At 43.2% G+C, this 109,423-nt stretch overlaps 5 protein-coding genes across 9 annotated transcripts; 3 read left to right on the plus strand and 2 right to left on the minus strand.

Annotated features, from left to right (window-relative positions):
• The first annotated feature begins 23,300 nt into the window (after window positions 1-23,300).
• Window positions 23,301-40,584, plus strand: LOC139460579 (uncharacterized). Of its 2 annotated transcripts, none has more exons than XM_071242048.1 (5): window positions 23,301-23,360; window positions 36,707-36,877; window positions 37,186-37,336; window positions 37,621-38,146; window positions 38,595-40,584. In XM_071242048.1, the coding sequence occupies exons 1-5, from the start codon at window positions 23,351-23,353 to the stop codon at window positions 38,604-38,606; spliced, it is 870 nt and encodes a 289-aa protein (XP_071098149.1). In that variant the 5' UTR covers window positions 23,301-23,350; the 3' UTR covers window positions 38,607-40,584. The 2 variants fall into 2 exon arrangements, with proteins under 2 accessions (XP_071098149.1, XP_071098148.1); XM_071242047.1 differs by having other exon boundaries at window positions 37,621-38,142.
• A 4,992-nt stretch (window positions 40,585-45,576) lies between these two features.
• On the plus strand, window positions 45,577-58,806 carry LOC139461019 (uncharacterized). 2 transcript variants are annotated; one of them, XM_071242500.1, is made up of 4 exons: window positions 45,577-45,606; window positions 47,187-47,295; window positions 48,284-48,479; window positions 52,068-58,806. In XM_071242500.1, exons 2-4 carry the CDS (start codon window positions 47,223-47,225, stop codon window positions 52,162-52,164), a joined length of 366 nt encoding a protein of 121 aa, XP_071098601.1. In that variant the 5' UTR covers window positions 45,577-45,606; window positions 47,187-47,222; the 3' UTR covers window positions 52,165-58,806. The 2 variants fall into 2 exon arrangements, with proteins under 2 accessions (XP_071098601.1, XP_071098602.1); XM_071242501.1 differs by having other exon boundaries at window positions 47,190-47,295.
• On the plus strand, window positions 48,855-51,828 carry LOC139461260 (uncharacterized; the record flags this gene model as incomplete). Its single annotated transcript, XM_071242897.1, has 3 exons — window positions 48,855-48,905; window positions 49,917-49,986; window positions 51,806-51,828. Coding segments are annotated over 3 exons (144 nt in total), but the record flags the coding sequence as incomplete, so codon positions are not given.
• LOC139460234 (mucin-2-like) lies at window positions 58,331-60,208 on the minus strand. The gene has a single exon (XM_071241741.1). It carries the CDS (start codon window positions 60,206-60,208, stop codon window positions 58,331-58,333), a length of 1,878 nt encoding a protein of 625 aa, XP_071097842.1.
• A 5,514-nt stretch (window positions 60,209-65,722) lies between these two features.
• On the minus strand, window positions 65,723-103,897 carry LOC139460580 (uncharacterized). Of its 3 annotated transcripts, none has more exons than XM_071242049.1 (7): window positions 103,771-103,897; window positions 79,073-79,142; window positions 77,619-77,798; window positions 76,133-76,259; window positions 74,655-74,804; window positions 69,212-69,294; window positions 65,723-67,153 (listed from the first exon to the last, which is right to left on the minus strand). In XM_071242049.1, exons 2-7 carry the CDS (start codon window positions 79,077-79,079, stop codon window positions 66,960-66,962), a joined length of 741 nt encoding a protein of 246 aa, XP_071098150.1. In that variant the 5' UTR covers window positions 79,080-79,142; window positions 103,771-103,897; the 3' UTR covers window positions 65,723-66,959. The 3 variants fall into 3 exon arrangements, with proteins under 3 accessions (XP_071098150.1, XP_071098152.1, XP_071098151.1); XM_071242051.1 differs by lacking the exon at window positions 103,771-103,897 and adding an exon at window positions 82,268-82,293; XM_071242050.1 differs by lacking the exon at window positions 103,771-103,897 and adding an exon at window positions 80,510-80,597.
• Window positions 103,898-109,423: the final 5,526 nt, after the last annotated feature.

Raw genomic sequence — 109,423 nt, forward strand, 5'->3', positions numbered from 1 at the left:
ACCATGGGGACTTACAGTATGTTTGCTTCGTGCATGGACCCCAGCAGGATTCACCTTCAGGTGTTGGCGATGGCTGACAAATTTAGCCAAACATTAAAATAACACATATACGACGATTAAAAACGTGGAAGAAATAAATACACTTTGAAAGACATGGTCTTACGTACCCTCTCAGGGTACACTACTTTAACCCCCTGTCGAGGATATAGCCACTAACAATCTCAGTCACTGATTTATTCAACCAATTGTAAAAATGAATTTATTTATTTACAAAACATTGTAATCAAAATGTATGAATCAGTTGAATTTCCTTTAAAAAACAAGAAGTAAACGCGAACTTACCTGATTAAAAAGATGCTTGATGCCTGAAACTATAACTTATTGTGATGGAAAAATCAATGCAGTCAAGCAGGACATGCTTGAGCGCGATTCTTTCATCACAAGGGATGCAGAATGGAGGATCCTCACCTTTCAACAAATATTCATGAGTATATCGAGAATGGCCAATACGACATCGTCTTAAAATGACCTCTTCAAATCTAAACTGACAACCCAAGTAGGTATAACCAATATTTGCTTTTATTGCATGTAATTTATTTATACCAACTTGGGTGTCCCACTTCTTCTGCATTAGATCTCTGGTGAAACATCTAATAAAAGGTTTATAATCACTACAGGGTATACGAAGTGGTGTCACAGATTTGTTGAGTGCTGCCTTAGCAGCAGCAGCAGCAGCCATTGTGTTGCCAACGATCCCAACATGGCTGGATAACCAACAAAAGACGATTTCGTATTGTCCAGTAGCAACATCATTAAATAACTCAAGAATTTCCACTAAAATTGGATGTTTACATGACATATTCTAAAAAGCCTGAAGGCACGAAAGTGAATCTGAAATATAATGAATTCTTTATATTTGGATTTGTTCTTGATATATCAAGTGCTGTTAAAATTGCGTGTGCTTCTACTGTGAATATGGAACTATTATTGCCTAATCGTGAAGATACTGCTCTGGATCCAATGACAGTGGCACTAGCAACTGCGCCACCATCCTTGGATCCATCTGTAAATATAGATTTATAAGTGTGATAAGTGTTTCGTAATTGATCGTATTCTTGTTTATAAATTAGTAGATTTGTATCAGATTTCTTAAGTCTATTTAATCGGCAGCACTGAGTCTCGGCATTTTCGAACTTGAAAATTGTTGACAATTGAATGAAAAATTATTGGCTTATGCTTGCCTTTACATAGCCACTACCACGAGTTACGAATGCCATAACTTGCACGTGAATTTTGCATTACTTGTTTTCCTCCATGACATTTTTTAACAAGTGTGAAAACAATGTACCGTTTTTTTATGTAGTCTGATTCAATGAACTGCATTCTACCTGTGCGTTTCTTTTTCCGAAGAGTGTACATGGGATATGTACAGTTCAGGCATTAGACCACACTAAAAATTGGATACCCCTGGCGAGCTCCTGTGCTACACCTAAAATGAAGCCTTATCACTGATATGCTGGATACTACATTGAAGTATATGAGGCAGTGGTGAATGTCGCACTCAACAACATTTCAGCTATATCATTCCAGCTATGTAAATTATCTAGTCTAGGCCAGGTCAACCAGTGATTGATATTGTGAGCAACGACACGTGCCATCGGGATACGATGACCCGCAGCCAACCAGGTCACAGCGCCTGACCAACTGATCCATCTAGCTGGCCTCACACGACAAACATGGGCTAATGGGGACCAGTTGCCTCGGAATCATCACGGGGCGATAAATATGAAAATATGTTTGTGCTGCTGACCAACAATTGAAAAATACCGTTTTTAACCGAAAAGTAAACTGTACAATTTTCTTTTACTGGCGCTTCAGTAAATGCCTGCAATTATTTATTATTATAATAACTCAATACAAATACAAGGGAGGGAATAAGGAAATTATATTTTCTCATTCTGCAAATTGTTTACTTGACTGTTTAACTGGGTCTCAAAGCCACATTTTGGCTGTACACTGTACTTTTAATACCTGTGTTATTTCTGATGAGTTCAGGTGAGCTAGTCACAGCACACCCTGAACTAACATCTACACATGATACCTAAACACACAATGGTGGAGCCAATATTACGGTTACCATTGTAATGTATTGAGGAGAAAAATTAGCGATACTAGATAAAAAACAATTAACTGTACTGGCGGTTAGTCAGCGCTCAAAGAATACTTCAATATGGTATAATTTCACTTAAACCTGTTAAATTAAAAAAAAACAATGTTTGCAAATGAACAAATGCTGATTGGTGTCTTAGACATCTTAAAATTTAAAATGATGAGTACCTTTAAATGTTGTAATGAACGTTCTTGGACATGTTCACATATGTTTCGTCCCTTGTTATTTATTGACTTGTGGCTCAGAGTTGTGGTTAAAAAAATGAGGAAACAAGGCAGATTTGTCCCACTTTGAGAAAGTGCCTCACCATGCGCAACTAAGGAAATGTGTATTAATGTCTTCACCTGCATCAACAAGAACACCAGCTTATGGCAAAGACCTTCACATATTCAAATGTTAGAAAGAACATTTCTGAAAACAGTTTTATAAGGGCACAGTGTTTGTCCAGAGGGTATATTATGTACAGAGAGCAATTGTTGGAGAGGGACGATGCTCCACAGTGGTGAGGTCGTCCATTTTTAATCTAGGCCTAGAAGTAGCTAGAAGCCCCTTGTCTAGTGACAGTGAGAGTAGCGGGGGCGAGGTCCAACGTGTGGCCTCGATGGATATAGCGGATTCTTACAAAGGTTTGAACGTCTGTTCATCAATACATTGCTCAGTGAACCGAAATAAATACACTGTCAATCCATATAATTAAATTCGACAACAAAAATATGTTTCATCTACAATAGTCTACCCCAAAACAGTTGTATATATCAAAACATTTCAGGTGTAGGAATACATACTGTGGCGTGACATGAATCAGGTGATTGTTTAATTTATGTACATCACTTGAGTCGCCTACAATATCAGTAGCCAATCAACGGAGAGTAGGCTCAAAACAAAGTTTGTGGGATCTGTCAGTCACGGCAAGAGGCGAGAAGAACTGCAACAGTCACACTGTAACGAACCGGAACAGATATGTCCGGGACAATAGGTCAGTTACAGCCGCATTAAGACATTAGTTCCCTGAGAACGGGAAGAAACAGTTGGAAAAATGCTAGTTAGAAATGAAACCCAAAGAGGTGAAATTAGTGTAACTGCGTCGCCCGCTGGCCTGTTGATCTACCGTAGGCTCCTTGTCCGTTCTTCTTCGGAAACTACTCCTAGGCAGTCGCTCCAGAAAACCCGTGCCCAAACCCCTTTTCGGGTTTATTAACCATTCCTTGGAATTTGATGTACTCATCTTCACCAACAAGCACCTCCAGCAACAAGGTAAAGAAATCAACTGCCTTCCATGTGAGAGGGTAGAGCTACAGTGCAGAAGGTTTCAATACTTTTATTGGAAACTTATGTTTCTAAAGTGTTCCGACATACTGTCCCCTTTGTTTAATGTAAACGGCAGACATTCGACGTATCCCCTCTTCGTCAACCCCCCTTCCACTCGTCAATACCCTGTACCCCTCCTCAATACCCTGTACTCCTCCTCAATACCCTGTACTCCTCGTTAATACTCTATTACTCCTCGTTAATACTCTATTACTCCTCGTCAGTACCCTGTACTCCTCGTCAATACCCTGTATTCCACGTCAATACCCTGTACCCCTCGTCAATACCCTGTACTCCTCGTCAATACCCTGTACCCCTATTCAATACCCTGTACCCCTAGTCAATACCCTGTACTCCTCGTCAATACCCTGTACCCCTCGTCAATACCCTGTACCCCTAGTCAATACCCTGTACCCCTCGTCAATACCCTGTACCCCTAGTCAATACCCAGTACCCCTCGTCAATACCCTGTACCCCTCAGTAATACCCAGTTCTCCTCGTCAATACCCTGTACCCCTGGTCAATACCCTGTCCTCCTCGTCAATACCCTGTACCCCTCGTCAATACCCTGTACCCCTCGTTAATACTCTATTACCCCTCGTCAATACCCTGTACCCCTCGTTAATACTCTGTACTCCTCGTCAGTACCCTGTACCCCTCGTCAATACACTGTACTCCTCGTCAATACGCTGTACTCCTCGTCAATACTCTGTACTCTTCGACAATACCCTGTACCCCTCGTCAATACACTGTACTCCTCGTCAATACGCTGTACTCCTCGTCAATACTCTGTACTCCTCGTCAATCGCCTGTATCCCTCGTCCAAAGCATGTACCCCTGGTCAATACACTGTTCTCCTCGTCAATATCCTCTACCCCTCGTCAATACTCTGTACTCCACGTCAATACCCAGTACTCCTCGTCAATAATCTGTACTCAACGTCAATACTCTCTACTCCTCGTCAATACCCTGTACCCCTCGTCAATAATCTGTACTCAACGTCAATACGCTGTACTCCTCGTCAATAGCCTGTAGTCTTCGTTAATATTCTGTACGCCTCATCAATACCCTGTACCCCTCAGTAATACCCAGTACCCCTCGTCAATACGCTGTACTCCTCGTCAATAGCCTGTACCCTTCGTCAATAGCCTGCATTCCTCGTTAATATTCTGTACTCCTCGTCAATACTCTGTACTCCTCGTCAATACTCTCTACCCCTCGTCAATACCCTGTGCTCCTCGTCAATACTCTGTACTCCTCGTCAATACTCTGTACACCTCGTCAATACTCTCTACCCCTCGTCAATACCCTGTACTCCTCGTCAATACTCTGTACTCCACGTCAATACCCAGTACTCCTCGTCAATAGCCTGTACCCCTAGTCAATACCCTGTACCCCTAGTCAATACCCTGTACCCCTAGTCAATAGCCTGTACCCTTCGTCAATACTCTGTACCCCTCCTCAATACCCTGTACCCCTAGTCAATAGCCTGTGCCCTTCGTCAATACTCTGTACCCCTCCTCAATACCCTGTACCCCTAGTCAATACCCTGTACCCCTAGTCAATACTCTGTACCCCTCGTCAATACCCTGTACACTTCGTCAATACCCTGTACCCCTAGTCAATACCCTGTACCCCTCCTCAATACCCTGTACCCTTCGTCAATACACTGTACTCCTCGTCAATACCCTGTTCTCCTCGTCAATACGCTGTACTCCTCGTCAATAGCCTGTACCCTTCGTCAATAGCCTGCATTCCTCGTTAATATTCTGTACTCCTCGTCAATACTCTGTACTCCTCGTCAATACTCTCTACCCCTCGTCAATGCCCTGTGCTCCTCGTCAATACTCTGTACTCCTCGTCAATACTCTGTACTCCTCGTCAATACTCTCTACCCCTCGTCAATACCCTGTACTCCTCGTCAATACTCTGTACTCAACGTCAATACCCAGTACTCCTCATCAATACCCTGTATCCCTCGTCAATAATCTGTACTCAACGTCAATACTCTGTACTCCTCGTCAATACCCTGTACCCCTCGTCAATACGCTGTACTCCTCGTCAATATTCTGTACTCCTCGTCAATAGCCTGCATTCCTCTTTAATATTCTGTACTCCTCGTCAATACTCTGTACTCCTCGTCAATACTCTGTACCCCTGGTCAATACCCTGTGCTCCTCGTCAATGCCCTGTACTCCTCGTCAATACTCTGTACTCCTCGTCAATAGCCTGCATTCCTCGTCAATAGCCTGTACCCCTAGTCAATACCCTGTACCCCTCCTCAATACCCTGTACCCCTAGTCAATAGCCTGTACCCTTCGTCAATACTCTGTACCCCTCCTCAATACCCTGTACCCCTAGTCAATAGCCTGTACCCCTAGTCAATACCCTGTACCCCTCCTCAATACCCTGTACCCCTCGTCAATAGCCTCTACCCTTCGTCAATACACTGTACTCCTCGTCAATACCGTGTACTCCTCGTCAATACTCTGTACTCCTCGTCAATACCCTGTATTCCACGTCAATACCCTGTACCCCTCGTCAGTACCCTGTATTCCACGTCAATACTCTGTACCCCTCGTCAATACCCTGTACTCCTCGTCAATATGCTGTACTCCTCGTCAATACCCTGTACCACACGTCAATACGCTGTACTCTTAGTCAATACTCTGTACCCCTCGTCAATACTCTGTACTCCTCGTCAATACCCTGTACCCCTCGTCAATACGCTGTACCCCTCGTCAATACCCTGTACCCCTAGTCAATACCCTGTACTCCTCGTCAATATTCTGTACTCCTCGTCAATACCCTGTACCCCTAGTCAATACCCTGTACTCCTCGTCAATATTCTGTACTCCTCGTCAATACCCTGTACCCCTAGTCAATACCCTGTACCCCTCAGTAATACCCAGTACCCCTCGTCAATACTCTGTACTCCTCGTCAATAGCCTGTACCCCTCGTCAATACTCTGTACTCCTCGTCAATACTCTGTACCCCTCGTCAATACTCTGTTCTCCTAGTCAAATACACTGTACTCCTCGTCAATACCCTGTACCCCTCGTCAATACGCGGTACTCCTAGTCAATACCCCGTACCCCTCGTCAATACCCTGTACCCCTCGTCAATACGCTGTACTCCTCGTCAATATTCTGTACTCCTCGTCAATAGCCTGCATTCCTCGTTAATATTCTCTACTCCTCGTCAATACTCTGTACTCCTCGTCAATACCCTGTACCTCTGGTCAATACCCTGTGCTCCTCGTCAATACCCTGTACTCCTCGTCAATACTCTGTACTCCTCGTCAATATTCTGTACTCCTCGTCAATAGCCTGCATTCCTCGTTAATATTCTGTACTCCTCGTCAATACTCTGTACCCCTCCTCAATACCCTGTACCCCTAGTCAATACCCTGTACCCCTAGTCAATACTCTGTACTCCTCGTCAATACCCTGTACTCTTCGTCAATACCCTGTACCCCTAGCCAATAGCCTGTACCCTTCGTCAATAAACTGTACTCCTCGTCAATACAGTGTACTCCTCGTCAATACTCTGTACTCCTCCCCAATACCCTGTATTCCACGTCAATACCCTGTACCCCTCGTCAATACACTGTACTCCTCGTCAATATTCTGTACTCCTCGTAAATACCATGTATTCCTCGTCAATACCCTGTACTCCTCGTCAATACCCTGTACTCCTCGTCAATACCCTGTACCCCACGTCAATACTCTGTACTCCTCGTCAATATTCTGTACTCCTCGTAAATACCATTTATTCCTCGTCAATACCCTGTACTCTTCGTCAATACCCTGTACCCCTAGTCAATAGCCTGTACCCTTCGTCAATAAACTGTACTCCTCGTCAATACAGTGTACTCCTCGTCAATACTCTGTACTCCTCACCAATACCCTGTATTCCACGTCAATACCCTGTACCCCTCGTCAATACGCTGTACTCCTCGTCAATATTCTGTACTCCTCGTAAATACCATGTATTCCTCGTCAATACCCTGTACTCCTCGTCAATACCCTGTTCTCCTAGTCAAATACACTGTACTCCTCGTCAATACCCTGTACTCCTCGTCAATACCCTGTACCCCACGTCAATACGCTGTACTCCTCGTCAATATTCTGTACTCCTCGTAAATACCATGTATTCCTCGTCAATACCCTGTACCCCTCGTCAATACCCTGTTCTCCTCGTCAGTACCCTGTACCCCTCGTCAATACCCTGTACCCGTCGTCAATACCCTGCACCCCTTGTCAATACACGGCACCTTTCGTCAATACCCTGTACTCAGCACATATACCTATATACCCATATACCTATATATACCTATAAACCCAGTTAGCTAAATACCTATATATCCATATACCCATATACCTATATAGCTATATACCCATATACCTATACTTATATACCTCTATACCCATAAAACCATATACCCATGTACCTACATACCCATATACCTATATACCCATATACCTATAAACCATATGTCTATATACCCATGTACCAATATACCTAAATACCCATATACCCATATACCTATATACCTATGTACCTATATACCCATATACCTATATACCCATATGCCCATATGCCCATATGCCATGTACCAATTTACCTATATACCCAAATACCTCTATACTCATATACCCATATACCAATATAAAATAACCATGTACCTATATATTCATGTACCCATGTACCTATATACCCATATCCCATGTACCCATGTACATATATACCCATATACCCATGTACCCATGTACCTATATACCCATATCCCATGTATCCATGTACCCATATACCCATATACCAATATACATATATACCCATATACCCCTATATATCAATATACCTATATAGTTATATAGCCCTATACCTATATACCCACACGCCCATATACCTCTATACTCATATACCCATATACCCATGTACGTATATACCCATGTACCCATGTACCCATGTACCCATGTACCCATATACCCATATACCCATATACCCATGTACCCATGTACCAATATACCCATATCCCATGTACCCATGTACCAATATAACCATGTACCCATATACCCATATACCTATGTACCCATATACATATATATCCATGTACCCATGTACCTATATGCCCATATGCCCATATACCCATGTACCCATATACCCATATACCCATGTACAATATGCCCATATACCCATTAGCCTATATACCCATCTGCCCATATACCCATGTACCCATTTACATATATACCCATATACATATATACCCATATACCCATATACGCATAAACCCATATATCTTTATACCATATACTCATATGACCATATACCTATATGGCTATATACCCATATACATATATACCCATATTCCCATATACCTATATACTCATATACCTATATACCTATATGCCCATATACCATGTACCCATGGACCCATATACCTATATATCCATATACCTATATGATCATATACCTATATAGCTATATGCCCATATACCTATATGCCCATATACTTATGTACCCATGTACATATATACCTATATACCCATATACACATGCATCTCTGTACCCATATACCCATATGCCCATATACGTATAAACCCATATAGCTATATACCCCTGTGCCTATATACCCATATACCTATAAACCCATATACATATATACCCATATACCCATATATCCATATACCCATATACCCACATACCTATATACCATATGTCTATGTACCCATATATCCATAAACCCATAAACCTATATATCCATATACCATATACTCATAAACCCATATACCCATATACCCATGTACCCATTTACCTATATACCTATAAACCTATATACCCATATGCCCATATACCCATATTCCTATATACCTACATACAAATGTGCCCATATACCATGTATCCATGTACCCATATACCTATATACCCATATACCTATATACCCATATACATATACACCCATATACATATATACCCATATACACATGCATCCCTGTATTTTGAACTTCAAATCATTTTCAACTTCATTAATTTTTAAATGTCTCTCCTTTAATATGAGCGACATTGGCAGATCTATGACCAGACCAATCACCGTCTAATTGTGTCAATAGCTTAATTGTAATACGTTCTGTGTTAAAAAATGTTTCTATGTTCACGAAGATAACCACGAGTGTATTATATTCTATTTACAAAATATAGCCTGTGTACTTCAGCCTTGTGCCCAGTTCCGCCTGCCACTGCAAATGTAGATGTTGCTGTACAACCGACTGGGTTCTGATAGAAGCCAGTTCAGTAGCTCCGTCCTCTTTTGCCGTCATGCATGTGTATTAACATAGCAATAGACTTATGAATATTCAAAGGAATAAGTCTTTACTATCCCTTCTGACCCCTTCATCAAGGGTCGACCGACTAATTGCTTCAACGCAAAAAGTAAAGATACTGCGATTGACCTTCTTGACCTCTCAAGTCCTGCATAACTCCGCCTGTTAAAGAATTACCGCGTGCTTCCCACGAGCCCATAGGGTGTGAGATAGGTCAACTGATATTATATTTTATCATATAATGGGTAGGTTTCTCGGCAGGATAAAGCCAACGGATAAAAACGATATCCGTTGGGGTCATATGCGGATAGAGATGCAAATATCAAAGGTCAAGTAGGGACTACTTTCATTGTTTATAAACAAACATGGCGTCGCCCTGTCAATCGGCGATCAAATCAGAATTAACCATCGGGAATCTGGATAAACTACAGAGATAATTGCTTTCATTATCAAAAGAACAGTCTAATATACTGAAAATCAGTGTCTAACTGTGACGTAGCTAAGGCATTTTTTGAGTTTTGGCAACTTTGGAGATATAAATTTCTACACAATTTTGCGAGGGCACGAGGCCTAGCCAAGCGGGATCAGTGGCCATATCTGTGCTTGTAGACCTCTGCGGCTTGAAACCTCCACGAATTAAATAGTTCTTAACGTTATAACAGGACAGACCGACTGTCAACAACGTCCGACCGTGGCCTTGACATCACATAGACTAGGATTAGAGTAGCTTCCCTTTAAAAAAGGGCAGTTGCTCTAGCAGACAGACCGATGGATTGCCGCGAAAGGCAATTAAAAACAATTGTTGTTTTGCGTGTATGTTGCTTCGCCACTGTATAAGAAAGAGATTTCAGTTGGAACTATATTGGCTACTGTCACTCTCCGACTGACACATCACCTATAAATATTAATGCGCGCATTCCAGGAAAACTCGCAATGTTTCGGTATTGTTTGTGAGAGAGGGAAAGCGATTTTGAAGCAAAGAATTAAAGAATGAGATTAGATGATAAAGAGGTTATCACGCTTGTGTGTTTGGGGATGGTAAATATCCTGCATTAGGAATAAACACCAAGGCTCGCTAAATACAATGTTTATTCCTAATGCAGGATATTAACCATCCCAAAAAACACTCGTGTGATAACCTCCACATGTCTCCTCTTTCTGCGTTTTTGATTTGTTATCTTGGGCCCACAAAACTCACTTTTCTCAGATAGTGACTCAACGTCTATCCTGAGTATGTCATGGTGTTCTTTAGTTGAACTGACATCTGTCTTCAAATTATTGACACCCTCTTCCGTGGTTCTCATCTCATCCTAAATATAAGTTATATCTTCTACAACCTGTCCTCTGATTCCTTGACTTGATTCATTGTAGCGTCCTTGAGGTGGCCTAGATCACTACCAGCGTGAGTTCAATATCCAGAGTCGGTGTGACAGGGTGGGTACAAGCGGGTGAACCCTCATCGGGGTGTCCTGTTGCCACATCGCGTCTATGATAAAAGTCACAGATCTCATTGACGTGCTGCTGCAGTGGTGATGGAGATGGATCTTGACTCCAAGTTGCTGTCCTAGAAACAGTAGCACAGCAGGTGTGCACAGCAGTAGCCTGTGTGCCCTCCCCATACCCGGCGTCCACTCAGTCGTGGGTTGTATCGTGGCATCCTCTCCAATTGTCTCATGTCTTTTGGGTGAGCACAACACCCGGTGCTCCTCCTCCAGACTAAGTAAATACCCCCTTCTGATTGGTCCCTCACCTGGAGTTGTTTCAATGTGTCCACATTCTTTACTTGTTCACTGTTTAGAGTTAATATGTGAACACATCCGTCAGACTCAAGTAGCATGTTCACCACTGAGTTTACACTGTGTAATGACTATAGGATCCAGACACAAGGGGAGTACAGGTCAGTGCTGTGGTCATTGTAAGATAACCATTCCCATATTGTGTGATGCGCAGTGGTCGGGCATACAACTTACCTGGTTACAATGACAGGTGTACGTCGCACTAACATAAAAAGACATATCTACAAAGGGTCTGCATTCACAGAACACACTGAACATCAAATATCACACTGCCTCAATAACACAATAAAATATGAATAGGATGGTACATTCACCAGTTAATCATAGCTCCTGTTTAAACGTTTAGGGATATACCTGTCGTCCTACAGAACGCGTGTACCTACCCCCGAGGACCATACAAATAATTAGTAACATAAAAGGGGTAATTAATTTCCCAAATATCCCCGGAAAAACGTACGCAGTGTTTTTGCGGCGGCTTCGCAGATGTTTGTGAAATATCATAAAATATGTTTGCCTCGTTGTGTACTCCACCCATGGTTGTTCAAAACTTAGGGGTGGCCTCGTTGTCAGGGTTAGCCTCGTTGTCAGGTGAAGCCTCGTTGTCAGGGGTAGCATCGTTGTCAGGTGAAGCCTCGTTGTCAGGTGATGGCCTCGACTGTGTCAGTCCCATTTCTACTGTCGTGATGGTTGCTGAACGTTGTAGAGTAACTAAAAAAAAAAAAAGTACTCACGGAAATGAAAAAAACAACTGTTTTTCTCAATTTAAAAATCGACAAAAGTGTTACATAGCTGTAAATACGAAATACCAAAACAACTCGAAAAGTACTAGTATGGATTTGCTTGTTTGATCTCAGTGAACAATACAAAATGTACTTTACAGGAGGTTATTTGTCGGCACTTTCAACATTCAAAAATAAAACTAAGTCCAAATTGACATAGCAGAAACAGACTATAGGCATTATGCAGCTGTTCTCACCTGTCTTCAAGGTGTCATAGGTCACCTTGATCTACTTACACCTGGTTATGCCCTGTTTCACAATAGTCTGTTTTATTCACATTTATACACACTTTTACGTGTAAAAAGGCATAAAAACATTTGATACGCTGTATTTGTGCCACGGCCCAATTAGTACTAATTTAGTTGTTTGAAAATGTACATATTTTGTATATTAACTGCATTTATTTAAGATCTGAGGTCGAAAAAACAGTTTTTTTCAATTTCCGTGAGTACTTACACTCACACCCTCGTCTGAAGTCACTGAAGCGTACGTAATGTTCTTGCAAGAAATGAGGGGACACACTATTGCCCACTGGTAAAGATGTTCGGAATGCTGGGAGTTAGTACTTTATATTGTTCATAAATAGAGTATAGAGATATAACACTTATAACACCTTAAGCCAAACGATAATCTCACACTGTTAAGAAATGGAGAATACATGTATCTCCCATTATCCACAAGTCCCGTTGTCCGAACTCACCTCCCACAAAGTCGCCGCTCGAGTCCCGTTTTTAACAGATTCAACACACACCTGCATCGACATGCACAAGAGAGTGGGGCCCAGTGTCACTGAACTAGTGAAACAACTACCCCTGTCTGACACCTCACTTGGAGCGAGTGTTCACAACTTGCAGTGAACAGAGCATTCTGGAAAATAATATTTCCTGAGTACCCACCCGTTTCAAGGATCGAGAGAGGAGAGGTTTACTGTAACATTGTTTTGTAATCACCGAGACTTACAGCGACCAACAAGGAGTCGAATGAAAGTAAGTTCGTCCGGTCTTTTCTGTCTGCTAACCTTCAAGTGTGACTAAGACTGACGTAGTTCTTAATGTTCATGTCAGTATTTACTCCTTATACACGAGCAGGAAGCCTACATAAAGTATCTAGACTTGACTTGAGTGCATATGACAACACGACTTGCCATTCTCCAAATCCGTTGCCAAGACAGAAAATATAATTTGGACTCATGATGTAAAATCCTTTCCGCGCGCGTTGAAGGCAGCAAGAGTTGCCTCCCATAGACCAACGCGACAACCGATGCTCGAGGCGGTGTAATTTACGTTTGTGTTATTTCAACGCAGATATCAAGAGTGAGCATCAATTCGTGGTCCGACACTTGTATTACATCATTAGGTAGATCTGGACCAGGACATCAAGGGGTTGATAGTATGAGTCAGTTGGCCACCAGCGGAAAAGGGGCTTAGTTCAGATTTTCGTTCCCACATTTTCCTGTATACCTTAAACCTTCTCTATTGCATAAAGGAGGGATCTGTACACAATTTCCATTGGGTAGTAAGCTTGCAAGCGTATGCAGGAATTTTCAGGGGGTCAAAATTGCATAAATTGAAGGAAAAATGCATAATTTGACAATTGGCTGTAACATTTTTATTAAGTCATTAAGATATCCAAATTATGTCTTTGATTACAGGTAATATGTTCGGTTATCTGAAATTGGCAAACTTTTCGTTTCATTTAACTGTTATTCTAATTCTCAGTTGAAACATTGGTAAAAATCATGTTTTTGTACTTCATTTTCAAATCTTGTGAGTAGGTAAAACACTAATTCCATTGAACTGTGATAATAAAACCACTACAAGTGGGTATTAAAATCTGCCTGAACCATTGCACTATCCTATACAAAAGAACAAACGAAAACATATTACATAGGGGCTGAGATCGTGTATACAATGTTACCCCACCCCCAAAAACCAATTGTGACGAAAATTGCTTACTGAGATATGGTGGTAGATGACGTTGATGTAGTGGATGAGTGGGATAGTTGCAACCATGCTTGAAAACACCAAAATAGTAAACTCATAACGAAAAATGATGTTTCTGAAAGCATTTACGGTGGCCATCTTAAAATGTATCAATGATGTACATTATTCACTGACTCCTGTGTTAAACTAATAGCACCATGTTTTGTTAATGTCTACCCTTTAATGTTGATGTAGAGAAGTACATGTGAATCCCATATCAGAATTATGGCCTTGTCAGCAGCTTGCACGTCCCTTTGTGTGCCAACGGGTGTACAGTCCGATCATTGGTTTGCCTGCCAACAACCCGCCAGGCTGTAGATCAGTTCATCAGTTCATGCTGACACAGCTCACACAGAGGGGTGTTGGCAGTAGTAGCACCGCAGCGACTACACTCAGCAGGCTGGGTCGGGGCCGCAGTGCTATCATCACGCGTTTCATATATTGTTGTCATGACACTGCATCTGGTACACTGTAGCGTTCACGCAACCAAACACGACCAGGAAGTGTGGAAGAACCTCGATTCGTTACTGAATGAAAGTAAAGTCCCTGACGCTCAGACCTCGCTTTCGCCATTACTAAACGCTTGTGAGGTCTTAGTGATAGTCACTGAGCGCTGACGTCTTAATCCTACACCTTATAGCGCGCACTTCCCTCCCTCACTTGTTTAGATCACTGGTCGCCTGTGGGACGGAGTTCCTGTAGTCGTGTCTACTGCTGGCCATGTGTGTGCTACTGTCCTGATGACTGCATGGTGTAACAAAGCAGCACCAAACATCGTCGCCCTTTGTTTCATTGACACTTGGGTGTGTTGCAGCAGTGGCCGCAGCCTTTAACCCTACATAGCTGCTTACAATTCCAGGTAAATGTTAAGTTTAAGAAGAAAATAGGGCGGCTATCACATAACCTGAGAGTTTCTAGGGCTTTGGCCCTGCCCCACATTGAATCATATGTTGCAAGTGAAATATGCTTTTTCATCTGTACATTATGCTTCTGTTCACCAGGTTTCAAAGGTAATATGACTCTTAACATTCTAGCGCCTCTCGGGCAGAATACTCCCAATGGAGCTGAGAATGAAATCGAGTGCACACTGATCCAGTGACCGGAATAATAATACGAGGGCTGATAAAAAAGTTGTAAGCCTAACAAACAAAACCAACAATTGTGAAAGTGTTTTTAATTTTATTTTTCAACGTAATCTCCCTGCATTTCAATGCACTTCTCAATTCGATAGTGAAGCTTTTCAGTCAAGAAGAAGTTTTCTAAAGTCACCCTGAAATACTTGTTTATGGCAGCTTTGAGGTCATCGTTGTCGTCATATCGCTTTCAACGAAGTTGCTCTTTCAGTTCAGGACACAGTTGGAAATTACTTGTGCCAGGTCTGGTGGGTGTGGAGGGTGAGGAACTCACAATGTCGCACAGCAGCCTTTGCAAGTCGAGAGGTGTGAGAAGAGGCATTGTCGTGAAATACTAAAACTCCACCAGTCGGCATTCCTCGCCGCTTTTCTTTGAAAGAATCTATCATGCGATAGGCATAGTAGACACCGGTAGTCTTCTTTTGACTTCTAACTAATCAACGCGGATCACACACATTGCATCCCAGAATACAGTGGCCATAATTGTCTTCACTGATCTTGAAGACTTGAATTTCTTTGGTGCCGGAGAAGTTGAATGGTACCAGCCTTAAACGGAGCTGCTCAACGTTTAACAGTGGAATACCTAGGGCTCTTATCTTCATACACTTGTGACATGCGGTCATGAATTTCTTTGGGAGTACTTTTCTCTAAAGTAAAAAACTTGATGACTGCTCGATAATAGTTCTTTTAAATTTCTGTGTCACGTTCAACTGGCTGTCACTAATATACAAACGGCCGCAACAGACCAAATACACTTGCAATGAAATACTTAAGCAATGTACTACATTAAACTAGTTCACTTTGTTATGGCTCATAGTTGAAAGTTAGTCAGGCTCAGAACTGTTTTGACCAACCTCGTTGTGTAGCGCTTTGAGCATGTCCATGTGTGGTGTAGAAATATAAATGGCTTATTATTATTTTATATTCCATCCTGTTAATCCATCCTCATAAAAAACACGTGTATATTCTAAAGTTACGTATCAATGTTATATGATTGTTCATGAAAATGAAAATTCCAGTTGGTGAGTGTGGTTTTACACGGCTAATAGCAATATTCCAGCAATATTTCTACGGACACAAAACCGGTCTCACACATTGTACCCATGTGGGTTATACAACACGGTCTTCAGCGTGATAAGTGATCCATTATACCACCAGGCTACCACTAGGCCACCCCACCGCCTGGTCACACACGAGACATGTTGTGGCCCTCTATATCAGTGCTGTACACTGTACACATCTTAGCGTTAAAGCTACTGATACAACAATGTGTGGGTTGTCGTTGTTTTGCCACACGAAGGTTGTCATGTTATTGCCGAAAAGATTCAATTAATAAAACAAAACTAGCAGTTGAAACAAGCATTAATGAGTAATATCTGTAGTGAGTAGTAATTAAACATGGCCCTGTCAGACTCATCGAACGCTAGAAAATTGCAAAACTTACTATGTTGTTAATTTCCAATGAATCACAAGTCGCGTTGCTATTTCGTTGTCCTTATTCAACACTAGCTGGGTGATCCGGCTCCACAAACTGTGTACTAGAATAGCGTTTTCAACACAAGCTTATATGACAAGATGTCCTATTCTTTAAAGTTCAAGGAAATATTCTGATTTGCTGAAAACGGTAACCATGTTTAACCATTAGTGTTTTCAAACTATTTACATTGGTTCAAATAAATAAATCCGTTTTAAAGAAACTTCCTCTATTCATAGCTTTATCACTTTTTACACGATATTGTGAACGGAAGTTACCAGTTCATGGTAGAGATATATTCCTCTAGTGTGGACTGTAATGTAACGTTATCCCGGATGGTGAAGGCGACATATTCGATGGGGCAACTGTTGTGATGTGGGGAGCCATCTCTTATGGGCGAAGAACTTATCTTGTTCCTTATCGGATGAGCAGTAACGTGACAAGAACATTCCCACATGCCTTAACGCTGCTAACACCAGGCTCCATTGTCCGGCATGGCAATGCCCGACACCACAAAGTCCCGACGTCATCAGAGGTCAGAACATACATGTCCTGCCAATGGTATTTGGGATGAGCTAGACAGACATTATGTCAACTTCAACGAGAGCCACACAATCTGCAACAAATAATCAAAGCTCTTCGAGGCGAATGGACTACTATTCCACAAGGTGTTATTGGCAGGCTTCCTGGTTCCGTGGACAGCAGGTGTTGTGCAGTCTTGCAAGCATTATGGCCTCACACGATACAAGTCTCGTCGTACTGATCTAAGGGAGATAACCATTGTTTTCTCTACAGTGAAAGGGCGGAAAGATATATCTATATATATAGATTCAACGTTTCATCGGGAACATCTCATCTACAGACTGTACTCACACAGGAGGGTCTACACACACATCTCATCTACAGACTGTACTCACACAGGAGGGTCTACACACACATCTCATCTACAGACTGTACTCACACAGGAGGGTCTACACACACATCTCATCTACAGACTGTATTCACACAGGAGGGTCTACACACACACACATCTCATCTACAGACTGTACTCACACAGGAGGGTCTACACACACATCTCATCTACAGACTGTACTCACACAGGAGGGTCTACACAACGTTTCATCGGGAACATCTCATCTACAGACTGTACTCACACAGGAGGGTCTACACACACATCTCATCTACAGACTACTCACACAGGAGGGTCTACACACACATCTCATCTACAGACTGTACTCACACAGGAGGGTCTACACACACATCTCATCTACAGACTGTACTCACACAGGAGGGTCTACACACATCTCATCTACAGACTGTATTCACACAGGAGGGTCTACACACACATCTCATCTACAGACTGTATTCACCCAGGAGGGTCTACACACATCTCATCTCATCTACAGACTGTACTCACACAGGAGGGTCTACACACACATCTCATCTACAGACTACTCACACAGGAGGGTCTACACACACATCTCATCTACAGACTGTACTCACACAGGAGGGTCTACACACACATCTCATCTACAGACTGTATTCACCCAGGAGGGTTTACACACACATCTCATCTACAGACTGTACTCACACAGGAGGGTCTACACACATCTCATCTACAGACTACTCACACAGGAGGGTCTACACACATCTCATCTACAGACTGTATTCACACAGGAGGGTCTACACACACATCTCATCTACAGACTGTATTCACACAGGAGGGTCTACACACACACATCTCATCTACAGACTGTATTCACACAGGAGGGTCTACACACACACATCTCATCTACAGACTACTCACACAGGAGGGTCTACACACACATCTCATCTACAGACTGTACTCAGACATGGGTCTACACACACATCTCATCTACAGACTGTACTCACACAGGAGGGTCTACACACACATCTCATCTACAGACTGTACTCACACAGGAGGGTCTACACACACATCTCATCTACAGACTGTATTCACACAGGAGGGTCTACACACACATCTCATCTACAGACTGTATTCACACAGGAGGGTCTACACACACACATCTCATCTACAGACTGTACTCACACAGGAGGGTCTACACACATCTCATCTACAGACTGTACTCACACAGGAGGGTCTACACACACATCTCATCTACAGACTGTACTCACACAGGAGGGTCTACACACACATCTCATCTACAGACTGTACTCACACAGGAGGGTCTACACACACATCTCATCTACAGACTGTACTCACACAGGAGGGTCTACACACACATCTCATCTACAGACTGTATTCACACAGGAGGGTCTACACACACACATCTCATCTACAGACTGTACTCACACAGGAGGGTCTACACACACATCTCATCTACAGACTGTACTCACACAGGAGGGTCTACACACACATCTCATCTACAGACTGTACTCACACAGGAGGGTCTACACACATCTCATCTACAGACTGTATTCACACAGGAGGGTCTACACACACATCTCATCTACAGACTGTATTCACACAGGAGGGTCTACACACACACATCTCATCTACAGACTGTACTCACACAGGAGGGTCTACACACATCTCATCTACAGACTATACTCACACAGGAGGGTCTTATCTACAGACTGCCCACATGGGATTGTCTACACTTACATCTCACCGACATACTGCTCACACGGGAGGGTCTACACACGCATTAACTCTACTGACTGTACTCACACAGGAGGGTCTACACACACACGCATTAACTCTACTGACTGTGCTCAGACAGGTAGGGTCTTATCTACAGACTGCCCACATAGGATGGTCTACACATACATCTCACCGACATACTGCTCACACAGGAGGGTCTACACACGCATTAACTCTACTGACTGTACTCACACAGGGGGGTCTACACACACATTAACTCTACTGACTGGTCTAATATCATAAATGTCCACTGCCGTGTGTCATATGTGGTCACTATAAAGCACGTGGAGTCGCGGCGTCAGGCCAGACCATCATCCATGACTCGCTTCCCGTTGGACGGCCGTTCACACAGCTGGACACACACAGCGGCCACACATTGTATGTGATCATATGTGCTCCCGTTACCTCTTTTTTAAAATATCTGCACCTTGAAGCAGAGGAAAGCGGCGTTATGATATTAACAGGAGTCCCGTGACAGAGGTTGCCATATTTGAAAACCACATTTGTTCATATGCTTGTGCTCTGGTGGTTAGCAAGTAACATTTTAAGCGACATGTATTACCAGTGGTATGGAATATGGCTATACCTTATTTCCTGGCAAGAAAGAGTTATTGTCATTTTATTGATTACACGAGAGAGCATATTGGTCATGTGACGCTGCGACACATCTTGTCGCACTTACAGTCAGCAGTGCTGTGAAACCTCTAAGCCCATTCCACTTCTCAGTTACAGCAGTCTACATTCAGCCCCTTTTATACGAGATTGGTCGGTTCCGGTATTTATACTCGACGGTTCCCCAGTAGGATTTTATTTAATCTTGTTCTTCCCTTTTAGGACCATTGTGTCAGTCTAGGACACAGCCTGACCAGGCTTCTCACTGACCGTCACTGCTAACTACTATTTATCACTTGGGGGGACATTGGTAGCCCCTCATCTGTGGAGTCTGGGGAAGTTACGTTCATTTACTGCCATATTAATATGACCCGATGATCGTGGGCTCGCAGCGCTAATTTTCCTGAGATCGTCAGTTTCATGCCCTGGCTATTTGATACAGCTGAACTAGTGTTGATAATTGCGCTGAAACAATGTGCTTACGCAATAGTTGAGGGTTTGAGGTTTATAAATATTATTCAAGTGTTACAGTATCAAGTCACCGCCTTCCTGGTCTAGTGACAGTGCGTCTGCCCGGAGAGCGGAATATCCGTGGTTCGCTCCCCGGGCGCGTCATACCAAAACACGTTAAAAGATGGGACTTGTTTTTACCCTGGCTGGCATTAATAGGCTAGAACAAAACCTGGTCGCCTCGGAGTCAGCTCATATACTGTGTCTGAGTAGTGTATCCATGTTAAACTGCAGCATGGTATCTCAGTGGGGTAGCACTATAAAACCGGCATCAGTCCGGACTAGTACAAGCAGCCACACACACGTGCCATATAAGGGCAATAATCTTGAACGCGACGTTAAACCCCATTTCACCTCACCTGCATGTTGCAAATCTGCATTATGATTCTGCCACAATATCGGGTGATACAAAAAGGCCGTATTTAAAACTGTGAGTGTGTTTGCACTTAAGCTGTACATCAGAATTCAGTTACATGTGTATTTGAGACCTATACCTGTTTAACATCAGTTTCAATTCTCAGTTACCTCTGTTCCAAAAAGGCCATCATTCAGGCGTACACTAGACACAAGATCACAGTACTTGTCGCTGTTCTTGACTGTGTGGAACAACGTGTCCCCGAGCTAATACTGACTCAACGAAAATTGGTACCAAATAACCTTATAGGAGGGAGTGTCTTATAAACAACATACACGTATTGTGTTCAATATTTGATGACATTAGTGAAGATATCTGCAACCGTGTATATAATTATTCAGGGGAAGATTATGCTAACAATAACTACGACGTGTTTGAGATCGGCTAACTGATTGAAAACCGTTGATGAACATTTCTCTCCACCAATGACGCATGTGTAACATTGGATTGTGTTTATTGCTGGCGCTGTCAGTAACCCTTAGGTCAACGTCATCATCTAGTGAACGAATGATGAAATTACGAAAATTAAGCAATTAGTATTTTGTGCTATTTTGGTATATGGTGAGAAATGACTGTTTGGTGGGCTGGCCATTATAACGTGGAGGCCTTATATAATTATGAAACCCACGCATTAATACATGAATTGAGTTACATTACAAACCCAGACTCGCTCACCCGTACACGAACTTCTTATGTTATACAGACTGTCAGCAACCAGGAGCCAGGCAGTTCCCACTCAACGCCATTACTTAGACAAATGTTTAAAGGTCGAGAGAAGGGGGATATTTACACGCAGTTCTAGGAACTTTGTTAGCTGGTTCCATGACGTCACGCACACATCACTTGTCACACCAACAGGTTTTTTTGTGTTGCATAACATATCATGTTGCGGCATACATATGTGACAGACTCTTTCGTCGTATTTTGGCAGCCAGTGGTAAATTGTACTTATATCTCTGGTATGTCATTAGCATATTAGAATATGTCGTAGAAACGGTAATCGAGGAGCAGTTGCAGTGAGTATAGTAGTAGTTTGTTGTTTAACGCCGCACCCAGCAATACCCCTCCTATGTGGCGGCGATGTGTATATCGAGTCTGGACCAGACAATCCAGTGACTGACATCATGAGCACCAAGTCAGTGAGTCTGACTACCGATCCCGTTAGTCGCCTCTTCCGACAAGCATGGATGGGTTACTGAAGACCAGTTCTCACCCGGAAGTAGCTGTAGTCGTAATCGTAGTAGTTGTAGTCGTTGCAGATATATACATGTGACAGTGCCTGACTGGTATCATCTTGTGATACAGATTTTATCAACTACAAATCAGGTGATACGGAAACATGTTTTAATCTGATCTCATTCACTGGCCACTCCGTCCCCAACTCCAGTAATTACTTAGTGTCTGTACCTTCACATTGTAATCCTGATCACCGGGGTTCTACAATGGTAATCCCCTTTCGGAGATGACGTGGTTTTAACATGCTAACAAACACATTTATTGATCGGGGCCCTGATGATATAAGCAAAGTCAGATTTTCATCATCAGAAAAGCAAACATCCTTCTCGGCTTAAAAACTCCTTCTCCGAGTGCAGCCTCATTAACCCGCTGAGAAGCTTTCAAACACACCATCTTCTTTGTCCTTTGTGATGTATTTTTAAAACTTACAACTTAAGATGACATCAGCCGCGGGAAGAAAATTACACATCTCCTGCGCGAACGTCTCAATTTATTGAGAACGGGATAGTCCACTTTATAATTTTTCATCAGGGGTGACACGTTTCCATACAAATCACGGAGTGATAGTCAAATTAAATCGAGATGACTCTTTTGTACATAAAGTTAATATTAGTGCCAAGAATATACATAGTGTTGTTCTGCTTACTTCACACTTACTATTTCAAACATGCATTTATTGAGAAGCATCACGCGAAAACCCCACACCTCTATTGAAGTAGAATCGTCCGGTTGATACAGGCGGTCGTCTGCTCTACGCCTGAGTGCGCACCAATCAAATCGCAGGATTGGCGATCGGCGACCCCGGTCTATTTTAAGGTTGATGTGCGAGAAATGTACACAAATACTGCCATGTGCTTCGCGCGTGAAGGGTGATCAGCTGACAGCCACAGACATCGATGTTTCTTTGACAAGCGTACATTTCACAATGGAAAGAGGTATGTCACTTTCATTGTCTGTCATGAAATATATAGTATTTGCATCAGATATTGTTTAAGCCCCTTTAGGTTCAAATGTACTTATCATATAACACCTTAACTAACATAATCTGAAGTGCTTGAAAATAACGTGTTTAATATTACAAAATTAGTAAGCACTACAGATTATCTTAGTTAATGAGGCCTCGGTGATCTAGCAACGAATCTATCTTGTCAGAATATATGTATGAACAGTCAACTGCGGAGGGCGTGTTGGTGTCACGATTGTTTACAAAGACTGTCGGTGATACGTGCTTGTTAGTTGTTATTTTCAAGGCATTGGCATTATGTTTCATCTGCGCGGATTAACTTTGCAGTAGCACGAATCATATCTGATCATACATAAGTTTTGGCATGAAGGCCCGTTTATGAACTCTACGAGGGACTATAGCTTTCGCACGAGGTCAGCCCCAACCTCGTGTGTCTATTGCAATCATTGTCATATGCACCGAGATGGTAACATGCATGTCCTCTAATTTGGACAACAACATTATCTGTGTATTAAGGCCATGTCGGAGATGGGTTTCCAGGGGTCACGAGGCGCGGTCACATCCGTGCAATCAATTTCATTGATGTAGTTCGGCACTCAATATTCTTGTTGCTGTGCTTGTATGGGTTAGGACATGTCATAGATATGTACTTACCGTGTTATCATGCAACACTTACTAGTATTAAATGTTATATTTACTAAAGTTTTAGTATTATCGGTTGATCAAGACACGTTATATCGTTTGTAGAGATTAACATAAAATGTATAAATTACTAAGTGGCATTTTCCGTCGCCTTTGTTTTTTGTATAACTGGGACTGTGGTATTGCGATAAGATAGGGGATGTTGCGAATGGCTGTGATAGCGCCACGGTCAGTGTAACGCCGTCGGTAACATGACGTAACTTCCTCGCTGTCCGCTGTACTTTGCTTAGCACTGGACACATTGTCTATAGCAGGATGTGTTGATTAGTGCCGACAGCTGAGAGACATGTGCATTTCATTAGCAGGTTCCACGAAGTGCCATTTATTTCATTAACGAGAAGCCAATAGCTGCTTCTGAAGTCCCAGTGACTTGGATATGCATTTCTCTTATCGTGACTGAATATATATATAAAAGGTGATTTCTTGACACATCCTCGGACACTGCAAAGTGATTGTACAGTTGACTTCACAAGACTACTTGACTCTTGATACGGGTTAGGAAATCTGGTAATATGGCATGATTATTTAATAAGTTCCATGACCTAATAACCGCTGTTGGTATTTGCGCGATGACATACCTTCGTGCGTCCGGCACGGAATCACACGGGTATCCATAAATCAAAGGCTTACAGCGTCGGTGGCAGTCGGGCCCAATCGGCCGGAACACGGCAGAAGGAAGTGTAATTGACAAGGTGATATGGCTAATGAAAACATCGGTGTTATCTTTCGCCACGTGATTAATTAACTGTCGTGGCGGGTAGATGTGAAAGCCCCACCTTGGATCACACCAGCTGAGTACTACATTATCGGATATCCTTCGCGGGTCGATAGCTGTTTATCTCTTACGTAAAGCGCCCCGCTTGTCAGTTGGGGGCCTACCCACAATACACCTCGTAAATGTCATACGGCCAGGGTACGTCCCGGGGATTGTTTTCTGTTGCGTTTTATATTTTAGGTTAATGATTTATATATCTGTGACTTTGCCTTATAAATGATTTATCCCATGTATTTTGTATATACTCAAAAGGTCGAGAATATAGCCGATGCTGTAAGTTTGGTCTCAACGTAACAGAAATCTGTTATTAGAAGCCACATACAACTGGGATGTCATTACTGCTAGAATCAGCTTTGATGTGTCCTGCCTGTAATTAATTATATTCTGTGAGACCCCGCCGACCCCACCTGTGGAGGTCACACTGACATGCACTGACCAGTGGTCAAGTATGCAACATTCCACACCAGGGGTACGACAAACTGATTACAAAAGTACATATAATGTCAGACGTGTATTTGATCTTGAAACGGGGAGGTTCTACCACAATGAACACATTTTATGCAAGCTTGGGGCGGAAGGACACATCAGGAGATGTAAAAAATCTAATTGTTTGTTTTATCTACACCTAGCGCCCATCCCCGGGTAGTGAAGTGAGGAAAATGGTGCGTGACAAGATGATTCAGAAAAAGTAGGGTGGGGTATGCGTGATGGATGTTTACAGCCAACTTAGCCGCACGTTATACTTGTTGCAGCCGAGCACTGCCGGCACAGATATATCTCTCATGGCAACACAACTCTTTCAATTTATGGCCATTCCGATAGGCCGCGACTTTACAGGTATTTCAGGTCACCTGGGGTCAAACGTATCAGGTTTCCAGGTAAATGATTCCGCATGAACAGCAGTAATCTCCCTTGGTGTCTTGTAGTCAGACAAGTGTGTTGGGCTGTCAGCATGGACTACCACGACAGTGAGATCTTTATGATCTACTTTGATCTCGCATCGTTTGTAAAATCCCTAGAAAGCAATAACTTTCTTCTGGTATTAATTTTCGTCAATATATTTATATTAGCGTTGTCTGTTAGTCCCTGACACCTTATCACCCTGTCTTGATAGCACCGGTTCGAGACGTTTGTTCTGCCGCTCGAGAGCAATTTTATAGATATTCCAAATATATCCCTTAGTGGTTTCATATTGGCCAAGTGACAGATAAGGTAAACGGATGAGGAAACTTGTGTTTCAACATTATTTCTGAAACAGAAACGCACTATAATATGCTGAGCACGTTTTCTAATGTTTCGGCGATAACGCATCATGTCATGACAGACCTACGCAGTGTCCAGCAAGTGCCCATTTATCCAGTAAACTCGGCAGTATTGACTTGCGTCGCTGTAAGTAACTCAGTCGTGTACTTATTACTTTATCACTGATCTTGTGTTTTGTCAAATCAGATCGCGCAATGACGCAAATGCATGGTCTGTCAGGACAACGCGTTGCCAAAATAATTGTTGTGTGTGCACAGAGACCGAGTCTAATAAAGCAGCAAAATTGGCTTTAATATTGAAAACAAAAGCTTCACATCTCGTCTCCAACTGCTCATCGCTGTCTGGCTGTCTTAATGAAGCCATCTGTCCGGTCGCACTTGACCCTCTCACTTCGGCCTTGGGGCAACTCATCGATAGATCGATATTGGAGGCCAGATGCCGCCCTGTAATAACTAATTGGCCTAATAATTGCTATTAGAATTGTACATGCGTTTCAGGATGTCCGTTGACCGTTTGAGGTAAAGGTCGTCGTATTTCCAATGCCGACAACAACGTCCCTGCTTTTAGGCGTATCGTACATATCGTAGTCTCCCAGACACAAGACAATAAATTGAAAAAGGGGTCCAACTCAAGTCTTGAATTGATTTGACAAGTCTGAAATTAAGGGTTGTTTTGGGCTCCATTTTTATTTTATAAAATTATTTGCTTATATATTTTTTTAAATAAGATAACTTTATTTTTGGAACTATATGTCAGTCTGCGTTGGGGGCGTGTGGTTGAGTTAGTATGTTGAATTCATGTGGCGGGAAAACCACAGGAGGGGACATGAAATTTACATCACTTTGAAACTCGCTATCACTCTGCCGTGTGGAATCATAGTTTGAGCATGTCTGACTGACTGATATAGAAGATTTAACGTGCGTTTTCCGACTGTAGCGTATTTAGCACACGGGCCTGGCCAGACCATTTAGTGTATTCCGAAAAGGGTGAAAGTGGTGTGTGCAACCCAAGATGGGGCTTTTAGGGGTTGCTTATATTGAATTTTTGGAATTTTCAAATTTGGAATAAATGCGCGAGGTGGGTGGAGGAGGGAACTAAGGGAATTAATAGGGTGAGGTGGGTGTTTGTATGTTTATTGGATTTTGGAATGGTAGATAAATTAGTTTTTAGATGCGCTTAATTAGGTCTGTTTTAATTAGGAATACGCCTAGGGCCTTGAAGTTTTCTAGTTTATTTTGAGGGTTTAGTATTTCATCTAGAGTAGGAACCTTATTTAGATTGAGGGTGATTTGTAGTGTGGTTCTGTGTGTTTGGTAGTGGGTGCAGTGGATGAGTGCGTGTTCTGTGGTTTCGGGTTGTTTGCAGTGGGGGCAGTTGCCTTTGGAGTTTTGTAATTAATCTGTCAATTTGTTTAGGGGTGTAGGATTTTAGGTTTGGCTAGTGGTTTTCTGAGCACTTTTTTTATTTGGCTATTTGAGTTTTCATATTGATTATGCCATTTTGGGGTTATTTTTTGTTTGTTTACACTTTTAATTTCTGATTTTGAGATGGGTAGGTTTAGGCTTATTTCTGGTATTTTGAGAGATAATTTAGCTGTTTTATCGGCGCTTTCGTTGCCGTAAATTCCTACGTGGGCGGGGATCCACAAGAAGGTTATTTGTTTGCCTGCTTTTGTTAGGTCGTTGGAGCTTTTAAGTATTTGGTTTATTAATTTAGGTCGTTTTTTGGTATTTTTGTTTTGGAGGGCTTGTAGTCCACTAAGGGAGTCGGTGAGAATTAGGATTTTATTGTTGTTTTTAGATTGTTGGTTATGCAGGGCTGAGGCCATGTGTGGATATAACTGGTTGTGTGGTATGGACTCCGAAGCCTGGGTGGTTTGATATCGGGTCTGAAGATACGTCAGTGTATATGTGACACCAATTTGGCCAATTTTCGTGTATGTATGCAAGTATGGTGGTTTTAGCTATGTTTGGGTCGGTTTGTTTATTTATTTGGTTTGCAAGGGTTGTGTCTATTTTGGGTATTTTGAGTTTAGGGGTGAAGATATTTGATTTTTTGCAGTTTTGTTTAAGATTTTGAGTTTGGTGTTCATTTATGTTGTTAGTTATTCTTTGGGATATTGGGGTGAGTAAGGGGTGTTTGCGAGCTTGATTTCTTGGGCTAATGTTTTGGTTAATTAAGTTTTGGATGAGAGGGTTTGTTTGGGACGCGGCCCAGAAATTAAGGCTTAGATGTTCCCTGCGTAGATTTAGTGGCATTTCCCTTGTAAGTGCCTGAAGTGAGGTGTAGGAGGTGCCATGTTGGGTGCGTGTAATTAGTTTAAGGGCTTGGTATTGTATTGAGTCAAGTTTTTTAGATAGAGAGTTGTTTAGGGTATTGTATATGGCACAGCCGTAGTCTAGTTTTGATCTAACTAGTGCTGTATAGAGTGAGAGGAGGGAATCTTTGGAGGCTCCCCAGTTAGAGCCGGTGAGACATCTTAGTGTGTTAAGGTCTTTGCTGCATCTAGTTTTTAGGTTTTGGACGTGAGCCTCCCAGGTGAGGTGTTGATCGAAAATGAGTCCTAAGAATTTGGTTTGTTTTTGGAATTTGATTGTTTGGCTGTTTAGCTGGAGGATTGGGGAGGCAGGTTACATGTTGTTTTTTTTATGTTTGAATACTATATTCCTGTTGTTTTATCTGAGTTAAGGGAGAAGCCCCATTTATCTGCCCATTGTTGTATTTTATAAAGAGATTTTTGGATTAAGTTTTCTGCCATTTTAATGCTTTTAGTGCGGACCCATAGGGCTCCGTCATACGCGAATTTTGAAGTGTTTAGTTAAGGGGATAAGCCCTTGCATAGATCGTTTATCATTATATGGAAGAGGGTTGGGCTGAGGATGCTGCCCTGGGGAGTGCCATTTTCTAAGGGACACTGGTCCGATAGCGTATGGTCTATACCCACTGTTATTTTGCGATTGTTTAGGAAATCTTAGATGAAGTTTATTATTTGGCCTTTTAGTCCTATTTTTTTAGTTTTTGTATTAGCCCGTTGTGCCATACCATATCGAAAGCTTTAGAGAAGTCGAGGAATATGCCTATGGTGTATTTCTTGTTTAGCTGTCCTGTTTTTATATCCAGTTCTAGTGTTGAGCATGTGTTTTCTTGTTGTAACTTATAAGCGCTCCTGCTTCAGTTCCCCCGTCATGTAATCACCCCTATCTTGGCCCCTCCTCGACCTTACGTAAGCCCCTCTTCTCCGATTGTCCACTCGCGGCCATGCCTGTGGTCACTGTGGAGGTGACATGAGGAAGACTGTTCACTTGTCCTCTTATAACGCAGTGATTGATCTGTCCATTGTCTGGACTGGACGCTGACTAGTGGTCATTGTCCGGTCATTGTCAACAGAATCGCCTCATTGACTGTAGCTTTGTGATGGCCTAATACAATGTAAACAGCATCTCCCCATGGGGGCTTCATGCGGAGAATCACTTCCGGGTGACAGTCACATGGTATTGTTTTAGCCATGTGCGCATCACCAGGGTTTCATAGCGGGGCTGACATCAGCAAGAAGAACTGTCATACAATCCTTTGTCCAAGGTTTTAACTTTCCGTGTTAGTTTTATAGGTCTGTTCAAATCCTCTATTTTGTTGAATGCCAAGTTATGACTCATGATTGTCATGTCGATATTACAACCTCAAAAGTACAGGGTTTGTTTGTGTACATGACTTGAAGTTGGCATTAAGATACCACATGCCTTCATACAGACACATCCACATACGGGGCAGGCGCAACCATGCTTACAGTCCCTTCCGCCCACTGCCGCAATATTAGCCTACACAGGTTACATCGACTCCATAAAAAGAATTTATATTTTGTTTGTATGGGAACTTCAACATAAATACATATATTACGTGTTTGACACATCAAACATCTTAAATAGGACAATGGGCGTTTGGGAGCACGTGAGGTCACACATGTCTGTATTTGAAACTACAGTGCGGCTCATTACCTCACGAGTGTGTCGATACCATACAACCTGAGCCCCACTATCTGAGCTTGTTTGATGTTCATTACCACCCCTCTCTGTATTCCAGGGTTCACTGGCCCTGATAGCTGAGAGTGACAGATGAGCTCTAATACTGTTTTACCCCACTGAGTTTCACGTTTTACACGTGCCACTAAATCAATGCCATTCTTTAACCTTCGTATTTGCTAACAGTAGTGTAACGGGGATTATTTGTCCAAAACCCTTAAGGGGACAATTCATTTCATAATCATTTTCATAATCCTTTGAGCATAAAAAGTTTACCTTTGTTCTGGCGAAACTAAATTACACGGCTGATTCGATTTCGTTCATCACAATTATGTCTGTCAGCCGGTCAGTTCTTCTCTCATCTCTGTAGGGGGTCGTGATTTGGAAGATTCACGTTCTCTTTAATTTCGCATCTTTCAACATGAAACTGACAAAGATGTGAGAGCGTGAACATGCAAAACAAACACTTCCTATGACATCTGACTACTCTAATATCACGCAGTAATTCATGATCGAGGGCGGTGAAGCTGGTAGCGTTTACGGAGCTACATGATAATTATCGACAGAAAGAAATATGATTGTTCTTTGTTGACAAGGCTTCTACATCTGCCGACCTACGGCTCTTGAAACCGCTGGGGGCGATAATTCCGTGAAATCTCCGCCTCTAAGTGCAAGCCTCATCGCAGACACTTCATTCTAAACGTCTACACGCGAATCGCTCATATAAAACTGACTAAAGAACTAAATCTGATTTCGGCTTATATTCCTAGCAGTGCATGGACGTTTTATCTAACGATTACAATGGTGAAAAATACTGCTGTAAGGAGCTTAGGTTGTCGTCTGCTTCAACTCAGCATGACGTCACCAGCATCATCTCGCGTCATGTCGTTATCGCGAGAACAAACGACATTTTCTCCCTTTCCATCTTGCAGTGGCAGACAATAGATTTTTGAAGTATGCAGCTTAAAAAAGTATCCCGAGGTGACTCATTTGAGCTAATCTCTGAACATTCTGATTAGGAATTAGAGCGCTTGTCCTCACCGACTGGGAACGTCACAGTTGGAAGCACGTGCCATTGGAGTACACCACTCCGGAAAAGTATTTAGAGCAGGAAAACCTTAATTTGCATTTGCCTCTAATAACGTAGAAACCGTCAGGCCGAGCCAACACCCTACGTCCACGTGCTGATGAGTTAAAGGCACCATAGACGCTACTTCTATAAAGTCTACCATTTATGTCAATGCTACATCGTTCGCGCCTTTTAGTAAATGTTATACAACATTCCATGGAGTTGAAAGGCAAATGGCCGCCAAATGACTAAGTTAAAATCATTTCCGCCCGTGAAATGTTAGAAATCACCGTTCTGCTTGAATGTGTTTATGGTTGAACTATTCCACTCAGCATACTTCCCTACGGTAATTAACGGCGCCAAGCGGTATAAATGATGCTATACTTAACAACGTGTACATGATATCAGGGTTTGTAATTACAACTTAAGGCGATTTCTAACATTTCACGGGCGGAAATGTTTTTAAACTTTCGTGTTGATAATAAAATATGCATTATGAGGTTATTACAAGCCTGAAATCACCGTGACTTCTTCCTTAATGACAGATTGTCTTCATCTTTTATCTGCCCAAGACGGTCTCCTCTGCCCCGGGGAAACGTGCCGCCACAAGAGATAATGTCCCTCATAGTTTGCCCAACATTAAGAAAACACTTCTTACAGATGCACAAGCACTTTACGTGTTGAATCGGGAGAAAACGCTCCATTCCGGAAACAATAAAAGAAATTATATTCATATATTTAGAATGCGGGTGATAATCAACATCGATATGTTTGTGTTGGTGACGATTTATCCTGTTTAATGTGTAAATTGGGTGTGTTGTGTGGATCACAGGGTGACTCTGCTCAGAATCACAATACACTGATAACACTGCAGTCAGACCACTTTTAGATTGTGCAGAAACAGGAATTATACGCCGGTGAACTTTGCCCTGATTCCTGCATGTTCAAAAGTCACGATCAAGCAATTGAAACAGACACCTTACCCCTATAATTCAGAAAATCACTTTATTTCGAGCACAGACAACGTCATCTCGCGAGATTTCCCCACATCTGCACTCGACACGGAAATTGTTACTATCATCACAAGAGCAACCTTTGTCAATACGACATAGGGTTGAGCTCAACAACGGCTATATAATTTCAGGACGAATGTCATTCAAATGTCCAGACTTAACAGGGATAATAGTCGGATAATCGGACGAGGTAGGGGAGCATTTTAGCAGCCCTTAATTACCCCTTCGCAAGTTTTGTCTCCGACTCTTGGGAACGGGGACCCTTAAAGCCCGCTATATTTATCTTACTCGACAAGGGCTGGGATCCAGATATAATTACAATCTGAATTGGACGAGTATTTATGATCGGTGTGATTATTTAGAAGAGATAGGAGCTTAATCATCTAAGGAGCACGTGCAACCACTTGGTGGGATCTGTAATTATATCTAGACTGGTTTTATTATGTCCATACTTGTGCGTACTGACCCTACAGAATGTCTCTATGTCATTTATCAACTTTTAACAATAAAATTATTGTTTACCATTCTCGTTGTTGCACTAACCTAGATATATCTTCATTTAAAAAACGATTTCTGTTGATCCGTGTATTAGCAATATTATACATCGCATATTCTAATGTTGCTGGAAAATTCCACAATATTAGGACTGCGCGAAACAGAATTAATCTAAACTAATGTACAAAGTATTTGAGTTTCAGTATTGGAGCAGTTATGTTTTCAGAAGTGCACATTATTAAGGAATTCAAATTTTCGAGTATTGCCTGTGAAAGAGAACTAAAAAGGTCCACCCACTTTAACTGTTTACATGAGAAAGTATTTATCAACAAAAAAATTTAGCCGTGTAAATTTGTTTTATCATCAAAATCACTTCAGACTGAACAAATCCAGATTTTATTTCAACGCACACAATAATTGATTTTTTAGCAATACTGAATTTAATTTGGAGTTGACAATGGACTGGATGGAGGAGATTGTAAATGACCCGGGAATGAAAAAGTCGCTGTTGTCAGTTGCCAACTTCAACGTTCTGTTTCATTCTTGTGTAAAGTACAGCGGCTTGTAGTGGTGATTGACAGATGCAAAGCCCTTGATGCCTTCATAATGAAATAAATGGGGTCGTATAATAGATATTCAAGTCCCGTGCGAGCAGGGGGGGTATCTGTCTGCGAGTGGAAATATAACACTCCAAGTGCCGTCTTCGCATTTCACAGTATCTCTTGCAACACAATACAAGTTTCACGCCTGTACAAAGAGGGCATTTGTGTGATCTTTCCACGGACAAAGCGGGCATGATTAATCCCCGTTATACGGTGTAGAGTTTCATTGTTGTCCAAGATTTAACAAACATCTGCGCGTGCGGCAGCATTCAAGGCTCCATGTGCCATAATTAATATGGCGGAACGCCGAATGATTCACAGATCATGTGATCGACCATTAGAACTCAGCGGTAAATAAACTTCCGGAAGGTATTTGGTTAATGTCAAGAACTATGACTTCGGATGCTGTTTTGCTAATATTATATTATCAATAACTAACAGAATTAATCACGACCCACCTGCATGTCGGTTTGACATATTAACTTGGAAATTGAAATTGCATGAGGATATGCCCCGCCATGACAACTCGGGCGGTGACACGCAACTGGCGACGTTTTGCAATAAGTAAACTAGTTAATGGCCCATGTGCAGGTGAGCATGACATGACGGGAACCAGTATTATCACTCAGTCTTGTTTGAAGATGAATTCGAAAATTCTTTTATTTGGAATCACCACGCACGGACATACACGTGCAATTTAACGGTCAGAAATTTGACTTGTCAGTTCAGGGACCATGTCCATTTCTGTAATTAACAATGTTTGTAAAAGATCCGCTATGAAATAACACATTAACTCTGCAATTCAATCAGGAAATATTTGTCCATTATGAGTTGTAACTGCACTCTGGTGCACGGATCACTGGCCAAGACACACAGGTCGGCGGCGATAGTCCCTGTCATCCATCGTCCCATGTGTGCCGGGACTTGTCCACTCAGGCATCCGACGCAGCTTCATCTCGTTCGTCATCGTGCAAACTCTTAGTGATCACTTGTCTAATGCTATGCTTTTTAAACCTGGTCGCGTTATACGAATGTCTCCTATTAATTTACCACTTCTGAAGCGCAGTTGGAGGTAGCGACATCTCTTGTGTTGTCCAGGAGGAACCACACTTCTGATAGTTGAAGTGGTCATCACAATTACTTGACAATTTATATTAAAATCTGAAAACATAAACTAAAGAGTGCTTTAGATTAAACGAATGTACATTTGTCTTCTTTTTTAGATACTTGTAGGGTACCTGTCTTATTTATATTATCAATTTACCACTCTCGCATTTACAATAAAAAGACAACTGAAATAAAGTTTACTGTCACGGCATCAACCAGGACTTGTGAGAGATATTCACTATCATACAGTTTCCACTGTGTAGTGCATCTCCACATACAATTATGCTTGTACAAGTACACATGATGAACACAATGACTCTCGACACACCAATGTACAGTTAACCAGGGTAACGGTGGTATGTCACTCAATCACGCACATGAGTAAACACGCGTGGCGTCTTTTCCTTTGAACTTTGCCGACACGACGTTTCCCCAAGTCCTAAGGGAAAGTCCGTGTTTGGCATATTTCTCCTGAAGTTACTTCGGATATGAACTGAGCCGACATAAGGGACATGATGCACGCGCATGACCGAAGACAAAAGCTCGCTCAAATCTAGAGGTTGCACGCGACAGATGCACGCGCCACCAAATATCGCCGCCAGTTGTTCTCCAGATGCGGGTTTGAGGGGAGAGGGATCTACCATTGTATTGCGACTACCCCTGAAACGCTGGGCTGACCTTTCGCGCCCATAACCAGGGTATCTCCAAAGCTACCCATAATGATCTGGCTTGTTCAATGGGTGAATTACAAAGAGAAATATTAGTCGGTTTGCAGCTCATAAACAAGCCCTCAATAAGATGCGATCTTAAACATAATAATGAAGGAGACAGAAGCCCGCCCTGTACTACCAGGGTTAGTTGGTTGATCGGGGTCGCTGACCGGTGCAAACAATCCGTGATCTTGTTTCAATCTGGCTGCTTATCCAACCGTTTCTATTCTACAGTCTAACAGTTGTGGTGCCATTATTAGAAAAGTCAAGAAGCATTCTGCATTACAAGCTGAGCATGTGGTATTTCCACAGAATAACCTAAGCAAACAAACCTGCCATTTTCACTCTTGCCCAAAAGAGGTCTGTCCGAATGAACACAATAAATGTCGAGGAGACATTACAGAACAGCCCTCTGAGACCCCCACCTAGGTTGCTGGGTCTGGTAACCTTTAACCTACCCCATAATTCTAGCCAGGGGACCATACAAATGCAATATAACGCGGCCTTATCAATATGCCAGTGTCACGTTTGAAATATGTCCCCTTCACCCTGACGTCATTGTAACCAATACGATGACTAACAGACAAAAGGTCATTTTCAAAAATCTGATTCTTAAATTGGTAAACGGACGTGATAAAAGGAGCCCGATGACTCATTCGAAAAGTTGACAATTTTCTTTCTAAAAAGTGAACACATCCCCATCGTCGCCTCGAGTTGGCCTGCTTGACAATCAAGCCTTATACGGCTTGACAATATTCAATAATGACATGCATGTACAAATTAGAAAGTAAGAGTCACCCAACCATAGTTGAGAGACAATACCGCTTCCCCCTCCGACAGAGATGGGGGCTCAACCGTCTGAAGATGACCAGAAATCAATACAGCGCACATGGCCACGATGGCCTGTCATTGATCACCGTTTCTGTAGACACCGTACACCCGTACGCAGGGAGGGTAATCACCCCGGCTAAGAACAATACCCTCTGTCTCTGTGAGTCATCAACGCGGCCCGGCTTTGTGTGGAGGGTGGGGTGGGGGAGACAGGGTCGGGGGTAGGGGAGATGGAGTCACAACTCGGGGGCTGGGGTAGTAGAGATGAGTAAGAAGTGACATCACTAGTTTCAATCTGCAACTTTCATGCATACATGATCGCGTACAAGTGAATCTGATGAGTTAATATTTGGACACTGTCGTTCAGATAATGTGTGTATCGCTCCCACGTGACGTCACCGCGATGCCTGGACAATTGGGATTAATTTTAAACTTGAAATGATTTTTGACTATCGCAAAAAATGTTTTGAAACCAATTGGCATTCAATGAATTCAAAACAAAACAAATCTTAGTCATATGCTGGATTCATTAAACCTTTCAAAACTTTTAGTTAGTTTTACAATAAATACCAACCCACAGCCCCACTGTGTTAGTCAATACTGTTTAATGTGAACTTTCCCTCTAGTCAAGGACACATCTGCAAACGCCTGTCTGGATTCCTCAATATTAGCAGTATATCTCATATTGAATTCGCCTCATGTTCTAAACTCGTCATTCATTCTCTGTGTTCCAGAATTATGTCCACCGCTTCTAAAACTGGACTCGAACCTCGGTTACACCATCAACTCCTTCAACCGCAGCATCAACAGTGTTGTCAACGTCCTCTGCAACAATCGCACAGTCACTGTGCTGAAGTGCCTTTCAAGTCGTGTCTGGAACGGCACCAAAGCGCCCTGTACACAAGGTACTTCGCCCCCCCAACAACCAGTACTCGGCATTCAATGATTCACTGGGAACAGTATCCCACTAGCATTCCAACATTCTAAGCAGCATGTGCTCTCCTTCACTGTGTTCATGTACAGCTCTTATATACTTGGATTTTGGTCTTTGGCCTATATGAGAAACTAATCGTACTGTCGTATTAACAATCGTTTGCAGACTTGGCATGTCATGGTCGTTCGAGTCCTGTTATGCATATACTATTAAACAAACAGCACATTAAATTCGAAACAGACTCGCAGTTCGTTTGAGTGAGGATTCGTTATGTTTCAGACGTGGAAGTGGCGGAGGCGGAGGAGGTGCAGGTGGAGACTATCATCATCATCGTCTGGGTGCTCGGCGGCGTCCTGCTGCTCGCACTCCTCGTGCTGCTGGCCGTCATCGTGACGTCACACAAGAAAGATGTCCGGGGCAGTTCACCAAGGTACTTATTTACTTACATTGGCAAATTCCTGGCTGATTTTAAACTGAATGTACAAAGTTTTATTTGTAGTTATCCTTTACCATTTACCATTACCATTACCACAATATGCAGTTATGAACTCACAAAACCAATGTACTGGGCTATTTTGTCTTTCAATACTTGTTTCGTTCGCCTTATTCAGGGGATATATGTTTTGTGTGATAATAAGATTCCATCCTTTTGTGTGTTGAATGTTTTAACAGAACATTTTGAGATATTCTCAATCATAGCTTTTCACAATTCAGAACGTCGATCTTTACCGTAACGTCCAACCGAAACTCACGAGGGGGAGACAACCCAGCCTTTACGACTGAGAACGAATCCACACAGGGTCAGACGTCCTTAGCCAGGAATGGTTCCCACCGGTCGTCCCTCCGTCCGCCGTCCTACCATGAAGCTGTCTCCGGGAGGATCATATGTGTCCCGGGCGTGGCCGCAAGGATGTCCCCGAACGTGGGTAGAGCGACACCTAGCGGCGGAAGAAGGGAGATCAACAGCCCAAGAACTCGCCAAAATAGGGACGATAATTCCAGGTCCAACAACGGCACGAGAGGACGCTACGTATATGATTACCCATCATGCTACTGGGAGGAAGAACCCCCACCGCCATATTCACTTGTCGTCGGAGACAGACCCGAACCATCTACAAGAATTCCAGCAAGCAACCCACACACCCCTCGAAGTGCTCCGAATGCAAGTGTAGATTCTTCCCGAATTCAACACATAGAGAGACATAGGCCCCATCAAGCCTCGGCTCCGATAGCCAGGTCAGTAAGTGAATTAACATACTTCAAAATTTATCAAACAAGATATCCCTGTATACCATAGTAACAGACCATTCTCAGCGAATCTCCTGATGCACAAGAGACAAGTGAATAGTTGGTGTAGCAGATGTACCATGGAATCCTGGTTCTAAGTACGGGGCTGGGGTATAAGATCTTTTTGTGGCCTGTCATTTTCTCCAAGACGGTAGGCCGGGAACATATTACAATCACAATTGTTTTCGTTGATGCTGTGAAACTTGTATCACTTAGGCCGATTGTTTTCCATCGATCTCCTAGCAGAACAACGAGTCTTTGTTTAGTAATTACCCCTTGGATGTTGGTCCTTCTAATCTCCGCAAACGATGCTGGCTGGTTATTAGCTATTATTGCAACCTTAATTTCATTTTGTTTCCGCTCTCATATTTCTTAAAATGTGGTCTCTTTTTACGTTGCAGGTTAGAGTATGATTATTTCTGACTGTGAAGAGGTTGGATTTCAAAACCAACGACGGCTCGAGATTTGCATCACGTTGAGACGAGATACCCCGAGACCAGTGCAATCGTTCCAAAGTGACAAGAACACTTTTAACGCCTTTGTGATTTTTCACCAAAACACGGGTGATGTCATCTCACGTCACGTGACCGTCCAGAGACAATGTCAATAAGTTCCCATGTGCAATAACTGAGATAAGGCAATATATTTCAACGTGCAATCTGACATTTGATATTGACAGTCCGTGTCAATTACATGTAATTACCTGCTGTGGATGTCCTAGTGAAACAGACGTGCTTTAGTAACGTGTGCAGTGACTCTGTGTGCCAAACTCTGTCTTACGGCTGCATGTACTTAACGGCGCCCACACTACTCCTTGTGTGTTCGCTTTACTAACAAGCTGGTTATGTCTGTACATATTATCAGTATTTCATCTTTGCTTTATATCGGTGCTACCAAGCAGTATTACTTCATCAGTACCGCAATACTCATATTCCAGCTGCCTTACTGGATGTACATTGCTAGACCTAGTCATACTTCCTCGCGGGATGCCAACTCACATGTCATCAGACTTCCTTCTAAAACAACCAAACTGCCACGTTAGAAATACATTTCAATTATAACATTTACAAAGACACTATATGTACTGGCAGTTCCAAATGAGTCATTTGTCCTTTCATCCAAATTAGAGAGACAGCCGAGCAATGTCTTTTTGTATATTCCAAACCATCCTATAAAAACAAGCCACATGCCTTGTTCTTTGCTCACCATTGAACCAGCAAAGGCCCGTCACTGCAGCCTGGACTTCTTCGTTTTATAAACCTTGATAAGGAGGCTTTTCTCGTAAACCTTCAACTCCAAAGCTTTTAAGTAAGGATAAGATATATGGATGAACAACTTCTTTGTTACAATTTGGAGCGACGTTTCGGTGTAAGCTTTTCTAAAATTTAGGAACCTGGACAGAAATGCGGACAAACCTTATATTACAACTCGATGTTGTAATTTGCTCGAAAAAAGGATGATAAGGAGTTGTAGATGAAGCCGTTTCGTGGTAGTGTTTTAATATGGCTGTTAATCAGCGACGGCAGTCCCGTTGTGAAAGTGGCCGTGTACAGCTCGTGTAAGTATGTAGATAAGTAAGTAGTTAGCGTGTCCGAGTGCTAGAGTCATCCAAAGAACACTGTACATATTACCACTCCGTGCTTCCTAGACGTCACGACAGTTAGCTTTACATATTACCACTCCGTGCTTCCTAGACGTCACGACAGTTAGCTTTCGTGACCATTCGTGTCATTCCGGGAAATGCCTGGCAGGTTACGGAAAGGGACGAGTGGTGACGAATGATCAAGTAGTTAAACTAGTTTAGCAACTTATCGGATCTTTCCGTCACCACGGAAACGACCGATCTGGATTTTGCGGCATTGCCTACATCGGTATTATTGACAGAAGTCTTCCACTAGCAAATTAGATACATATATATATGTACATATGCATATATTGCAATTAACATTGCATAACGCTCCTGAGCGTCAAATCAAAGTTGTGTATATATATTCTGAGAGTATTACAATGATTTTTGTCTTGTTCTATTGGAAGTCCATCACATTCTTTTGAATTTTCACATTGTTTAATTCAGTAAGTACTAGTTGTAATGGTTGTAATAGTCTTTGTTTTAACGAGAAGTCGTTTCCTAGCTACGCCCGTACCGCCAATGACCGTGTGTCACATGTTCCCGCCGCCAGCTTAATTCAGTTACAATCTCTGTACATTGCACTGTGTGATAATCTAATGTACAAGTGTTATCAATATATCTTCATGTCATGTTAATCTATCACTTTCATAATACTCCTGGTTGTGTGCCTTCATATGTTTTGATACAGTAATATATTTACATGTTTATATGTAACCTATGTCGTGTGCCTTTCTCTCACATCTGTGATGTCTGTCACAACAGACACGGGCGAGTGTTGAAAAATACCATTGTACATAATCATTGTCTCTCCCGAACTCACGGAAAGAGACGAGTTTTGACGAACACCAACGTAGTTTGCAGGAAAGCCAATGGCAAATATGATCATATGTATTTTTTAAGGGTGCTCTCAAAAATGTTTTTGTACCGAACATTTGTATCTCAAGTAATGTCGTTCCATGAAATCCAGTATTTGAGGCGTGTCTCAAGTCAGTCATTGAGATAAATGTTTTGATACTTTTTTAACTGAAAATGTGATGCTATGCAATGACCTGTGACTACTTAGTGTGCCTGACATTATGTCCGTGTTATTACTTGTTTTATCCCTGTCCAGTCATTATTGTCTTCCAAATAAATACGTTTTCAATGTACACACCCTTCCTTTGTGCATATGTAAGTATTCTATACCGTTATACACGTGAAGGCCTCACACTAATGTTACACATATCTCGGTTCTTTCTTCGAGTTGAATGTTTGTCAATAAATATTACTTTCCAAACCACGCCCCATCACCAGCAGTAGGGGAATACCTAATTCTCGTGTGACGACAGCGTCGCAATAAATTGCTAAATGTATTGACAGTATAAAAACTGAATAATTTCAGAAAGACATTGCCACAAAGTGATGTTGGCACATAGAGGCGTGCATTGATCGAATACCCAATGCAATAATGTTAGTCAACACGAACTAAATTGTCCTTTTCGTGTAGTTTTCGAAATCACGATTGCTATACATATCAGCACATCTGGCATTGCTGATGCTTTGCTGTCACGCATCCGGAAGTGCGGTCCATCCAGCGGCCAGTTGTTTCAGTTGTGTGCATTGTTCCATACCGCCATGGCAGTGAGTTGATGTGGACACCAGGGTGATTGTTGATGAGGAGATTTTGTCGAATACCCTGTTACGGAAACAAGAAGTTGATAATTAGAACTCGTTTCCACAGAAACGAAAGGAAAAAAACATCAATTGAATTTGAACAGATGGGAAAATTGCGCGTGAGAAAATGAAAAGAAACTGTTGGTGTGCAAGAGACGGTCCCTTTTGCTAATTTCCTCTTTGATAATGATGAACAACCTTAAAGAACGATCGTGTGATATGTGTAGCTTGTCTGATGTATTGAAACTGTGACGATAAATGGCAAATCTGTTTCATAATCTGACTGTAGATATTGTAGACTGTAGCTTAGACAGTATCAAGGCACAACCCCGTATGTTTGCTGTAATCGCCTATTTCACGTCATGAATACTATGAAACTGTTATCTTACGGATGTAAATTTGTATGCGATGTATGGATGACAATGGCTTTAAGTGTCACGCCTTGTACAGAAATTCTGCTGAATATTGGATCGATTAATGTAGTTTGTACAACTTGTAAATCCTTTTTGTACTGCAAACACAATATACTCATACAGTCGTGTATCTTCTCGAAGTCGGTATTCGAGGTAAGGGCGATGTAAGTGGCCTTGTGGTGCGGAGATCTCACATCAGTCCTGGTTCCATTCCCGTCGCTAATCTCTGTGAAGTCGGTTTGGTAAAACCCAATTCACAGTTTGTTTCTACACACCAATGTATGACAGGGTGAGGTGGTGGTGTCTGTGCCATCTATAGGACGCGTGCAGGATACACCATGTGCTGTACGCCGTCAGTGCCTTACACCTTGCAGCCTTGTTTTAATGTAACATGTTCAATGTAAAGTAGGCTCTTTACAAATAAAATATATCAATGAAAAGTGGATATGCATTATATGTTTCCCCGTGAATCGGACTTATGATACACTAGACAGAACTCATGAACATACTTAATTATAGTATACAATCGACACAACCAGAATTATTTGCCACGTTTAAGATTGCCATTGCATATGACAGCTGGGTAGCGTCTTCGTTCGCCCAGTACACTGCGATGTTGCGCTGGAAAGTAAAATTCGTGAAGCCTATTCTTTGTACAAGTCACACGGACGCACGAAACACAAAACAGATTTTTACTTCTTTTGAGTGGAGATAATAATTTAAGAACGTGGTATTCATCGGTTTGCCGTGTGTTGGTACTGGAGTGATCTCCACTAACTTGGTAGTAATAGTTCAGTCACATCTTTATATAATCTTTCATCGAACTGGCAAAAATAACGATGTAACTGTTATAACACCATTTCTCGTAGCCATGGAAACCTTTGGACAGTATGAAAAACTGGAAACAAAATATGGAGTCATTCTTGTTTCCCATGCCAGATGGCCTATACGGCCAGTAATCGAGTTAAAATGGCGAACTCGACAATCAGAAATGCTCAATGTGGCTAATTATCGTCGGTGCCGAGATTCTCGAGGGGCCGGAGCACGCGCTAGGGCGGAGCGGTACTTGGCAAAAACTATAGTAGGCCTCGGGTAGAAAAATGTTCTATTGTTGTGTTGAAGGCCGCGAACTAGCGTGTAATACTTAAACAAATCGACTAATCTAATTCACTCGAGATCGACAAAAGACCATTGGCTTATACGGCGGACGTGCGTGGTTTAACACTGTTTATGAATCTGATGATAAGACTGTTATTACACTAGGACGAAAGAGAGAAAATCGCATTCCCACCTTGAAAATCTACGAAAACAGTGACAATGAAATTATCCTCCTATGTTGGATGACGTGATATAATCGGTTTCTCATTATGAGCAATCTTCCTGATTAATTGAAAGTATTATCCGCTGATTACATAAAGATTACAAAGTCGTTAGATGGAAAGACTTGTTTACACAGTGATCTCACAGGCTCGGTCTCCATTGTCTCCAGTGAAGCATCTTCTGTTAATTAAGACACAGTTCAAATCCAATCATTAACTATGTTTGGGACGTTTAGCAGATTTATTGAAAACGACGATGATTTATTGTTAGAAACGGGTTAGTCATCTCAGAGACAGAGAGGGAGGGAAATTTTCGTTTTCAAATGAGGTCTTCATCGTCGCATAGAATTTAGGTCATATCAATAATGTGTGATAAAGCTTTTAAAAAACTTTTGAAAACTTATCAAACACTGCCACTAAACAAGATTTTCTGAATTGGTTATTCGGTTTCCCATTTTCTTGACAACCAATCTTGTGTAATTTGCAGAATGTCTTTTATTGATGCTTTATGGGTCGAAATCACTTTATACGAGATATAAGAAGCCATTTCCAACTTGAAACTCGACAATCCGCCTGGAGAGGACGACTGGTTACCTCCAGAGTTTTTTTTTCAAGTATGCATGATCTTTCCTCATTCTCTTTTTGAAATTACTATATTACATACAGGTATGATCCCTTTTTCGTGGAACTTAGGTGTGATAAGTCCTTCATGCAAATCTGGAAAATAATAAATAAAAAATATGTTTTACCTTTTAATGGTACTGGCAAGTTAGTTACTTCTCTGTTGGAAACAAGGTTGAGAACATGCAAGGAAATTAATGCTTTTATATCGGAATCTCAATCTGGTTTTCTTTGCTTTATTTATTCTACCACTGATAAATATGTACATTTTACAGTCATTGTGCTCAAAATACATATGCAACTAGAAGGGCCGTTTTTACTGTGCTATCGTTGATTTCAAGAAAGCCTCCGAATTTCGTGGATAGGTAAAGTTTTTTGGATTTACTTGGAATGAAGGGTTGTTATGGGAACATGTTTTATGTTCTGCAAAGTGTGAATTCATCAGTAAATCCATGTACAGAAACTGACACAAGTAAGCAGACTGTTTCAACTTCCAGAGGTGTAAGACAGGGATGTAATTTGTGTCCTCTTTACTTCATTTTCTTTAACAACGAACTTGTAACACATGTCATTAGCAAGGCGGTAGTCATTCAAGACAGTATAGCCAGACTGTAGTCAGACATGATAGTAGCCAGGCGTGCCGGTAGTCAGTCAAGCCAGTATAGCCAGACTGTAGTCAGACATGATAGTAGCCATGCAAGCCAGTAGTCAGACAGTAGCCAGCCATGTCAGTAGCCATACAAGCCAGTAGCCAGACAGTAGCCAGCCATGTCAGTAGTTAGACAGTAGCCAGCCATGTCAGTAGTCAGACAGTAGAGAGACATGTCAGTAGCCGTGCAAGCCAGTAGTCAGACATGATAGTAGCAAGGCTTGTCAGTAGCCATGTAAGCCAGTAGTCAGACAGCAGTCAGACATGTCAGTAGCCATGCAAGCCAGTAGTCATGCAGACAGTAGCCAGACATGTCAGTAGTCATACAAGCCAGTAGTCAGACAGTAGTCATACAAGCCAGTAGTCAGACAGTAGCCAGCCATGTCAGTAGACATACAAGCCAGTAGCCAGACAGTAGCCAGCCATGTTAGTAGTTAGACAGTAGCCAGCCATGTCAGTAGTCAGACAGTAGAGAGACATGTCAGTAGCCGTGCAAGCCAGTAGTCAGACATGCAGTAGCAAGGCTTGTCAGTAGCCATGTAAGCCAGTAGTCAGACAGTAGCCGGGTATGTCGGTAGTCAGTAGCCAGACATATCGGTAGCCGTGCAAGCCAGTAGTAAGACAGACGTCAGACATGTCAGTATCCATACAAGCCAGTGGTCAGACAGTAGCCAGGCATCTCGATCAGTGCCTGTTGTCGTATGTTAACTCCGATTGTCCGTTCATAATATATAATACATGTTGGTACAGAAACTATTCCTGGGATTTTTTTAAAAATAATTGTCCCAGAAAATGCTGGTAAATATAGATGAAGTTGTCAGTCATTAGCTGAAAACATAATTCGCCACAACAAAAAATCTTCTGAAGTCTTCTGAGGGGTAATTTTAGAAACCGTCTGATATAGCAACAACTAAAACAAGACACTGGTGTGCCATGCAGATGTGCACATCTATTTCACGTGCGACAACTTGTAATACTTATTTAACTATCGATGCTTTCTCACTGTGAAGAGAATTAAGTTATATAATTTCTTTTCAGTGTTGCAATATGTTTTAGTGGTATACTGTCCTTCTTTCATTGGTTATCTCCCTTTAGAGAAGAAAATTAGATTGACATTGCATTCGACTGGTAAGTAAACATCACCGTGTTCTTCGTCCAACATCGCCAGCAGTGATGTAATGTTTTCTATCGAGGATAGATTTATATTATAATACGGTTTGGAATCACGAACACAACTGTAACCTGACTGTTGTCACTAAATATTCGTAGGCGAAACTTGAGCCGTCCCCCCATCGCTTGTCCAGACGACATTCACACGTACCCTTAATATAGCCTACTGTTTGTACAACATTATGAATTTAAACAAGTCAAGGATTGGTCTCTACTGAAACAACCTCAATCAATCACTATCAAATCTCATTTAGCACCCTCAACTCCCCCCTCCAAAAAACACACACACACACACACTGGGGACATCCAGATGGGGAGCTACGATATCACTGATCATTCTCTCAGCTGTACTGTGTGACATCTACTGCCCCCTCCAACACACACACACACACACGGACGCACGCACGCACGCACGCACGCACACACACACACACCACACACACACCACACACACCACACACACACACACACTGGGGACATCCAGATGGGGAGCTACGATATCACTGATCATTCTCTCAGCTGTACTGTGTGACATCTGCTGACCAATACATACACTGACTCCCTACTGTAACATATAATATAAAATTCCAATGCTGACCTTCCACAAGTGAAACTTTAAACATTTTTCATACCCACTAATTCCCAAACATTTTCCTGTGTACACAAATTATTTTATTTGAAGATGTATTTTGGCAGAATGATAAAGTTGACTGCCTGGGTAGCTGCTACTGTAGTCCGGAGCATAGATGCTACTGTAGTCCGGAGTGTAGCCGGTAGCTGCTACTGTAGTCCGGAGCGTAGCCGGTAGCTGCTACTGTAGTCCGGAGTGTAGCCGGTAGCTGCTACTGTAGTCCGGAGCGTAGCCGGTAGCTGCTACTGTAGTCCGGAGTGTAGCCGGTAGCTGCCACTGTAGTCCGGAGTGTAGCCGGTAGCTGCCACTGTAGTCCGGAGTGTAGTCGGTAGATGCTACTGTAGTCCGGAGTGTAGCCGGAAGCTGCTACTGTAGTCCGGAGTGTAGTCGGTAGATGCTACTGTAGTCCGGAGTGTAGCCGGAAGCTGCTACTGTAGTCCGGAGGGTAGCCGGTAGCTGCTACTGTAGTCCGGAGTGTAGCCGGTAGCTGCTACTGTAGTCCGGAGTGTAGCCTGTAGCTGCTACTGTAGTCCGGAGTGTAGCCGGTAGCTGCTACTGTAGTCCGGAGTGTAGCCGGTAGCTGCTACTGTAGTCCGGGGCGTAGCCGGTAGCTGCTACTGTAGAGAGAACAAGTCCGGAGTGTGTTTTTGCCTCCTCTGTTGATCATGTTAAAAAAAACTGTTTTCATAACTGACTCAACAGGAAGATAAAGAAATGTTCCCAAACTAGGGCCTATATTATTATTCCATATTCATAACATTGTTGGTCATCAGATTTATAAACATGATGAAATATCCTGGAATAAGAACAACAAAGGGGGATCTTTGTGAATCTACTGGTTGTTTCCATACGAAGCATCAGACCACGCTGTGGAGTACAGTGGTCAGTGTGTAATGTGTATATCCAGCAGATGTCCAGCATGTGGGCAGACTGACCTGCGACCATGAACACCTCCACCACACCCCTCCCACTTGAAGCCTTTGCGCTGAACCTCGTCAGAAGACTCAACATGTCAGGTACAGCTTATCAATTAATGTGTGGGAAGTGGTTGGGATTTCATTCATCAATCACTGGTCCTCATCAGTTTTACCTACCTAGTCAATCATTGATTATAATCAGGGTGTCCATTTTTTGTCTGTATTTTCCATAAATTGTCAATATGTTTTGTTTGGTAATTCTTATTCCCAAAATGAAATGCTTGATTAATTTCAAATTAATCATGAATGTGTTTGTTCAATTATTTTTAGATTAAAAAGGAATGTTTTAAACATTTGAATAAAAATTTGATATGAGAGAGCACTTTCCTCCACAGTTGATTATGTCAAAGAAGGGCACTCAGAATCACTCACTGGATCAGTAGAGGGGAACCGATTCACCACTGATGATGATTGATCATCAGAATAACATGACTAGTCTGTATATCATCATCTGTGGTGGCAAGCATCCATATGTTCATCCATCACAACCATGTGTTATGTCAACCGTCTCCCAAGCACTTGTCTGTGGATGTTATAATTACAGTCTTTTTTCATGGAAATTTATCCCAAACCAAAACACTAAAAAATGCTATTTTGGGTTATTGATCGTCCGTTGATCCAGGTGGTAATGTGTCATAGCTACATATATATCTACCTATATTTCATTCTGTATGTTAATGTTCAACACCTTCAAACGTTCAACTTTGGCCACACCTAGATGTATGTCTGCTTCCACTAAGATAGGCGTGAAGCTGATACCTAACATTGCCTCTCAAGTTTACTGGACTACTTTGACATCTCTCTTTGCCCACATGGGAATTCTTTAACTGTTACTTACATCAGGGATACAGGGAAAGCTTTTGTATAACTCACCAAAATGTTTGCTGATCATGGTAAGTGTCATTTCAGTTCGTCCTGCATGCATTTGGAATAGAGGATGTGATATATTATCACACCACTCAGAATTCACACCACTGTCGCAAACAATGTACAATGTAGATTGAATGTAAAAGTGTCTTGTTTCAAGCAACACCTGGTCACACAACTCCAAACAGTGGTCTACCCCCCACAGAGAGCAGAGAGGAGTTCTTCCATCACCTCACTCTGAAGGATGAGACAGTGTTTGTGGCCCTCATTGTCATGGGCATCATCGTGCCCGCAATCTTCATCTCTGTCTTTGCCCTTATTTGCATCAGAAGACACAAGGAGATGAAGGCCAGGAAGTAAGAGTTACCTCCCTTTCACCAGTAATACTCATGGGCAACATGCTCGATACTACACCCACTCTCTATACTACACCCACTCTCTATACTACACCCACTCTCTATACTACACCCACTCTCTGTACTACACCCACTCTCTATACTACACCCACTCTCTATACTACACCCACTCTCTATACTACACTCACTCTCTATACTACACCCACTCTCTATACTATACCCACTCTCTATACTACACCCACTCTCTATACTACACCCACTCTCTGTACTACACCCACTCTCTATACTACACTCACTCTCTATACTACACCCACTCTCAATACTACACCCACTCTCTATACTACACCCACTCTCTGTACTACACCCACTCTCTATACTACACCCACTCTCTATACTACACCCACTCTCTATACTACACCCGCTCTCTATACTACACCCACTCTCTATACTACACCCACTCTCTATACTACACTCACTCTCTATACTACACCCACTCTCTATACTACACCCACTCTCAATACTACACCCACTCTCTGTACTACACCCACTCTCTATACTACACCCACTCTCTGTACTACACCCACTCTCTGTACTACACCCACTCTCTATACTACACCCACTCTCTATACTACACCCACTCTCTGTACTACACCCACTCTCTATACTACACCCACTCTCTGTACTACACCCACTCTCTATACTACACTCACTCTCTATACTACACCCACTCTCTATACTACACCCACTCTCTATACTACACACACTCTCTATACTACACCCACTCTCTGTACTACACCCACTCTCTATACTACACTCACTCTCTGTACTACACCCACTCTCTATACTACACCCACTCTCTATACTACACCCACTCTCTATACTACACCCACTCTCTGTACTACACCCACTCTCTATACTACACCCACTCTCTATACTACACCCACTCTCTGTACTACATCCACTCTCTATACTACACTCACTCTCTATACTACACCCACTCTCTATACTACACCCACTCTCTGTACTACACACACTCTCTATACTACACCCACTCTCTATACTACACTCACTCTCTGTACTACACACACTCTCTATACTACACCCACTCTCTATACTACACCCACTCTCTATACTACACCCACTCTCTATACTACACCCACTCTCTGTACTACATCCACTCTCTCTACTACACTCACTCTCTATACTACACCCACTCTCTATACTACACCCACTCTCTGTACTACATCCACTCTCTCTACTACACTCACTCTCTATACTACACCCACTCTCTGTACTACATCCACTCTCTCTACTACACTCACTCTCTATACTACACTCACTCTCTATACTACATCCACTCTCTATACTATACCCACTCTCTATACTACACCCACTCTCTATACTACACTCACTCTCTATACTACACCCACTCTCTATACTACACCCACTCTCTATACTACACCCACTCTCTATACTACACTCACTCTCTATACTACACCCACTCTCTGTACTACACCCACTCTCTATACTACACCCACTCTCTGTACTACATCCACTCTCTCTACTACACTCACTCTCTATACTACACCCACTCTCTATACTACACCCACTCTCTGTACTACATCCACTCTCTCTACTACACTCACTCTCTATACTACACCCACTCTCTATACTACATCCACTCTCTATACTACACTCACTCTCTGTACTACACCCACTCTCTATACTACACTCACTCTCTATACTACACTCACTCTCTGTACTACACCCACTCTCTATACTACACTCACTCTCTATACTACACTCACTCTCTATACTACACCCACTCTCTGTACTACATCCACTCTCTCTACTACACTCACTCTCTATACTACACTCACTCTCTATACTACATCCACTCTCTCTACTACACTCACTCTCTATACTACACTCACTCTCTATACTACATCCACTCTCTATACTACACCCACTCTCTATACTACACCCACTCTCTGTACTACATCCACTCTCTCTACTACACTCACTCTCTATACTACACCCACTCTCTATACTACATCCACTCTCTATACTACACTCACTCTCTGTACTACACCCACTCTCTATACTACACTCACTCTCTATACTACACTCACTCTCTATACTACACCCACTCTCTGTACTACATCCACTCTCTCTACTACACTCACTCTCTATACTACACTCACTCTCTATACTACACCCACTCTCTGTACTACATCCACTCTCTCTACTACACTCACTCTCTATACTACACCCACTCTCTATACTACATCCACTCTCTATACTACACACACTTTCTGTACTACATCCACTCTCTATACTACACTCACTCTCTATACTACACCCACTCTCTATACTACATCCACTCTCTATACTACACTCACTCTCTATACTACACCCACTCTCTATACTACACCCACTCTCTGTACTACATCCACTCTCTATACTACACTCACTCTCTATACTACACCCACTCTCTATACTACACCAAAACTCTATACTACACCCACTCTCTGTACTACATCCACTCTCTATACTATACCCACTCTCTATACTACACCCACTCTCTATACTACACCCACTCTCTATACTACACCCACTCTCTGTACTACACCCACTCTCTATACTACGCTCACTCTCTATACTACACACACTCTCTATACTACACTCACTCTCTATACTACACCCACTCTCTATACTACACACACTCTCTATACTACACTCACTCTCTATACTACACCCACTCTCTATACTACACCCACTCTCTGTACTACACCCACTCTCTGTACTACATCCACTCTCTCTACTACACTCACTCTCTATACTACACCCACTCTCTATACTACACCCACTCTCTGTACTACACCCACTCTCTGTACTACACACACTCTCTGTACTACATCCACTCTCTCTACTACACTCACTCTCTATACTACACTCACTCTCTATACTACACCCACTCTCTATACTACTCCCACTCTCTATACTACACCCACTCTCTATACTACACTCACTCTCTATACTACACCCACTCTCTATACTACACCCACTCTCTATACTACACCCACTCTCTGTACTACACCCACTCTCTATACTACACCCACTCTCTGTACTACACCCACTCTCTATACTACACCCACTCTCTGTACTACACCCACTCTCTATACTACACCCACTCTCTGTACTACACCCACTCTCTATACTACACTCACTCTCTATACTACACCCACTCTCTGTACTACACCCACTCTCTGTACTACACCAACTCTCTATACTACACCCACTCTCTATACTACTTCTGCCACCAGTAACAGTGCTGAGCATGGTGTAGACAAGGTATTCACAAAAGAGTGCAGCCATTATTTTCTTGCTTGGAGCTGCCCATTTATGTTCATTTTCCAGACACATAAAACTGAGATGTTGTTCCCAATACTTCGATGACTCATACCAACAGTGCAGAATCTGATTAGTTTATCTTGACTGAGAGAGATATTAGTTGAGAGGTATTAGAGTATATTGATTTGAATGAGGTTGTTATTTTCCTGGCTCTACATGAGACTGTTGTTGCAGGGCGGCCATGTTGCTGCGGGATGCCCAGGATATGGCGATGGAGGACTACCCCTACACGATGCGGGGTCTCACTCGCTTCTCCCACTGGAGGATCTGATGGAGCGCCTGACGGACATCCTGACGGAGCCCCTGACGGAGCCCCTGACGGAGCCCTGATGGAGCCCCTCAGCCTAGAATGCAATAATGTGACACAAGCACCATGGCAACTGGCAGTAACAACAGCTTAGTTTATTTACACCATACGGGTAAATGTAACACACAGTACACTGAGGTCACAACACTCTGTCTGGCTCCCCATACATGATCCAGACATACATGATCTAGACATACATGATCTAGACATACATGATCTAGACATACATGATCCAGACATACATGATCTAGACATACATGATCCAGACATACATGATCTAGACATACATGATCTGTGAGGTGGGGTCTCAGTTCATCTGTATTTTGGCTAACCGGGCAAAAGTCAATGAGGTCACATGGAACATGAACTTTGTTTATGCAGGTATTTCTGTGTTTTCAAGTAAAACTGTTGCTGCAAAGGGACTGGTCATTTAATAAAGGGAGATGGGGAGGGGGTGGTGAGATTGGTCTTAGGGCTGTATCCTACTTTGCCCCTCCCCCTCAATTTATGTAACATATTTCATGGCCCACCCAAATTCATTAAAGATTTTTTTTCAATAAATGACCAGTCCCTAAATAATGTTCAAATATATAATTTTTTATTTGAAAAAAATAGAGCTATGTCCTTTTGTCATGGCCCCCCCATTATAGTTGTGATAAGTTTTTACGACGTCCCCTCTTTCGCTGTGTCATTTTTTCATGACACCCAACCCCACTCAATCTCACCAGCCCCCAGCCCCTGTAATAAATCACCAGTCCCTAACAACTGTCTAGTCTCAGCTTAAAAATGTGATGATATATATATACAAATTGATATTCCTGACAATGCAATATTTTGTTTTTGTGCAATTATTACAAACTTGCCGCTTCTTTACACTTTGAAATTAAAACAACACCTGATTTTCCCAGTGCCCTGGATAGACACTGCAGTTGTATCAAGTTAGTCCTTTAGTCCTTTAGTTTAGCAGCTGTTCAACACCAACAACTGGCTGTTTTGTTAAGTATTGTGTCCTGTTGACTGGAAGAGTCAGCTGTGTCGCTTGTATTGTTCATCTGTCATGGTGTTTGATGTCTGATGTATATCTCAAGTGTCTTGTAGTAGCACAGTGCTGTAGCCTTCTATGTCACATACACAACAGGACAGTAGCTGTCAGGAGAACATCCCTAGCACAGTGCTGTAGTCTTCTGTCACCACGTACATAGCATGTCAGTAGCTGTCAGGAAGGGGGCCCCTAGCACAGAGCTGTAGTCTTCTGTCACCACGTACATAGTGTGTCAGTAGCTGTCAGGAGAACATCCCTAGCACAGAGCTGTAGCCTTCTGTCACCACGTACATAGTGTGTCAGTAGCTGTCAGGAAGGGTGCCCCTAGCACAGTGCTGTAGTCTTCTGTCACCACGTACATAGTGTGTCAGTAGCTGTCAGGAAGGGGGCCCCTAGCACAGTGCTGTAGCCTTCTGTCACCACGTACATAGCGTGTCAGTAGCTGTCAGGAAGGGGGCCCCTAGCACAGTGCTGTAGTCTTCTGTCACCACGTACATAGCATGTCAGTAGGTGTCAGGAAGGGGGCCCCTAGCACAGAGCTGTAGCCTTCTGTCACCACGTACATAGTGTGTCTGTAGCTGTCAGGAAGGGTGCCCCTAGCACAGTGCTGTAGTCTTCTGTCACCACGTACATAGCGTGTCAGTAGCTGTCAGGAAGGGGGCCCCTAGCACAGTGCTGTAGCCTTCTAACACCACGTACATAGTGTCAGTAACTATGAGGAACTAGTCCCAAGCGCAGCGCTAACCCTTCTATCTCTTGTATGCTGTGAATGATGATGTCTACAGGAAGGGAAGTGAGTCACATGCGATGCAGCTCTATGTTTATATGTGCAGAGGCACTTACAATTAACGTATCTGATCATGTAGTTCCCCACTATAACTTGACTGTTAACTTATGCCTATGTTTGACTTGCTACTAGCTCTGCTGTCAGTTTTGTCATGGCGCAATAATGTAGGTCTGTTGTGAAAAGGGATCACATCACTCATGTTTTACATAGATGTCCGTCCAGTGTGAGTTTGTTTGCTTGGTTAAGGAATTATAGATCACACTGATAATAATACGACCTGGTGATAAGAGTGTGATGACTTTATGTTTGTCCGAAGCATGAGGTGACTATTGCTGTGGCCTGTCAGGCTGGCGTAGGCCGGCAGCTCAAGGATGTCCAGGTGGACTCTATGTTAGTAGGGTCTTGTATCCCTACTGGAGTCTGAAGCACAAGGTGACTATTGCTGTGGCCTGACAGGCTGGCGTAGGCCGGCAGCTCAAGGATGTCCCGGTGGACTCAGCATGGGAATCTCCCAGTAGGCCATGCTCAGTGCTGCTGTATTTAAATATTTTGAAATGTTTCATAAGGCATGTTACCTGGGCTACAAAGGTCAGTCTGCTGTGAAGTATGGGGGTCTCAGCTCGAGGGGCACCTCACCTGTGTCTGAGTCTGTGAACTTCAAACATGAGTTATGTAACTAGTTTCTGACTTTTCATGAGTGCAGCTGATATGTTACAGGTCCACAAGTAGGGATACAAGACCTGACAACATGACATTCAGACAAATGCCTGTCACATGAACATCAATGAGGGAGCAACCATTTGATAATCTGCTGGGGCCTGGGAATATGTAAAAAACAAGTAAGTTGTCCCTGAAAATTCTTGAAAAAAATAATTATGCTACAGACTTTTAAAAAAAATAAAAATTCTGGCACAAAAATTACACAGTTGCAAGTTTTTTTTCTGAAAAAGAATATTCAGACTCATAGCTTACAATAGCAGACAATATATCTGGTTTTGCAGATGTGGCTGAAAAAATATCTTATCTCCAGACAAAATCCTAGCCCCCTAATTATCAAATAGTCTGATAAAAACTGAAGCCAGTTGCCCATGCCGTTAACATATTACACAAGTCAATGACCTTATTTATTTAAAGTTTATTTATTTATGAGTGGCAGCTTTAATAGAGTCAATGTCAAAACCTAGAATACACCCTTAGCATGCTGGGGTTTCTATCAAACATAGTTCAGGAAGTGGGTGGTTGATGTGTGTGACAGACTCCACTCTGTGAGGAATCTCGTGTGTCTGGGGCATGGTGCAGCTCACGCCAATGTTGCCAGTGTCGGGGAGAAGTTGTCTCCCTTTGCCCAGGTCTCCCATTGTGTGGTTGCTAGTGCAGTCAGTTCTTGAAATAATGACATGCTTGTTGTCTTGATACACATGACTTGTTAACTGCCATTTGCATTTTTAGTGTACAAATTTTCATAAATGAAATTAATTTAAACATTAATTATTTGATAAAGTTTAATAATCTTAATGCAACAGAACTTCAGAGATCATGTCCCCTATTATTGGACAGTTCAGCACTGACACTGTTTGATGAGACATTCAAGTAAATATAGATCTGAAAACAGGTTAGATGATGGTCTGAGAGATTACACAAGTACAACTGATCTGAGTGAAAACTACATGTGACTGATACTCCATCAATCTCTTGTATGTCAGTGTATGTGTGTCAAAATGATAAGCTGCATGTAGAGATATTAAAGTGGCAGTTACAGCCTTGCACTAGGGAACTATTTTGTTCATCATAGAGTTATGTTCTGAGAGAATATCACAATGCGTTTTATCGGAGTCTCACTAAATAGGACATATTACATTTTGAAAAGATTTTTCAAACAGATTTCACAAGGAAACCGCTATGGCCTGCTTGCTTCGCTTATGTTTGGTTGTCAGTATTCATTTGCTTGTGTTATTCTAGGTCAACATGTTTGTGACCAATGTCGCCTGTTCCAGGTATCTGTGTGAGTTTCTCAAATCTGTATTTATTTATCTTGGAACAGAATTAAGTTACTTGTTTGTACACTGTTGTTACATCCTATATAGTTATTCCTATATTCTTTCTATTTTGTCAGTGATTTCTTTCACATTTCCCTGAATGATTTGCATCAATAAATTTAACTAGGTGCTGATATTGACCAGGAACACGGTAATAGCAACCACATAGGTGGTGAGGAATATGATAACATAGTGTTTTAACTTGTCAGGACTCATATCAGATACTAACAGACCCGGATTAAGAGCACAGAAACAAATGTCCTAACTAGCTGGCTGGTAACACAATAAGAGAGTGATTAGTGACATGGATTGGTCACATGATACTGGTGCACCTGCGCGTGAGAGGATGCGTATGGGGAGATGTTTTTCTGTTCTCTGGGAACACAGCACGTGAACTTTCCACTAGCTTACGGGAAGAAGCGATAAGCAATTAGTAGGAGTCAGGATAAGTATAAAAGACGTTTTAACCATAAAAACTTCATTATTCAGTCTTGTGGACACTGCATTTGCTGCAGACAAGCAGAGGTGTATGTTATTTTCCAATGACCCTTGTACATCCTCACGTTGATTTGAAGACAATCAGTATGTACTTCGTAGTTGCCATAGCGTTTCAGTACCCAGCCCTGGCTTAAAGCCTACTCGCAGTGGATGGATGTAGTTTGTGTTCCCGTTGCCATAGCGTTTCAGTACCCAGCATGGCTTTAAGCCTACTCGCAGTGGATGGATGTAGTTTGTGTTCCCGTTGCCATAGCGTTTCAGTACCCAGCATGGCTTTAAGCCTACTCGCAGTGGATGGATGTAGTTAGTGTTCCCGTTGCCATAGCGTTTCAGTACCCAGCCCTGGCTTTAAGCCTACTTGCAGTGGATGGATGTAGTTTGTGTTCCCGTTGCCATAGCGTTTCAGTACCCAGCATGGCTTTAAGCCTACTTGCAGTGGATGGATGTAGTTTGTGTTCCCGTTGCCATAGCGTTTCAGTACCCAGCATGGCTTTAAGCCTACTCGCAGTGGGTGGATGTAGTTTGTGTTCCCGTTGCCATAGCGTTTCAGTACCCAGCCCTGGCTTTAAGCCTACTCGCAGTGGGTGGATGTAGTTTGTGTTCCCGTTGCCATAGCGTTTCAGTACCCAGCATGGCTTTAAGCCTACTCGCAGTGGGTGGATGTAGTTAGTGTTCCCAGACAGACAAAGCTGAAGAACAAGGGCAGATATGCAGGGTGCCATGGCCAGAGTTAGGCTGTCCGACACACTGCTGCATGCTGCTTGCTATTGTTCACATGCCAAACTGGCCAAGTTGACATCAGAACCAACAGTATATACAGATTGATGAGCTATCTTTGAATCCTTACAACTTCTACACTCCTCTACATTATTTGCAGCCTGGTTTGCTATTGGTTATAAGTACTTGCCTTACATAACATCAAGTGTATGTAACATTGTGGTACTAGTGTGTGTGCTGAGTGTATGTAACATTGTGGTACTAGTGTGTGTGCTGAGTGTATGTAACATTGTGGTACTAGTGTGTGTGCTGAGTGTATGTAACATTGTGGTACTAGTGTGTGTGCTGAGTGTATGTAACATTGTGGTACTAGTGTGTGTGCTGAGTGTATGTAACATTGTGGTACTAGTGTGTGTGCTGAGTGTATGTAACATTGTGGTACTAGTGTGTGTGCTGAGTGTATGTAACATTGTGGTACTAGTGTGTGTGCTGAGTGTATGTAACATTGTGGTACTAGTGTGTGTGCTGAGTGTATGTAACATTGTGGTACTAGTGTGTGTGCTGAGTGTATGTAACATTGTGGTACTAGTGTGTGTGCTGAGTGTATGTAACATTGTGGTACTAGTGTGTGTGCTGAGTGTATGTAACATTGTGGTACTAGTGTGTGTGCTGAGTGTATGTAACATTGTGGTACTAGTGTGTGTGCTGAGTGTATGTAACATTGTGGTACTAGTGTGTGTGCTGAGTGTATGTAACATTGTGGTACTAGTGTGTGTGCTGAGTGTATGTAACATTGTGGTACTAGTGTGTGTGCTGAGTGTATGTAACATTGTGGTACTAGTGTGTGTGCTGAGTGTATGTAACATTGTGGTACTAGTATGTGTGCTGAGTGTTTGTGTAGGCTTAGGCACAGATTGTCAGAAACTGAACAAAGTCTCGGTATGTCTTACACCATCAGTGGAGATTGTTGTTAGATATTTTTGCGAAATATTCCACCAAATGCCAAAACAACTTGTATGAAAGTATTGTTGTGTTATGTGATTTGGAAGGTCACGAAGGGTGCTGGCAGTAGAAGACTGTGACAGGGATGTAGGGTGCTGACAGTAGAGGGCTGTAATGAGGATGTAGGGTGCTGACAGTAGAGGGCTGTAATGAGGATGTAGGGTGCTGACAGTAGAGGGCTGTAATGGGGATGTAGGGTGCTGACAGTAGAGGGCTGTAATGAGGATGTAGGGTGCTGACAGTAGAGGGCTGTAATGAGGATGTAGGGTGCTGACAGTAGAGGGCTGTAACGGGGATGTAGGGTGCTGACAGTAGAGGGCTGTAACGGGGATGTAGGGTGCTGACAGTAGAGGGCTGTAACGGGGATGTAGGGTGCTGACAGTAGAGGGCTGTAATGAGGATGTAGGGTGCTGACAGTAGAGGGCTGTAATGAGGATGTAGGGTGCTGACAGTAGAGGGCTGTAATGAGGATGTAGGGTGCTGACAGTAGAGGGCTGTAACGGGGATGTAGGGTGCTGGCAGTAGAGGGCTGTAACGGGGATGTAGGGTGCTGACAGTAGAGGGCTGTAACGGGAATGTAGGGTGCTGGCAGTAGATGGCTGTGAAGGGGATGTAGGGTGCTGACAGTAGAGGGCTGTAACGGGGATGTAGGGTGCTGACAGTAGAGGGCTGTAACGGGGATGTAGGGTGCTGACAGTAGAGGGCTGTAATGAGGATGTAGGGTGCTGACAGTAGAGGGCTGTAATGAGGATGTAGGGTGCTGACAGTAGAGGGCTGTAACGGGGATGTAGGGTGCTGACAGTAGAGGGCTGTAACGGGGATGTAGGGTGCTGGCAGTAGAGGGCTGTAATGAGGATGTAGGGTGCTGGCAGTAGAGGGCTGTAACGGGGATGTAGGGTGCTGACAGTAGAGGGCTGTAACGGGGATGTAGGGTGCTGACAGTAGAGGGCTGTAATGAGGATGTAGGGTGCTGACAGTAGAGGGCTGTAATGAGGATGTAGGGTGCTGACAGTAGAGGGCTCTAACGGGGATGTAGGACGCTGGCAGTAGAGGGCTGTAACGGGGATGTAGGGTGCTGACAGTAGAGGGCTGTAACGGGGATGTAGGGTGCTGACAGTAGAGGGCTGTAACGGGGATGTAGGGTGCTGGCAGTAGAGGGCTGTAATGAGGATGTAGGGTTCTGGCAGTAGAGGGCTGTAATGAGGATGTAGGGTGCTGGCAGTAGAAGACTGTAATGAGGATGTAGGGTGCTGACAGTAGAGGGCTGTAATGAGGATGTAGGGTGCTGACAGTAGAGGGCTGTAACGGGGATGTAGGGTGCTGACAGTAGAGGGCTGTAACGGGGATGTAGGGTGCTGACAGTAGAGGGCTGTAATGAGGATGTAGGGTGCTGACAGTAGAGGGCTGTAACGAGGATGTAGGGTGCTGACAGTAGAGGGCTGTAACGGGGATGTAGGGTGCTGACAGTAGAGGGCTGTAACGGGGATGTAGGGTGCTGACAGTAGAGGGCTGTAATGGGGATGTAGGGTGCTGACAGTAGAGGGCTGTAACGGGGATGTAGGGTGCTGACAGTAGAGGGCGGTAACAGGGATGTAGGGTGCTGACAGTAGATGGCTGTAACGGGGATGTAGGGTGCTGACAGTAGATGGCTGTAACGGGGATGTAGGGTGCTGGCAGTAGAGGGCTGTGAAGGGGATGTAGGGTGCTGACAGTAGAGGGCTGTAACGGGGATGTAGGGTGCTGACAGTAAAGGGCTGTAATGGGGGATGTAGGGATGTAGGCATGTTGGGATGACGTTTCTGCACATAGACATGAATCACCCTGTGAATTAAAACATGTAGTATGAGGAACAACAGTCACATTTCTGCTGGTTTCCACAGCATGACTGCTGCCCAGTTGAAGGTATATGCCACTACATGGTGCCATGTAGTCATTATAACCAGTAACACCTCAAATCAGTTTTCCTAAATGACCAAACCTGATCCCGACAAGGTGCCCCATGGTAGCCGGTAGAGCTGTCACATGTTTGTAAATGACAGTACCCACAGTAATATTACCAACAGCTCTAGGCCTCCCATATATACTGTACCAAGACCACAGCTAGTGCTACAAACCCATGGCAATAGTTTGATGGGCCACCATTATAAATATCTGTTTTGGGCAGTGCAACCCATTTATATGAAAGGGTGGTTAGTTAGGTGGAGAATTTTATGTTTTTCATCCAAACCATCAAATGATTGTGGTCGGACAGACACATGCTATTATAATGACATATATTATAACTGTCCAAAATCTTCTTCATTGGGGCTGTTTTGCAGGGTGGAGCAGATTGTCCTAAAGCTTTTGTCATTGTGGCCAGGAGTGGTGTATTTTAGGACAACACACCATGACAAGGCATGTCATTGAAACGACAACAGCTGAACATGTCTGAATTGGATTAATTGGTGCAGTGACATAGTTTTAATATGTATGCTCCTGTCAGTATCAATGACTATTTTCTGACAAACATTGATCAAACTGTTAAGGTCCACAATAAGTGGATGTTTTAAAATCACTCTTATTCCTGTGGCAACGTTGCTTCAAATTCCAATATGGTTGCTTCTTGTGTTGATATTGTAATAACTAATTCAGATGTTATGTAAAAGTCTATTCTAAGGAGAGATTACTATGGCCTAAATCTTTGTGAGGCAGCCTGTGTTTGGCAACATACAGGAGGACCTCAGTATTGATAACCTTCATTACTGGAAAATCTTATATCCGTAGATTCGACAGAACAAACCACTTGTTTGTGTTGGCTTATTTGATGGAACTGGTGAAGGCCTTTATGTTAGATGTAATTCCTGGTGAAGGCCTTTATGTTAGATGTAATTCCTGGTGAAGGCCTTTATGTTAGATGTAATTCCTGGTGAAGGCCTTTATGTCAGAGATGTAATTCCTGGTGAAGGCCTTTATGTCAGATGTAATTCCTGGTGAAGGCCTTTATGTCAGATGTAATTCCTGGTGAAGGCCTTTATGTCAGATGTAATTCCTGGTGAAGGCCTTTATGTCAGATGTAATTCCTGGTGAAGGCCTTTATGTCAGATGTAATTCCTGGTGAAGGCCTTTATGTCAGATGTAACTCCCAGTATAGGCCTTTATGTCAGGTGTAATTCCTGGGGAAGGCCTTTGTGTCAGGTGTCATTTCTGGTAAAGGCCTTTATGTCAGGTGTCATTCCTGGTGATGGCCTTTATGTCATATGAAATTCCCGATGAAGGCCTTTATGTTAGATGTTATTCCTGGTGAAGGCCTTTATGTTAGATGTTATTCCTGTTGAAGGCCTCTATGTTAGATGTAATTTGCGGTGTTAGATGTAATCCTGATGAAGGTAGAGATGTTACATGTAATTCTTTGTGAATGCCGTGATGTAAGTGAGGAAACAAATCTTCCCTCAGTTTGTTCTTCCATGTCCAGCTGTGAAGTGTGATGGTCAAGTGTGATGTTAACTGACCACGAGTTACCAGCATTAACTGTAGCCCCTGGAGGCTTCTAGTACATAGATATGTGATATACACTTCTAGTACATAGATATGTGATATACACTTCTAGTCCATAGATATGTGATATACACTTCTAGTCCATAGATATGTGATATACACGGAGCTTAGAGATGGTTTTTGTTTCAAGCCTGTATTTTTATAGATATACTCTAGATTCTGCAATAAAGCTTGCTGCATTTGTCAGTCAGTGTTTTGTTGTTAGGCATATCAGTGACGCAAACAGGACACTTGACACACGGGCTGAAACCAGATGTTGCACAAACAGGACACTTGACACACTTGCTGAAACCAGTTGTTGCACAAACAGGACACTTGACACACTGGCTGAAACCAGATGTTGCACAAACAGGACACTTGACACACTGGCTGAAACCAGATGTTGCACAAACAGGATACTTGACACACTTGCTGAAACCAGTTGTTGCACAAACAGGACACTGGATATACGGGCTAAAACCAGATGTTGCACAAACAGGATACTTGATACACTGGCTGAAACCAGATGTTGCACAAACAGGATACTTGATACACTGGCTGAAACCAGATGTTCTCAAACAGGATACTTGATACACTGGCTGAAACCAGATGTTGCTCAAACAGGATACTTGATACACTGGCTGAAACCAGATGTCGCACAAACAGGATACTTGATACACTGGCTGAAACCAGATGTTGCACAAACAGGATACTTGATACACTGGCTGAAACCAGATGTTGCACAAACAGGACACTTGATACACTGGCTGAAACCAGATGTTGCACAAACAGGACACTTGATACACTGTCTGAAACCAGATGTTGCACAAACAGGACACTTGATATACTGGCTGAAACCAGATGTTGCACAAACAGGACACTTGATTTACTGGCTGAAACCAGATGTTGCACAAACAGGATACTTGATATACTGGCTGAAACCAGTTGTTGCACAAACCGGATACTTGATATACTGGCTGAAACCAGATGTTGCACAAACAGGACACTTGATATACTGGCTGAAACCAGATGTTGCACAAACAGGACACTTGATACACTAGCTGAAACCAGATGTTGCACAAACAGGACACTTGATACACTGGCTGAAACCAGATGTTGCACAAACAGGATACTTGATACACTGGCTGAAACCAGATGTTGCACAAACAGGACACTTGATATACTGGCTGAAACCAATTGTTGCACAAACAGGATACTTGATATACTGGCTGAAACCAGATGTTGCACAAACAGGATACTTGATACACTGGCTGAAACCAGATGTGCACAAACAGGACACTTGATATACTGGCTGAAACCAGATGTTGCACAAACAGGACACTTGATACACTGGCTGAAACCAGATGTTGCACAAACAGGACACTTGATACACTGGCTGAAACCAGATGTGCACAAACAGGACACTTGATATACTGGCTGAAACCAGATGTTGCACAAACAGGACACTTGTTACACTGGCTGAAACCAGATGTGCACAAACAGGACACTTGATATACTGGCTGAAACCAGATGTTGCACAAACAGGACACTTGATACACTGGCTGAAACCAGATGTTGCACAAACAGGACAGTGGATATACTGGCTAAAACCAGTTGTTGCAGGACAGTGGATATACTGGCTGAAACCAGTTCCTACACAATCGGGGCACTAAGTCTTGGTACACTGTCTGAAACCAGATGTTGCACAAACAGGACACTTGATAGGTTTTTATATTCGAGAATTGGTAAATTGGTTTCACGTTGCGTTCAAGATTATTGCACATATATGGCGGCATGCACGCACGTGTGTGTTGGTGGGGTGTGTGGCTGCTTGTTCTAATCCGGACTAATGCTGATTTTATGTAGCTAGCCCACTGAGATACCATCCCGCAGTTTAACATGATTACCAAGTCGAGTCAAGTCAAAGTTTAGTTATGGGTCTCAGGCCAGATACAAATGGTATACATCCAAGCGCGGCTCAACATTTCAGCTGAAACAAGACTGGAGACTTGCTCCCGCACCAATCCCGACCCACACACCCTACTAGATGTCAAAGTATATACATAATTACAAATATTTTGAAATCTTGATCATAATGCATTCTTTCTTTCATTTATAATGTGGTACACACACTGTCAATCGAAAACTGACATTTCTGCGACAGTCTTGCATTAAATGGACAAATTTGAAAACACTATGGTGTACATGAGTAATTTGGCAAATACAGCCGTGCTAACCCCATATATTTTGGACACATCATTAAAACATGGTATCCGTCCTTTATAATGTGAGTTTCTGAACACGGACGCTGTTTCAGCTGTGACTTTGGTCCAACCCTTCTCCCCTTCTCAACCATAAACATGGGAACTGAACCTAAAACGTGCTAGAGCTACTCGGTATTTTACAATATCTATGTTAATAAGATACATTTCAAAACATTAGGAATTCTTCATTGACAGGCACAGTCTGGTTTCGCTAAGACTTGACAATTGGTTTTTCAACATCTTGCATAAATTCGCTGCTTAATTTCAGACAAAAATCCAGTTTCATTTACTATAACTTGACCCAGCCAAACATGGCTGTTTGGTGTGATATATTTCTAACCGAAACGTCCCAACTTTCTACGTTAGGATGACTTAACATCATTTCTAAAAGAGCTTTATACACAATATCAATATGTCTATTAGGATCACACGTTAAGATGTTCACCCAAGATTTAATAATTCCAACAGACCGCACACTTATCAATGGTAGTACTCCCAATTCACCGTAAACATATGCCGATGGTGTAGATAATTTAACACCTAATATCTTTTTAATAAATCTAAGGTGTACTCTTTCAATTGCATTAACCTCCCCAAAACACCACAACTCCGTTGAAATAACTACTACTCAACACACTATGCCATTTAGAAAGTGGTCAAATGTAACAACCGTTCTATTTGAGATAACGCTTTCTTAGTAAAATACAACTTCTGGTATTATTTTGGGTCGAGTCACGTCCGGGAAATGAACCCACACTGTCAGACCGAGGCACCTACCCGCCAACACCCAAAGTCAGGGATTTAATCCACTCAACCACTGAGGCTTCCACGAAAATGAAAGTCAGACAACTGGTAGTTTTGAGTACCCCTGTGACAAGTGTAAATTGGAACGGCTCCCATGGCCGAAAGCTATGAACACACAATGCCATTTAGAAAATTGGGTAAATGTAACAATTGTCGAGTGTGCGAGAATCTGTACTTTAGTAAGACTGGCTTAGCATTATCCCAACTATAACATTTGTTACTAGTACTGGGTATCAACAAAAATGACCCTTGAAGATCCGGGGTAGAATAGGTCTTCAGCAACCCATGCTTGCCGTAAAAGATGACTATTGTCGTAAGAGGCGACTAACGGGATCGCCATGTTAGGCTCGCTTACTTGGTTGATGCATGTCATCGATCCCAATTCCGTGGATCGATGCTCATGATATCAATCACTGGATTGTCTGGTCAAGACAGATTATTTACCAACCGCCGTCATATAGCTGGGATATTGCGGAGTGCGGCGTTAAACAACCAACCAACAAACCAAACCAACCATCAAATATACTTATTACTATTAATAGAATAATGATAAAGTGTTTTGACATTCTGACCATAGTCAGTTAACGCCGTTTCCTCGGGAAGATGGAGCTACACCTCTAATACTGGAATGTGTGTGACAGACATGGCGTGGACATGCGGCACACCGGGCACGCGTCGAGCAGCAACAGTTCATGGTATAATGACAACCAACTTGTATTTCATATAAAATGTTTATTATATAAATATCATGATGTATGGACTCACGTAATGAACAGATTCTGAGTATACATTTACGCTGCATAGAAGAGGGAAGGGGTAGGAGAGTTGGGGGGGGGGGGGGGATGACGGGGGGGGGGGGGGGGGGGGCGACTAATGTTCCCTCCCCAGCTGCCTCACACGCACCTAACAGGACACTACCTATTAAACAATTAAATCTTCATGCAAAGGAACATGGGAAGGCGGTGTGTTCTGTCGGATTGTGCAAACTTCTACTATGACTTTCATTTACTATTTATATCTTCACTCTGTGTTGTGTTTAAATTTGATTTGTAAGATTATATCGATTCAGGGTATAGCTAGATGCACATCAGTTGTCTCTGAGACTTAAGTGGCAGTCTATACAAGACACAGTGGAGTCGTCATTCAGCCCTTGGGAGCCGGAGGTCCACCAGCCAAGGGAGTTAGAGGTCAGGACGAGATACCGTTAGCATACTTTGAAAATATGAAATCGAGGCATAATATCTAGGGGCTGGAACAACAGATATGGAGTATTTCGTGGCAATCACTAGGTCTGGAAGCGCTTTCTCACATGTAAGGGTCATATATACTTCATATAGGGTCATATAAGAACAGAGCGTCTCTTCTGTCCAGGGTTAAACTAAGTACCATGGACGGAGGTGGCGAAAGAGACCGATTACAACATCCACAAGTTTCAAATTGAAAGAAGAAAACATGTTTTATTTTGCAATCGATAATAGTATCCAAAATGTCTCTAACGTCATATTTTGTGTAGAGTAGACTGCAGTCAAGCATCTGGCTCTCATACGTATGTTAGTGAAGGTTGTGCACGCAAGATCCCGCTGGACGTCCTCATGTCATGTATCGACCACCAGTGTTGGCCCGGTATCCCCGTGCCCTCGGGTTCTACCACATGTCCCCGGTGACAGAGTGGTTGGGGTGGTTCCCGACACCATCACAGAACTTGGGGCATCAGGCAAGCCAGAGTACATGACCATCCGACTTGATCATACATCTAGTGACATCACCAGTATCATCCACATTCACCTCAACGTGCACTTCTTTCCTCGAGAATGTTTAGCTGACGCAATTTGATGACAAGTAACAGTTCCACGTCTACACGCCTTCCACAAACTCTGACGTCAGTGTTGTACATCGTTATATTGCACGTCGCCGGTACACAGTACAACCACAGGCAATCGACGAGCACGTGATTATACGGTGACGTCGCACTTACTGTCGGCGTTCATAACTTTCCTCGTTTACGGCACACTTCCTATTCGCCGCTAACTTCACAAAATACCATGTATGTCAGTTCCCCGAGTGACAACAGTTCCATGGCGAGTTACCCCCATGTCTCAAAACCGTGTGCTATCTGGTGGTAACGTGTCGAAGGCAGTGAGCATGCGCGAATCTCGCCAAGAGTCGCTGATTGGCTTTAGGAGCATGACTTTTCCCGAGCATGCGCGGAGTATCTCGTCGTTATCTATCTCTGTGCCGTCCTCCTCCAGTACCACCTGGACCTTGCCCCGTATCCCCAGCTTGTCACGGCCTGTGGGGGGAGACAACAGCAGGGTTGTGAATGGAGACAATACAGAACAAAGTAATAATCTGTAAACAACAGGTGGGGTTACAGGTGACGCCCTTTCAACTGGACAGCGGAGGCGCATTCGTTACCACTCGCCCCTTTTTGTAACCTGCAAGAAGACTCGTCTCCCTATCGCATTCGTGACCAACTCGTGTTATTCCGGGACAAGCCGAATAGCGACTCGCGACCTTCTCAAGGCCATTTTTGCGACCGTGTTCCTTCCTAGCGCAAACCTGCATACCTAAAACAATTGTCAACTCGTCTGCGTAAAGGTTCACATATATTTCCCCATATATTATATATATTTCAGATGCAATTTAACATATGTGAAATCAAAAAATTATATCTGAGGGATTCTTTCACGAAGAACTTCAAATCATTCGCGCATTCTGATTGGTTTGTCGTATTTTTGCACATAACATTCATCGATAGGGGGACGAGTGTTCTTTCAGGTTACGGAAGGAGCGAGTTATGACGAATGCCCCTACCGAATGTTATGCGCGAACATACGACAAACCAATCGCAATGCCTGTATGACTTCAAGTACTCCAGTCAAGGGATCCCTCGGAAATACTTTTTGATTTTTCATGTCTTGCATCTAAAACTTGACCCAAGATACAGTTAAATGGGTTCAATCATACTGTATAATACCGTGAGTCCCGATGTGTTTTCAATAGCATCTGGAATATATGTGATACCCGTTTGCACATAGACAGTCGCAAAAATGGCCACGATAGGTGCACGAATCGCTATTCGGCTTGTCCCGGAATAATCCGAGTTAGTCACGAATGAAAGGAGGCAGTCAAACAATACGCTACAAGCGGAATACTCTAAAGAACTGTTTCGCCATTCCATAATGATATGTACTCTGAAACCATTCGAAATCGCTCGCATGATTTTGTTCATGAATTAACGTCTGCATCTCAATTGGTTCTGTCGGTCACAGCACACAGAATGTCGTTTGGAGTGGAATTTGATTGGACCGCTATTTTTAGCGTAGCGTATTTCGAATTGGGCCCAAATAGAAGCTATGGGGGCGTATGGGCCCAGAGTATTTATCAAATAAGCATGGACATTTTATACACCGGTTTTTTCGAGGATGAAAGGTAACCGACCGGTCGACCAAACAGTGGGGAGGGGACGCAAACAATGTGAATATTTTATGCATTCGGTGACAGGGTATGCACAGTGGAATGCAAGTACAAGATTATAACTGTACATATTATATATTTTCACACATATACACAAGCACACACGAAATGTCAAACCACAAAATGGCACCCCTTCCCATAAAGCCGTATTCGCGCTTGTGTCACTGTTTGTATATGTTCTGTTACAAAGTTACACTTTGCCATACAACTCCCTATGTGTGTTTTGCATGATTTTCAGGTAAAACACGTCATCGTTCTCGCGTGGTCGCTGTAAATATATGAGAGTGGTTGGGTAAGCTGGGTTTAACGCCGCTTTTAACAGTATTCAAGTTATATCGCGGCGTGTCAGCTTAAAGTGTGAGGAAAGCCCGAATTGATGCAAGTCTCAGACGTTTACCACTTCGGTGAAACCCACGAGCACGGCATGGTGCTGATAAACCCAGAAACATAATCGGGGCGAATCGGGATTCAAACCCACAATCATAGGTTTCGCTACTCTAAGGGACGCTACTCTGCACAGCGAATAGACGACTGGGCCACCCGAGCCCCCTCCCATGTATGAGAACCTCTGCTGTCCTAGACCATGTAACAGTAGCGTTCTTCACATGTGGTAAATATTTCGACACCATTGATGACTGGTTGTTTGTTATACATTGTTGCAGATTTCAATAGCTGCCAGAATATATAGATTGTCGCCGCTGAGTGAACCTGTAGCAGGGTGCGAGAAGGCTCACCATTGTCTGCTGGTTCACGTCGGAATATTTATTTAGCTAAATTACATCGAAACTCACTTAAACACGTTAAGCGCAATCGAATTTGATAATAGGCACCATGTCGCCATGAAGGATACACTCTGGATTCCTGACGTTACCTCGATCTACTAACTCCTCAAGGTCATCAGCAAATGCAAATGTCTTCCTGCTGCGGTCGTTTGTCCAGACTTTATAAAGTCTCCTGAAATACAATTATATTCGGTTACTGCGCGAACGTTAGAAACATGTATTTCAATTGACTCCTTAGGATAGGTATCTGCTGTCGGAGGCACCACAGTGGTACACCCCGACGGCTCGATCCAACCATCAGAATCCTGAAGCCAGAGTCCAAAATAGTGTTGTCCTTTGCTTCATCACAAACACAGGCAACCTGGCGGTCACACAACACAGGGAGCCTGACAGTCACAACACAGGGAGCCTGACAGTCACAACACAGGAAGCCTGACAGTCACAACACAGGAAGCCTGACAGTCACAACAAAGGAAGCCTGACAGTCACACAACACAGGGAGCCTGACAGTCACAACACAGGGAGCCTGACAGTCACAACACAGGGAGCCTGACAGTCACAACACAGGAAGCCTGACAGTCACAACACAGGAAGCCTGACAGTCACAACACAGGAAGCCTCACAGTCACACAACACAGGGAGCCTGACAGTCACAACACAGGGAGCCTGACAGTCACAACACAGGGAGCCTGACAGTCACAACAAAGGGAGCCTGACAGTCACAACACAGGAAGCCTGACAGTCACAACACAGGGAGCCTGACAGTCACAACACAGGGAGCCTGAGAGTCACAACACAGGGAGCCTGACAGTCACAACACAGGAAGTCTGACAGTCACAACACAGGGAGCCTGACAGTCACAACACAGGGAGCCTGACAGTCTCAACACAGGGAGCCTGACAGTCACAACACAGGGAGCCTGACAGTCACAACGCAGGGAAGCTGACTGTCACACAACACAGGGAGCCTGACAGTCACAATACAGGGAGTCTGACAGTCACACAACACAGGGAGGCTGACAGTCACACAACACAGGGAGCCTGACAGTCACAACACAGGGAGCCAGACAGTCTCAACACACACAGGGAGCCTCACAGTCACAACACAGGGAGCCCGACAGTCACACAACACAGGGAGGCTGACAGTCACACAACACAGGGAGGCTGACAGTCACACAACACAGGGAGCCAGACAGTCACGACACAGGAAGCCTGACTGTCTCAACACAGGGAGACTGACAGTCACAACAAAGGGAGCCTGACAGTCACAACACAGGAAGCCTGACAGTCACAACACAGGGAGCCTGACAGTCACAACACAGGGAGGCTGACAGTGTCACAACACAGGAAGTCTGACAGTCACAACACAGGGAGCCTCACAGTCTCAACACGGGGAGCCTGACAGTCACAACACAGGGAGCCTGACAGTCACAACGCAGGGAGCCCGACAGTCACACAACACAGGGAGGCTGACAGTCACACAACACAGGGAGGCTGACAGTTACACAACACAGGGAGCCTGACAGTCACAACACAGGGAGCCAGACAGTCACAATACAGGGAGCCCGACAGTCACACAACACAGGGAGGCTGACAGTCACACAACACAGGGAGGCTGACAGTTACACAACACAGGGAGCCTGACAGTCACAACACAGGGAGCCAGACAGTCTCAACACACACAGGGAGCCTGACAGTCACAACACAGGGAGCCCGACAGTCACACAACACAGGGAGGCTGACAGTCACACAACACAGGAAGGCTGACAGTCACAACACAGGGAGGCTGACAGTCACACAACACAGGGAGCCTGACAAGCACACAACACAGGGGACCTGACAGTCACACAACACAGGGGGCCTCACAGTCACAACACAAGGAGCCTGACAGTCACACAACACAGGTAGACTGACAGTCTCAACACAGGGAGCCTGACAGTCACACAACACAGGGAGCCTGGCAGTCACAACACAGGGAGCCTGACAGTCACAACACAGGGAGCCTGACAGTCACAACACAGGGAGCCTAACAGTGACACAACACAGGGAGCCAGACAGTCACAACACAGGGGACCTGACAGTCACAACACAGGGGGCCTGACAGTCACAACACAGGGAGCCTGACAGTGACACAACAAAGGGGACCTGACAGTCACACAACACAGGAAGCCTGACAGGCACACAACACAGGGGACCTGACAGTCACACAACACAGGGGGCCTCACAGTCACAACACAAGGAGCCTGACAGTCACACAACACAGGTAGACTGACAGTCTCAACACAGGGAGCCTGACAGTCACACAACACAGGGAGCCTGGCAGTCACAACACAGGGAGCCTGACAGTCACAACACAGGGAGCCTGACAGTCACAACACAGGGAGCTTGACAGTGACACAACACAGGGAGCCAGACAGTCACAACACAGGGGACCTGACAGTCACAACACAGGGAACCTGACAGTGACACAACACAGGGAGCCTGACAGTCACACAACACAGGGAGCCTGACAGTGACACAACACAGGGAGCCTGACAGTGACACAACAAAGGGGACCTGACAGTCACACAACACAGGAAGCCTGACAGGCACACAACACAGGGGACCTGACAGTCACAACACGGGGGTCCTGACAGTCACAACACAGGGAACCTGACAGTGACACAACACAGGGAGCCTGACAGTCACACAACACAGGGAGCCTGACAGTGACACAACACAGGGAGCCTGACAGTGACACAACAAAGGGGACCTGACAGTCACACAACACAGGAAGCCTGACAGGCACACAACACAGGGGACCTGACAGTCACAACATAGGGAGCCAGACAGTCACAACACAAGGAGCCTGACAGTCACACAACACAGGGGGCCTCACAGTCACACAACACAGGGGACCTGACAGTCACAACACAGGGAGCCTGACAGTCACACAACACAGGGAACCTCACAATCACACAACAAAGGGGGCCTGACAGTCACACAACACAGGAAGCCTGACAGGCACACAACACAGGGGACCTGACAGTCACAACATAGGGAGCCAGACAGTCACAACACAAGGAGCCTGACAGTCACACAACACAGGGGGGCCTCACAGTCACACAACACAGGGGACCTGACAGTCACAACACAGGGGGCCTCACAGTCACACAACACAGGGGACCTGACAGTCATATCAGGGAGCCAGACAGTGTCACAACACAGGGAGGCTGACAGTCACACAACACAGGGAGCCTGACAGTCACACAACACAGGGGGCCTCACAGTCACACAACACAGGGAGCCTGACAGTCACAACACAGGGGACCTGACAGTCACAACACATGGAGCCAGACAGTCACAACACAGGAAGCCTGACAGTCACAACACAGGGAGCCTGGCAGTCACAACACAGGGAACCTGACAGTGACACAACACAGGGAGCCTGACAGTGACACAACACAGGGAGCCAGACAGTCACAACACAGGGAGCCTGACAGTCACAACACAGGGAGCCTGACAGTCACACAACACAGGGAACCTCACAATCACACAACAAAGGGGGCCTGACAGTCACACAACACAGGAAGCCTGACAGGCACACAACACAGGGGACCTGACAGTCACAACATAGGGAGCCAGACAGTCACAACACAAGGAGCCTGACAGTCACACAACACAGGGGGCCTCACAGTGACACAACACAGGGGACCTGACAGTCACAACACAGGGGGCCTCACAGTCACACAACACAGGGGACCTGACAGTCACACAACACAGGGGGCCTCACAGTCACACAACACAGGGAGCCTGACAGTCACACAACACAGGGGGCCTCACAGTCACACAACACAGGGAGCCTGACAGTCACAACACAGGGGACCTGACAGTCACAACACAGGGAGCCTGACAGTCACAACACAGGGGACCTGACAGTCACACAACACAGGGAGCCTCACAGTCACACAACACAGGGGACCTGACAGTCAGAACACAGGGGGCCTCACAGTCACACAACAAAGGGGGCCTGACAGTCACAACACAGGGGGCCTCACAGTCACAACACAGGGAGGCTGACAGTCACAACACAGGGGACCTGACAGTCACAACACAGGGGGCCTCACAGTCACTCAACACAGGAAGCCTGACAGTCACACACGACAGGGAGGCTGACAGTCACACAACACAGGGAGGCTGACAGTCACACAACACAGGGAGCCGTACAGTCACACAACACAGGGAGCCTGACAGTCACACAACACAGGGGACCTGACAGTCACAACACAGGGAGCCTGACAGTCACAACACAGGGAGCCTTACAGTCACAACACAGAGAGCCTGACAGTCACAACACAGGGAGCCTGACAGTCACAACACAGGGAGCCTTACAGTCACAACACAGGAAGCCTGACAGTCACAACACAGGGAGCCTGACAGTCACAACACAGGGAGCCTGACAGTCACAACACAGGGAGGCTGACGGTCACAACATAGGGAGCCTTACAGTCACTCAACACAGGGGACCTCACAGTCACAACACAGGGAGCCTGACAGTCACAACACAGGGAGCCTTACAGTCACAGAGCATTGCTTGGGAAGAAGCAGGAGAGAAGACTGCAATTATTGACAATTTCTAAAAGTTGAGGTCTCACTAGTTACATCTCTACTTCAATCAATATTGATTTCAAACAATTTCCTCCAAACTGTCATTGTGCAATATCACAGCTATTTTCACGGCGACCTGTCAATAAGCGCATCTGGGAGACAAGCCCAAATGTTTGTCTGCATGTTATTTTATGTTTATCTCAGTCACTGGTAAACATCAGAGAAAGGCAATGTCGACAGGCGGAAGAAAGAAATATAAAGAATGAAAGAACTGCATGTTTGAAAATGTAACAAATACGTTTTCTTTTTCACAAGAAAGGTTCACAATATGAATCTTGTTCCTAAACAGTTTCCAAAATTGAAAATAATGCTATATTCAAAGTACAAATGTTGCTATATGTTGCTAAAGTCAGACAGGTGGTACATTGTAGCCACCCCTTTCTCATACAGTCAGACAGGTGACACATTGTAACCACCCCTTTCTCATACAGTCAGACAGGTGACACATTGTGACCATCCCCTCCTCACGCAGTCAGACAGGTGACACATTGTGACCATCCCCTCCTCACACAGTCAGACAGGTGACACATTGTGACCATCCCCTCCTCACGCAGTCAGCTCCTTCAACAAGAATGGTAACATACTGCTTAGACCGCCTAGACTACCCTAGCTGAAGATGTGTGATACTGCCTAGACCCTCAGAGTACCCTAGGGGAAGATGTGTGATACTGCCTCGACCCGCAGAGTACCCTAGGGGAAGATGTGTGATACTGGCTAGACCCCAAGAGTACCCCAGGGGAAGATGTGTGATACTGCCTAGACCCTCAGCTGGGCTGGACACCGATTCCTGCCTTATAAGGACACGCACCGTCCACGCACTGACCCTTAATGTGTTTACATCTTGTAAGTGTGTCCACAACGCTCGCTGCTGTATACCAGGGCCTACCTTTTACTGATGTCGCCGTTGCTGTTAGGCAAGCTGTTGAGGGAGTCGTTCATGTAGCCCATGGAGCTGCGTCGTGACTCCCGTCTCACCAGCTCGTCCAGTGGGTCTCGGATAGAGAGACGCTCCATTGTCTGCGCCAGACGTTCATGTCTGCGAACAGGAGGGTACAGTGACATCCAGCTCCCTTACCTCCTGCTGTCCACGTACTAGTGGGGCGGTTAAGGCTGGATTTTAGTCACAATTGTGCACTTTGGGTTAAAAGCACAAAACTTGGCACACTTATACATTGAACCATTCTAAACATTTCTGATATGGATCCACCTCAGCAACACCACCTGGTGGTAGAAAATCCAAGATGGCCGCCAAAATGGTTAAAATCTGTTTTGATGTCAATTTATATTCAATATATCATAATTATTTTGTCATTTTAGTCATTTATGTAAAATTGATTGTAACTATGTTGTATATAATTGAAATCTAATATGCAGCGCCCACTGGTGGCAAAGAAAATCCAAGATGGCTGCCAAAATGACTTAATCTTCAAAAATGTAAAATGTCCACAATATCAGTATCATTTGTTCATTGCAATCATTTCAATCAAATCGGCGGCCATCTTGGACTTTCATCACTACCAGGGGGTGCTGCATACTAGGTTTGAATTATATACGGGCTTGTTGTGATTACTCCTAAATACATCACAATGTCACAATGATAATTTGTATAAATTGGCCAGATAACTATGATATATTGAGTATAGTTTGATATCATTAGAGATTTTAGCCATGCTTGCGGCCATCTTGGATTTTCTACCACCAGGGGGCGCTGCAAACTATATTTGAATTATATACAGCTCTGCTGCAATTCATTCCGCATGCATTACTATGGATATATGTATAAAGGGATCAGATAAGTATGATATATTGAGTATATATTGATATCATTAGGGATTTCAGCCATGTTGGCGGCCATCTTGGATTTTCTACCACCAGGGGGCTCTGCTGAGGTGGATCCATATCCAAAAATGTTCGGAATGGTTCAATATATAGGAGTGCCAAGTTTGGTGCTTTTATCCCAATTTGCACAATTTTAGCCTTTACCGCCCTACTATATGTAGCAGCTGGCAGCCACGTTAGCATACAAACAATATCACCACCCAGAAGGCATATTTGTGCAACGAACTCGAGGAGGTAGATTAAAAATTATGCATCGGCGAAAAGCGCTGAGGCACCGATCGCCTCCTCACCCTTCCCGAATATCAAATGTTCTGCCCTTTACGAACGCTGATGTGTGCATGCATGCTCTGAAGTCGGTACATCGGTCGTGAATGTACCGAGTCACATATCACATAAATGAGCAGTACATAATCCAATATATATTTACTGGAGCAATGTTTAATTGATGTGTGCACGCATTCTACACATTTCTTACACTTTAAACTGTGCAGTTCCCGTGTTTATAAAACCGAGGGACGTGTTTACCTTTTCCTTTTCGTCCTTGATTTCCTCCTGGCCAGGATGAGCACGATCAGGACTAATACTACAATGAGTGTGAATATCACCGAGCACGTCACAGCCAGGATAATAATCTCCCTGTCGGAAAAGTCGCCTGTAAAACAAAGGTTACGGTTTAATGCATGCTTTGTGAGCAGTGTGTCTGCGGCCTCCGCTCACCACTGACAGCACAACATCCTACCAGGAATACAAGTTCCACATCCCGTGATTCGTTGACTGCCAGGAGTCAACCAATTTAAGCGCCGTCACTCACCCATCTCCCCCTCCTCCTGATATGTGACCTAAACACTATGTACGTGTCCACGTGTCATTATGTGTATGAGTAAAACCATGTACATGTCCACGTGTCATAATGTGTATCAGTAAAACCATGTTCATGTCCACGTGTCATTATGTGTATGAGTAAACCCATGTACGTGTCCACGTGTCATTATGTGTATGAGTAAAACATGCACATGTCTTCTTGTTATTACGTGTATGAGTAAAACCATGTACGTGTCCACCTGTCATTATGTTTATGAGTAAAACATGCACGTGTCTTCGTGTTATTACGTGTATGAGTAAAACCATGTACGTGTGCATGTGTCATTATGTGTATCAGTAAAACATGCACGTGTCTTCGTGTTATTACGTGTATGAGTAAAACCCTGTACATGTCCACGTGTCATTATGTGTATGAGTAAAACCATGTATGTGTCCACGTGTCATTATGTGAATGAGTAAAACCATGTATGTGTCCACGTGTCATTATGTGAATGAGTAAAACCATGTACATGTCCATGTGTCATTTTATGTGTCAGTAAAACCATGTACTTGTCCACGCTTCAATATGTGTATGAGTAAAACCATATATATGTCCATGTGTCATTATGTGTATGAGTAAAACCATGTATGTGTCCACGTGTCATCATGTGAATGAGTAAAACCATGTATGTGTCCACGTGTCATTATGTGAATGAGTAAAACCATGTACGTGTCTACAGGTCATTATGTGTATGGGTAAAACCATGTATGTGCCCATGTGTCATTATGAGTATGAGTAAAACCATGTATGTGCCCATGTGCCATTATGTGTATGAGTAAAACCATGTACGTGTCTACAGGTCATTATGAGTATGAGTAAAACCATGTACGTGTCCACGTGTCATTATGTGTATGAGTAAAACCATGTATGTGCCCATGTGTCATTATGTGTATGAGTAAAACCATGTATGTGCCTATGTGCCATTATGTGTATGTGTAAAACTATATATATGTCCACGTGTCGTTAAGTGTATGAATAAAACCATGTACGTGTCCACGTGTCATTATGTGTATGAGTAAAACTGTACGTGACCACGTATCGTTATGTGTATGACTAAAACCATGTATGTGTCCACGTGTCATTATGTGTATGAGTAAAACCATGTCAACGTTTCATCAATGTCATTAAAAGGATAAAAGACTGTCTTACGAATGCATATCGGTAGACCGGCACTCCATTCTGCTGTGGCGAGACAGGTCAGCTGACTCTCGCCAACCAATCGCTGACTTGAGTCCGAGCACGTGACTGTGACTGTGGTGTTGACTGTTGTGGACGTTGTGCTGAGGGCCAGGGAGGCGTTGGAAGCCTTGGTGGTAAGATCTGCACAGTCTGCACAACACATGAGACTTAGTAAATAATTCATATACCACAGACGTTGGGCGTCCATGACAGCATCTGACTGATACGCGCGTGCGACTGCTATTTACATTCCAAACATCACACAGTGGTGCATTTACAACATGGAGCAAAATGGATGCGAGCAAAGGAACCACAAAAATGTGGACAATAAGCTTCACTGTCAGTACATTTGAAATAGCGCGTATACAAATTCAACACACACCAGAATCGAAAGTTGAGATGTGTTTGTGTGCATTGTTTCCAACACGTATTTGATAGACAAGGATGGGAACCCATGACAGCATATCATTTTACTGTGTCTAACACTAGGTGTTCCCATATTCTCTCCCATCAGAAACCAGTGCTGGCCAACATGGGTGCACAATGTCGATGTAGACAAACGAGGAGATGGTGTCCAGGGTCTGGGATGGCATTCACTCCATCGCATCCCGCTCATGTAGGTCGCTGTGGCACCAATGATTTCAGTCACGGGTTTGTCTGATCCGCCCACGGTGTACTCGATTTACAGACCGATCGAACTGGCCTATTGCTGGCGGCGTCGTAAAATACCATTCACTCACATATATCTATGAACGCGAACAGGTGGAAACAAATGTTTCTTTTACGTATATTTAATTTACAGCAAGTAACCTGGTCATTTTAGGCTGGCATTGTAAGCATACCAATTAAAGAACAGTTCATTCTGCTACCGAATAGTGATCTCTATATGGCTTACAACCATATGGGATGCGTTCCGTGTTTTGTTTAGTATATGTCATATCTACGTTGAAATACCTATAAATCTCAGTAGGTTTATCTCCTAATCAATCCATAGTTCGATCCATATTTCACGTATATCAACATCCCCTGGTGAGGGGAGATTGTAGTCTGACAGGCGACGACAGCTGCGGGAACCTGGGCCTCGACCTGAGCGATGTAGTGTGTCATGGCGCTGTGGCGTCAGTGATCAGTCCTCACAGTGTCTGTGTCACAGTGGCTATACGTCCTCCACAGTAGCCCCACCGGCTGCCGATAGGTGTGCATTCAATTATCTCATCAATATCAGCTTCATGTCACCAATTCCAGGTGTCCCCCACCTCGTAGTCTGCCCCGACACATCATTGTCCCTCACTCACTGTCGACTGAGGCGAACCCTCGCAGTGGCCAACTCGATATATATGTTAAAGGCAATGTAAGTCATTGGTAAGACTAAGTTGAGTCAGCGAGGTTTAACTTTACCTGAATGCATTTGTCTGCTGTCATACCTGTCATGTTTAATACTGCAAGGAAGGGGTAGACGCCAAGCCCTCACTCGTCACCTCGTCACACCATCATCTGAAACAAGGGAGGACGGTGGGATGAAGCCAGACGATGATGGCGCCCAGTCACCGATGGACGTTTATCATCATGATTAGTAACAACGGTTAAAGAAAAATATATTTCATAACCTATAAGATGTTGTCATGCCCGTCCGTCTGAAAATTCATGTTTGGTCATGCCCCTACCCCAAACCTGTCGTGTCATACCCCTCTCTCTGAATCTGTCAAGTTTTGTGTAGGTACACTGTATACATAGTGTATACGTAGTGTGTAGTAAGTACACTGTATACTTAGTGTGTACTTAGTGTGTAAGTACACTGTATACTTAGTGTGTACTTAGTGTGTAGGTACACTGTATGCATAGTGTATACGTAGTGTGTAGGTACACTGTATACTTAGTATGTACTTAGTGTGTAGGTACACTGTATACTTAGTGTATACGTAGTGTGTAGTACACTGTATACTTAGTGTGTACTTAGTGTGTAGGTACACTGTATACTTAGTGTGTACTTAGTGTGTAGGTACACTGTATACTTAGTGTGTACTTAGTGTGTAGGTACACTGTATACTTAGTATGTACTTAGTGTTAGGGTACACTGTATACTTAGTGTGTACTTAGTGTGTAGGTACACTGTATACTTAGTGTGTACTTAGTGTGTAGGTACACTGTATACTTAGTGTGTACTTAGTGTGTAGGTACACTGTATACTTAGTGTTTACTTAGTGTGTAGGTACATTGTATACTTAGTGTGTACTTAGTGTGAAGGTACACTGTATACTTAGTGTGTACTTAGTGTGTAGTACACTGTATACTTAATGTGTACTTAGTTTGTAGTTACACTGTATACTTAGTGTGTACTTAGTGTGAGGGTACACTGTATACTTCGTGTGTTGGTACACTGTATACTTAGTGTGTTGGTACACTGTATACTTAGTGTGTTGGTACACTGTATACGTAGTGTGTTGTTACACTGTATACGTAGTGTGTTGGTACACTGTATACTTAGTGTGTTGGTACACTGTATACTTAGTGTGTTGGTACACTGTATACTTAGTGTGTTGGTACACTGTATACTTAGTGTGTTGGTACACTGTATACTTAGTGTGTTGGTACCCTGTATACTTAGTGTGTAGCTACATCGTATAATACGTGACAGTGTTGCGTAAATAATCGAATCTGGACTAGACAATCCAGTGACTGACATTATGAGCATCGATCAAGGCAATTAGCATACGATGACATGCATCAAACAAGTAACCGAGCCTGAGCACCCGATCCCGATAGTCGTCTTTTACGGCAAATATTGGATAGTGAAAGTCGGTACAGTGTATATTTAGTATGTACGTACACTAAATACGAATATTACATAAGCAAACACATACCAATAGGTGAAGGAGATTCGGTATAAGGGGGCCTACAGCCTGAGACTAGTGGGACACAGGTTGTGTAAACAATGCATTTCGTGGCTTCGTGTCAGTGCTACTTCCCAGTCGAGATAAGAAGTACAGCTATCTAGGGCACACGTCACTGATATCAGATCTGAGATCATCGAGACTTTACTTTCGCCAGTGTCATATATGGATAGTACTATAAATTGTTTCATCTGTTGGGTTTGCCGCCATTAATGTGAGTGTGCTGGTGCCCCACCCAAGTGGTCTGAGTGTGTACCCTGGGGCAATGTCAACACTCACCCCACCCACCCCACTTGACCACGTGGTCTTGAAGTAGTGTCACATTTCCCGCCTCTGACCGCTGATATATTAACCTTATGAACACTTTCCCTGAATCGTGTTTTACACGTTCTGTATTATTTCGAGTTAGGTGGTATCGACTCATCCTTGACCATATGAACACGAGTCTTGCTGGTTTCCAGCTGTATCGCTCAGGAGTAAAGAGCAGTTCACTCTCCCCACCCCAACTTGACGGGGACACGGACCTCACACGTCACGTGTCTCCATGCAGAGCTGGTGAGTGAGTGAGTGAGTGTATATTTACGCCATAGCAGCACTTTTGTATGCTATCCATGATCCATGACGTTGTAAAATGTCGTGTTCCTCATCGACCAAGATCGGCAAGTCGTGGTATATATCCACGATTCTCACGACAACGATTCTTGTTTCATCCAAGTGATCTTTTCCGTCAAGTTAAAATACCCCTGGTTCTATGGCTATCAGCTCTAGGACTCGACACACTCTCCCAGTCACTGGTGTGTCCGGTACTCGATCATTTACATGGCTGAGTGCGGCATTAAACAACAAACAAGCAACCCAAGTGATCTATGGCCTACTTCAGCCCATGGCGCCCCATGGGGAAATGCTGGTCACAGCTGCATTGAACTCCCAATACAATGCGACGTCTATTACGTAACAAACTCTTGAATACTTGAGACCCGAAAGTTTATATCAGTCAGATGTGTAGTTCCGATATATCCCTTGATGTCTGCAGGCCGGTGATGTGACACACATTCATGGGGATAATCGCATACACATCAGCAACTCGTGCGTCACCAAATAATGAACACATTGACAAGTCAGAGTGAGAAACCAGGGCAACTGATAGCAATCGTCCAACACTGAACAGCTGACTATTATCAAGGCAAGATAGATGATCAATTATTCTAAACACATCCCAGTCAAGTATAATGAGTCCATGCGTCATGTCGGTTGGTTGGTTTGTTGTTTAACGCCGCACTTAGCAATATTCCAGCTATATGACGGCGGTCTGTAAATAATCGTGTCTGGACCAGACAATCCAGGGATTGATATTATGAGCATCGATCCACGCAATTGGGATCAATGACATACATCAACCAAGTCAGCGAGTCTAACCATCCGATCCCGTTAGTCGCCTTTTACGGCAAGCATGGGTTGCTGAAGACCTATTCTACCCCGGATCTTCACGGGTCGCATGCGTCATGTATATGAATATACGTACGATGTATATTGAAAGTAAAAGAATGTAGTTCGAATAACAAAATACAGATAGGCTTCATCGGATTTCTGCAATGAGAAATATCGGAAAACAAGTCTTGATTATCCACCAAATATCAAGGCAGATGCGTGACGTAAGCACGTGGACTGCTACGCGTGTCGTTGCCGGCGTCAGCGACACCACTGAATGGTACACACACAAATACTTACCTCCCATCAGACGCGGGACATCATTAAGCTGCCTTGTGCTTTGATATTCCCCTCTCAAGTACACATGGCCAGATTGCTAGTCGATACGATCAACTGTCAGCTGCCCGCTACAGTACTCACCAAAGGCAAGTACCACGAGCTGCCGATATATTTGAGGGGAAAACTCATTTAACGTCACAGCTGTGATTTAAATTGGATTAAAATATATACTGGAAAAGGGCACCAGGCGTGCATATAATGCATTATTGCATATATGTAGTTTGATCTGTGTCTGTTGTCTGGTGCTAAAGGGAGGCAGAGGGCTGTATTTTCACTTGTCTGCCCTCGCGTCTCCTTGGTGTGGTAGAAATCCCAAGTGGTGCAGGCCACGCTGGTGAACGCCATTAGAATGTGTTCGCTGCTTCGAAACCAAGCATAATATTCGGGCAGGATCTGGGATTCGAACACACTATCAGCGGATCCTTTCACAACTAAGGGACGCAACGCTAAATATATCATTTATGATTGAACAAACACGGATCTTGCACGTGGCAACACCTGACTTGAGCACCACTACCGTTCCGTGTTTATATACATCACTGTTTATATACTTTAACTTATTTCCGTATATAGTTCGTATTTTCCTTTGAAGCTGCAGGTACAGTTAAAGACTACTGCCGCTGTACACCGAGGAGATTTGTAACGTGAATCCCATAATCATATGCCCCGCATTAAACATACACCCCGGTATTTAGAACAAAACCAGTTTGGACACACGCATGAAACATATGTAGTGGAGACTGATGCATACAGTGGGTAAATAGAGACGTTGTTGAATACAAAGCCTTCATATCATACCGTCACACAAACTACAACCCGGACAAAACTTTCCTTTCGCGAATACTGAGCACATGCTAAGTGCCTAATGTGTGTTGATGTATTATCGAACAATCTATCTAGATCGTGTCTGTGTGTTCCTGGCTGTAGCCATCTCCCTCGACTCACTCCCATCTCAGCTAGCCAGATCTCGGAACCCAATGGCTGTAAACCGTTACTTCAAAGTGGTCCGTGGATATACTTGTACCTATTTGAAGGCGTGATCGGTCAAGTAGCGGAACCCATTTCCTGGACGCTCGCCCGAGTAATGAGTCTATCACGAGGTTAATAGATGTACTGACGCTGGGGATGTGATGGGGCAGAGAGGAAGCTGGGCTGGATGACCACACTACCTGCATGATGAACACACACGGGATATAGCACGTTTCGCTTTTCTATGTTGTTGACACACATGCACACAACACACATGCACACACACTAACAAACAAAACTCACTTTGACTTAAACAGAAACAGAAACAGAAACGCCCAGAAATTGCAGACACACGTCAAGAAAAGAAAACAAGAACTTGGCCGGTAGTCTGTGCCGCACTCAGCAATATTCCATTTATATGACGGCGGTCTGTAAATAATCGAGTCTGGACCAGACAATCCAGCGATTGACATTATGAGGTTTGATCTTAGCAACTGGGATACGATGACATGCATCAGCCAAGTCAGCGATTCCGTTAGTCGCCTCTTACGGCAAGACATATTCTAACCCCGAATCTTCACGGGGCACGGACCAAAGCGAGAGACATGTTTCCACCCTTACGGCAACTTGCAAGGTGCCACAATGGTGTAGGTTTTCCATACTGATTCCTGTTTGAGCAAGGTGTAGCGAACCTGCTTTATTTTGTCGACTGGTCCCGCGCCTACTTATCTGAGCGTGGACCACATTGAAACCTTTGATACGTTCCCATCGCCCTCTCACTAGTAGATTACCCGAACCAGTTTGAGACTTGTTCAGTTGTGAAGGCACTTAGTAAACGAAAACGAGCAGCCGAGAGATCAGGAACAACTGTAGATGTTATGCCATCATTACAATTAAAAGGGACATTAAAATAAAACAAAACATGGCGGCTCATTCTTGTACAACAAAATGTCAAATGACGGGAGACATTTTTGCGCGAGACTGTATATTGAACGCGCCCAGATGTTGAGCGACTGTAACAGATGCTTGTACACGCCCCCGTGTCTACTGTGGCTTTACATTAGAACACCATGTCCACATGGCACACAGGGCTGCAAGGTTCGCTCACACAACATGAATATCAATGCAATTAACAATGCATACAATTATACTTAGTTGACCGGACGTTCGACTGTATCACACCCCGACATAAGAATCCACACTTCACACACACCGTTTGTCATCTTCTTTGGTTGTTTTCAGAGAAACACTTTTAGAGAAACGACCATACAAGAGACATGTCTGGCCATTAATTTTTTTTTTATAGTTATATGCTAGTTCTGCTGTCCTCGGAAAACAAGCGTGAAGTCACAATGTACGAGGGCTGACTGATAAGTTATGAGTCTAACACGGAAGGAACTGAAAGTAGTGACATGTTTAGGACAATACATGCATGGGCAAATTGCTTTGCTGTGACAAGTCAGTAAGCCACTTCCAGAAATCAGGTGGTCAAGTACTTGCAGAAAAGAAGCCTTGAAGACGTCCCCGGTCCTGGAAGGCCTGTGGAATCATCAACACTAGAGTATCCAATATGGTGATGACCGATCGGTGTCTGAGCGTCACGTTGCTATTTCCCAGAAGACTGTACATCCCCACATCACAGAAACAATGAAGAAAGTAAGAGTTCCTTCAGCACCAAAGCTTCTGATATCTGATCATAAACGCACCAGGCACACCATGTCTAACTGGCCAAGAAAAGTCATGCAACGATTTACGACTATGGATGAAACCTGGATTCACCATTTTTTAAACAAACCCCCCAAAACGTGGAAGGATTTGACATCACCACCTATATCAGCTGGGAAAGTTATGGCCTCTGTGTTTGAGATGCCGAGGTGTCATGGTGGACTACCTTTCAAAAGACAAGACACGCAAGGGAACATATGAAACACTTTTGAGGCAAGTGGAGAATGAACCAAATAGACGAGTGAAACTAAGAAGAGGTGTGCCCTCCATGAGGACAAACGTCAATGCACAAATCAGATACACTTTGAACTCATTCAGCTCCCATCTGTTCCCAAACATGAGGAACGCTGTAACCGCAACCCGGCTCTATCGATGACGTCATAGCAGCTATTGGGAACCTTTTGGACAGCCAAGAGAAGATCTTCTTCGAAATGGGATGATATCCCTCCAACATTGTTTGCAAGAGTATCGATGAGGAAGGGGATTTAATTAAAGATAAATAATTTTAATCTTTCCATCAAGTCGTTCTATGTGAGTCTCAGAGCTTCTCAATAATCCATCGTGGCACCAACGTCAGAGCTCAATGTACAGCTTCGGTGAAGACGTGTGTGATTTTTGACGAGGAATTCAGCAACACTACAACTACCATTAATGTATGAAATCGAGCGTTGACCAGTGGTTTATACGAGTTTTCAACGATGGAGGGGGCACATGTGGCCTAGTCGTCTAAGGCGCCGCGATTCGCTGTGCAGAGTTGCGTCCCTTAGGCACGCCAGAAACCTATGATTGTGGGTTCGAATCCCGGTTCGCCCCGATTATGTTTCTAGGTTTGTCAGCACCATGCCCGTGCTCGCTGGTTTCACCGAAGTGGTAAACGTCTGAGACCTGCATCACTTCGGGCTTTCCTCCCACATTAAGCTGACACGCAGCGATATAACTGTAATACTGTTAAAAGCGGAGTTAAACCCAACTCACCCACTCACTCACTCATTCAACGATTGACATCGCCTGGCACACGCTTACATCCGATAATTCAAGACAAGCTCGGCGTGAGGGGGTGTGGTGGGAGGGGGGTGCGAAGGAGGCTTGCAGTTGGGACTTTGATTGATGACTTATATTTTTACTGTGAATTGGTTGATGCCGTGTCGTTGACGGTGTGTATCGATTTCCTCGCCACCGACGTCTGGTATACCTTCTCCAAGTACATCTTCCATGCACTGAAGATTTAGATGACCCCTCATAACGAGTCCTGTCGTGAACCTACCACACACACGCACACCAGACCCAAGACGCAAATCCTTAAAAAACGTGAAATTGAGTTCCAGTTACATTTCAAGTGAGGTTGATCTTCAAAAACACGTCAACTATCTTTACAAAGTGCATTATCCCACCAAACAGGTGCTGAGGGATATTAGCAATCGATATGTGGTATTCGTCGCTGAAAGAGAAAGAAAATCTCATTTCCACTGAGGGCGAGAAGGCAGCTGTCTGGCAGCGATCGATACGATTATCTGGTGAGTTATACCAGTGTGTGCACCGGTGAGGTGCAGCCCCCACCCCTCACCCCCAGATTACCCCCCCCCCCCCCTCCCCCCCCCCCCCCCCCCCCGCCCCCACACACACACAGTTGGCTGAATTAGGGAAAGCGAGACGGACATTCCTCACGTTGCAAACGTTTCCATCTTACCATATTTCACGCACTCGTGTTTTTTTCTGGTACGAGTTGCCGTTTAATGTGAGCAGCAGATAAACCAGAGCTAGCAATAATTGGATTGCAATCTGATTTATCGTGTGATAGCTTTCACTGATTGCTGTTGCTGCAGTTGCGCGAGTCTGACATGGCAGTTTAGCCTAACATCTTCTAGCTGTCCCGCCACAAGCTGAGATGGCGAATCAGTTTAGTATCGGTATATGTGTATGGTGTAATGAAATTCAAACTCAATGTTCCATCAAACATAAGCTATCTGTATTATCTATGACGGCTCTTGTGATGGATGGAAATGCGATTTCATCGAACTTGAAGAGGTAGTATCTCATATTGAATATGATTGTTTTCAGACGCAGCTATACATACAGTCTCTCCAGAAGTAGCCTGTTACTGGTGTTGCCAGTCAGCCTATCACGGGCGCGGCCGGAAGCTGGTGGGTCAGAGATGGGTAGATAGCAGGAGGACATGGTCACATCACTGGTCATACATCCATCGTGTTTGCCATGTGTGTCTCCATTACGACGTTCAGGAGCGTCAAACGTGACCTTTCCAAGTTGCCCGGGTCCGTGTACGATCATGATGTCAGCTGACAGCAGCATGCCGGGACCAACACTGTGATCCACTAGGAGAGCGTTAGTGTGACCAGTTGTCAGCATCGGACATTGATGTAGTCAGAGGACACCGTTATATGACATCTATAGACTTAAATAATAACTCGTCAGTACCCAATGCTGGGTGTAAGAGATGACTTCTGAGGACCTGGTGGTCACACTCGGTCACTTCGCTGATGGCGTGGACCATTGCCAGGATTTGTCTGGTCCAGATTCAATTATTTACAGGCCGTCGTCACATAGCTGGAATATCACTGGAATGTAGCGAAGGCCCTTACATAGATTAACTGGACACACGCAAGGACTCCGACAGGCTCGAACCATCAGCATCATAGGGCAATCTCATAAAAATCAGATCTTAGTTCTCCCTACCACTAAACAAAGGACATCCCATCACGGGTCACGTCAGACCGACCTTTCGCGAACTTTGAGCGATCAAAGGAATGACTAACAAAAAGTCGACAATAGCCAGTCAGAAGGCAGCTAAATCGAGCTTTACGGCACGAGTTTCAAACCGGCGACTACGCTTCGAAACATATTTTGACATACACTCGATTAAATATTAAAAACTGAACAAAAGAACATACTGGAATGGTTATTAAATAGTCTAGATTGTATGAATACAGACATAAAACCCATAACTGTCGTGCAGAATATTCTGTGTGTTGCTTTCGAGGTTACACGATCAAAAATCACATTCCAATGGTAACTTTCATGATCTGATAAGCGATGCTCTGATTGGTCAGATTTTAATGAGATTGCAGCATAGGTTGTATAAACACCAGGGGACCACAGACCAACATCATTAACAGAGATTACTACAGCTGTGAAGCGCTTACATCTGTTTGATGACCAAATACCTCCATTCTTTGACGGAAGTAGCCGTTCACGTTCAAATAGGATCCTCACAATCTCGTAATCAGTACCTATGCCGAAGATGCCGTTAATTTTCAAATGTAAATGATTTCGGCTCCGATGGAGAACTAATACACCCAAACAAACAATCACATAAACAGAAGAGCTTTGCAAAATTTTAGCTAACTGGGAACTCTGTCCCCTAACATTGACTTCCATCCTCGTTGCGCTAAGATCGCTTTGTGGGACGGGCCCCAAGGAGTTTAGCGCCACGAATGATAAGTCCCTGCCGCCAAACCCAGTACTGTGCGTCGGTGCGTATATTTTTAACCCTCAGGTTTTAGCAGCGCTGCAAGTCATCGTATTTACAGGAAAAAAATGCTTTTGAACTTTCAACCTTGAGTGCATAGCGCATGAACAATATTGGGGTTTTGTTGAAATGAAGTAAATGGTCCTTTTTCTGTCGTGTTACAGTAAACACGAGAGACATTTCGTATGTAGTCAACGGGACGGGAATCTGTCCTATTTAACTTTGGGAGCTTGTATGGGTAAAAGCATTTGTATATCTAGTTTATTCAAAAAGAGACTTTTTGACAACCTACCTTTTTGAAAAAACCTGTGACGGTCAACAATCTATCAAATTCATATTCTTATAAACAATCTAAGTCTCTTTTAAATATCAAAACTTTAAATGTTTCAATGCTTATTCATTAAAGAAAAACTGCAGCATCTTTAAACTGACTTTAAATACTGGAATATATCATGCTTTATATCATCATGAGAGACTTTGTTCAGATTGTCCCTTCAGAGAAAATAATACATTGAGAATGAATTTCACAGTTTGTTTGTGTGTGAATTATATAATGCTTTGCATACTGCTATTTTGGGAAGATATATAACACCCACTTCTCTGTGTAGATTTAGAAAACGCATTACACCTAAAAATTATGAAATATTAGATAACACCAGTGTACGCCTCCTTAACGTACACGAACGTATGAGTAGTTGTTCACATATTCCCGTTGTTCATACCTGGTACTGTGTAATTGTATGTAATGATCCTAGTGCATAGGCGCAGGTCAATAGTTTTGAGCATACGAATGTATTTCGGTCCAAAGGCCTTTATGTTCAATAAAACTGTCTGTCTGGATCGGGAAACTCCGTACTGATGTGTTTGTACTGGAGGATGAGGAAACAAGTATGTGCCATTTTGGCATCTTGGCGATGTGTTGAATCAATGTCATACAGTCTTTGGTGTTTCTGAAACTTAATTCTTCGTTAATTTGTGTTGCCAGCATTGTTTTGATGTTAAACAAAAAGTTCCTGACAGTGTATTTTTTCAACCACGTACCCCCAAATCATTATCTCAAATCAGAGTAACGATAATTCTTAACACAATCAAGGAATTCTCAAAGCTTTACTTGATTTTGGCAAGTTCAGATATGTCCAAACATTTGCTTTTTCAACATTGTACTCCATTATCCCACAAGACAAACTTAAGGGAAAACTTCATTCCATGGGGCATTTTCTACTAAACCTTGTGACCATAGATATTGATGTCAAAATGAAAGCTAATGTCACTTGAAGTTTACCGAGAAAACAGTATGTGAAATGCCTGAGTTCCTCATTGGTAACATCTATGTGATATCCAGGCATCCCCTTTTTCGTCACCGGTTTCTTTATGTTTAGAAGTCAGAATTTCCTCTCAGTTTGGCAGAAGCAAAATCAGGGAATGTGCCTACAAAGTGTAACTTTAGATATTTTGTTTGTTTGTATGATTTGTGTTTAAAGCCGCACTCGGCAATATTCCAGCTATATGACGGCTGTCTGTAAATAATCGGGTCTCGACCAGACAATCCAGTGATTGACATCATGAAGATCGATCCAGGCAATTGGGATACGATGACATGCATCAACCAAGTCAGCGAGCCTGACCACCTAATCCCGCTAGTTGCTGAAGACCTATTCTTATCCGGATCTAACTTGGGCTTGCAGTATATCGATTATCTGGTATCGTTCAGTAATGAAGAAATAGCCAAAACGCTCTACTTACCTAACTACCTCAACTACAAATACAATCGCTCTATCGGTTTCATATTTACATCTACGCATACAGATTCAGTGTGATAAAAATCTCTCCACAAGACTGGATGACAAGAGGAGTGACATCAATTGTAAACTTTCCCTTTATACTATTGAGTAATATAAACGTTGCTGTCTCTTTTCCACACCTATGGGGTTACAATCGAGCATGCTCACTCTACGAAGATTTCAAAGAGCGTCCTGCGACTGTTGCTCAAAAGTTGTCTGATCAGTGTTACAAATTCACTGTCCGGATCAAGATTATTACAGAAAATGACATTTTCACACTTTACTAAATCATAGCAACAGGAATAATCTACATCAAGTTATAGTTATGTCCAAGGAATCAGTTTGAAATTTGCGATGTTTCGTTCCTCTTTTCATTCTTATCGAAGGAATGTCTGACTTCTGTGTGGAAGATACAAACACTCGCCATCCCAAGACACGGGAAGTTTTCCTGATGTGAATTAAGATGACACGTTGATAAAATAAATCGTCCATTTGAAATGAAGAAACCACTGCAGACAGCTCATTGCAAACCTTTCCAGTGGATATTCTGCGCTCATTAACGAATTAATAATGCTGATGGCAGATATATTCTCGGGTTTGAGATAAGTATCAACACACACGCTTGTCTTTGTTCGGGTAATCGAGGGCTGAGTGTCACGCGGGTTTCCCATGTATTTCACACCTATCTCATTCAGCAGGCAGAAAGCAAACGTGATACTATACCTCGCCCGATCACCCGATAGCGTGGCTCTGCCCCGTGACTTGACACTCAATTAGCATCTCGCAACAATACGTGACTGTGAGCTTCACTGTACGTGACGGTGGCGTACATACACGGGCATGCAACATGCCCAGCCTAATGAACCTTGGTGTCCAACAGCGTCGGTGAATTATATTTCACAGTAATCAGTTTAATAGATTGTCAAATGAATTCGGCTAATGTGCTTGGGGTTTCTTGGTTATAAGATATACGGAGGTTGTCACCAAGAACAATATACGGTAGACATCTCACGGAGGTTGTCATCAAGCACACATATACGGTACACACCTCACGGAGGTTGTCATCAAGCACACATATACGGTAGACACTTCACAGAGGTTGTCATCAAGCACACATATAAAGTAGACACTTCACAGAGGTTGTCATCAAGCACACATATACAGTAGACACCTCACGGAGGTTGTCATCAAGCACACATATACAGTAGACACTTCACGGAGCTTGTCACCAAGCACACATATACAGTAGACACTTCACGGAGGTTGTCACCAAGCACACATATACAGTAGACACTTCACGGAGGTTGTCATCAAGCACACATATACAGTAGACACTTCACGGAGCTTGTCATCAAGCACACATATACGGTAGACATCTCACGGGGGATGTCATCATGCACACATATACGGTAGACACCTCACGGAGCTTGTCACCAAGCACACATATACAGTAGACACTTCACGGAGGTTGTCATCAAGCACACATATACACTAGACACTTCACGGAGCTTGTCATCAAGCACACATATACAGTACACACCTCACGGAGGTTGTCCTCATGCACACATATACAGTACACACCTCACGGAGGTTGTCATCAAGCACACATATACAGAAGACACTTCACGGAGGTTGTCATCAAGCACACATATACAGTAGACATCTCACGGAGGTTGTCATCAAGCACACATATACAGTAGACACTTCACGGAGGTTGTCATCAAGCACACATATACAGTAGACACCTCACGGAGGTTGTCATCATGCACACATATACAGTACACACTTCACGGAGGTTGTCACCAAGCACACATATACAGTACACACTTCACGGAGGTTGTCACCAAGCACACATATACAGTAGACACTTCACGGAGGTTGTCATCAAACACACATATAAAGTAGACACCTCACGGAGGTTGTCACCAAGCACACATATACGGTAGACACCTCACGGAGGTTGTCATCAAGCACACATATAAAGTAGACACTTCACGGAGGTTGTCATCAAGCACACATATACGGAAGACACTTCACGGAAGTTGTCATCAAGCACACATATACAGTAGACACCTCACGGAGCTTGTCATCAAGCACACATATACGGTAGACATCTCAGGGGGGATGTCATCATGCACACATATACGGTAGACACCTCACGGAGGTTGTCATCAAGCACACATATACGGTAGACACCTCACGGAGGTTGTCATCATGCACACATATACGGTAGACATCTCACGGAGGTTGTCATCAAGCACACATATACGGTACACACCTCACGGAGGTTGTCATCAAGCACACATATACAGTAGACACTTCACGGAGGTTGTCATCAAGCACACATATACGGAAGACACTTCACGGAGGTTGTCATCAAGCACACATATACGGAAGACACTTCACGGAGGTTGTCATCAAGCACACATATACGGAAGACACTTCACGGAGGTTGTCATCAAGCACACATATACAGTAGACACCTCACGGAGGTTGTCATCAAGCACACATATACCGAAGACACTTCACGGAGGTTGTCATCAAGCACACATATACGGTAGACACCTCACGGAGGTTGTCATCAAGCACGCATATACAGTAGACACCTCACGGAGGTTGTCATCAAGCACACATATACGGCAGACACCTCACGGAGGTTGTCATCAAGCACACATATACAGTAGACACTTCACGGAGGTTGTCACCAAGCACACATATACGGTAGACACCCACGGAGGTTGTCATCAAGCACACATATACAGAAGACACTTCACGGAGGTTGTCATCAAGCACACATATACAGTAGACACTTCACGGAGGTTGTCATCAAGCACACATATACAGTAGACACTTCACGGAGCTTGTCATCAAGCACACATATACAGTAGACACCTCACGGAGGTTGTCATCAAGCACACATAAACGGTAGACACTTCACGGAGCTTGTCACCAAGCACACATGTACGGTAGACATCTCACGGGGGATGGAATAAGTCTTCAACAACCAATGCTTGTCGTAAGAGGCGACCATGCTTGTTGTGAGAGTGAGTGAGTGAGTGAGTATGGTTTTACACCGCTTTTAGCGATATTCCAGTAATATCACGGCGGGGGACACCAGAAATGGGCTTCACACATTGTACCCATGTCGGGAATCGAACACGGATCTTCGGCGTTACGAGCGAACGATTTAACCACTGGGCTACCCGACCGCCCCTTGTTGTATGAAGCGACACAAGCGATCGGGTGGTCAGGCTAGCTGACTGATTGATGCATGTTATCGTATCCCAATAGCGTAGAACGATGCTCATGATGTCCATCACTGGATTGTTTGGTCCAGTTTCGATTATTTACAGACCGCCGTCATATAAATTGAATATTGCTGAGTGCAGCGTTAAACACCCCCTATCATGTACAGCATACACGTAGCTACTGACACACCCCATCATGTACAGCATACAGGTAGCTACTGACACACCCCATCATGTACAGCTACACACGTAGCTACTGACACACCCCATCTTATACAGTATACAGGTAGCTACTGACACACCCCATCATGTACAGCTACACACTTAGCTACTGACACACCCCATCATGTACAGCATACAGGTAACTACTGACACACCCCATCATGTACAGCATACAGGTAGCTACTGACACACCCCATCATGTACAGCATACACGTAGCTACTGTCACACCCCATCATGTACAGCATACAGGTAGCTACTGTCACACCCCATCATGTACAGCATACAGGTAGCTACTGACACACCCCATCATGTACAGCTACACACGTAGCTACTGACACACCCCATCTTATACAGTATACAGGTAGCTACTGACACACCCCATCATGTACAGCATACAGGTAGCTACTGACACACCCCATCATGTACAGCATACAGGTAGCTACTGACACACCCCATCATGTACAGCATACAGGTAGCTACTGACACACCCCATCATGTACAGCGACACACGTAGCTACTGACACATTCCATCATGTACAGGTATTCACGAAGCTACTAACACAACCCATCTGGCACAGGTACACACGTAGCTACTGACACACCCCATCATGTACAGCATACACGTAGCTACTGACACATTCCATCATGTACAGCTACACACTTAGCTACTGACACACCCCATCATGTACAGCATACAGGTAACTACTGACACACCCCATCATGTACAGTATACAGGTAGCTACTGACACACCCCATCATGTACAGCTACACACGCAGCTACTGACACACCCCATCATGTACAGCATACAGGTAGCTACTGACACACCCCATCATGTACAGTATACAGGTAGCTACTGACACACCCCATCATGTACAGCATACAGGTAGCTACTGACACACCCCATCATGTACAGCATACAGGTAGCTACTGACACACCCCATCATGTACAGCTACACACGCAGCTACTGACACACCCCACCATGTACAGCTATTCACGAAGCTACTAACACAACCCATCTGGCACAGGTACACACGTAGCTACTGATAGACCCCATCATGTACAGCTACACACGTAGACACTGACACACCCCATCATGTACAGCTACACACGTAGCTACTGACACAGCCCATCATGTACAGCTACACACGTAGCTGCCTGTGAAGCCTCTAATCAGTACATCATGTCTCCAATTATGCATTGCCCGACATAATGTTCATGTACTTGTAACCCTTACAGATTATAGTATAAGAGTCGTTTGGTTCATTGAAGAAATATTTCAAAGTCTAACATCAAACACATCGTCTTCGCGTGTTTGTCCACTTCCTTTGAATGATTTGAAGTGAGCGGTGAATGTATAATGTGTGATGGCCGTGGTGACAGTGCAGTGGGGTGGGGTGGTTCCAGTAGCGGGTGAACTACAGCCGCCCCCTCCCACATCATGCCCCTACTGTAAACATGGGCTTTATTCCCGACAGAGCCCTGGATCAACTCAACAAGCCCTTCACTCGGCCCGTTGACATCGCGATCACCTTGTGGATCTATTAAACCTAGCCATGGTAAATATATCTCAATGGAGATATATTTCAGATAAACACTTTCTTTGCGGTGTGTCCCAATATGAAACCGCTCGTGCTGAGGGTGTTTGATAACACAGAGTAAGGCGATAACGTTATACAGACAGGAATTCGGACTATGTGATACCTCCGTACTCATGCTTACTGGCACATTATACCGGGTCACACTGAGTGCGTCATGTATTACTGGGGGGTGGCAGTTGATCTGTTCCGTCCCTTGGGTACATGACAAGGTGTGCATGAACTTGGAAAGTAGCGCTCTACAAACCGTTGGTAACTGGATTTCAATTTAACAATCTCCGAACTATGCCAGTGTCCTATAGTTGGAGTGTGATAGTACACTAATGCAGCCAGTGTCCTATAGCTGGAGTGTGATAGTACACTGATGCTGCCAGTGTCCTATAGCTGGAGTGTGATAGTACACTAATGCTGCCAGTGTCCTATAGCTGGAGTGTGATAGTACACTAATGCTGCCAGTGTCCTATAGCTGGAGTGTGATAGTACACTAATGCAGCCAGTGTCCTATAGCTGGAGTGTGATAGTACACTAATGCTGCCAGTGTCCTATAGTTGGAGTGTGATAGTACACTGATAGAGCTGTGTGCAAGCGTCGCTGATCTAGGTAACATGTAAAAGAGCAATCGTTAAACGAAATAGGATTTGAAACGTGTCAAATACTTCTAGCTATCGCGATACAAATTTCTATCTGTCGGCATAGCGTTTATATTTATAGGAACGTACTATATCTAAGTAAATATCACTTTATAATGTCACTGTTCATCGTATTTAAAGTAGACCTCTTCTCCCCATACTCTGAACTCTGAACTGAAGTGTTGGGTCCGTCTTGGCCCGGGCTGTCAAAATCATCTTAAACCTTAAACATGAAATGGATTCACACCTATAGATAAGTATTATATCTACCTACATACACTGTACTACTTTATAGTGTCTCAGATCGCGGTATTTTAAGAAAACAAGGGGCACAAAGTGAAGCCCTTTTCCCTCTACATTCTCAACATAGTCTCTATCAGAGGTGTTTTGTCTGTGTTGGGTCCGACTTGGCCCGGGCTGTCAAAATCAACTTAAACCTCACAGATGTATCATCAAATGTAATCACGTCTATAAACGAGTATACTATCTACCTTTATACCACTTTATAGTGCCTCAGTACATCGTATTTAAAGAAAACTGGCCCGTTAAAGTCAAACAGTTTTGCTGTATTTTCTTAAGAAAATCTCTGTCAGAAGTGTTGGGTCCGACTTGGCCCGGGCTGTCAAAATCAACTTTAAACACATAGATGTATCATCAAATCTGTTTACATCTGTAGCTTAGTCTTATATCTACCTATATACTACTTTATAATATCACAGTACATCGTATTTAAAGAAAACTGGTCCGTTAAAGTCAAGCACTTTTACTGTTTTTTCTTACGAAAATCTCTGTCAGAAGTGTTGGGTCCGACTTGGCCCGGGCTGTCAAAATCAACTTAAACCTCACAGATGTAACATGAAATGGGTTCACATAGTCTCTATCAGAAGTGTTTGGCGTGTGCTCGGTCCGACTTGGCCCGGGCTGTCAAAATCAACTTTAAACACACAGATGTATCATCAAATGTGTTTACATCTATAAATTCGTATTATATCTACCTTTATACTACTTTATAATGTCACAGATCGCGGTATTTAAAGAAAATAATGTTCTCAACGTGAAGCCCTTTTCCCTCTCCCTTCTGAACATAGACTCTATCAGTAGTGTTTGGCTCAATTCTCATATTGTTTCCACATCATTATAATACACGTGTTTTAAAATAAACTTGTTATAATGTCCCTTTCTCTGTATGTTGAATGTACTTGTGTGTTTTGCACTTATTGTGCATATATTTTGTAGTTTGTGATAGTGTAATATTGCCACTGTTTCTTCATGGAATGTTGCGCAATACATGTCTCATCTTCAACATCTTTGTTGTGTGATAGTTTGTTACAGTTGTGCACGGGGGCACGGATGGCCCAGTCGCATTATGCGCTGGAATTCGCTAAGCAGAGTTGTGTCCCATGGGCACGCCAGAAACCATGACAGTGTGTTCGAATCCCGGCTCCCCCCGTTCATGTTGTCAGTACTATACCCGTGCTCGAAGGTTTCACCAAAGTGGTGAGCGTCTAATACCTGCATCACTTCGGGTTTTCCTTCCACATCAAGCTGACACGCCGTGATATAACTGGAATAATACTATTCAAAGCGGCATTAAACCCGACTCACTCACTCACTACTCTTGTGTACGGTTCCGTTTGGTTAACTGGGTTTGTGCTGTGATTACTTCCGGTTTATATTTGAAGTATGTTTAGAAGAATGGTAATTAATATGTTTAAGCCAAACATCGTGAATATATCATCCAACCGAATTATTTTTCAGGAAAATAATTGCAAACTAAGGGCCAACATGTTGATTTCCAATGTATCCAGAAGCAAAGATCTTATACGGGTGTATAATCTCTGCAGGAAGTTAAAACAACTGTCAATACAATAAACCATGCAAAACCATAAACCGCCGTACGAAACGGTATGAATCATATTTTACATACAGTGAATTACTTGAAACTGTGCTCAAATATGCACAGCAAGCACCATACATGTGATTGTGAAGACAACTAATTACAAATATCTGATATCAAACCCGTTGTTTTACATGTGTTGTTTATTGAACAAAGTGATGCTTCATAGAAGCAATCGTGTTGAACAATAAGTTGCAATAGCAGTGTGAAGGAAGAAAGATTGAGAGCGCGTTACATGCTTGACCTGAGTTCCTCCAAGTAACCATTCTCGCTGGCTGCCTGGATAACATAAGTTACATTATTAAGGTAGTGCGCAATAAAGCTATTCGGGCAAGGCAGGTAATCACCCACTTTCAGTGATACAGCTTAAAAAAAATTCGATGTACAGCATTGCAAGGTCACACGTGATAGAGCTCTATACTACGCCTATAGCTAAAGGAGATAATCGCTCAATGCGCAATAGTTTATTCTTACAAAATATAGACCGGTTAACTTTAGCGAAAGGAGATATACACTCTTCGAAAAAAGAAACGCACGGGTAGATTTGTAGTAAATTTATTGTACCTAATAAAGTCGATATATTTAATTTAATATCATAGATACAAATATGAAATTTTGGAGTCCGATAGTCACATGTTGTCGTTGTACAAAGGCATTGAACTGTCCATTGTCATATCACATAAGGCCACAAGGGTGCGCTGAACTCAGTATCTCGTGTGACCGCCCTTGGCAGCAATCACTTCTCTTCATGTCACCAGCTATCAATACACAAAACAGAATAATACGTCAAGATGGCAGTTTCCATATAACGATTAAGTATTTCTAAGCAACTTAAAGATACATATATCCAGATATTGTACATATCTTTAAGTTGCTTAGAAACACTTAATCGTTACATGGAAACTGCCATCTTGATGTATTATACTGTATTGTATATTGGCAGATTGTGATTAATTGTTACCAGATGGCTCCAGCTGGGGTAGCAGACGACACACTTTCCATCAATGGGGAACAGGGTAAAAACTGTTACAATATGTGCAGGCTGGTCATCATCGAACTCTAGTCTCACCAGTCTAAGATGTATTGAAAAAACACAATTAATTCTCAACCTTATCTAATGTTAATTCAACAACTTATCATATATTTAGCAGTGGGATATTCTGTTCATAATCTCTCATAATTCTATTGAATGGTTCTGTACATTCTATCAATGTTTATTTGTACAAAGCTGTTTATGTATTTACAGAAGTGAGACACTAATGAATTATTGCCTGTCTGTCTACAATGTATACCGTACACACTTTGAACTCCTTGTTTGCTTTAAATACCGCAATCTGAGACACTATAAAGTGGTATTTAGGCAGATATAATACTAGTCTATAGATGTTGACACAGTTGATGATACATCTGTGATGTTAAAGTTGATTTTGACGGCCCAGGCCAAGCCGGAACGAACAGTTCTTATAGGGACAATGTTGAGAATGTAGAAGGAAAAGGGCTTCACTTTGAGCACCTTGTTTTCTTTAAATACCGCGATCTGAGACACAATAAAGAGGTATATGTAGGTAGGTAGGTATATAGGTTGATTTTGACAGCCCGGGCCAAGTCTGACGCAACACTTCTGACAGAGATTTTCGTAAGAAAATACAGTAAAAGTGCTTGACTTTTACGGCAGTTTTCTTTAAAAGCGATGTACTGTGATAATATAAAGTAGTATATAGGTAGATATAAGACTAAGCTACAGAGTAAACACATTTGATGATATATCTATGTGTTTAAAGTTGATTTTGACAGCCGGGGCCAAGTCGGACCCAACACTTCTGACAGAGATTTTCTTAAGAAAATACAGCAAAGTGTTTGACATTAACGGGCCAGTTTTCTTTAAATACGATGTATTGAGACACTATAAAGTGGTATAAAGGTAGATAGTATACTCGTTTATAGATGTGATTACATTTGATGATACATCTGTGAGGTTTAAGTTGATTTTGACAGCCTGGGCCAAGTCGGACCCAACACTTCTGACAGAGATTTTCTTAAGAAAATACAGCAAAGTGTTTGACTTTAACGGGCCAGTTTTCTTTAAATACGATGTATTGAGACACTATAAAGTGGTATAAAGGTAGATAGTATACTCGTTTATAGATGTGATTACATTTGATGATACATCTGTGAGGTTTAAGTTGATTTTGACAGCCTGGGCCAAGTCGGTCCCAGCACAAGCCAAACACTTTTGATAGAGACTATGTTGAGAATGTAGAGGGAAAAGAGCTTCACTTGAGCACCTTGTTTTCTTTAAAATACGATGTACTGAGACATTATAAAATGGTATATAGGTAGATATAATACTAAGCTACTGATGTAAACACATTTGATGATACATCTATGTGTTTAAAATTGATTTTGACAGCCCCGGCCAAGTCGGCCCCAACACAAGCCAAACACTTCTGATAGAGACTATGTTGAGTGAGTGAGTGAGTTGGGTTTAACGCCGCTTTTAACAGTATTCCAGTTATATCACGGCGTGTCAGCTTAATGTGGGAGGAAAGCCCGAAGTGATGCAGGTCTCAGACGTTTACCAGGTCTCAGACGTTTACCACTTCGGTGAAACCCACGAGCACAGGTATGGTGCTGACAAACCTAGAAACATAATCGGGGCGAACCGGGATTTGAACCCACAATCATAGGTTTCTGGCGTGCCCAAGGGACGCAACTCTGCACAGCGAATCGCGGCGCCTTAGACGACTGGGCCACCCGTGCCCCCCAGACTATGTTGAGAATGTAGAGGGTAAAGGGCTTCACTTTGAGCACTTTGTTTTCTTTAACTACCACAATATGAGACAATTAAGTGGTATATAATTAGATAAAATGCTAGTCTTTAGATTTAAAGAATGTCTAGTTACTAACATGTGTGGTGTCAGCCCTATGACATTCGAAGAATATCCAGTTCCAGAAAACATCCAGTGTTGGTTTAACACGAATTAGTAAAGGTTAATTAGAGATGCCTAACACGTTATTTAACGAAAGAAGAGTAGTCAAAACACTGTCGTTTCCTGCCCAGGACATCACACCCCTACACGCTAAGGTCGGTGAGATACCTCCCCATCAAAGAAAACACACAGTCACGACACTGACTTTTCTACGAGGACTCACGGTATGTAGTCATAATTATCAGTTTATTACATTGTTGAAAATGCATTCTGATTCAAACTCAATTAAATGAGCAAAACTATACGTTTGTTGACATTTGAGATCTGCCGTGATATGCACGTTTCGTTTTATTATTCTGCAATCCATTTTTAGTATTACCCGCTGGCCCGGCCCGGGCAGACTTTTTTTGGCCCGATTTTTGGGCAATCCCCTATGGAGAAACTATTGTAGATACCCTGGTATCCCTGAGTTTACAACCGGTATGTTGTCGTACAAAACTCAAATGTAACACGTTATACAAAACCTAAAGAACATCTTCACTAGGCAAGGGAGTTAACTGACTATAAGTCCAGTTTACACCCTTGCCGAAGGAGACTGGAATTATGGAGTTATTTTGGGGCTGGACTAACGAGTCTATGCAAAGTCCAATCAAAATCGCGTTACGAAATCGAAATTCGGTTCGTAAATTGCTGTGCAGATTTTGGTCGATTGCAGGATTTGCATAGCTTGTGTACCGCCAACTCGGCGTCAACGGGTATTTTCCAAATCTTGTCATGTTTTTGATCAACTTGCTCACGTGATTTAGTGCAATTTGCAAAGTGAAACCCTTTATATTTACAAAATAGATTTTGATTATCGATCAGATCGTCTTGACTGGGCGCCGCCATTTTGTTTTAAAAATATATAAGTTATATGAGAGGTTGAATGTGATTGGTCAATAGGAGGGACATAACTCATAATAGCCAGTGTTGGCGCTACGTAATTAAGTACAACAGACCCGTCTATTGTAATTAAGTACAACAGACCCGTGTTGAAAAATGGCGTATGTTGTGAACAGATGTAAAATATAGAGTAGTGTCAGTACATGGGGAATGTGTAGTTGGTGTGGTTCTGAAGAAATGGGGGAATAGTAACGTCCAGGTATCAGCGCTGTTCAATCGTGTAAGCCCTGACTGACTCGGACTGCGAGGGAACACACGAACCCTGCCGCCGGGCGCTAATTACTCTGTTATTAACATAAACGGTCTAGCATAAATATTTAAGCACACGTCACGAGTGGCAGAATGTAACTAGACACAGGTGGAAGTGATCTCTGTTGGTTTACTGAATATATATACCACGCGGGACATACGCTCAAAATGAATATACACCGACAAATTACGAGTAGGAGATTCTCTTTAACCCAGCAACTTATCCGCAGCGTCTCCCTGCATAATTACATGTGGACTCACATTCACAACAATAAGTCAGTACTTTTGTATCAGAACACTTAAATCAGTGTAGAGAAAACGAAGGAGATCTTTTGTAATCTGAGTAGAAGAGTAGACATTCCCGTAGAGTGACTGATGTATTAAGTCCTCACACCCCTGATGATGGGCGTCTATGTACATAATTATAAGCGTGATTGCTTAGATAGCAATTTGTTTGATAAGGCAACAGTACGTCGGAGTTATCGCAACCCTCAATAATGTAGTGATTATCGCCTTATTACACAGATTACAAGTCATCGATAGCGTGAACCCCGCCAGTGATAGAAGATCCCCCTCCCAAACACAATGATAGCGTCTACTGACTGAAAAAGCCCCACCCCCAACCCCCACCTCTCCAACGAGGTACAGCCGTCTCCCCAGCGAGTCGGCCATTGTGTGTACAGAGCCTTGTGGGAGGTGCTCTGTGTGTATAACATTCACTTTAGTCGTTAAAACATGTATATATGATATATGTATACAAACGATTCTCCATTGCCCAAAAAAACAAATACGTGAGTTTATAAAGTTTTATGGCCTTAGCCTATATGTATTTAAATAGTTCGTACAGAATTAACTTGAAGTGATAGACATGAACGTATATAGACATTCATGAACTGTCTTGACACATGAACTATTTAACTACGTGTTATTAAGGCCACAAAATACACAGTTGACGTTCTATATCCCTATCACCACTTCGTGATATCAGATACCGCTTAAGATATCTATAAATGAAGATATGAAACATACACGCCTTTGATGACGGCACAGTGTGGGTCAACTACCCGCTGTGTCATCTGACGGACACGGACATTCCACCTCCAGGTAAAAAACTACACAGTATACCTCCACCCATTCACGTCCCCGCCACAGACGTGCAGTCAAGGCACTCCATTGCGTGCCGCTACGACACCTCAAGCTCTCGTCTTGAAAGCCAAACCTATGATAAAGTATCAGTTAGCTGGCTACAAGTACGTGGCTATGGTTATATGAAGCTATTAAACCCTATGACATGGCTAGTGGGCAAGTACTGTGAAATCTTACACCTGCGTTTCTTGTAATTGACATTGTTTATGAGAGCGGCGTACTGCCACGCCAGGCTGACGCATAACGGTTTCGGCAATCAATGTCTTAGACGTGCATAGGAGTCTCACAAAACACAAGTCATTGTTAATTCAAGTAGTTGTAAAACATACACCCACTGTCACTGTGGCTCTCATTGGTCGCCTGAACATCGCAGATTATCTATGCTGTGTAACTTTAGAGATACCGGCCGCTACAACTATTTGAATCTATCTTCACTTGCATACAGCCCTGACTCTGCTAGTACACACGACTTCATCACAAGTGTGTGTCCACCTCCCCGTTCACGGTTGTCTGCTGTATGGACATTGCAGACAAGACAAACTATCGCACTATAAATACAGCAGCCGCCTACATATCACAACTTTCTAGGAATTGTTAAAAATATTATTTCAGCTTTGATCATTAACTACAATGAAATTTCTCACCTGCAAACCTTGAATCCGGAGACTGATGTACCCGGCTGTAGGCTGGACTTGTTTCTGTGCCGGTATCCCGGAAGACAGGTGTGCTTTCAGCCGATATACCTACTTAGTAAGTAAATTCAACGCTTGTTTACACTCGGACCGCTAGAAATCACTGAGCGATAGGTAACACCGGCGAGAGGCGTTTGCAGACAAACGTGTTCGTTCTTGCAGGCCAGTTGTCAATTTGGATTTACCCAGCTAGATTACCTATCGACACGGAGCTGTGTTCGTTCCTTGGAGCCGATTGTTATTTTTAATTACGCTGATGAATCAAGGGATGTAAAGTTAGTGAAATTATCTCCGGTTTACGTTATTTTATGCCGCTGACATATATTAGTGTGTTGTTGGCGGAGAAAGTGTACATAGGGATCTCGGTAATTAGATACGGCGACCTCAAGTCGGCAAATGAGACATCGAAAACTTAATAAAACAGTGAGGGCGAGGAATGTCGACACGACGTCATTGTTTACTCCGCCGCTGAAGGATCCCAGCAATATTCAGATATGTTCACACTAATAAGATATGCCTTAGTATTGACGAAGTCCGGACAAAGGCGCCTCAGTGAAAATTGCATGACCTCTGAATCACAAGAACCTCTCGTGGTATAAAAAATACAGTTATTGATCCGTATCTTATTAAATGGATATGTGGGATATACCGCTACTACGTCGCAGGACACATCGCCCCTCACATGCCACACGCCGTAGCATGGTAGACTGTGCACAGTGATTGTTGGTGAACTCGTTGTGTCTTCATGTGACTTCTCTTTGTTTTACGAGGATCAGCTGAGAGAGGCGGGAGGTCCCACCGGTCAGTCACGGAGATTTTGACCAAACACGTTTCGTTTAAAGTGACGTAGTTACAAAGATCTGCCCCGGTAGTTTTACATATGTTCACCGGAACACTGACACGATCTTACAACAGAACAGCCAGTCAATATAAGCCAACAGATAGGCTGTGTGCAGTCGAGGCCACGGTCACTCCAGCGCCTTACCACATATCACATTTTGATAATTCAAGTTCATAATTAATTTGCGGTTATAAAATGCAATATATTTATGATTCAGTGTTAAGCTTGTAAATCCCCCCGTTATATATACGCTTATCAATGTGGCCTGTATAACGCCGCAGAAACAGGGACATCTACTCTTGTCGTTGTTGGAAACTGCTTCTTCAAAGGTGGATAATCTTTAACTAGCTCAAGACACTACCTCGTGGTCGCTGTACGCACGTGATCCTTTCTGTTCACTGAGGGATCGACGATTAATATTCTTTTATACTGTTTCCAGTATTTCCTTGAGTAAATGACATTTCTCCCCCCGCCCCTCCCCTCCCCCGACCTGCATGGCTGTATTGTGACCCGCCTCCCTACTGATGAAGATGTCTTTGTTCAGCATTACACGATAGGCAGGTTTTGAATCTAAAATCACCAAATATACATGCAGAGACATAAGCTGTCACAATTATCAATATTCGATAAACTGTGATTACTTTAAGCAGAAAACACACACTTCCCCGAACAGGAATACAAATGTGTATTTTAAGATGGTTTGAATACTGTGAGGGGTAAACGCACATGACCAGCTGTGCACCCTCAATTTAGCAATATCTTGAACTGTGTTCAAATATTTCCAAGTCAATTCTTTAATCTGTGGCAATATGTCGCCATGACCCGCCACAACGGCAAATAGAAGAGTGGGTTATGCACAACAGGCAACAGACAACAGACACGTATGTGAAAAGCTAATTTCCCGTCATCCACGTGTATCATCAGCACGTAATCGCCACCTCGGACATCCAGACTGACAACGCCCGCCGCAGTCGCCGTGGTCACTACACAACAGACGACAGATTGCCAACTGTTTGTCGTTACTGACACCTGTGTTAAATATTTGATATATGACCTCTGGCCTTCGTCGAGATACGAACAAATATAGGAAGACCCCAGCATTTGCTGGCTTCAAGTGTGAGCATCTAGAAGTGTCGACATTGTGTCCAGGTCAAGTGTGCGTAAATGTGTGTAATATATGACACGCAACAATCCACTTCTCATACTTTCATAACATATTCCAAATTTCTGTTATAGTCCGTTTGCTGCAAAATCGTATCGATGAAATGCAATATAAATATATATCCTACAGCAACAATTCATCTTAAATGGCATAAAGTTAATTATTTGTCCATACAAACTCGTCGCCATAATTTCCGACATCGCCATAAGGGTGGTGGTGGTGGTGGTGGTGGTGGTGGGGGGGGGGGGGGGGGGGGGGAAGATAGTTGCCATAAGGGGGGGGGGGGGGGGGGAATAGTTGTTTAACAAACTGTCTTGTAATTGTTGCTGGTTTAACAAACTTTCATGTAATTGTTGCTGGTTTAACGCATGTTGTTACAAGGGGGCTTGCACTGTAAACCGAATAGCCCTACATTCCGACGTGAAATTCGCGTGTCAGGTCAACCTACTACTGTCTTTTCTGTTATAAAATCTTGTCAAATGAAACATCTAAATCTGAAGCGTATTTTTCGGTAGTAGTTGCTGAACGGAATATACAATGAGAATCTGCAAAATATTCTCAAACCAATGCCATTGTTATTTCTATTCAGCTAATTTCAAATGCAAATAAAATAAAAAGAACGAGCTCAGTATATCATTACAATACGGTACATGATTTCGTGTTTAGGATTATTGCAAGTCGGAGGGGGTGCACTGAATCATGCGACTGTCAGACAAATTATTTTTTCAGTTGACAGCATGTGACAGTGGCAATGAAAATATTTCAGAACACAGGTTTTGATATCATCCCTGTGTTCCACAACGCCCTTCAGCTGTTATGCTTGTTGCGCAGACCCCCTATAACAACGGGCGTTAAACCACCAACAATTAAATGACAATGTGTTTCCTACACTAAGGAAATTGGGGTGACGAGTTGATATGGACAAATAAATAACTTTCATGTCATTCTTTGGGATTTATATCTATTTTGCAGCAAACGGACTATATATAGGTGAAGGTAGATATTGGTGGGTAGGTGGAACACGTCTTTGCATTAGCTGGATACATAGATTAATAGGTATATGGGGAGGTCGGTTATTGCTATAACACCAGTCAACGGTTATTGCTATAACAAGATATCTACATTTTCAGACTAACACGTTAAGCAAGTTATTTAGCACTAATACGTATATAGGGGTTTGGGGTTTGGGAATCCTGGAGGTCTGGTTAATGAGACTCTTACAAAGGTTACACAGGAACCAAACAGTTCTCCACTGCCGGTGTGACATTGAAAATGGACCCGCGTTGAAAAGTGACCCGGGAGTCAGTATTCAACGTTGAAAACATACCCGGTCTCAATTTTCAACAGACCAAGGTCACTTTTCAACAGTTGAAAAGTGACCCTGTCAGCTTACCAAGTCGTTAAATAGTGACCCGGGCCTCGCGTTGAAAAGTGACTCCGTTGAATTGTGACTTCTAGTGTAAATAGAAAGATTGAATGTTATAATCGATTAAATCTTTTAAGTATCTTTATCCGGGTGTTTCCGAGTGCGTATCTGTCAGCTTGCATCAGTTGTTTTACGTACATGTATGTTTTTTTGAGTGCGGTAGGGTGGGGGCGTTTCATGATTTATTAAAACGGGAAAAATCCAGATTCAAGATTTACTGGCCAAACCTATAGATCTATACAACCAAAAATCCAGCTACCTTTCAATCTTTTTTTTTAAGATTTAATTAATAGACAAAGTACTTTTACGAGCGGATATCAAAACGTTTTGAGCCTCACTAGCTTAAATTTGAAATTCTGGTTAAAGTTACAATTATTTTTCAACATAGTCCCATTCCAGTTTCACACACTTGTTTCATCTGGTTTTTCCAATCATTAATGCCCGATATGAAGTCCAGCCGTCAATTGTTGTCGTCCTCAAATCTTCAACCCCGCTGGTGCTTTTTCAATTTAAGGGACAAGTGGAAATCACCGGGGGCTAGATCTGTAGGTCACAGGTCGAACCCACATTCTCGAACAGCATCCATCTCAACCCAGCTGGCGCGTACTGGTGCTTGGTCTTGTTAGATAATCTAGAACAGGTACAAGTATATGGATATTCTCCATTGTATTGTATAGAATCGCTTAATGTGGTAGAGAATGCTCGTCGTTATCTACTTATTACAAATGTTTTAGGCTCAAAGCATTTGATAACGTCCACATTTCCAAAATTCATTGTGCATTTTCGAAATTCGGCAAAATTCACAGATGTTACTACAGTTTACTGAAGTTTTTGAAATAGTGCTGGTTTGGTTTCTTTACATTTAATCGTCCATACCACTTTTCACAATCAAAACAGGCTTCTATAGTAATTGTGTAAAGTGTTACATCATTGTCAATTTTTTAAACGAGTTCAATCTCTTTGATTTTGTGTTTTTTTCGAAGAGTTGCCTTTCATTGCCACACCGATACGGAAACAGCTCACTGACGTAATAGAGCATTGCCCCCTTGGATAGGTTTTCAACTTTCTTATCTTGAAATACCCATAGTATGCAGATATGTCTTTGAGCCTTGCATTTGTGTGATCTATTGCGTGTTTGACATTTTTAAAACTATACTCAACAACAAAAACCCCGGGGACACCAATATTTTGGTGTATTTTTCAAACAAGTAAAGTTTGGTTTTCATTATTGTAGTACATGTCTGGAAACAAGTCACAAAAACGCAACTGCTACAGAAAAGCATGCATTCCATGCAAAGGTTGACTTTTATGCAAGCCCCATGCATTTCACTACCCAAGAATGGGTATAAAATCGTGTGCGTTAACGGGATTCCATATGCATTGTTTAGCATGGTGCTGACAACAACCACTCAGAAAAACAACAAAATTACGCAATTATTCAGCATTACGAAATGCCACGCCTGTCCGAAAATGAGCGTCTGCGAGCCATTGGTATGCTTGAAGCAGGATCGAGTCAACGTGATATTGCAAGACAATTTAACGGCCAATTTAACACCATTTGGTGTTTATGGCAACGTTGGCAACAGACGAATGCAGTCAGAGACCATCCGCGGAGTGGCAGGCCACGCGTAACCAATAATCGACAAGACAACTGGATTCGAACAACACACCTACGAAATCGATTCAAGCCAGCAACAGCGGCTGCAATAAGCATCCCTGGCTTTCGACGAATATCTTCACAAACCATACGTCGTCGCCTCAGATGTGCAGGGATTGTCACCAGAAGACCCGCCAGACGTCCCATTTTGACAGGAAACCACCCCAAGCACGTCTATAGTGGTGCAGACAGACGGCCATGCTGTGGGGACCAGTTCTATTCACTGACGAGTCTCGTTTCCACCTCAGCCACAGCGATGGACGGATTCGAGTGTACCGACGTCGAGGTTTACAGCAAGACAGAGGACCCGTTTGATAGCGGTATATTGTAATCTCAATGGACAGCGCTACCGCGACGAGATCATCGGCCCTGTTGTTCTACCGTTTAACGCCCGGCCTTACATGGCTCGACTTGTTCAGGACCCCCTTCAACAAAATCTGTGATCTCTCACTAATCGACCACGTGTGGGATGAAATGGATCGGTGCATTCGACGTCAACCACGTGTTCCATAGACACTA

Source organism: Haliotis cracherodii, unplaced genomic scaffold (assembly GCF_022045235.1).
Source record: "Haliotis cracherodii isolate W230 unplaced genomic scaffold, xgHalCrac1.p SCAF_14, whole genome shotgun sequence".
Lineage (NCBI taxonomy): Eukaryota > Metazoa > Mollusca > Gastropoda > Lepetellida > Haliotidae > Haliotis > Haliotis cracherodii.

Excerpts from the sequence above, each read along its gene's own strand:
- LOC139460579 (XM_071242047.1), top strand. Across the intron at positions 36,878-37,185 it reads CAAAGCGCCCTGTACACAAG|ACGTGGAAGTGGCGGAGGCG; the intron begins GTACTTCGCCCC and ends GTTATGTTTCAG. Across the intron at positions 37,337-37,620 it reads GTCCGGGGCAGTTCACCAAG|AACGTCGATCTTTACCGTAA; the intron begins GTACTTATTTAC and ends TTCACAATTCAG.
- LOC139461019 (XM_071242500.1), top strand. The coding sequence starts at position 47,223 with ATGAACACCTCCACCACACCCCTCCCACTTGAAGCCTTTGCGCTGAAC. Across the intron at positions 47,296-48,283 it reads CAGAAGACTCAACATGTCAG|CAACACCTGGTCACACAACT; the intron begins GTACAGCTTATC and ends TCTTGTTTCAAG. Across the intron at positions 48,480-52,067 it reads AAGGAGATGAAGGCCAGGAA|GGCGGCCATGTTGCTGCGGG; the intron begins GTAAGAGTTACC and ends CTGTTGTTGCAG.
- LOC139460234 (XM_071241741.1), bottom strand. The coding sequence starts at position 60,208 with ATGGCACCATGTAGTGGCATATACCTTCAACTGGGCAGCAGTCATGCT.
- LOC139460580 (XM_071242049.1), bottom strand. Across the intron at positions 76,260-77,618 it reads CGGTCTACCGATATGCATTC|GCGACTTTTCCGACAGGGAG; the intron begins GTAAGACAGTCT and ends TTTGTTTTACAG. Across the intron at positions 74,805-76,132 it reads TCAAGGACGAAAAGGAAAAG|ACATGAACGTCTGGCGCAGA; the intron begins GTAAACACGTCC and ends TCCTGTTCGCAG.